Source organism: Manis pentadactyla, chromosome 13, assembly GCF_030020395.1.
Source record: "Manis pentadactyla isolate mManPen7 chromosome 13, mManPen7.hap1, whole genome shotgun sequence".
Taxonomy (NCBI): Eukaryota; Metazoa; Chordata; class Mammalia; order Pholidota; family Manidae; genus Manis; species Manis pentadactyla.
The window spans coordinates 35,593,877-35,738,055 of record NC_080031.1 but is presented as its reverse complement, the minus strand read 5'-3'; the positions used below and the strand labels follow the sequence as shown (position 1 = coordinate 35,738,055).

The window sequence follows — 144,179 nt, the reverse complement described above, 5'->3', positions numbered from 1 at the left end:
CATCAGACAGCATCAGCATACATTTATGTCAGTGGTCACGGTGACATTAGATTCCTATCGAAAGTTTAGGTGTAAGAATGTTAATAATAAATTCTCAAGCATCAGCCTCAGGCAGTTACAAGAAATAGGCAGTATGAGATGAGGAGATTTCACAAGCTGCTCTAGACATGAATCATATTTACCACCAGGGCATGACTACTGTTTGTGATGTTACCAATTATATTTACAAGGGGGGAGGTGAGAAGTATAGCAGAGAACACAGTATAGTTAATTTTAAACTTTCAAACCCTTTTATAAAGTTTCTCCATTTGATTCTGGGTAAAGAGTATTTGAATAGTAGGAATAAGATACTCAGCTTTCCCAGAAATGCCAGTGAAAACTGGATGTGATTTTTTTTCTCAGATAAGAGGCTGTGCAATATTATTCTTTTCCATTCAAGATTTGTGTGTTTCACTAGCTCGGTGGAAGTAGCCACAATTTTAGACTTCCGTCTTAGAATATTCTCCTAAGAATACTCTAGGAAAATAAGCGTGTGTGTCAGAAATATTTCTTTTTCTTTTATATTTGAAGCATAAGTAATAAAGAATATCCTATTAGTTTCAGGTGTATATCATAGTGGTTCAGTATTTTTATACATTACAAAATGATTGCCATGATAAGTCAAGTTACCATCTGTCACCATACAAAGTTATTACAATATTATTGACTGTTTTCCCTATTCTGAACATTACATCCCATGACTTACTGATTTTATAACTGGAAGTTTGTACCTCTTAGTCTTAAGAGAAATATTTCTTAATATTACAAGGACCCTTCCCTTCAAAAATGAATCACAAATCCACATATGTAACATTTCACCTCTAAATCCCTAAACAGCTGCCTCCTTATTTTATCTATTCAGACACACCTGAAATTTTAAGAAGTATTCTTTTATATTTTTTTAATGTTATTAATAACTCTAATAAATATACATACACTAAAAGTAAAAATTGCTTCCTCATGCCACAGGAGCTCACCAGAGGTGAGGAAAGAGATGGGGTGGGGCACAGTTTGTAGGAGTCTCTGACAGGTTAGACGCCTACAATCATGTCCTAAGCATCCTACTTCAGTGGCTTAGGTAGCTTTTGCTTCAGCTGGCTTCTTTTTCAATTTTCCAAAATTCCTGCCATAAATTCATTAACTATTCACTAATCAAATGCCATCCCAGGACACTTTTAACTCATCGAGGACATCCTCTGGTGTATGTTTGGTGTTAATAGAAAATACAGAAAGGAGGCAGAAGTAAGGCCTTGTCTCGTCTGCACCTATGCAAGGTGAGTCAGCCTTTCATGTGCACAAACAGTATCTGAACCTCCTGGGCTACAAGGCCGCAGTAAACAAATAGAGCTTGCACGTGTTTCTGAGCCCCTGAAGTATCCCTGGACTAGACCCAGTCACTTCCTTCTCTCCCTCTTGTCTTCTTCCCTCCAGCTCCTTTGTCCTCAGACATGAGGCTGCAGTAACAAATAATATTCTTTGAGCATTGAGACAGAGGACACCAGGCAAGGAGATAGATGAAGGGCTTGTCTTCTTTCCCACATGCTGGTTTTGTGGAATCTATGTGTTACCTATCTAGTGGAATCTATCTGGAATTCATCTAATCCATTTGTTAATACACTAAGCCTTGCTTGCAAAAGAAAATGCCAGGGATCGTGAAAAATTAGGGCAAGGGAGAGTGTTGACTGGTTCCTAGGGTTCAGAAGCCCCAGACTAGCTCTTGGCAATAGCCTCATGGCTCTTCTTATCCTATGCATCTATTTTCACATTAAAGAAACACAGAAGCCCTTAGAAGTATCTCAATATTTCCTCTTCCAAAATGGGGGAGTATTTAGTTTAGGTCAGTCTTCAAATGCCCATTTAAGAGGGACCTAGATTAGTATGGAAAGTTCCAAGCTTGCTTGTTATAAACCTTCTACTCTGGCCCATTTATTCAGCCATACTTTAAAATTTTCTACTCCCCTACCAGGCTGTAAAGTCTTAAAGGCCTGGGGCTACAATGCTGAGCATTAAACTGAGTGGATGCTCATAGGATAGTTAAGGGATAGTACAGAATTGTGTTATCCCTAATTCAGCCATTTGGCTCAGGAAACCATCCAGTGCCCTGGCATGTAATCATCGTGCTCAAGTGCCATGGAGATGTTAACCACAGCAAAAAGGAAACAGTCTCTCGGAAGAAACCAGGAGGCCTCCTTCTAGTTAGTGAGCTCACAGGAGACAAGGTGATGATTCATATAATCCCAGGGAGGCAATCATTAGGCAAAAGGATTTAAAGTCAAGTAGCAAGTCTGAGTCATTAAAGTCATGTTTTAAGTTTGAATATTCAGGTTGTTTTGCACATCAGTTAAATGATGGGCAGCCAATTTTATGTACAGACAAAAGCAAAAGGCCATGATTGTTTGATTTTTCATTTAAATACTTTTTAGACTCAAATGTGTTTTAATTTTATGACTGGAGGAAATGGAATGAATCATAAACATTTTCTTCAATTTCATAAATCTTTTGTATGCATTCCTAGGAATTATATTTATTTCCAGATTCAATAGTCACTCAAATACCATATCCTAAATTACTGTGAATAGCTATTTGAAGCAAGGACAGGAGAATATACTTTTTCCCATAGGAAAGTCTCTCTTAATACAGCCTGCTTAACAGTTGTTCTTGAGATAGGTGGCAAGAATTTTTATCCCTTAAGTAATATAACAAGCATCTTCATAATATTAAAAGAATCTTTTAGTAGCAAAAAAAAAAGCTTAGAACCTCATTAATATGCTACTGTGAATGATGAACAAGGCTTTTCTCCTGGCTTTTGGTAAGAAATAGGCCACTGCTCTTTCTTAAGTCTTTTCAACCTCTTTGTTTAGCTCTTGACAGAACTAAGTTTTCTCTGCTGGCTAGCAGCCTTAGCGGTTTTGGCTTCCCACAAAGCATCTTCCACACAACCAGTATCGAGTGTACGCTTGATGAATGACTAGGTGAAGGGATTAATGCATTTCTCAACTTTGACATGCTGGGCTTCTGGCAGTTCTTTCATAAAAACTTCTTGGACTTTTTTGGCATTATTCTCAACAGTTCTCTTCCTGCCACCTGCTGACTTTGAGAGTTGCCAAATAAACACTTACATACATACACATCCCTACAGGTATGGCCCAGACTGAGCTGTTGCTCTGTACTCTGGTCGTTTGACTCGAAGCTCCCCACTCTGTAAAGCACCCTGTGGAGTACACATAGAGCATAAAACAACAATCCTTCCCCCATCGATAAGGGCTGTAATGTCTTTTACCAGTTTTAATTCGGTCCTCACAGACTGCTTCATTGATATGCTTTACAAATGCAAACTTAAAAATCATGACTCATTAGCACGATTAGTCTGTACATGTTCTGTGTAAGTTAAACCTATTCGATACAATAGCAATTCATTCAGCATGTCTCCATGAGCACAGTAATGAAATTTGACTATAGTAGCTTCTTAAATTTTACTATTTATATAACTAAACTCTTTAGAGGACCTATCTTAATCTTCTTGTTAATTGTATAAATTTGTTTTAAGAAGTACTTTTCAATCCAGAAGTATAAAAGCTTTCAAAGTTTATTCTGGTAATAACATGTACAAGAATTAATAGCCCATCTCCTTTGAAATGCTAGTTCAGAAATTCAGATAACTTGTAAACTTTTAAAAATATTATATTGTCTGCCTGCTGCTTGAAACAATCCGTGAATAACTCCTTGCCATGTTCCTGGGATGCTCATAAAAAATGAGGGTGGAGTAATCATTTCCCAGTATATACCTATATCAAATCACCATGTTGTACACCTTTAAATAATACAATGTTATGTGTCAATTATATCACAATAAAACTGGGAAAAAATGAGGGTGGGGTGATTGGTTGACTGACCCTGTCAATATCAGGGTATGACAGTCTTGAAGGACCACTAGTGACTCAGAATCTCTGAGCATGTGCCTGCGAGGGCATGGTCATCTCTGATGCATCTCATCGGAGCACAGAGGGAAATTGCTCCTTTGCCGATGGAAACAGGGATGCTGAGGGACCTAAAACAGCATTAATCCATACATACCAACTAACGAGGTAGTAACTGAGATAATTTTATGTCTGGTTGAGGTTGCCTGAGAAGAACCAGCACTACTATTTAATACCAAGCACTTCAATAAAAAATAAGTATATGTAAGGGATAAATTTGTATTTCTTTATCCTTCCTCTCCAGCCAATTGTAACTTGGTTCAATAGTATCTAATAATGATGAATTAATATATTTTATTGCTTTTGTGTATTGGGAAGAGGAATCCACACTGATAGTCAAAAGAACTCAAAGTCCCAGCTTTCCCACTTATTGTCAGGATGTTCTTGGATGAGCTACCAAATTTGTCAGACTCAGTTTGCTTATCTTTAAAGTATGCATAACAATATCTACCTTGCAAACACAATGCCTAGTGCAGCTTGAGCTCAAGAAATGTTTATTCTTCCTATTAAATTTAAAAATGTTTTGACATGCTCTAAGGAAAATTGAAACAAAAAGGCAGACTTTGCTTCCATGAAGTCAAAGTCATTAAAATTTTTTTTGAGTTCATGCATCACATTGTAAAAGAACTTAGGAAGATAAAAAGAAGAAAGAAATGTTCTGGTTCTAGAGCCACAAAACGTTAGTAAAAATAAACAAACAAATCTATAATATTTAAGATTCAGTAGAGAAACAATGCAATGTAGTAGGAAATAACAAAGGTTTTAGAATTAGAGACAGCCAGGGTCACATCTTGGTTCTGCCTCTTATTACTTAATATCTTCAAGGCTTTTTCTTTATTGACAGGAAAAGATAGTATCATGTTTCACTGAGTCCAATACTCTGTATGTTGTAAGACTCACCATTCTTTTATGTACAAAGAAAGAAAACACTGCCAATTAGGTACAATGTTCTCTTAAAATGTAGAATTTTGATGTCAGACTTATTGAAAGAACACCTTTAAATATATTCAGACAGATTTTAATCATATATCACCCTGATGCATAGATAAAAAGCAAAACTTGGCAAAATAAATGTTTAGCATATTCCTTTTACATAGTGAGACCTTTCTGAATCATTTTTGAGTCAGAGTTATCAATGCCCTCATAATATTGACCTCTATTCCATCAAAAGCATTGGTGATACTTATTTCTTAAAAGATGCTTCTGCTGTTGCTTCCAGGATTGTCTTCCAAGTCATGCTATGATGCTGTCATGTCACCAGAAGCAATAACCAAGTTTGTTCACGAGTTGGCAGTGACAGAGGGAGCCTGATTGCTGTCTTTCTGACAGTGACCATAAGACATCATGCACTGTAACATGCACTCTAATTTCAATAAGTGGGAGAGAAAAGTACAGTATAGGGAATATAATCAATAATATTGTAATAACGTTGTATGGTGACTGATGCTAACTATACTTACTGTGGTATATATAATGTATATAAATGTCAAATAATAAATGTACAGTAAAGTATTTAAATGCCAAATCACTATATTGTACACCTGAATCTAATACAATGTTGTATGTCAACTATACTTGTGTTTTAAAAAAGACTGTAAGTATGAAAAACATGGGCATCCTAGAATTGTGAGATTTGGGTAATACTTAATCCTCATAGAACTACTATGAAGCCCAATAAGAAACTGCATGAAAAGTATTAATAAGATAATAGCATAAATAAGTGGTAGCTATTGTATTACAGGGAAATGAGAAAATGCACCCACTTCTGACCTGTGACTCCTAACCATGTTACTGGAATGCTCATAAATACTGAACTAGATTAGTGAAAACTTTGAGTATTATACTGTCATGTCTGAGGGCTGGCATTTTGCACATGATGAACTTTGCAAGTCTGAAGCAGTATTGCCAAGTAAGAGGCTCATTCCCGTCTCTTACTCCCTCCTTCCAAAGAAAAAACAACGCAAAATAAAATGACAACAGAAAGCCTTGCGGTCCCATAAAGGCACAGCGAGATCACCAGCGCCGGACCCTCTGGTTCTTGCTGCTCTCCCACTTCCCTGCTCCCCCGGGGCAGCGTGCTTTTCCACCAGCACTGCCACAGGGCCTACGGATCCAAACAGCAGAGAGGGTGTCCACGAAAACATCAAAACCTCAGGTTTTGATAAGGGTAAATGAAGGGCAAATAAAAAATAACCATAAAAATTGCTTGAGATTTATAGAAGACAAATGGCAACAGCACTGTGATGACACTGTTTGAACTTTATTATTTTACTCAGTTCTCCAGTGAAAGATCTGAAGATCAGGTTAATCCAAAAAAGGAAGAAAAGGGAGAAAAGTGCCTCTGGACTTTTCTGCCAAGGATTAAGGCAAGAGTGCAAAGTTGAGCCTCTCTTATACCCTAGCTGCTCCAAACCACATGCTCTCTTGTGAGCTCTGTCACTGGTACAAACTGTTCAGGCAGGCCCTACAATAAAGCTGGACCAGGGCCAGTTACTCAAACAAGAACTTGCTTGGCATGGAAATGTCAAGAGAAACCCAGTGGAGGGTAGTAGAGTAGGGAGTGGGTGGGGTAGGGAAGAATGACCAGGGCCACATCAGGCAGGGCAGTATCTAACAGGGCAAAGCTTTTCAATCTTGCTCTGCTGCCATTCTGGATGGAATGATGTCTGGTTTCAGGGGCTCTCCTGTTCTGTGAGGATGGTTAGCAGCATCACTGGTTCCCACCCACTCGATGCCAGCGGCACTCCCTCCCATTGCTCGCCTCGCCCCTTTTCTGACTGCAAGAATAAAAAATGTCACCAAACATTGCCAGTGTACCCAGGGAGGCAAAACGGCCCCTGTTAAGAACCACATACACAGGATAATATTCACAGGATAACAAATCAACATTCAGGATTGTTGTGAGATACCCAGAGCCCGGAAAGAGTCTGAGTTTGGAAGACAGTGCCAGCAGGATTGCTTCTGAAGGGACAGTGGTTACTTTTTTCAGCCTTCAGCCCTGGGTTCACTCATTGTTCTCTGTCTCTCGCTTTGGCATTAAAGATGAAACTCTGGCCTGCAGAGAACAGCTTTCTAAGGCAGAAGTCTTTGCAATCTATCCTTGAGCACTTTCCTGCACCACAAAGATAGGAATCAGCCCAGTTCTCCTAGCTGCTGGCAAAGCAGCATCTATGTCCATCACGAGAAACCCTTCTCTCTGTACTCAGCAAATGTGCATTTCCCAGGTTGGAAAGGGACATTGAAGAGGCGCTAAGTTTAAACAGTACTATATTTGAAGCTTCCTCTATTTCCAGAGTACTATGAGCTTGTCCTGAATGTCCATTTTCAGAATTCAGTAATTACAAAAGTACTTTTCTTTTGCACTTTTGTGAGGTAATGAGCAGAACCTTCCAAATCTTTTCTTTAGGAAAGTAAAATTTGAACACCAAAAATCTGGTGGTGGTTACAAACCTTAGTGTGCATTACTTTACAGTGCTTGTTAAAAATGCAGACTCCTTAAATACATCCAAGGGAATGTTACTCAGCCTTAAAAAGAAGGAAATTATGACACATACTACAACATAGATTAACATGAGGATGCTATGCAAAGCGAAGCTAGTCACAAAAAGGCAAGTATTGTACGATTCCGCTTTATATGAGGTACCTGGAGTCAAATTCATACAGAAAGAAAGTGAAGCAGTGGTTGTCAATGCTTGGGTGAGGGGTAATGGGGAGTTAGTGTTTCATGAGGACAAAGTTTCAGTTTTGCAGGATGAAAAGAGTTCTGGACATGGATGGTGGTGATGGCTGCACAACAGTGTGAGTGTCCTTAATGCCACTGCACAGTTACACTTACAAATGGTTACAATGGTAAGTTTTGTGTCATTAATAAATTAAATAAAAATAAAACATAATTAAAAACAATTAAAAAATAGAACATAAATAAATTACATAGATTCCTGGTTACCATTAGTGATTCCAATTTGTTAGGTCTGAATGGGTCCCAAAATCTGTACTTTTAGCAATCAACCCAGCTAATTCTGATCTTCAGATAGTCCTTTGAGAAAGACTAGTTTATAAAGGAGATAAAATAAAATCATGGACTGAGGCCAGTTAGAAATGTATGATTTGCAAGAAATGCCAGAATACAACTTTCTTCAGTGACGACAGATTTAAAAATTGGCTCATAGAGCAGAAATCAGTAAAATAGTAGGACAGAGTCCCAGGGCTATAGATGTCCCTAGATTTGATCTAAGAGAAGGCAGTTGGCAGACCCATGACCTTGTTTGATGTTAACTGTGGGCGGAGGCATGAAAGATTAGTGAAGGGGAGGGATTCTTCACATGTATAAGTCACTGTGTGAGGAAAGTGCGTAATTGCCTGGCATTAAGGTAATTATGCATGCAAGTTAGAAGAGCATGCATATATATATATATGTGAGCCAAACAAAACAAAGACAAGTAGCACATTCTAGAGCCACCATGCCAGTCACACCACCACTTCCAGCTGCCCAGATGTAAGTACCAACAATGGCATGGTTTCCAATTGTTTGATGCTCGTACAGTTGTGTATGGAAGTGAGAGTGCTTTATCTGGAGGGCATTTTATACACTGAATGAGGAAAAATTATGAAAGTCTTTTCCAGTTGAATCCATATTCTCCCCACATGAGAAACTACACGGGATTTAATAAATAAAGGGCCTGATTAAGTTTTAAAACTAATTCTCATTCTCAGTGTTCACACTGACTGGAAATTCTACAGTTCTTTCTTTCTTCTATCTCAGTTCTTCCAGCTCTTCAAGGCATGTGTGTGGCAAGCAAATAAAGGCAACAAACAGAAATAAAGTTCTTCCTCCCTTTTTCTAAAATCTTATGTCAGATAGTGATATTTTCACTAGTAAAATTTATATTTTTATATTAATACTAAAATTTAGTAACTAGTAATTTTTTCTTTTAGTAATGTTTTATATTTAAATAATAAATATATTATTTGTCTACAAACCATATTCTATATGGTTACAGAATCCATATATACTTATATGGGGTCCAAAATTCATGTAATGTTTAAAATTTATAAATTCTTTATGCTTATATATTTTATAAACACATATTTATATTTACACATGTGTTGTATCAGTCTATGGTCTGGAAAAACTTCTGTTAACTCTCTCATTCATATTTCAAAGTATTTCTGGAGAAGAGCCTTTGTTTTGGACCTCCTAATCTTCCATATTTCCCTTGAAACTCAATGTGATGACTCTTAAACTACCACAATGAAAACCCCATAATGTAAGATATCTTTATAGTAGTTTGTGAGGGTAAATGGAAATGCTCTCAATGGTTTAAAAATTTCAAAAATTGGTAAGTAGTATGAAAAATTTGAACCTGGAGCAGAAGGTGTGAGTTTGATAAAATAAAAATAATTAAGATAATTCCTGCTTTACTGAGTTTGCCATCTAGCTAGGGGAAAGAGGTATGTACACAAAAAGTGCAGTGAAGAACTAATTCTAGGTGCTATGATACAGATCTGTTTAAGAGTGAGGCTTAAGGGAGGGTGTCATCAGTAAGATGAATCATACAGGGAGGGGTTGAGAAAGTCTTCATATGCAAAGTGAGTTGATCTGAGTCTTTAGGGTGAAACTCTTTAAAAGGCTTAAAATAAAAAAATTTACAATCTCATTAGAGACTCCAAATTAAAAATACATTAAAAAATATTGAATAACTTAGTATCAAGTTGTATGGGACTGATAAATAGGTCAAAAAGCCCTAAGAAAAGTAGGGCTGGGGGGTTGGAATAGGCACAAAGGCCTTTGTAAGGGAAGTTAGGTTGAGCCAAGCCTTCAGATGGGCAGGATACAGAGAGGGGCAGTGCAAGAAATAGGGGAGCACGAGGTAGGGAAGGGTGAGCAGAACTGGAGCCCCAAGGAAGCCACCTGACTGCAGCAGACACGAGCGGGTACGGGGTCCGATCAAGAGGGGGCTCTACGCAGGCAGTTCGGGGATTGAGGTGGAAAGTGCTTTGGGCAGTCTAATCCAGGGAGATCTCTCTGTGCACTAGGTGCGACCCCAACCTGGGACTGGGTTCTTGACTGTGATCAAGAAAGAATTTGCGAATAGGTTGGCTGAGGGTAGGTAAGCAAGCAATTCATTAAAGTGAGAGTGGTAGTGAATGGCAGTAGCCATGCAGGCAGTAGAGAGCAGGGAAGAGGAGAGGGAAGCTCACTGAACTCCTGTTTGGCAGATGCCTTGCCAACTTCTGAAGCCAGGGTCCCCTGGCATCTAGTGTCTGCTTTAATCTGCAGGCCATGGGAACTAAGGCCCTACCACCCCAGGATTTGGAGGAGGTTCAGAGCACTGGATGAAGTGAGATTATGTTCTGACAACTTTCCAAAAGCAACGAAAGGAGATTTTTCAGGCAGGCTGATTTTTCAGGTAGGCTGCTAAAGAACATGATTATACAGCCTCAGTCCAGTCCAGATAGCCCAGGCAAAGGGAACTTGCATGTCCAAAGCAGAAAGCTCAGTACCCGTTCCCTATTTGTCTGAACTAGAATAGAGAGACTTGTGCTTAAGACTAGAAAATTGAACAAAGTAGTTAAGTAACAGACACTTACCACCCGTAAAGGGGTCTGTTATTCTTCCAAGAGGCATGGAAGAATGTGGAGACAAAACACAATAAGCTGAGCAGCAAGAAGATTTTATCTAAAGCAAAGTACATACTAGAAGTACTAGAAGAAAGGGGAGGGTGGGCAGCCTCAGAGATGCACTTAGGATTTGGGTTTTCAAGGATTTCAAGAACGGGGTAAAGGGTCGAGCTGTAGCTGTCAGGGGAAGGGGGTCTTCCTCCCAGAGCAACCCTATAAATCCAATGAAACCGAAGGCAGGGGAAGGACAGGTTGTGAGAAACCATTCTTATGGCTCACAGCTTGCTCGAATTCGCTGGCCAGGCATGGCTCCCTCGGCCCCTCACAGCCACAGTGTGCCCGCTCCCAAAGTGCTTTCTCCCCGGTGTCCACCAGCAAAGCCCATTCTGCACTCGTTTCCCCGCAGCCACTGTGCACTCTCTCCTTCCTGTCCACCGCTTCCGGGGGGAGCTCCACAGGCTGGTCCTTGGTGACTGGCAGAAGCCAGGCCAATTACATACCAGCAATAAGGGGTGGAGAGAACGGCGGTTTCCTCTCCAACCCTTGCCCCAGAAGCTACTAGAGGCTGCAGTGGTAAACACCTATTGGTATGTAAATACACTATGGCCAGGCAGGAGGTTCTGGAAATTCTGCCATTTACCCCACAGGAGCCTAGGCTGAGGTGGTCTCCTGATGTCTGTCTCCAGTGATAAGAGACATTAACATGATCATTCCTCTAGGCATCCTGTAAGATAAACTCAACACAAGGAACTGATTGGTCTTGTTCTTCTCCAAGCTAATGGTTACCCTCAAGCATTGGAAACATATCATTTAGAAGTGTTCGCCCTACCTTAGGTTGGGGGTGGTTGTTAGTTAACCACAATAAAATATATTAGGAATCTTACGTCCTAACTCCCTCATTTTTAAAATGGAATATTAGCCTTAAGATAGAGCCCCTCCTGTTTTTACTATACTATTTATAGCTCAACCTTTTTCATCATAGGCAGGAAAAATTAATCATGATGTTTGTCTCATGTCCCTCAAAGTGAGGTTGATATCTCACAGATTCCTGATCAAGGAAGTAATATGCTGAAAGCAATATTTCAGGTGAAAACAAGTCTATTCTCCATTACAAAAAAATGGACTAAAAAGAGCTTAGAGTAGATACTGGGCGGCCAGCATAGAGAATGCTGCAATCCTCCAAGAGGATCGGGAGGGAAAGGATTGTCAGTCGCTGCCTATGATGATGAATTACTACGTTTGCCATTTCTCCTCATACTCTTCAGAATGGTTCATTATCATACATGTCCACCATACGGTGTCATGGCAAACAGTTTTATCTGTTCTGATCCAACAGAGAAGCTGAGTAGATTTTCAGAGAACACAGAGCTGGCAATGAGTGGAGCATGTGCAGAACCCAGGTCCTCTCAGTCCAGATCACTGTAATACTGGGCTTCTCAACCTCAGCGCTATCGAAGTTTTGGGCCAGATAATTCTTTCTTGTGGGGAAATGACCTTTACATAGTAGGATTTTAAGAGGAAGCTCTGGCTCCTACAGTTTATTGCTAGTAGCACCCCCTTTCCCCAGCTGTGACCATGAAAGATGGCTCCAGACTTTGCCAAATGTCCCTGGGGGTAACAAAATCACCCTCAGTTGAGAACCACTGTTCTAGTATAACATGTGCTCTGATTTTTATAAGAATAATATCTCCTGTGTTCTACCTAAGCAGATATGTTCCATTACTTTCACTTATAAACCTCAGGCTAGTGTTGCTCAAACACTGAGTCTTCGCAGGATGAGAAGAACTCAAGAGGAAGGATCACTGTTTTTGAGATCAACTCATTTTTGAAAGGATGGTTAAAATTCATTAGCAGTGAAAGATCCTCTACCTTGAAGCCCCCTTTAAAGGTGTTTCACTATCACAAACGTCACCTCCTTTAACTTTGGGGATAAGTGGTTTGATACTCTTTTCCCACAAAGTTTTTTCTGCTGCCCATACCGCTCCCCACGCCTGCGACCTTGCTCTCGGGGACATCCCCTCATTCACTGAGCTCTCCTTTACTCCCAGTCCCTTCCACCTCGGTTCCACCCAACGCAGTTCCATGCGACTCAGTCTTATTTTTCTAACGTATTTAATATATGACCTCTGAAAACCTTATTAAATTTACCAAAATTTCCTACACAATTGCAGACTTTCTCTGAATGCTCTTTCTCCCTTTACCAAAACTGATGTTATTCTCATGAACCAAATTTCCTCCTTGACCAGAGGCGGTGGCCACTTCTTGCGTTCCCTTCTTCCCTTAGGCCCTGGACCCTCAGGCCCCTTAAGTACTGGTGTTTTCCTGGCCTGCACATCCACTCCAGACCACTTTTCTTTCTGCCTTTGTCCAGTATCCTCATCTTTAAATGTCATCTTTTGGACATTTTTGCTACCAGCCATCCCATCACCTATAAACCAGGACACTTGCTTATAAAAAAGGGATTGGAGTCCAGACCTCCTCAGTGGGAAAATCTTTTCTCTGAGTTTTAATTTCAATACAACAGTAATATACATAAAGTAAATACAGAAAATACCAAAAGATTGGGTAATGAGGGAAGGATGAGTTGAAAGGAAACAGGTTTAATCAGCAAAAACATTCAGTCCCTACCCCAGTTAAATGCAGCAAAAATAACTGCCTGCCCCCAGAAATTAGTCTAAAACAGATCAGCTACCTATCAGAACATCTTTTCTGATCAGGACCACTAGATACATGTCAAATGTGTGTTTACTTATGGATGATAGCCTTGTTTTGCTTCCCCAACATCATTCCTGAATCCCAGCCGTTTTTTCCCTTACACCTCTGAAACCTGCACTTACTCCTTCTAGAAACAGTCCTTTGTCCAGGTCAATCCAAAAGGCAGTCTTGCTCCTTACAGTTATTAGCTGTTATTAGGAATTTCTCTCCCCACCCACAGGTGAAGATCATATTTGTTTCAGCATTCAGCATGATGTGGAACAAACAGGCTGTAAAGCCAAATGAAAGGACTATGTCTTGCATTTATGACTCCTTTAACTTAATGCTGTCCTGCTGGACTAAACCTAAGCTTCACCTTCTGAGAAGATTGAGTTAATAATGACATTATGTTTGATACACTGGGTTTATATTTGGATTGATTCCCCAGAATACTGGGATGAAAAATAAAGAGGTTTACAGTTTTATCGACATGGAAATTTTTTTTTAATTTTTATTGAGGTGAAATTTAATAACATAAAATTAACCATTTAAAAATGAACAATTCAGTGTATTTAGTATACACAATGTTGTACAACTACCACCTCTGTCTAGTTCCCAAACATTTTTAGCATCCCACAGGAAACCAGACCCACTGAAATATGATTTTTAAACCAACCTGGGAAACTACATATATTAGCACAGCATTGTCAGTAGGCTTAGGTTTCTGTTTTCTTTTCTCATCCAACTAGTACCTTATAATCAATTTTATGTTAAAGGCAGTTTTCATGAGGTGGGAGTCCAAGGATAACAGTGAAATAAGTTACACAGTGAATTACACAGAAGAAAATCCTTCTAGCCCAGGTAACTTGTCTTCCTAGAAAATTGATGGGTAACATAGATTTATATAGGATACACTCTTCAAAATGAGAGGCGTAGTATGTGGGGGCAAATAATTGCTTAAAGTGACTATGGCAGGAATTTGGAGGAAATTAAATTTGAAAGGAAAACTAGAAGAGAGAGGTAAAGAACAGTGCCTGACACAGGACACATGCTCAATAAGTATTTGTTGAATGAATGAGTGAATGAACAAATGAACAATAATAATACTAAAGGAATTAATGAAACGGTCCAGAATGAATGGATGGATGCATGCACTGAAATGGGTACCAGATACAAGCAGTAGTGTTTCAAGCAAGCAATTTGACAAGCCATGAGGGGAAGTACATTAAATGTTTACTGTATCGGAACCCAAGAATGGACTAGCGGTTACCAAAGGGGAGGGGTGTGGGAGGGTGGGTGGGGAGGGAGGGAGAAGGGGAATAAGGGGCACTACACTAGCACACATAATGTAGGGGGGAGCATGGGGAAGGCAGTATAGCACAGAGAAGACAAGTAGTGACTCTATAGCATCTTAACTACACTGAAGGACAGTGACTGTAATGGGGTATGGGGTGGGGACTTGATAATATGAGTGAATGTAGTAACCACAGTGTTGCTCATGTGAAACCTGAGCATAAGATTGTATATAAATGGTACCTTAATAAAAAAAAAAAAATGCTTACTGTGTCATTGCAATTGGACCAGCCTTAAAAACAAATAGGAAAGAGATGTAAAGAATCTATCTTTTTTTTCAAATATTTATACTTTAGGGAAAAAGAAAAAGTTTCCATAACTTTTGTTGTTTATCCTATTTAAAGATGTGAAATTCTGGGAACCCTTTATACCTAGAGAAAACAGCTTTGAGGAGAAAATATTGATTGAATTCCAAGAGTTAAGGTTTTAGAAAAGAGCTCAGAAGTAGAAAGGCATCAGTTATTATCTAAATTGTTGTTTATAAGCTTGGACTGCTCCTCGTTTAGTCATAAATATACATGATAATTTCTTAGTCAGTCTTGGGGTTACTATTCTTAGTTTGTATTTCTTTAGATGTTAAGTAGTATATTTTCTCCCCTGTGACTATTAGGTAAAGTATGCTATTAGTTTTTTTTAATCATCTGTATGGTAAACCCCTTGACCAGAAGAACATCTAATATGCTACATACCATCATGTGATATTTGGTATTATAACATAGAATTAATTAAAGTACTGGCTTATTTTCATCTACATAGTAATTTAATAGGATTTAGCAAAACCTAGAAGTTACACTCTTCCAAGTAAGTATTGATTTCTGCCCAATTATACTCAAGTTAGACATTCTAACTCAGGGGCAGCAAGCATGTACAGCACATATTTGCCTTCAGTAGGAACACTTGATTAACTGCAGCAAGTTCCTCTGTTGCAGACAATTCTTTCCCATCCACTGACTTAGCTGGAGGATTTAGCAGGCTTCTCAATGCACAGCAACAGCTTCTGTATTCTTTCAACTGTTCGTATTTAGAAGCTTATGTATCATTATCCCGTTTGAAGGCAATTGATAGCATTGTACTTGTCATCCAGCATGTCACTTGACAATCGTCTTAGCCCACCGGGGCTGCTATAAGAAAATACCATAGACTGTGTGGCTTAGAAACAACCGGAGCTTATTTCTCACAGTTCTGATCCAAGATCAAGGCGTCAGCAGGTTCAGTGTCTAGTGGGGACCCCTTCCCAGTCCACAAGCTGCTGCGCTCTCACTGTGTTCTCATAGGTGGGAGGGCCGCTAATCCCATTCGTGTGCGCTCCACCCTCGTGGTTTCATTGCCTTCCGGAGGCCCCCCTGCAATGCCATCACATTCGGGTTGGGTTTCAGCAAATGAATTTTGAGGGAACACAAACATTCAGTTTACAGCAACAAGATAAAGCTCTAACCCATGAAACAACACACAACAGGAGAAAACAATCAGGTGTCATAAAAGGCAAAGGTGATGACTCAAATCCTAAAATCTGTGTGGTTTAGGTACTATTTGAAATAGACCCCATAAATTAGAACAAATAGCTCATAAAGGCAAAATGTACTAAAAAGTTCTTAGAATATATCCAAATTAAGTTACAGAGGTTAAGTTAGGGAAGACTTGATTAGTTTATTCTGTGTAAAGTCTTCTAGTCAGACATTAGCTTGGTCTTGATAATGAATTTAGAAACAAGAAATGATCTTATTCTATTTAATGGAAATTTGCATGCTTAAATCACAAGTTCTGAAGAAAACAATCTTGGTACTATGCTAGTCACACTAAACAGATGACATTTTATCTACTTTGAAACCCAGATTTTTTAATAACAAAGAAAAAAATCCAAATGTATTAATAAAATGTCTTTAAAATGCACATTTTTCAGAAGTTCCATTTTATTCTAAGCCACCATTTGCTTTGGTGTAAGTGGTATATGAATTAACCATAATGGTCCAGTTAATTTAAGGTTGCAAAAAGGTTGCTGTGTGCCAGTGGATGGAGAAAGGAAAATGTAGCTTTCAATCTCATTCATTTCATTCTGAATGGACATTCCTTACAAGCTTGGAAGAGCTGAGATCAGTGTTCAATATGAGAATTTTCCTTCACTCCTTCTGTCCCACTTTCCCCACCTCTCCATACACTATAGTGAGGGAAGTGTAAGTAAAGGTCTCTCTTCTCACCTCCCTCATACCTTCCAAGTTACCAAGAGAGCACTTTCCTGGACTCAAAAAGTAAATCAAGCTTGGTTGATTATTAATGTAGAGGCAAACAAATAGAGGCATTTGATTTTGAAGAAGTGAGTTATTGAGAATGTTAAAAAATCTGCTGAGAATGTGGATGATATTCTTTGCTCCTGGGTCGGCAGTAGTTGCCAAAGTCTCCAGCCCATCATTGTTGTGGGAGCTCCCACTTACCTGCTTGTTACTGATAAGAAGATTCCCCAACAACAAACAAAAAAGATTTATTTCCCAGTGTCCCTTGATGTGCATACAAGAATCATTATTGAAAGGGCACTGTCTTCAGAAAGGAAAGCAACTGCAATGGAAGTAGGCAAATTCATTATAAGGGAGAATTTCTAAGGAATGAATACTATAATATGTCAGATCTGGTTACATTTCTGTAGAAACATCAATAATCTGCAAAACACTTTTTGAAGTTTACACTGAACCACATTGTAAAATCACCTCCAGCAGGGGTCTTTCAGTAGCAATATTAAAAGCCTTTATCAGAATATACACAGTGATTACAATTGAGTTATGAATGTTTATTTTATATATGTGCATACACAGTTGTGATTGTATCTTACCTATATATCTGTATTTACACATACACATATGGGTAAGAACTTTAGGATAATATTCAAATATGGAAAAATAGTCCTTGAATTAAGATGATAGGATTATAAATTTACTTTGATGTCATCATGCAATATTTTCAACTTAAAACAATTTGAATCACAAATGACTTGAGGTGAGTTCTGCCCACAAGTAAGATTTTCTCTAGCTTCGGGGCAAGGAGAGGAGAAATGGTATCTGGAAATTATTTCTTATCCCAGAAGCAGGCCAGGTGTGAGGAGGAAACAGCAGAATCCAGTCAGACACCTGTCTTGCCTCTGTTTTCTCTATCTCATGCTTTATCTCACTAGAGCTTACTATGTGCTAAGCCCTTAACATACATTATCACATTTAATTCCACAACCTTATGAGGTAAGTACTGTTATTACTCCCATTTCACAGATAAGATAGCGATATAACCACCCAAGGTCACATATCCAGTGTTCTCACAACCCATGCTCTTAGAACAAGATCTGAACTACAGTGCCTTCGCCTAACTTCCTTATCAAACCCATGCCCATCTCCCCGACTTCCTTGTAGGTGCTTCTCCCAGCTCCACCACCCTACCTTCTCCCAACCCAGTATTTACCATGGGCCAGAGACATCGGCCCAGAGTCTTTACACTTGCCTCTGCTTGGAAAGCCCTTCTCCTGGCTCTTCCCAAGGTTGAACCCACGTTACCCTCCTGCTCTCCACTTAGGTGTCATTTCAGGGTGGCTCTCCTGACCAATCCGTGTAAAGTTGTCCCTTCCTCCCCAAAGTTGCTCTCCATCACATCACCCTGTTAATTTTTCTTCATAGCTCTTAACATACACCTGGTAAGTCTCTTATTTATTTACTTAAGCATTGTCTGTCTCTTCCCTCAAGAATGCAAACTCCATGAGGACAGAGACCTTGTTTGTCTGCACCTCTGTGCTTCCAGCACCTGGCACAAGACCTGACACCCAGAAGGCTGAGCAAACACTAAGTGCCCTGAACCACACGCACATTGCCTGGCACAGGGAACCCAGGGGATTATTTCTTGCATGAAGAAGATGTAGGTTCAAAAGATTTTATAAATAGTCAATAAGGCTATTTTTTATCCACATTATATTCAAATTTAAGCCACTGTGAGGACATTCATTGTACATTTATTCTCCCAATTCTTCATGGGTCTGGCTTCTGAGCCTTTCAGTTTCAGCCTAAATGGCCCCTCCCCTGAGCCCTCCCTGTTCATTCTTGCTGGAGAAATGACACAGCTCCACTCACCCATCCACCACCCTATTATTTTGGTCCACTTACCACATTCTAAATTAATGTTAATTTGTTTCTTATTTTTTCCCTCTGTCCATTAGAATGTGATGTTCTTGAGGGTAATTCTTTATCTCAACACTGTATACAGTGTCTAGAACATTTCCCAACATACACTGGACATTCCATAAATATTTGTTGAATAAATAAGAACCCTGACCACTTATATGTATTCTCTTTTTAGTTATAATAGTTTTTAAGTGGATTTCCTTAGGATTATTTTTCTAAGAAGATAATCATCATCTATAGTCAATTTTTCTCTTTTCTGAATGTTACACTCATTACTTTTTCTTTATTGTATTGACTAGAATTATCAGAACAATGTTATATATATTATAGGTTAGAGCAGATTTCTTTGATTTATTTTCACTTAATTGATTCACCATTAATTAGGGCATCAGTATTGTCTGGAACAAACGTTCCTTACCACACCAAGGAAACCTGCTTCTCATAGTAAGAGTTACGGTTTAAAATTTAGTTTAAGTTAATTTAGTTTAGTTTTAACAAAAACCAATCTTGAATTTCATGAAGATCATATAGGATAGTCTTCCTCCTTTGAACTCCTAATAAGGCAAACCATGTCAATATTAAAATGTCCTTGCTCTGTGTGCAAATATTATTAATAGGTACCATTTATTGAGCATTTGACCTTGTTAATTGCTTTGATGTATCATCTCAGTAAATTTTTATGATAATCTTATAAGGTTGGTTTTATATTGTTCTTGTTTTTGTAGAAAAACAAAACAAAAGAGAAAATAATGTTCAGAGAGTTTAAGTTGCTGTTCTTCCTGGATTTTTTATTGCATAATTGTGGATTCAGGACTGAATGTCAGGGGGAACCAAAAAGAGAGTTTTCTATCTAGATTTGCAAATCTATTCTCTGAAAAATTAGAATAGTGAAAACTGAAATGAATGGCTGTGCTAGCTCCCTGTGCAAACTCCCTTTTCAGAGTTTTACATCTCTTGTTTACTAATAAAGATGAGCATTTTACATTCAAGCCAACTTGCTTGTTTAACTGAAAGCTATCACTCCATAGCCTGCTGTTGGAAGGGAAGATACCTCTGTGAAAAAACTATCCCCAGTCTACAGAGATGATTTTCAATAGCCTATTTGAGGACATGGGTGACTTTAGGAGACAAAAATTCAGACATTCAAACAAGTTTGTAATCAACATTTCTCTTGGTTGGGTCAACTGTCAGGAAAGAAAATAAAACTAAGGAGAAAGAAGGGAAAAAGATGGTATAGTAGGAAGGCGAGGTGGAAACCTCCACCCACACACACACCAAGGAGACAAGTACAGCAAATACAATTGACCCTGAAAACAAGCTGAAGACCACAGAACACACCACCTATACCTGGGGAAGAAGAGAAGACCACAAGAGAAGGGTAAAGCGGCAGATTCATGATCAAGCAGGACCCCAGCCATATGCAAGAGGAAGAGGAATGAGTGGGAGAGTAGATAAGCACTCAGGAACTCTGCACACCTGGTGCTGGAGATCTGCTCCAGGAACATGAGCCCACACTGCACTGGGTTCTGGTGATTAGCAGGGCAGGACACCAGGGACAGTTGCAACACTCTAGGAGAATGAGAGTCCAGATGCTGATGGAGGACAGGCACACTCCATTGGTCTCACTGAGACCCAAAACACAGGTGGCTGTTTGAAAGACTTACCAGCAGTGGGAAGGGTACCTGAGGGGTGGAGATTAGATGCAGCTCTTTCCATAGAAGAAAGGGCAGGTGGGCACTTTCCTAGCCCTCCCTCTGCCCAACTGGTCAAGTACTCAGGGGAGCCCCAAACTCCATACACCTTGCTGGCAGCTCAGCCCCAAGGCCCTTCCCTGTGTATCACCCACCTGCCTGGCCTGCTCAGCCCACCAGTGTCAGACTTTGCTGTCTGGCAGGCAGAGGAAGGCTTTCCCAGGTTTCTCCACCCTTTCTCAGCCCAAATGGGGAGGCATCTGTGGGAACCAGCTCCAAGCCCTCCTTCCTCCTTGATGGCTGCCCATCCCCACACCACATTCCCGTGTGCACTGCCCCACTCACCCTGTTGGCCTGGCAACACCACCAGCACTGCAGGGCAGGCAGAGGGCAGCCACATCCACAAAAATCCCAGCACAAGTGCTGCTGCTTGGCTTACTAAGAGCCAGCTGAGGCGAGCTACCACCTGCAGCAGACAGACCAGCTACTGCCAGCAGACAGGCAGAAAGGTGATCCACAGCCCACCAACAACAACTGGAGCTCCACCACAAAGGAGAACCAGGCACTAGTGAGTAAAGAGTCTTGAGCTTCTGGTCAACACAGCACACCTTCATAAAGCCATTATTCTCTAGTCCAGGAGGCATAGTGGATCTATCTAATACAAAGGGAGAAACACTGAAACCCTGACAAAATGAGAAGACAGAGGAATAGGTTTCAAAAAAAAGTGCAGGAAAAGGCACCAGAAAGACAGCTAAATGAAATGGAGATCACTAATCTTCTTGATAAAGATTTCAAAATAACAGTCATAACTGATCTGCAGAAAAGTATTGAAGATATCAGAGAGGACTTCAACAAAGAGACAGAAGAGCTAAAAAGAAACACTAAGAGCTGAAGAATACAATAACTGAAATGAAATATACAACGGAGGGAATAAATAATAGATTGCTGCAAGTAGAGGACACAATCAATGAGGTGGAAATTAGAGAACAGGAACACATTGAAGATGAGGAACAGAGAGAAAAAGAACCTCTAGAAATGAGAGGATGCTAAGAGAACTGTATAACAACTCCAAATGAAACAATATTCTCATAATAGGGGTACCAGAAGAACAGACAAAGTGATAAAAAGTCTCTTTGAAGAAATAATGGTTGAAAAGTTCCCCAGTCTGGGAAAGGAAATAGACACTCAGGTCCTGGAAGAGCAGAGAGCCCCTAGCAAAAGAAACCCCAGACAACAAGAAAGACAACACCAAGACATATTATACAAAGATTAAGGATAAAGAGAGGGTAATGAAAGCAGCTAGAGAGAGGCAAAAAATTTCTTATAAGGAAAACCCCATCAAGCTATTAGCTGGCTTCTCAGCAGAAACTTTATAGGCCAGAAGGGAGTGGCATAAAGTATTTAATGTATTGAAACAGAAGGATGTTCAACAAAGAATCTTCTACCTTACAAGGTTATCATTCAAGATTGAAGGAGAGATTAAATGTTTCCCACCACAAAATGGGCCTTACAGGATATGTTAAAGGGATTTCTATAGATGGAAATGTTTTTCTGGACACAACTCCTTGGGCAAGAGAAACAAATAAAAAATGAACAAGTGGGACTGCATAAAACTAAAAGCTTCTGTACAGCAAAGGACACCATCAGCAGAAGAAAAAGGCAACCTACGCTACTACAGTATGGGAGAATATTTTCATAAATGACTCATCTGATAAGGGGTTAACATCCAAAATATATAAAAAACTCATACACCTCAACACCAAAAAAACAAAAATCCCAATTAAAAAATGGATGGAGAACATGGAATACATTTTTCCAAAGAAGAAATATAGATAGCCAACAGGCACATGAAAAGACATTCCACAACACTATTCATCAGGGAAATGCAAAACCACAAAGAGATAGCACCTCACACCAATCAGAATAGTCACGATCTAAAAGACAAGAAATTATAAGAGTTGCTGAGGATGTGGAGAAAAGGAAACCCTCCTACACTATTGGTGGGAATGTCAGTTGGTGCAGCCACTGTGAAAAGCAGTATGGAGATTTCTCAAAAAATTAAAAATAGAAATACCATTAAACCCTGTAATTCCACTTCCAGAAATTACCCAAAGAAAACAAAAGATAGATATATGCACTCCTGTGTCTATTGCCACATTATTTACAATAGCCAAAGTGCTCATCAAAAGATGAAAAGATAAAGAAGTGGTAAATATATGTAATTTATATTGTGGTAAATATTCAGCCATAAAAAAGAATGAAAGCCTGCCATTTGCAACAGCTTGAATAGACCCAGAGGGTATTATGCTCAGTGAAATAAGCCAGGCAGAGAAAGACAAGCATCATATATTGTCACTTAATTGTGGAATCTAAAAATAAAACATAACAAAAGAACAAAATAGCAATAGACTCATAGACACTGAGAAGTGACTGGTGGTTATCATGGGGGAGGGATTGGGGTGAGTAAGTGGGTAGAGTGAGGGGAATAGAGGGGCACAAAGATTCTCAATCATGATATGAGTTGGTCACAGGGATGATAGTACAGTGTGGAGAATATAGTCAGTGATTAGTACCATCTTCCTATGTTGACAGATAGTAACTGCACTAGTGGAGGTGAGGACTTAATAAACACAATAACTATTGAACTACTGTATTGTATACTTGAAACCAATAGAAGATTGTATACCAACTATACTTCAATAAATAAATAAGTATATATTTATGTGTATATATATGTTATATATATACACATATATATATAAAATAAAAAAACAAACAAACCTAAAAAAAAAAAACTAAATTAAACCCTGTGCTGTAAACTTGGCCAACAGACTGGAGGGACAGGAAACTATGGGAGATTCCAAAGATTATTGTTATCAATCTAGCTGGTGCTTTTGCAAACCAAACTGATGAGTATCTCTTTAGCTGGGAGGCTAGACAGGAGGTTGCCAGGGCTACCAAATACTAAGGTTGAAAATGGCTGCTTGGAATTGGCTGAATGAGCCCGTAAAACAACACTTTGAGAATTCTTTGAACACACCATGTTTATATTCCCACAGAAACCACCTGTATGTTTTCCAGGGCAACCCCCAATGGGTTTCATATTTCTCAGTATAAAAATTCTCACCTTATGACCAGTCGTGGCACAGCCCCAGGCTGAAGCATGCCATGGTCCTGATGTCTGATGTGGCCGTGCAGGGATCTTAACTCAGCCTCTACTCTCTGCCTGCACTTTGCTCTCTTATTTAGCCTCAGGATTTTGGCAATCGTCCTTAAGCAGATGATTTCCAAATCTATTTCTCTATCCCTGTTTCAAGAATTTCCAGTGCCACATTTCTCACTTTTGCTGAATGTCTCCATGTGGACAAATTGCTGGCACCTCATACTATATGTCTAAAATCGAACTCCTAATATTTTACACCTTATGCATCTCCCACCACCAAACAGACTACTCTCCTTTCAGACACTTCTCTTGAAACCTTGTATCATCTTAGCAATTCCTTCCTAAACCCTCATATTTAATGAGTTACCAAGTGCAGCTACTATCCTTGGACTCCAGCCCTCTTTTCTATTCCCACTTCCTCTGCTCTAATTCAGGAACTCTTTCCCCTTTCTGCTTCATCAGCATTTCAATACAATGATGTCCTTGCCACCTACTTTTGCCATCCTCACTCTACCCTTTCTTACCTGCTTCTGCCAGAATAATCTTCCCGATGTTCAGTTTCACCTGCATCATTGTTATCCTCATAACATGTATTGACTCCTCAGTGCTCACAGTGAATCCAGATTCCTTAGCCTGGCCTTCTCAGCAGTCTCAGCCTAATTGACTCTTTATATGTCCTATGTGCTAGCCCATAAGAGGTTTTTCAACCTTTTGCATTATTATCCCCTCTAAGGGGCCTTTCAGATGATTTTTTTCTTGAATTGTCACTCATGAAATGTTTATACCACAGATATACTGCGTATCTGCTTATATACAGTTGTATATCTGTTTTTATCTTTTAAAAGTATGTTTTTACCATCTAAGAACCAATTTTTGCTCCACTAGGGGCAATTATTACCTCCATTTAGAATCCATACTGTAGCTAAATTAGATCACTTACCGATCCCTGCATATGCCCCTGTATGTCCCAGCTTTCTAGTTTTTTTTGCTCACTTTGGCCATTGGTTGAAGAAGTTGAGGGATTATGAGAAGATTCCCAGAGTGTATTTCTGCTATTCGGTGCACCGCTCCCCTCGCCTGGAATAGACTTCCACATCTCTTTCCACTACCTTCCATTTCTTCCCACTGAAATCTGACCCCTCATATTTCAATCCTAATACCATGTTCTCCCCTTGATCCACTTGGATGGAACAAACTTCTCTCTGTGCTCTAATAGAACCTTCTTTATAGATCTATTTTGTTCTTCTTTGTTATATAGTCATTTTTCTGTTTGTGTTATCTCCCCACTGTACTATACACTTCTAAAGGCAAGGACTATCTTCCTATAGTGGGCACCAGTATGTGATACTTGAAATCAATTTACTGATATACCAGAATAAAAGCATACCAATGCCCATACTAAAAAGTCCCAAATGTATTAATGAGTAGAAAAAAGAAACATCATATACAAAACACACTCCTAAACCACCATCATTAACATGGGCTATTTATAAAGGAGCTCTGTGTGTTGTATAACATTGGAGAACTGAATTGTTTCCTGCTTTATAGAAATGACAAACAGACACCCACAGAAAGTTATCTGAATGGCCACCTGCCTAGACATGTCTTAAATAATGATGATTAAAGTGAATAGAGGACCCAGAGGCCAAAAGATAAATAGACATTTTTTACATCATGTTTTTGCTGTAGACACAAAATCTTTATTGGGTTTATTTGCAGTGAAAAGTATACTTTTTAAATATTAGGAATCATCACCACTACACAAGAAGTGACTGAACTAAGGGTATGGGGCAGGAAAGTTGATCTAACAAAATTATTTTTGTGCAGGAAGTGAAGCCAAAAGAAACAACAGGTTTTCTGAAAAAGGCTTGATAATTTTTTAAGTATACGTATGAATATATCTGGAAATTTCCATCATATATTGGAATAACACTTTCTAGGAGAAGCTGTTTCTGTGGTTTCATAGGATTACATTTTGCTTTAGTCAGAGGATTAGGTGTTTGAAAGTGGCTCTTTTATTACTTCTCTGAAACAGTATTAAGACTATCAAATCGTATAGGAAACTACCAACAGTGCTTCCCGCCATCCTTTTTCCTAGACTCTCTTCTCCTAAAATATTATAAAAAGTTTTGTGTTCGTTTGTTTTCTGAAGTGTGAGAATGACTTGGGGGAGAGTGGGTTTCGGGTGCGTGAGGGATGGGAAGCTTGTCAAATAATTCATTTCCAAATTTGGCCCTTGGGCCGGGTCCACCCACAGGCCTGCGTGAGGAGCTCAGCCCTTCCAGTCTTTCTTGTATCGGCTCTAAAGCTCCTACGCGAAATTCTATTTCCTATGGACTTTATATTGAAAAAGAGGGATTAGTCGTGAATCTCTTTCCTTTTCACGTCACGTTATGAGAGCAAACAGCCTAAGCGAAAACAAACCGCTGGGGCCAGCCCTTAAGCCTCGGCCCCACTCCAGGGGCAGAATCGCGCGGAATAGCTAGTTTCACAAGTCTGATTGGTGGGGGAGGGAAGGGGCGGGGACGCGGAAGGGCCCACCCTTTGGAATGGGATTGGCTGCCCGTCTCCCATTAGCAGTTCGTTTTGCATCTCGGTTGGATAAACTGAGAAAAACTCATTAAGGTGTTGTCAAAATGAGCCCAGTAGGTGTCGGCTGTTGCCTAAGTTTGTGGTTTTAGATTTTCAAGGGGGCAGACTTAGTATTGGCCACGGGATCAAGTTCCTGCAACTGGCCATTTACGTCTTGAAAAACGTCCTCTTTACCGGAGGCGCCAAGGAGCTTAAATGTAACGCGCACACAGGAGAGAAAATGACAAAAGCTCCTCAGGGGTTTGATTTCAGTTTCTTAAATGACGAAGAAGCCAGGAAGATCCTTCAGGTGTTGGAAAGAAATGAGGAGCTGCAGAGGGCAGAGAAGGACAGGATCAGGTACCGACCACTTCCCGTCTTTTCCTGGGTTTGGCTGCAGTAGCAGCCCCGCGTCCGCGCCGGCTCCGAGCGGGAGCGCGGAGGGCGGCGCGGGGCCCCGGCGGGGCACCTGTCCCCCGTTCCGGGCGCCCGCCATCTGGAGGGGTCGCAGGGGAGCCTGCGCTGGGGTTCTCTCGTCGGGCCTTGGGGACTTCTGGTCGTTGCTCCTCCCACACACTGCCTCCCAGACTGGCTGGCCTGCGAGTGTCGGGTCCCGCGGGGTGGGGACGCCGGTACCGTCTCCTGCTGGCGAGTTCTTTGCGGCGCCCCCCTCCAGGTGAGTCCTGCAGGACTGCCCTGCTGCAGCCGGGACACGTGGACGGCGATCCGCCGCAGGGAGTCCAGGCTGCCTGGGAGGCTGCAGGGCCGCGCTGTGCATGCTCAGGGGTCTCCCGGGAGGTCGCGGGGCGTAGGCCAGGCGGCAGGGTGCACTGAGCGGGGGCGCCCACATGTTGGCACAGGCCCCGCAGGTCGTGTACCCTCGCCCAGCACACTGTCCACTGTCGGTGGGGCCTGGGAGAGCGGGGCATGGCACTTCCGGAGAAGTGGTCCCCACCCGGGGCTGGAGCTCAAGGAACCTGCCAACTTGTGTGGAGTGAACCGGCCTGAGACTGGGACCTGAGGGTGGCTGGAATGGGTGGGTCTCCTTGCGCGTGTGGCGCTGTGTAAGGTTTCACCAGTAACCTTACTATGCAGTGTTGTAGGTGAGGGATTAGTTAATAAATACCAGAGAGTAAAATCAAGAGATAATTGCCTGGGATGTAAATTAACCTTGTTTATCTTCTGGGGAAATGTGGGATAAATCCTGGAATGAATTAAAGAGACTTACCAATCCTGGAATAGACCCTGCAAGGCCTTCTCCAGTTGACTGTGGAAAGGCATTCAGGGCATCACTCTCAAACCAGAAAGCGTGGCACCAACTGGAATTTAGAAAGCTGTTTTCTTTGTGAGCAACTTCTTGGTGATGTGAGTTACAGGTTTCCACCTTCTTCCAGGTAGCCCACTGCCCATTGCACCATCCCCTCCCCTCCCTTCTTACAGGGAAACCCTAGTTGTACTTTGTAGAAGCAATTAGAATACACTAGGTCCAAAGGCCTCCCTGTATTCACTCTTCCTTACTAGATATGGCTCTTGCGGGGAGAAATGAGTATTTGAAGTTTCAGGATGGGTATTCTGCCTTCAGAAAAATAGACTCCATCATTTCCTCAACAGTGCATAAGTGTGCCCTCATGAGCACACTTTGTCCACACCCACATACATGTATGTACCCACATGTAAGCACTGGACTATACACAGGTACACCCAGCCTTGGGAAGGAGAACTTTAGAACTGTATGCAGTTTGTCATCAACCCATATTCCAAAAGGACTAAGAGACCGTGGTTGCTTTATATCTGGAAGTGTTTCTCATATCTGGAAAGGATGGGGTTTCTCAGTGATCCAATATATATTTGGGGAAATTGAGAGGAGAATTAGGAAGTAACAGGACTGAGGAAAGATCCATTTAGGATGTTATCAACATGGCTTCTCATGACCTTAAGTCTTAGAAATAGTAATTATTATTTATTTTAATTTTAATTCGAGGGAATTTTGACATTTTATATTTGACCTGATGCTTGCCTTGTGTTTCCTCTATAGCAGCTCATGGTGACTGCATTGGCTGATTTTAGGAGGAACTGGAACTACCCAGATGCAGCAAAACCCATTGGACTAGGCCTTAGAAGGAAGGCTAGAAAACATTTTCTGATTTCATGGAGTTTATTTCCTAACTTGAGGCTCAACAGAAAAAAAGCATAAGACAAAATCAATACTGTTAACTATTAAAAACAATTGCCCCAACAATTTAAAAAATGTCATTAAAATATAAAAATAATTTAAAGAAAGTAGACACTTGGACCAAATGCTCAAGGCAAATATTTCTAGTAATTTCTTTTCCCTTGAGTATTTCCTGGATCCTACTATGAAATATCCATCACTAGTGTCCATGGGATTGTTCTGCTCCCTGGCTCACATGCATCAGTTTTAGTAGCAGATTCTAGCATGCAGAAAAGGCCTGAGATAACATGTCAAACTGATTGCCTCTTCTGCTCATTTTCTTAATAGGTATTATCATTTTTTCCAAATCAGAAGTCAGGACATATGACTTAATAATACAAGACTATTATTTGGGAGCTAGTACCACAAGCCTGTCTGAGAGATCCTGGGAGGCCTATTTTTTGTGAGAAACTATACAGGTTTCTCTTGTTATCCAAAAGTAGAGTGTTCCTATGAATACTTTCATAAGCCAAAATAGCATAAAGCAAAGAAGCAATTACTGTTAATTTATATGGAAAATTTTTTAGCATTCCCAGACCCAAGAAATAACTTGTCAGGCATTTCTGATACCTTGGGATACATCTTGGTAACAGAAGCACAGAAGCTCACAGGCACAGTGCAAAACTGGCGGTTTGATGATGAAATGCCAAGTGTGGTTCCCAGGGAAGGGGCTCGGTGCCGCCATGTTTCTTCTCTCTTTTCGGGGTGCACAGCCTCTGCAGGGACTCCTTGCAAAACAAACACTGATCACTGTTTTCACTGTTCACCTTTTTTCGTGAAAGTGAAAATCTTCTTCGAGTTGCTTTCAGTTAGTGAACACAGGTACTCATATAGGTCCTTTGTAAAAGTGAAGTGGCCTAACACGAACATTTGAAAAATGAGGGATACCTGTATTGAGAAACAGTCTCAAGCAGTCTTGGCTAGAGCAAGAAGGGACCAAAGGGGAAGTCTGGAAACTTTGCTGACTGGAGACCAAGTGATGATTTCAGTTACATCTACAATAGGCTTGAGGGGCCTACAAGACAACCAAGAAGACATATCCTATAGTTAGAAATACAGAACTACAGTGTCATGCAGGGCCAGACGTGTCCAGAGATGGATGTTTAAGGTGCAAATACAGATGCATTTTCTGATTTCATGGAGTTTATTTCCTAACTGGAAACTAGTTGAGTTCCCCATGCAGGAGAAAAAGCCCCACCCACCTAAGTGCTCCTGAGCACAGAGAACTCTCCCCTGATCTTTATCAGGGTCAGACCTCTCGGGCTCCAGCTTACTGGGAAGATATTTGTGTTAAAGAATTTATTTAATCTTTTAAGAAAAATACCAAGATTCAAATTGACAGACAAAAGATAGAAATAAATCATTCATACTAGAAGATACCCAAACAGTAAATAAAACATGGGAACATTCACCCTCAATAAATGGAAATTGAAGTAACAAAATAACCCCAACACACCATGTCGTACCTTTAACAGTAACAGAAAAAACCCTGTCGGCAAGGGTTGGAGTATAATGGACAGATTCAGCATGTTTTCATAGCCTTGTAAGTTGAACATGATCCTATGGGTGAAGAATATGGCAGTACCTATAAAGATATGTATTACCCTTAACCCAGTCATCCAACTCTTGGGATTTTTCTCATTAGTAGTAGACTGAGGTGGAAAGGACACCCAACATTTATTAAGTGCTCCCTTTTTATATTATAACAGTGATTATTGTGATAATATTAACAGCTAACATTTATTGGTCCCTTACTTTATACTAGACACTATATTAAACATGCTGTGTATGTTTAATATTTCCCATAACCTCATTAGCTACACAATTTAATTTCCATTTCATGGAGAAGAAAAGGTTGATATCTTATCCAAGTTAAGCAGCAGAGCTTGTTTGGGCCTGAAGTCCAGATCTAGCTCCAAACTGATTTACCCATCAGCACTGAATAAGCCTCACAAGCATGCCTTGTGGGAAGTATTATTAATGACTTGGCACTGAAGGGAAATTGACAAGATTAAGGTCACACAGTTCTTAATTTGTAGAACTAGAATTTAAAGCTAAATCTATCTGGCTCTAAAACCCATGTGCTTTCCACAATACCATATTTTTCCCTGAAGAAGTAATTTAGTAGAGGAAAAATAAGACATAATGTCAGATAGTTATTGCAACATTATTTCTAATAGCAAAATAGTAGGAAATTTCAACTCTATATATCTAGTAAGTGTGCAGTCCTTACAAAGGAAATTCTGAAGAAATAATTCTATCACTCCATGTGATAGTTTAGTTTTATTTCTGACTACCTCAGTGGCTGTGTAGACACCTCAAGCTTATCATGGATACAACTGGAGAAAAATGTGTATGAACCACTGTTCAATGAAAAAGCAGAACACAAAATAGTGCCTATTATTTTTACAGTTTCTTTGGGCTGGGGGGGTGCGCATGTGCACAGCAGCTAGAAGAAAATCAGCAATAATCTATGTTTTCCTTTTGATGAATTTTTAGGATGTGATGCAGCTACCGGTACATGGTGAGCATTCAGTAAATGTTTGCTGAGAGGCGTGGGCCTGCCCCGAGAGCTTGGAAGGCCTGTCCTCTGTCCTCAAGCCCTACACGGCCAAGATGGAAAATCACACTTGGTAGAAAGGACACATGATAGTCTGGGCAGGAATGCTGGGCACAGGCCACCCCCTGATGCTCTAGGAAGGCAGATGAGGGGAAGGGTGCTGGGCTTCACGGCGTAGATGAGAGGGGCACCATGAACTAGACCTAGACTTCCAGTAAATACTTGATGAAGGAATTAAAGGGCTGCACTGGCTAGAGTCAGAGGCTTCTCTAGCTCCTAGCTTCTCTCCCCACTTCTTACTCTCATTTTGCTTCACTTTCCTCACATCCCCCAAACACCCTCTGCCCAGCCAGACAGGATTTCTCCCTCCTTTGAACCCTGAAACACACTATAATCTCTGTGTTACATTATCCTATTTTGCCTTTTGAGTCTGATATCCATGCTACAGAAATATTCTGAGAGCCAGTTAAAGAGGTGGAAATTATCACTTAAATTCCGATCTGACAGTTCCACTTGTTGATTGTGGAAAGGATTTTTCCTGGAAGTATTCACTTGAGCATGACTTCTCAGGTCCTCAGTGGAGAAAAGTGGCTGAGAGTTTGAATCACTATTTATTGGCAGGTGGAAATTTTTCTCATGCTTCTGTCACATCTTGGAGGAAGTGTTTGTATGTATGTGCATTTGTGTGTGTGTGTATATACACACAAATACACATTATATACATAGATGTAATATATAAATCTGAAAAGCATCTTTTACAAGTCTTTCAAAAGCACAACTCCCAATCACCACCAACCTCCACCCCCACACCAACCACTCCCTTCTCATAAATGTAACTGATAGAAATTACCAAGAGATTGTGTCAACTAGCTAGCTCACAAAAGAGATATCAATACATCAAAACTGGTTTTTTTTTCCTATTGCAGAAAACATAAAGTATAAGATGTTACAGTGCCTGGTATAATCAAGTTGAAAAATGGTATGTCTAGATTTAGGCCATCTTTGCTCAGTGACAAGATTGAAGCCCAGGAGGGTTTTCCAGAACTTAGTTGTTTCTAATTGATTTACACTAATGTACCTGAGATGTGGCTCAGTCTGGAGGGCACAGGTAGTTATCAGAGGTGAAGCATTTGGTAGCTGGTGGAAGCTGCAGCATCCTGCAGAAATTAAAAGCCAAATGCACAAGTCCCCTGTCTCTCCTAGGCTTTCTGCCTGCCCTCTCCTCTCCCAGCAGGTGAAATCTGCCTCTGGCTAAGGGAGAGATTTTCAGGAAACATCAGACACCTATTTATTGGGCATCTACTATGTGTCAGACACTGTGTTGGCCCTGAGGAATCAGCAGAGAATAACATTGGTTCTGCTCCAGTGGCTTCAGTCTATGAAAGTTTTGGGTTGGTGGTAAATCCTATAAGATTCACGTAAATGAATATGTTCACATAAATGTATGCATGCTGCTCCCAAGTAGCCCTATGTGGCCTGGGGAAGGAACTGCGAGACCTGCACAGGAGTCACAGGAGAGCCCTGCAGGCCTCGGTGTTCTGATGATGTTCCAAGGCCTGGGATCAATGCTGGGATCTCTGAGGTGTCTGCACATTCCGATAATGTACGATTTAGTTAATTCCTTTACACGGAGGGGAGATCTTTCTCAGATGCATTCTCCTGTCTAGTCTCTCCTGTGGACTGGACTCCCTGGGCAATACCCCTGGAGGTATGTCATGCGTCCATAGCCCAAGCTTCAGGAGCAGTGTCCTTCGTAGGTCTACGTTTGGGACATTATAACTCCTTTGGCTTTTTAAGTCTTTCGTATCTGTTTGTTTTTATCCTCATCTTAGTTTGATAAAGCAGGTATTTTTATCTTTTCCAAAAGCTGACAAGAGTAATGACAGTAATAACTCATATTCATTGAGCACTTGCTCTGTGCTGAACTCTTCATGTATTCTGTATCATTTAATTCTCACAACAACCTGATGAGTTAAGAGATCTTTTTATCTCCATTCGACAGAGGAAACTTAGGATAAGTAACTTGACTGAAACAATACACTGGAAAGTATGGGATTTGTGAACTCCGTCTGCTCTGTCACTGCACAGTACTGCCTCCTGTAGGGAAGGAGAGAGAAGCTGAAGCGATCACCCTCACATTGTCCATCTAGCTCGTAACTGAACCAGCACTGAATCTTCTCACTTTACAACTCTTGCTGTTTCCACTAGAATATGCAATTCTAGGTTGCCACATGCGCACCTAAAAGTTGGGAAGGTTATTATTAAGGAAAAGGTGTAACAGATACAGGGAAAAAACTCATAGTATTTGCCCTATATAGGAAAATTTGCAGGTAATCATTTGTGTTTTTTTAAAAAAGCATATATGCATTTTGTAAGTATATACTCCAAATTGTTAAGATGACATGATATTTAAAGAGACTTTTACCATTATTTTATTTCTTACAATTATCATAGATTATTTTTAATGGTGACTCTTTCAGTAATAAATGCAAAACGTTTGACTTTTTTAACCTTTATGCCTTTTTATAATTGGGTTGTTTTTGAGTGTCTGAATTTTTCTGACCTTTTCTGTATAGTGTTTTATACTTTTGTAATGTTAACGTATTCGTGGGTAAGCTGGTTTCTGTATATAAATCTTGAGTTCCTAGTGATTAAGGATTGTCTCAGCAATAGAGAGCTTCACACACCCAGCAGGCACTCAGTTCCCAACTACATGGACCTTAACTTCTGTGAGGGAATACAAAGTAAGGGAAAGAAAGATCTGGGAAACCATGTAAAGGACAAAGAAGGTCAGGTTGAGGTTAGTCAGAAAATATTTTTCTTCCTGTTAGCACACTTAGGTCTTTAAACTAAGGACCCGCTGGCCCAAGCCTTGCTAAAGCAATTCAGGTCTGCGTGATATTTGAGAGCCATAGGCTCACCTCGTTCTCCTCAGGAATGTTTTCTTACTGGCATTGCCAACGGCCTTATTTAAAGACTGTACTTAAAATACCAACTCGGCATACCACAGAAGCCAGCTTCTTCATTCCGCCGTGTTAGGCTCTCTAATAATGAAAGAGGAAATTGGGGGCTACAGTGATCAAACTCCCTACTTCCCAAAGAAAGGGTGTGGTGTTTTATATTTATATCAAGTTTGCCTTGGTTTTAACTTTAATACAATGCCTTTCAGCAGCAGTTGAAGGAGGAAGGGGGCTGGGGCTGTGGGGACAGGAACCTGGCCACCACTGCTTTGCTGTCCAGATGTGCCCTCCAGGGCTCAGGAAGGGCCCGCTGCCTCTGAAGTCACCAGGGAAGGATCTGGTCCTCGTCAGTCTCCTCGCTTCTGGTTGCTCTTGGCTTGTGGCAGCGTTAGCTCAGTCTTTACATGGCATTCTCCCTGTGTCTCTGCCCAAATTTTTCCCTCCTAGAAGGACACCAGTCATATTGGATTAGAGTCCACCCTAAGAACCTCATTTTAACTTGACTACTTCTGTAAAGACTCTATCTCCAAATAAGGTCATATTCTTAGGTCCTAAGGGTTAAGACTCCAATATATCTTTTTTGGAGGACACAATTCAACTCATAACAGTGAGGCAGGCTCAATATTTTAAAATAAATTAGTATAAACCACTATATTAGCAGTCTAAAGAAGAAAAACACATGATCACATCAATTGATGCAGAAAAAGCATTTGACAAAATTGAACATGCATTCATGATTAAAAACTCTCAGCAAGAAAGAAATAGAGCATTATAAAAGACATCTACAAAAAAATTTATAGTTAACATCATAGTTAATGGTGAAAGACTGAATGCTTTCCCCGGAGATGGGAACAAGGCGAGGATGTACATTCACACTGCTCCTGCTCAACATCATACTTGAGGTCCTAACAAATTTATGCAAGGTAATTAGATAAAACACATACATATCAGAAATGAAAAAATAAAACTGTCCCTATTTGCAGATGACATGACTGCAAATCTTCCAAAAAAACAAATCCTAGAACTAGTAAGTGAAATTTAACAAGGTGGTAGAATACGAAATCAAAACATAAAAATCTTTTGTATTTTCATATACTAGAAATGAACAGTTAGAAATCTAAATTTAAAATTTTGATGGAAAAGCAACAGAACTGATAGACAAAACAATTTTGAAAAAGAATAAAATTGGAAGAACTACACTACTTGATTTTAAGATTTGCTATGAAGCCTCAGTATTCAAGATAGCATAGTATTTGTGAAGGAAAAGATATATAGTTTAATGAACAAAGAGAATAGAGCCCAGAAATAGACCCCCAAAATATAGCCAATTAATTTTTTTACAAAGGGGCAAAGGGAGTTCAATGAAGGACAGACTTCAATAAATGGTGCTGGGATAATTGGGCACAAAACTAGAAATATTTTCATCATCCAAAATAAGACCTATTAGTTACTTTCTATTCCTGCCTCCCCCCAGTTACTGGTAACCACCAATCTGCTTTCTGTCTCTATGAATTTGCCTATTCTGGATATTTCATACGAGTAGAATCATACAATATGTAATCTTTTATGTCTGCTTTACTTAACATAATGCACTTGAGGTTTATCTGCCTCGTAGCATGTATCTGTACCTCTAGTCCTTTTTATGACTGAATGATATTCCATTGTATGGAATACAGTTATATATAACATACCACAGTTTGTTTATCCATTCCTCTGTTGATGAACATTTGGGTTGTTTCCATCCTGGAGCTATTGTGAATAGTGCTGCTATGAACATTTATCTTCAAGGATTTGTTTCAGTTCCTGTTCTCAGTTCTTTTGGGTATATACCCAGAAGTGGAATGACTGTGACACTTGGTGATTCTGGGGCTAACTTTTTATGTAGCACCAAACTGTTTTCACCTTCATTCACTATATACAGTTGTAATCATACTGTGTATATTTTTGCTTATTTATGTAATATCTAACGTAAAAATAACCCCTTCAAATTAGACTCTCAGTCAACATAACTTTTTGCTGCTACATACTCTTCTACCATATATATTTTATGGTTCAATTAGCCATTCTAATGTTTTAGTCACTTTGATTTTTTTCTTACTCTTGTTTATTATTGCTACATTAAATAATACTGTGACAAACCTTTGTGCTTACATCCTTAATTCCACTTAAATTTTCTCCCTAGAGTAATTCTAAAAAGTAGAATCATTAGCCTATCATATAAATGTTTTCTAAATTCTTGTTTCGTATTACTAAATTGCTTACCAGAAATGTTCTACCAGATTGTACCTTGACTGGCAGTATGAGAAACTACTTGTTTTACCACACCCTTCCCAGCACTGAATGGTGTTTTTTTTCTTTTTTATCTTTGCTAATTTTGCAGATAAAAAAAATTGATGTACTTGATTTAATGTCTAACACTGTGGTTATAATGAACTCAGACTTTTAAAAATATGTTTATTTTTCATTTACCTTTCATGACTTATGAATTATCTATTCATATCTTTGCCCATTTGTATTTCAAGATTTGTATTTGGAAAGCTTTTGTCACAAATAACAGATCCAACCATGGCTTTGAAGAATTGGGATAAACTTTTCTGATATAACAAAACTTTTGGAAGGAGGCAACTGCCAGGTAGTTTACTGGTTTAGGGTGTCTGGATGGTGTCTTTGCAATGCAAGGTGGTGCACCTGCCCGGACATCATATTCATGTTCAAGGCAAGAGGAAAGGGATAGGGTGGAGACAACCGCATCTATTCTTTTTATCGGGGAAGTAAAACTCTCACAGATGCCATCCCAGCAGGTTTCCCTATGTCTCCTTGTCCAGAACCAGGTCATAAGGCCACCCTTCATTGCAAGGGAATCGAGGAATCAAGGAATGGGATTCAGCTGTCAGGCTCATACCAGTTCCGATCTGTCCCTTGGGATGAACACTTTGCTGCTCACACAAAACCAGGAAGGAAGGGAACTGAGGGGAGCGGGTTCTAGAAGGCAGCCAACACTGTCTGACACAGAGTATCAGTTTGGTTGTTTCTTACATTTTCTCTATACATGAAGGAAATTGACTTTTGTCCTAGTTATTACAAATGTATTTCCAAGTTTTCAATTTACATTTAACTTCAATTTATCTGAAAATAGAAAGTACTATTTTTTTCATTTTTATGTAATAAAATGTACCAAGTTAAAAAATTTCTTTTGTTTTTAAGATTAGAATGTTCCCCCAGTTAGAAATTAGGTCAACGTTTACCTCTAGTTTTTTTAATCTTTTTAAAATTTTGACTTTTTAATTGAGATAATAACCATTTTATCTACAACATAGGATAATTATACAGATTCATTTTTTTTTTTCCCAAGTAGCTAGCAAATTGTCCTGGTACCATATTTCCATTTGCTTCTAAGGCCCATTATTGTGGTGGAACAAACAAACAATAACAGCAACAAAGAGTTGATGAGGCAAATGCTACAGCATCAGCTTTCATGAAACCTAAGAAGGAAATTGTAGGAGAAGGCTTTTTCCGTACAGAGATGTGTGGTTGTTTGTTATGCATATGTTCGTATCCATAGTTAATAGATTATGTTTCGGTTTCCTTTCTCTTTCCATTTTCTATGCCAGGTAGCAAATCAGGGCATCTGACATTTGACCTCCATCAAATGACCTGGTTATGATTTAGATCTGGTTCTTTTGCTATTCAAACCAACACTTTGTTGGGGGGGGGATAATATTTTAATTTATAACGAAATTAATTTGCTTTAAAAAATATTTAATCACAAGGCTGTGCAGTTAACAGGATTACTAGACAAATAAACAATTAAAACCTTAATGTTGTGAATTTAATGTTTACTGCTCACAGGGGAACTGGTAATGCCCTTTAGGAAATCATTATCTGCGTTATCAGTCAAGGTCCCACCAGGAACACAGAAACTATTCGGTATTTAAAACAGAATGTAGTACAGTGAGTTGGTTACATGGTGATGAAAAGAGGCATAGAAACCAACCAGGGAACAGTGAGGCAAACCCAAGACTGGTGGCCTCAAGAAGCCTGGAGGCTGGGGTGCCCTGGCAACTCTCTCCCCAAGAGAAAAAGCCATCCTGTGTAGCACTGGCCACTTTCAGGCTAGTAACAGTTTAACAACCAGCTCTCAAAATTCCTGAATATTTAACAGCCCACTCTTGTGAGCCAGCACAAGCCAGTTCAAGCACCCCACTGGCTGGAGAAGAGAAAGGGAGCAGCTGGGGTTATCCAGCCTGCAAGCTGGGATTCTCCCGCGAGAAACCAGAACCATGGGAAGCCTGGCTGGGATTTTGGAGGCATGGGAGAGAGAATCACTGCTACGAGTTGTGCATGAGGCAGAGGGAGGAGGAGAAACACCCTGACTTGTTCCCTTCTGCTCTGCGATGCCCTGCCAGTGCCCGGCTGAAACCAGCTGGAAGCAGCTGACGGGCAGTGAGAGCTGGAAAACGCAGCTTGCAGGGGCCCCCCAGGGGTGCAGAGCAGATTGGGGGAAGGATAATTTCGTGTCCTCTTCGTTTCCCTTCCATTCCATTTGTCCTATTGTGTCATCCTTTGGAGTCTGCATTTTCTCACTTCCTAGCCTTAAATATCTAAGGCTTTGCTTCTCTGCCAGAATATTCTCATGAGCTTTCCTTCCCTCAACTACCGTTCATGCCCATTCTGTGCTCTTTCACATTTCTCTCTCTTGCTTCTGCACCTGTTGGAAGTTGCCCTGTTCTGCTCTTGCTTCTCTGTGCTGCCCCTTCTCCCTGCCCTTCTGGGTGTTCTCCCTCTGCTGTGGCCAGTCCCCGCCATGCCTGTGAGTCGGGGCTTGGGAGGCGAGGAAGAGAGTCATTCAGGGCACCTTGGTTAGAGAAGGTTTGCAGAAAGACTTTCCCATTTTTCAGAAATGAACTGAAACTGGGATTTGAAGGACTTCGGAAACAAAACAGTGCTAGAGACCAGTCACTTACTCTTTTTGCATGTCACCACCCACACTCTCTTCTCCAGATCCTTTGATTCCCTCACATCATGCTGCTACATTCTTCATCTGGTTGAGTCTTTCCACGTCTTCTTGCTTGTGACCAGCATGCCAGGTTACCTGATGCATCTCCAGCCAGCCTGAGGATGGGCTGCCTCAGGGTCAGACGTCCAGTCTGTGGCGCCTGCTGGGGAAAGCGCAGTGCTGTACTTCCTAAGCAGGGGCTGTAGACCATCCAGTCCAGCTACAAGTGGCATCATGTCAGCATGGCGGCAGTGGAACCCACCTATCCCCAGGGGGCTGCACTTGCTTTCTCTGTACTCACTCTGCTTCTCTGTGCACCCACCTGTGCACTGCATACATTTGATGCACCTTCCTGGCTTCTGTGATGACAGGTCTTACCACGGGCTTTGCTAAGACAGAGATTCTCACCCCTGGCTGAAATGACAGCTACCTGGGGATCTCTCAGGGCCCCTGCCAGCCTTCTGGCTTCCTTGGTCTGTGGTCAGGTCAGGCGGGCATGAGTATTTTTTTTCAAGTTCTCCAGATGACTCTTCCTGTGCTGTAAGGATCCCACCTTGGCTGCCTGGGCATTGGGCTGACCTCCCCAACTTCCCCTGTCACATCTGTCCCACACTCAACTTGTTTGCCCAGGTTGAGGGTCTGCCAACTTCTCAAAAAACCTTTTGGTTTGGGAGAGGAAAGCCTGGAGGCCTAGCAAGGGCAGTCAGGAGGGCCATGCCTGATGCAAGAGTAATAAACCTTGTTTCTAGTACTTTCCCACTTTAAAATTGCTTGGCAGAATCAAAAGGACCTTCTACCCCTGGAGCTGTTCAGTCTGGCAACTGGAAAAATTGCTTTTTCTTTTTGTTGTTTTTGTTCTGTTTTCCTGCCCATGAAGTGTGGGTTACACATACACACAAATGTGCAGTGTCCACAGACTGGTAGATCCTGGCCTTGTGAACTTGCTTCCTCGGACCCAACTCTAGCCATCGGCTCTTCATTTTGAGGGCTGAGTGGTCATGTTCACAGAAGAAGGAAATGGGTGAAGAAGGGCAGCATGGAAGCCCAAAGAATTTCTGAAAGGGTAAAGCAGCTGGTATCAGTACAAATTGGTCAAAAGAAATCAGAAGAAGTTAGTTGTCTCTCTCTGCTGATTCTGTGATTATTCAGGGACACTTGACTGGTGACTTTTAAAACATATGCAGCACTTTTAAGCTATCTGTTCACTGGATCCCCTCAGATACACTGCAAGGTGGAAAGAGCAGATATTATTACCCTTATTTTAACCATTTAAGATATTATCCTTATTTTTCTCTTTTCTTGAAGAGCCTCAGACCATAGAAACCCCCAGGTGTGGCTATGGGACTAGAACCTAGGACCCTAACTGTCCTGTTTGCAGCATGTCCTATGACTTCACGTGTAAAGTGGTCCAGACACAGGACAGTGGAGACGCGGGTGAATGTGTAGGTTCAGGGGAAGTTAATACCTTAGCTGTGGGAGGTAAACAGCAATTGAGAGAACATGCGAGTAGACATCATAGGAGTGGTAATGCAGGGGTCAGGTGAGGCTATCCATGATCCCCAGGAGCCGCCCTCTGCCGCCGCACCAGATTAGCTCACAGTGTAAGACGGGCGCTGTCGGCGCACTGCTCCCCGCTCCCCCCCTCCTGTGCGCGCACCCTGGAGCTGCTGCCGTGAGACCGGCAGGGGCGGCGGGGCCCAGGAGCTCTCAGAGGCCAGGCTCCCAGGTGGCCAGAGGAAAATCTTGTGGTCTTAATTAAGCCCCCTCAACAGCCAGCATTTTGATTTAAATTGTGTCAGAGCCCATATGACAACACAGGGTTTTCTTCTCATTTTTCAGCTTTTAAACTGCGGAACATTTTACAGCCTGCTTTTAAAAATTGCTGCCATGCGTATTATGTGTGGTTCTCTTCCTTTATTCTGGATGCCATAAAAGTAATAGAAACGACCTCTGCACTGGGTAGGTCTAAGTTTCTGGCTGAATTTTACAGCTGCTCTTGCGCTTGCCCCTCACCGCTCGCCTTCGGGACCACCGCAGGCCAGGGGAGAACTCTGTCCACTGAGAGCAGGGGGTGCCGGCGCTTCATTCTCAGGGTGGGGCGAGCGCCTGACGCCCAGGCCTGCTCGGGAATGCCTGCCAGTGGCCGTGCCGGCGGGGGAGTGTCGGGGAGGGCCTGCCCGCCTCTCGCTCTCCTCGGTCTGCCCCCTGGTGCCTCTCCCTCCGAAGGCAGAGGTTTCTCCCTGCCGTTCTCGGGAACCCCTCCCTCACCCCACCAAAACACATTCGGCTTTGTAGCACCCGCTCCACAGAAGGCAACTGGAAAGGCCAACAAATTAGGTCATGTCTGTCCACGGTTCTTCAAATGCTTTCCGCTGCCATCTAGGCAAAGCTCTTTAAAAGGATTATGAGTGACGCATCCCCTCCAGGATAGCTGTCCACCTTCAGAGTCGCCCTGGACCCCGGCCCACCTCACCTGGGCCGGCCTGGCGTGGCCCTCCTGAGCCTCGGCCCCAGTGTCCATCCCCGCACCTTCTCCCTTCTCTCACGTGTCATCTTATAACCCTTGTCCTGGGCCTCACAGGGACCTAAGGGGAGTTCACCAGCACAGAAGGATATATAAGTGTAAATTTTTCATTATAAACAATTTGCGGGTGTCTAAAACCCACTAACAAGTGTTGTGAGTGCCACAATGTCCAAACAGTGCTCTGAAACAATTATAATTTTATCATTAAAATGATAAAAATGCTTTTCTGTTCTCAGCTCTTCTGAGCTTCATTTCTGAGTGCTACAGGCACTCGCAGGTGGCGGCCCCCTGCAGATGGCAGATTCCAGACCTCCAAGGGCCCTGGTTGTCTTGGGGAAGCAAAGCCAGGGCCCTGCAACCCCCTTGGCTTGGATCGGGCGTTTTGTATTGTAGGTCAGTTAACTATGAAAATTGTTAGAAGCAGCGTTCAGATTTCACCTGTTCTCATGGAGTGGCCAGATAGGACAGGCTCCTTTGTTTGCAGCTTTAAGGCAGTGCTGCCTTAGGACCCTCCTCGGTGCCTCACAGCACTGTGGGTCAGAGGTCCGGGTACCTCTGTGGTCCTCTCTAGAGGGAGAACCCCACAGGATAGATTTTTTTTTTTCCATATCATGAAACACTTCTGCTGAGCAGCAAACACTCATTTACTTAGCAGATATGCTTGGGATTCTATATGAATCTAGCACCAGAGAAACAGCCATGCTCTGCATGATCTCTCAGTGTAGCAAGGGGGATGGGTTTAAAAGCATGCACATATCTTGGCATATGGTAAGACAGTTATGCATAGGGATGCAGAGGTCATTTAACCCTAAGTGAGGTCTCAGGGAAGCCCTGCTGGAGGAGATGCTGCCTGAACTGAGTCTGGAAGGAGGTGTGGAGAGAATGGAAGTGGAAAGGCATTCCAGATCGAGGGGCTGGCATTAGGTGAGGCACACAGGTGGGAAAGCCCATGCAGGCCCCATCAGCAGTGTGAACCACTAGAATCCCGAGTGAGGGCCAGTGACTGGCAGGGGAGGGCCTCATACAAACTCTTGGTAAGGAGAGCCTTCGAGATGCTCAGAGCAAAGGAGTGACAAAGTCACATTTGCTTCTTGCGTGGATGGCTGTGGCTGTGTCCAGAGTGAAGCCTGGAGTAGGAGAGAGAGATTCAGGGGTCTTGATTAAGGATGAAAAGAGGGGGAGAGATTGAAGAAATATTTGAAAAGTTAAATAGCAAGACATGGGGGCTGATGGGCCAGAGGAGGAGGGAGAAAGGAATGTTCATATGAACTCAGGTTTCTGACTTTGATGAGTTTTTGGCATTTGACCTACTGTTTACACTGAAACTGGTGGATTCGAGTGGACTCTACACTTTGTGAGTCCAGGATGATGTAATATATCTAGATATTAAAAGATATCAATCCCTCCATCTGCTGTTCAACATTTAGGGACATTATCTCTTGATTACATTCTCTCTTGGCAATTAAGGTCAAGTTTTAGGCCTATAGCCAGGACTGGGCTTGAAAGGAGTGGGCAGATTTCAAGGCAGAATTCTGGCAAGGGAGAGCGGAATCTGTTCCCCAGCTCCAGATGGCCTGGAAAAGGCCTTCTGAGGAGAAGCTGCAAAGTGGCGGCCTGGCAGTGCAGGAGGGACCCATGGGCCCACAGGGACCACCATCTGCCGGACAGCAGGTGCCTGCCAGCCAGAGGAACTGCAGGTGCTTTCATTTCCTCCCTCTCCACTTTGGACTTCTGTCAGGAGCTTTATTTCTCTCCCATTCTAAGCAAAAATAAGGGCAACTGATAATTGAAATACTCTCTCCTCCAAGAAAAAGCGAGCTGCTTCATTTGACGTGGCCGTTCCCCTACGGGTAGCAGCAAGCTGACTTTTCAGCAGCCCTTTTCTCTTTGGTACGGGGTCAGCAGAAGTGTATTTCACCTGCAGCAAGTGGGGGATCCCCTCTCTTTCAAGTGCCCTGCCCACCAGCCTAGGACACTGGGGACCTTGGTTTACAAGCTTGTGCAGAGTCATTGAAAAGGGGGCAAAGTCATCATTCTACGTCGCACTGCTCAACACCCACCAGGTAAGCTGCTGACACCAGGACGAAGGCCCTGGCAGACCGTCTGGCTTTAGTATTCCAGAATTTGCTTAAATATACTAAACATACACCTCCGGTTCAAAGCAGCAAGGATGAATATGGTATATATATATATATACTTTCATCAGGCATAATGATAAAGGAGAAAGATACTCCTTTATCATGAATGGAGTTTACTTAAATAAATCCCAAGATAAGTGATATTTTCATTTTATTAAAATAACAGATACTTAACAAATATTTTGAGTCTACTCTTTGTATGGACTGAACAATCTGCTTTTGTAAATACAAAGTGTAGGATCCAGGAAATTTATAAACTATTTGGGCAGAGCATGAAAATTTAAGTAATATTATAAACCTGGATATAACTAAGTGCCTAATGGGTGGCACAGATGATAGGATTTTGTAGTGAGAGAAAGGTGAATGTGAGCTGAAACTGCTATGAAAGGCTTCATAAAGAGGCTGGCCTTGAAGGGTGACTGGAGGTGAATAAGTGGCAGGTAGATTATAGGGAATGACTTCCAATTATGGCTTATTAATGTTTCCAATGAATCAATTGTACATAACACACTTATTGAACTTTAATTAGTAGTTGCAATATGTAAATCTTCAATTCGGAAAAATTATTCATGTCAGTATTGGGAACCCACATTCGAAAGAAAAGGACTGGTGTTTTCTTATCGTGAGTAACTGCTGGCGTGCTAGAACATTCTATCACACCTGAATGCCTTCCTTCCCTCTCCCTGGGGATCTGTTCGCCTTCAGTAATCTCTGCTAAATATTCACTAATTTTTAGCAATCTTGCACAAAAGGAATGAGACTTATGTTAATTTTTTTTTAATTCTATAAATGATAAATAGAGCAACACAAAATCATTTCTGATAAAATAGAAGTCAACTGTGTGCTGATGTGTTATGTGGCACCTTTCTCCCTAACTCGCCCTTTCAGCTGAATCTACTGAATTAGGATCAGTCACAAGTGTGTTGGTGTCTGTGTGAATGGCAGGCATGAGGCCACAAAAAGAAATGTTTAACTTCCCCTCCAAGCCCTGTTCTTTACATGGAAACATAAAAGCTTTGGAAGGACTTGCGTGATCTTAGTATTGAAACTTCTTCTGTGTGTTCTGCTGAGCAGTTGAGATAACTTAGAGTTTCTGGAATTCTTATTTATAGGTCAGTGACACAGGACAGGTGTGAAAATATTAATAGATAATGGTTGCTCTCCATGAGTAGATCTGGACAAGTTCTCTTATGCGAGACCAGCAGCTAAAAACCTCCTCTGACCACTTAAGACAGACAAAATTAAAACAAAGCCAAGTCCTTCACTCTTCTACTTTACTTTCTGCATTCAGATTACTCTGCAAATGATGGCCTTCACTCATACCCACTGCCCTCCTCTACATACACAGTATGTATTCCCAAGTCATTTGCTCATTCACCGAGGAATGAGCATCCCTAGTGAGGAGTGGTGGAGTCAGACGCTGCCCTCATGGGGCTTATATGCCAGTAAGTCTACTCCTACCTGTCCTTTAAAACCAATCTTCATGAATGTTTCCACCCCTTAACCAGAATTAATCTTATCCATCTGTATGATCCCAAAGCAAGCCTTGGTTTTCTATTATATGATTGTGACACAATAAAAAATATGTAGTATATGTTTTGGTCTCTGTTCCTGGTTCCTGGCACAGAGCTTCTAAAATCCTTGGAATTTTGTGAGTGGTAGTGATGAGCGTCTTTTGTTATTCATAATAAGCTTCTTTCAACTACACCAGTTTCTGACTCTTCATTGCTAGGGGAGGTTGCCAGAGAAACCAGCCACATGATTAGAGGGTGAAACTTTTAGCTCCACTCCCTGACCTTATGGGAAGGTCAGAGGGAGGGGTGTGGAGACTGACCTAGTCACGGATGACCCATGACTTAATCATGCCTACATAATGAAGCCTCCATAAAAACCCTAAACAGCTGTGTTCAGAGAGCTTCTGGGTTGGTGAACAGGAGCACATCCACACGCCAGGAGGGTGGCATACTGCAAACTATGTGGGGACGGAAACTCCTGGGCTCAGGACCCTTCTGGACCTTGTCCTAAACATCTTCTCATCTGGCTGTTCATTTGTATCCTTTAAAATATCCTTTGTACTAAATTGGTAATGGCAAATTACCAGGGTTCTGTGAGCTGTTCCAGCAAATTATCAAACCCGAAGAGGGGTCATGGGAACCCCTGCTTTGAAGGACTAGAGGCCTGTTCTTGAGATTAGTGTCTGAAGAGGGGTCATTCTGTGGAACTAAGCCTGTGTGGTCTGCACTAACCTTGGGTAGTCAGTGCCAGAAGTAGTGTGAGTGGAGAAACTGTTTTACTTTTAAAAATTTACCACATGCTGTGTCATATCATTTTCAATCCTTTAGATAAGTGCCAGCATGAGTTAGATCATGGGACAAAGAATGTGTAAGGAAGGACATTGCTAGCAGAAGTGAAACTTGGAAAAAGGCCCAGAGCATGGCAAAGAGTTTGGAATGGCTGGGACCCAGGGTTTAAATGAGAGGACAATGGGAAATGAGTCCAGATGGGTAAGCAGGTGGTATGGTCATGAAGAATGGAGGTTCACAGATGAGGAAAATGTGACACATAGATGTTACTTGATCTGCCCAAATAACAAAAGGATTAGAAACAGTGGACTGATCGTCCACACCTATCCCAGTCCAACACCCTCCCACAGGCTCAGACAGTGATTATATGCAGCCATGCCAGTCTGGGACAACTGGCTGGGAAGAGAGATGGTGCTAGAGTATGTTAATGACAGTAGTGTCTGTGTAGTTGGGCTACTTTATATTTCTCTTTTGAGAATATACTTAACTACTGCCACCTGAAGAGATGCAAGAGCAATAGGGGGCAAACAACTAAGAAAATTAGGTGCACTGAAGACAACATTCAGTAGTACTCTGTAGGATGTTGTGGTGGCCAGTCTGAGCACCTGCTCAGTGATACACAAACCAGTGTGTTGAGCTGCTCTCTGAAGCAAATACCAAGAGTTTCCAGCTTTGACATTCTTTTGGCCCTTTGCCTTCAAAGAACTAATATTGTCAATGACACCTAGGTTAAAATAATAAGTAAAAATGTTAAGCAGATAAGTCATAAAAAATTACATGTATCCAATAAACATGTGAAATAATGTTTGGTAATCAGATTTTTTAAAATAAAAAAACACCTTTTTTGCTTATTAGATATGAGATTAGCAAAGATTAATAAGAACAATGACTACCAATTTTGGCAAGGACACGGGAAAATTGGCCTCATATAAAATCTGGTTGGAAAAAAGATTGTTGTAACCTTACTTCAGAGCAATTTGGTGGTATATTTCATAAGTCATTAAAACACATTCATCGTTTGGCCCAGCAATTCCACTTCAAGGAAATTTATTCTAAGGAATCAGAGATGTGCACAATAATAGGTCTGAACTGTGTTTAACATTATGTCTGAGAAAAATTAGAAACAACTCACATATCCTACAATAAGGGAGTAGGTACACATACTATGGTACAGAAATATAATGGTAAGAGAATATTGATATATAGCAGCATCCTTAATATAATACCAAGTGGGAAATGTTGGCTGCAAACCAGCATTTATAGAGCAAATGTTTTTTTATGCATACATGTATAACTGGCATGTTGAACAAGCAGAACTCACGGAATGTACTCAGAAAGCGTCTTTAGTTTTGCCTTTAAATGCCACTGGGTAAAAGCGTGGGCAGTGCTATGACTTTCCTGCTCACCCCCAGGTAGTAAGGTCCTTCGGTCACTTGAAGACGCCAAACTCCCGCGGCTTTCCTGATGGAATGATGTGCCACCCCTGCCCTCTCCTGATGTCCCTGTGTCCCTAGGATCCTGGTGATTCGCCCACAGTCTCTTTCAACTCGGTCTCTTCGCATCCCGCGTCAGCTCCCGTGGACACGAACCTGGAGAAGCCCAGCCTCCTCAGCCTCCGTTGTGGCCTGGGTCTTGTCCGAGGGAAACGCGCCCCATTTTTGCTGGAGAGACCCTGGAAGCGCGGGCCGATGCGGCTGAGCCAGTGCCCTGCAGCCTCCCTTGGCTTGCTTCACTCCGGGCTGGGCACCCCGGTTCCTCTAACTTCTACTCCTTGGGCAGGAGTCGGACACCAGTCAGCCTTTCCCCAGACTGGAAGGGACGTGCACCAAGATCTTTCAGAGGTGCTGCTGAAGCCCCCCCTCCCACAGAAGAAGCCTACTCACAGCCCCTCCCTGTGTCGCTGTTCTTGGGGCTCCGTGTGGGGTGAGGGGACTTAACACCCTGACAAGATGGCCTTGACTGCTTTTTCTAAAAAACGTGAGATCTACCCTCTTAACAGATTTTTTCAGTGCACAATGCAGTACTGTCATCTATAGGCGCAATGTTATACAGCAGATTTCTAGAACTCATTGGTTCATGCATAACTGAAATTTTATACTGTTGATTCACAACTCCCCGTTTTGTCCTCCCCCCAGACCAACTACCAGTGTTCTATTCTTTGCTTCTATGAGTTTGACTATTTTAGAAACCTTGTGTAGGTGGAATCACGCAGTGGAATCATTTGTCCTTCTGTGACTGGCTAATTTCACTTAGCATGATGTCCTCAATGTTCATCCATGTTGTCCCATATTGTAGGATATCCATCTTTTTAAAGGCTGAATAATATTCCATTGTAGGTATATATCACATTTTAAAAATCCATTCATCTGTTGATGGACATTTAGATTGTTTCTACATCATGGATATTGTGAATAATGCTGCTATGAACATGGGGGTGTAGATATCTCTCTAAATCAGGGTTTTAATTTACTTAGGTCATTACCAGAAGTGGAATTGTTAGGTCATATGATAGTACTATTTTTAATTTTTCCAGGGGCCTCCATACTGTTTTTCCATAGTAGCCGCACCATTTTGTATTCACATCAACAGCGTTCAAGAGTTCCAGTTTCCTCATTCTTGCCGACACTCGTCTTGTTTTTAATAACCATCCTAGCAGGTGTGTGGTGAGGTCTCATGGTTTTGATTTGCATTTACCTGATGATTATTGAAACTGAGGATCTTTTCATATGTCTCTTGACCATTTGTATGCTTTCTTTGGAGAAATGTCTATTCAAGTCCTTAGCCCATTTTAACAGGTTATTAGTGTTTTTGTTTTAGAGTTGTAAGAGTTCCTTAAATAGTATTTTGGAAATAAACCTTTTGTCAGAGGTATAGTTTGCACATGTTTTCTCCTATTCTACAGGTCGCCTTTTTTACCTTATTGGTTGTTCCTTCGCTATGCAGGAGCTTTTTAGTTTAATATAGTCCCATTTGTCTATTTTTACTTTTGTTGCCCATATTTTTGGTGTCATATCCATGAAATCACATCACACTTCATGATTTCAAGACATATTACAAAGCTACAGTAATTAAAACAATATCTGGTATTTGCATAAAGGTAGATATATAGACCAATGAAACAGACTATAAAATAAATCCATGAGTATACGTCAGCTGATCTCTGACAAGGCTGCCAAGAACATGTGATGGGGAAAGGATAGTCTCTTCAACAAGTGTTTTGGGAAAACTGGATGTCCACTTGCAAAAGAATGAAATTGCACCCTTATACCATTCACAAATATCTACTCAAAATGTGTTAAGACTTACTCATGAGACTGGAAACTGTAAAACTGGAAGAAAACAGGGGAAAGGCTTTGGCTTCTTTTTAGTTTGTTTTTATAAATCCGATCAAGCAAGTTTTCCTGACTGGTCTTCTTACAATTTACTTGGATATGAGGAATCTCTTGCTTTCATACATCAGCAAACTGAGACTGTTGAGTCCCAGTGCAACATCCCACTACCTCTGCTTTAAAATGCCAGATGGACATACACACTCACAGCAGTATCTCTGGTTGTGGGAATTATGAGTAACTTTCTTTTCTTTGAGCTTTTCTGTAATTTCCACATCTTCTGGGTTGAGGGTAATTTTATTTTCATAATTAGATTATTTTTAAAAAGGACTTAAAAAAATTTTTTTTTGAGAGGCCATCTCTCATATTTATTGATCAAATGGTTGTTAACAACAATAAAATTCTGTACAGGGGACTCAATGCACAATCATTAATCAACCCCAAGCCTAATTCTCAACAGTCTCCAATCTTCTGAAGCATAATGAACAAGTTCTTACATGGTGAACAAGTTCTTACATAGTGAATAAGTTCTTACATGGTGAACAGTGCAAGGGCAGTCATATCAGAGAAACTTTCAGTTTTGATCACGCATCATGAACTATAAACAATCAAGTCAGATATGATTGTTCGTTTGATTTTTATACTTGATTTATATGTGAATCCCACATTTCTCCCTTATTATTATTATTATTATTATTTTTAAATAAAATGCTGAAGTGGTAGATAGATGCAAGATAAAGGTAGAAAACATAATTTAGTGCTGTAAGAGGGCAAATGTAGATGATCAGGTCTGTGCCTATAGACTAAGTATTAATCCAAACTAGACAAGGGCAACAAAACATCCACAGATGCAGAAGATTTCTCTCAAAACAAGGGGGGTGAGGTTCTAAGCCTCACCTCTGTTGATCCCCAGTTTCTCACCTGATGGCCCCCCTGCAACTGTGCCTGTCTTAGGTTGTTGCTCTCTTGAGGAATCTTACCCGTCTCTGGCTAATCAGTCATCTTCCAGGGCCATACAGGGAAATGTAAAGTTGGTAAGTGAGAGAGAAGCAATATTCTTCAAAAAGGTTAGCTTTTTACTTCTTTGCATATTTATGCCCTGTGGCTTCTATGCCCAGCATTTGTCTTGAGGTATCTTTACCACTTGGAAGAATTATGGTACTCGGTAATTTTCTATATGAGGCACGAATTCTACTAAAGGGCTGTAATTAGGAAGGAAGAAGAAAAGCTATAGAAGTAGCAGACGGAAGAAAACATGGGAAGATTGATTATTTCTTTGACATAACTTCTTGTAGAGTAATATAAGCATGTATAGGTTTTAACAAACTACTAATTAAATTGCATACACACATTAACAGAATAGGAATACAGATACATAACAAAAGCAGACCTACAATTACCAGCCATATCCAGTGAAACCAAGGAAACCAGTTAGGTACCCTAGGCATTTGTGAAAACTTATCAATGATATGATGGATATTGTCTAACTGAATTTGAATAGTTTGAGAAAAATAAGACAAATTAAAACAACACATTCCTGGGAACTGTTCACATCCAATATGATCTTTTAATAGTAGATAGTCTATAGTCGCACGATTTTGGAGCACTGCAACTTGTACTTCTCCTAATTCTTGGTTGAGTTCCGACAGTATAGATCCAGTCAAATTTGTTGTTTTACTGTATGCACAGGCCAGCTTAGATATCTCCTTCTTCATTCCAATGGCAAGTCCAGGAACTGGTGGGATGAATGCGGCTACAACTGCAACAGCACCAGGATCTTTGCTGAAGTTTTTTGATGATCATCTTCTGGAATGACTCTTCCAAAGGATGTTGATGTTGGAAGTTCTTCTTCATATTGTATCTTAATTCGTTTTCTGGGTAGCCAAATTAGGCTTTGATCCTCTGTATAAACACAAACAAACCCTTTGCCCACACTTTGATATGATTAAAAATTTTTTATAGTGGTAAATCAAACTCAGTTTTGTTGGCATTTGGAAATTTCCTGTCTCAATACTGAAGAATTCCCTTGTGTACAGATTCCTACATGTTGCTTATGACTGGATGTTTTAGTTACATTCTTTCAGGTGAAAAGGAACACACACTAGTTTACCTCAAGGGATGGGTGGCACTTTATTGTTAAGTCTACAGTGGGGAAATAAGGAAACACAGCAAACAGCCTCACCCTGCTCAGCCGTTTCTTGGTAACTGGAATGTTGGTCAGAATACAGCATTCTGGTGCCAATCTGTGGACTGATAATCGGCCAGACAAGTGGCTCAGTTAATCTGCTCCTCCCTGTTTGTTTCCATTGCCATAACTGATTTTCCTTTTGCAACTTTCCTCTGTGCCCTGTGGCTTCTGCCTATTCATGATTGTTGCCTCACAGCTTCTACTTACGATACTGCTTAATGCCTTCTCAATGTGTATCCCTCAGCCTCTGTGGACTTGAGTTTGGCTTACTTGTCATCGTGGTTTCAAGACTTGCTAAGAGGAAGGCCGTGATTAAGTTGTTAATCACCCTCCAAAATACAGCTGATCAGCTGGGCAGCATTCTTCCTCATGTTTAGCTTTTGGCTCATGGATTTAGTTGATTACAACCAGGAATGCAAAAAATGTTGGGTCACATGACCCAAAGCGTAGCAACTACCCATGACCCCTTTCCTATGAGTGAGACAGGCTTCCAGCGCTTCATGGACTGCCTGTATGCCAGAAAAGTGGTCCACATCTCTCAGAGCTCCCTCCATGCTTTACTCATTACTACTGAGTCCTATTCTTAGATCTATTAAAGATAATAGAGATGCCAGAATGATTTAAAACAAAACAAAACGATGGGGGGAATCACATATCCAGGCTTTTTTTTCTGTGCCATACATTACTTTTCCTACCTGAAAGGAACCAAACATTTTTGCAAGCAAGGCCAAAGTGATTCAAAGCTAAACAGATGATGACTTTCAAAATCTTGGGTCGTTGTGAATAAAGAATAGGCTACACCTACATACATATACAAAGTAAACATTTCTTTTCATTTTTGAGAAATGGATTGATTGTTTACAGATAGAGTACAATTCTGTACCTATTACTAATGCACTGAAACATATTCATTTAAGGTACATAATTGCCTCCAATGTTACATTATCATTTTTATTGTGTAACACAGTTTCCTTTGGCCTTTTCTCCAAAGATCCATTGAGATATGTAAAGCATTGAATACATTAGGAAAAATGATCATAAATTGTTTGTTATTGAGAAAGAATTTGTTAGTAGAAACTGAAAGCAAAAATGATAGCAAATAACATATAACAATATTATCAGTAAAATATCTTTTACACAAATGTTTAGTTTCCACAACTAAGTGACATAATTTGGTGTAGACACATGCATTGGCACTGCTAGCATTATTTTATTCCACCCCAGGTCCTGATTTTGTTGTAGGGTTACTGGTAGAGTGCTTTGTTGGGGTGTTTGGGTAAATAGATATAACTACATCTAAAGACAAAACGTAAGGTCTTCTGGATGAGATAATACCATATGAAAACATTATGTGCATTTGGAATAACTGATCAGCAGAGTAATCATTCTAATGAAAACATTTAGTACAAGGATTCTAGGGGAAATATTCAAAGTGAAGCCCTTTGGAATATGATTCTGCAGTAAGTTCTGATAAGGTGGAGTGTTGGGTTTTTTTTCAGGTCAGTAGGTGAAGAAAAGTAGCTTAAAAACCCAGCCAACCATTGGAAGACAGGTTTGCTAAAGGGGTCTTGCAAAAGGCAGTAACCATTTGGATAAGAGTTTCTTCAAGGTTTAACTCTTTTTGAACATGACTTGCAAACAGTAATCCAAAGCCATGAGCTGTAACTGATGTCCACATCAAACTTTCTTTGACTATGTCAATGAACCCTGCAGTAGTGCACAATGATTGGCAAGTCATGAAGTTATCTTCCATGGGAACCTAGGGGCAGTACTTGGATGATGGTGGCATTTAGGAGAAACCTCAGGGCATCACCTCAGCATTCTGTGTCCTGCAGCAAAGACTGAATAGCTATTTGAACTGTCTGTCTTTTCATCTGGCTTGCATATTTGGTCAGTGTGTGTGGGTAGGGTAGAGGGAGAGGGATGTCATCTTGCAACATTAAGTTCCTTAAAGTTAAAGCTTCCAGAATGTTGGATTAGAGTTGGCTTCCTACATCTCTAGGTTTGCATGATACAGAGAGAGAGAATTGAGGCGAATATGTAATTGTGGGTAAATAATTATAGTGAAGACAATGTAGTCTTGTGACCTTTCTGCCTGGACCCAGAATGAAACCATGGGACTGCGGTGACATCACTCTCTTTCCACCTTGTGGAATTGCCTAGGCTACGCTGAGATCACTCCTCTTTCTGCATTTTTTCCTGGAAGGATATTGTTGTAAGAATTAGCAAAAGTTATCTGAATACAAAAGAGGGGAAAAAAAGAAAAGATGCTCTGCATTCTTATCATGAAAATGAAGGAGAGATGCACTAGATATGCACAAGTACAGTTCTGTGCTATTACCTGACTCTACATAACTAGCATTACAGAGAGTGTGGTCAGAATTTAGGATGTAACCATCATTGGAAAGAAACCATGAATAATACAATAAGCAAATCCAAGATATTGAGAACATATACTTTATCCAAGGATCAGAATTTACTGGCTCTAACCTACCTTAAAACTGTGCTTTAATAGCCTTACAAGAGACATTTATGTAAAATTCTGCACTCCAAGCAACTTCCCTACACTTGTGGATTCCTAACACTCAACTTGCATGAACTCAAGTTTCAGTGGAAAATGTCTGAGCATCTCTATAAAGAGGAATACGAGGGGAACAAAGGCTAAAAACTCTAGTTTTTAATTCTCTTGAATTCATTTTTTGGGTTGTTCAACAAATATTTAGTCACCACTTGCTGTGTGTTCAGAAAATCTGGCACTGTGCTTAGGGAGTTGACAGTCTAGTGGTGAGACTGCCATCAGGAAAAAAAGTGCAGAGACAGACAAGTGTTGAATAATTCAGGCTTTGGAAAATAATCTGGAAATAACTGTACTCACTCAACACACATGCTCATGCTGGCTGGTGGGGCTCTGATGCTGGGTAGAAGCCTAGCTCTTTTGCTCACCCCTGTATAAACCACAGGCAAGCCTTCTCACATCCTATGGTTTTAATTCCTTTTACTGTAAAATGAGTGTAATAATAGCTTCCTCACAGGGCAGCTGTGGCGATTAAGTGAGATAATGTATGTGGAAGCACCTCACGCAGCAGCTGTCCCAAAACATACACTTACCACTTAATTCCAGACCCACTTTGCTCAGGGAGTGATGTGCTAGGGTCTAGTTGTTTTGTTTTAATCATGTGGTGGATCCAGAGTGAAGCAGCAGGAAAAAGAGCAAAAAGGGAAAGGGTAATTGACATGTGAGGACAATATGAAAGACTGGGATTTTTCAGGCTGAAATATAGCAGTCCAAGGGCAACAGAGTTGGAATCTGTGAGATCTCAGACAGAGCACATATGGATTTGTTACCCATGTTCTTAAGTATTAGGGTACACCTCTTAAAACATTAGCAAAAGCATGCTTTGAGTCATAAAACATGGGAAAGTACCTTCAGGACCATTTAGTTCAAAGCCTTTATGTTATAGATGAAGAAATGCAGGTCCAGTGAGAAGTTTCCCAAATTCACGTTCATTTGTTCACCAAGGGCTTGCTGAGCCCTACACTAAGTCAGACATCATTCCAGAAAACAGGATCAGCAAGGTCCTTGCTCATATGGATTACATTTTAGTGGGGCCCAGGGGAGAAAAAAAGTAAATAACTGGAGATGATTTCGTAAGATGATTAATGAGATTAAGAAATGTGAGCCAAGTAAATTGATAAAAAGTGACTAGGTGGGAGAAAGGACCATTTCTAGGAGGGTCACAGAAGGCCTCTCTAAGGATGTAACATTTTAGCTAAGGCTGAAATGATACAAAGAAATAGCCATGTGACAAAATAGAGAAGAACATTCCAGGTGGAGGGAGCAGCAAGTGCAAAGTGCAGTGGAAGGCAGATTGGCAGCTAGAGGAACCGAAGGGCAGGTGCTGAGTGGAGGGGAGACGTGTGACAACAGGCAGGGGCCAGACACTGCACAGCCTTGAAGGCCATGGAGTTTGGAATTCTAAGCACAGCTGGGATCTCCTGAAGTGAGAATGACTCAGTATAATTTGATACATACAGAGGTGACATTCGGTGCTTTCCCAGGTGACTGGGCAAAAGGTACATATGGATTTTTTAAAGAGATAAGATAAGCCTTTGATGCCAGAATAAGCCCTGATGGCCACATGAGGACCTGGCACTTTAAGTCTGACCTCAGAGTGAGCACAGTCTTTCTACAGCACCTTCCTTAGGGTGACTAACTGGTAAGGGATCACTCACTGCGATCTGAACCAGTGTGGGAATTACACTTCCTCAGTGTTAACTTGGAGTTCTTGTTTTTCCCCTTGTGTTATGACTTTCTGTTATGTGAGAATAAACATCCAGCAAGGTTATTCTGATCAAATGGAAAAATATAGAAAAGGTTGTCTTTTATACTATATTGAGCCACCTCAGTCACAATCATCCAAGGAGTTTAGATGGGCTTTATTATCTGACTTGGCTCAAAAGCTGGTGTCGTTATTCGCTGCTGCTCTCTGAGTTCTGAAGGCTGGTTTGTGCTTGTTGCTTGCTTGCTTTAGTTCATCACTTTTCTTTATCTGAGCTTCCCTTCCTCCAGATTTCCCTCTAAGGTTCAACTTTACTATCATCAGAAGATCTCATTTTTCAGTACACCTGCTCGCTTTTTCTAATCCCTGCCCCTCCCTGACTCACGGTTGTGGATCGAACCGAAGACCAGGCTCTGGTGTCAGGGTCAAAGGCTCTCAAAAAACAGTCTGGTCAGAAGAGCAACAGGGAGAGGAGGGTCCGGACCGTGGGCTGTAAGGCTGCTAGTGAAGCCACTGGGCACCGCGTTTGCTCTCTTCACCTCCTGCTGGCTGAGCACTTACAGTAGTGTCCTGAAGCTTTCCCCAGAGGATGAGCGATCGGAGTCTCACCTTTCTGGAGCAGGAAAACAAAAACGGCAACACTTCCCTGAGCTGGCGAGTTTCCTTGGGGCTTCAGGGTTTTGAAAAGGTCCTCGCTTGGGCAGATCGATCCAGCTCCCGTGATGACATTAACCTGACGTTCAAGCTCCGACTTGGGATGCGGGGCCCACCCCACGCACTGCGTGTGTGCTTTTCTGTGTGTTGTAGTTGCTGAGCAATGTGGGAAAAAAATGTGTTTGAATTTCTCTGTAGGAGGAAAATTTTTATGCTGCTGTGATCTCCTACAATTCGAGCAAGAAATCCACTTTTACAGGATTCAGTGTAATTGAACAATTTGCTCTAGGCTTCACTGATGACTGAACCTGTAAGACCAGGACAGGGTTGGGGGTTTGGGGGACTATTTGGCAAGCGGTGCTTGAAGCCAAGAGGGAGGGCTGAGAGCCGATCAGGATATTTAGCTGCCTTGGAGGCCGAGCAAGGTGTGTGGGAAGGTCAGCTGTGAAAGGAAAAGGCTATGTGTACAGAAGCCAGGGAAACAAGTGGAGGGAAAAATGTGAATGAAGAGAAGACAAGAGAGGTAAGAACAGCAAAAAGAGGAATGGATGCCCTGGGCAAGAGGAGCTGATTAAGGGGAACTATTTTGAGAGATAATTGAGAATTTTCTGAGAAGAAAATGGAGGCTGTAACTCCTGTTTTCTCGCCTAGGGGCCTTGTTTGCTTTCGACATGTGTCTAAAGCTCTCTTCCATCATATTTGGATTATCATCACCACCTTTTTAATTGACAAAAGCCACTTTGAATTTATATCAATTGCATTGTTTGTTAATGGGCTTAACAGAGGCAATGGGATAGAAGGTTAGGAAGGCCTGGGCTTGAGAACTGAGGCAGGAGTTCCCCGCCTGGTCGAAGCCCCAGGCCGCCAAGCTCAGCGCCATCTCTGTGCCTGAAGACTGCAGTACCCGCGCAGCTCTGTGAGCATCAGCCGTAATGGCAGCCGGATCCTGGGAGACAGGGAGCTTGATGCGTACCATCTGCCGTTATGTTTTATGATTATTGCACCTAAGACAGGGAGCTCGACCAGACTAGGTTTTAAGGTCCTTTTCAGCTTTATAAAATTTCTCAATGATTTAATTCTGATGTAGGAATGACTTTTGACTGTACATTTTTTAGACTAGATGATATCTTCAGGATAATCTCACCTGTGCTTACGCTTTTAAATTATGTGTAATAAGCCATCTCAAAGGCTTAGAGGCTTAGAAAGCTCACAGTTCTGTGCGGCAGCCCCCGAGCTGGGCTTGGCGGGCCGGGGCTCCTGGTCGCGCCCGGACGGCTCCTTCGGCTGCTCACGGGCGTCTGCATGGTCCGGGATGGCTGTGCGCACGGGTTTGGCCGTCGGTGACGGCTCTCCTGGGAGCCCTGCTCTGTGTGCGATCTCATCCTCAAGGAGGCCCCAGCTTCTCTGCAGAGGAGAATCAAGATTCCGAGAGGGAGAGAGGCAGAAGCTGCAAGCCTCACCGAGGCCTGGACCCGGAAGTCTCACTGTCGCACTCTCAGCTGGGCTAAGCGGGCACAAGGCCAGCCCAGATTCAGGGCGGAGGTGGGGCTGGAACCTGCCCCCCGTCCAGTGGCCACTCAAGAACAGGCCAGGGTTTGATTCACAGGGAGCCGACAGTGGGGTCTAAGAATGGCAGATAAAGAGACAACTATCATTTACTGAGCACATTCTAAATGGTTAGTACGTGATTAATTAGTTATGAAAATGAAGATGAAGACAAAAGCCTGCTCAGAAACAAAGGTGAACAAAAAGAAGTGAAGAGCAAAAGCCACCAAGGGCACAGCCGGCGAAGACAGAGGAAAGGGGAGACAGGATTCACTACTCAAGGATGGAAAATGAAGAGAAAACAAATTTAACTCCGGAGGAGGAACCTCGGAGGACAGACTCGTTTAGCAGGTATTAGAATGGAAAGAAGGCAGCTTACGGCTGATTAAGATTCCTGTGAGTGAAGAAAGAGCATTTTGACTTGGAGCAGAGGGCTGGGACTACACTGAGCAAGAAAAGACCTGATTTAGTTTAGTCAAGTTAATCAGCCTGCGGGTAGAACAAATTACAAGCGTAGACAACCTGTGATAGGTTGAGTCAAGCTGGACTAATGAAGCAACCAAGCTGTGCAGTTGTAATTTATCTATACACATGCCATTCGTGACCCTGGGGTTCTGCTCACTGACATAAAGTGGATTGGATACTCTAAACGGTGGGCTGAGCATGTGACGGCCCAACAGAGACCAGGACGAGCCCTGTGAACTTGGCGCAGTTCCACTTGCAGGCAAATGTTCTCTCTCTCAGACGGAGGCCAGCTGGGACTTAAAATACTGTCCTTTTAAGTTTCACATATCAGGGCATCCCTACTTTATGTTCAGATTTTTTTCCTTTTTGCTAGTGTTGAGCTAATTTGATTTTTTTTTTTTAAGTAAATGGATGAGCCTAAACCACTGGTTTTACATTGTTGTGCTCCCTCTAGTACAGGAAGCTCAGTCAACCAGGGCAAGTATACAGGCTTTTTATTTTCTAGGGCATAGGATTCATGGGTATATAAGATTACAGAGGTGAGGCACCCAGGAGTTTAGACTTTTATGTCATTCATAGTTTCCCTTCCTGGGTTATCCTGACTTCAAAGGCCAGAACTATTTTACTTCCTTAGTAATTGATAAACACAATGGTATTTTTACTACCTTACTCTTAAACATTCTGGCTTTTAGCTGTACATGCCACTTTCCTGACAACCTTGGGATATTTCTGCTTTAAAAGCCACTGAAATTCTTTAAAATCTTGCCCTTTTATATATTAGCATGTTAACTACTGTATGCATTTCATTTCTCTCTGTTTTGGGGAATAAATATTAGCATAAGCACATCTACAGATTAATTATGTTTTACCCACTCTAGCCCTAGTCAAAATGAGGTTTCTATGGCCCAACATTCAAAATTTAATCAGAATGGAGGTCAGAAATCTGGGGGCAATACTTAGCGCAAATCAGAAAAATAATGAGTTCATATTTTAATTAAATATGCCTCATTCCAGTGAAAATTCTGAGACATTCATTCATAAAATGTACCTAGCTGGGGCGGGGGTAAGGGGGTGGAGGGGGACCGGAAAGGGGTTCCCCGTCAGAGCAAGTTCCCCATCAATGAACCAAAGGAGGACAAGGGGAAGGGCAGGTTGGGAGAAAGGGTTTTTATTGCTCACAGCTCGCCCGGTTTGCTAGCGAGCCTCAGCTCAGTCGGTCCCCTGCCCGTGCGCACATGCTTGCTTTCCCTGCCCGCGGAACTCCATGGACACTTCCCTGACCGATTACATACCAGGAATGGAGGGGAGGAGAGAATAGCTGTTTTCTCTCCACCCCTTGCCCAGCGGCAGCCCTGCTCTGGCCTGTTGATATGCAAATAGGGTGGGAAATTCTGGGTGTAAACTTCCATTGACCCCACAGTGTACAATTGCCAAAAGACAAATGTGATTAGCAAACAGACATATGGGAAAGTGTTCAAATCGCACTATTTATCAAAGAAATGCAGCATATTTTAAAGCAAGGAAATAAAAATTCTTAAAAGAAAAATAGCCACCCAGTTATAAGCATGGTACCTTGAAAGTATGAAGTTGAGAAAATAAAAATGCTGAAAATTCTGATATCTAGTCTTCCAAGGATGCCTAAGAGTAGTCTTATATGTTGCTGGCATGAATAATATTGCTACAGTCATTTTGAGAAGTATTTTGATAGTGTGCATAAAGAATCACAAAAATGTTTTGACTGTATGACCCACCCAATAATTCTACTTCAGTGTCTGTCACAGGCACTGTAAAAATTGAAAATGCACACTGATGTTTATTACAGCAGTATTTGTAAGGAAAAATCACAGTGTTCTGCACCAGAGGAATAGTAAATAAATTATGGAAATTATACTAGTTTAAATATTATGCAAATACTTAATGATTGCTCCAAAGATGAGAAATATTGAAGATATTTTATGTATAATTTTTTTTTGAAGATTATATGTGGGCTACCTCTAGGAATTTCATGTTCTGTGCACCTATGTAAATAAGAAATTAGGGAATCTTCCTGATGTATCTCTGTCCCTGACCCTCCAAAGTCACTTCTTCATTACTCCGTGGACACTTGACCATCAGTTTTACCCACTGATTAGCTCTGAACACTACTTTTCCTACGATTCACCACCATCATCCTGGTCCAAGCAAACACCTCTCTATCCTAGACCTTACCACTACCCTGACTACTCTCCTGTTCCCCACTGGACTCCTCTCCACCTATAGCTAGGATGATTTTTTTAAATTGAGGTATATATTACATATGCATTATATTAATTTTAGGTGTACAACCTAATGATTTGATATTTGTAGATATTGCAAAATGATCCAAACAATATGTCTAATTTATCATCTGTCACCATACATAGTTACAAAACATTTTTTCTTGTGATGAGAACTTTTAAGATCTACTCTCTTAACAACTTTCAAATATGCAGTACAGTATTATTAATGGTAGTCATTGTGCTGTACTTTACATCCCCATGATTTAAATATTTTATAACTGGGAGTTTGTACCTTTTGATCCTCTTCACCCATTTCTTCTACCCTCCTCCCCAGCCCCCCACCTCTGGCAGCCACAAATCTGTTCTGTGTGTCTAGGAGCTTAGCTTGTTGTTGTTTTTAAAATTCCACATGTAAATGAGATCAGATGGTATTTGTCTCTCTCTGCTTGACTTATTTCATTAGCATAAGGCCCTCAGAGTCCATCCATGTTGTCACAAAGGGCAAGATTTCATTCTTTTTAAGGCTGAGTAGTATTCCATTGCATATATATACCACATCTTCTTTATCTGTTCATCTATTAATGGACACTTAGGCTGTTTTTGCATCTCGAAAACATTGTAAATGATGGTGCAATGAAAATAAGGGTGTACGTATCTTTTTGAAGTACTGTTTTCATTTTCTTCAGATAAATACCCAGAAGTGGAATATGGTAGTTTTACTTTTAGTTTTTTGAGGAATTTCCATACTGTTTGCAACAGTGGCTACACCAATTTACATTCCCACCAACAGTGCACAAGGGTCCCTTTCTCCACATCCTTGCCAATACTTGTGATTTCTTGCCTTTGATAATATCCATTCCAAGAGGGGTTAGGTGATATGTCATTGTGGTTTTGATTTGCATTTCCAAAGTAATTAGTGATGTTGAGCATCTTTTCATGTACCTGTTGGCCATCTGTATATCTTTAGAAAAAATGTGTATTCAGATCCTCTGCCCATTTTTTAATCAGGTGGTCTGTTTTTTGCTGTTGAGTTGTATGAATTTTTTATATATTTTGGTATTTACCCCCTTGTCAGATATATGATTTGCAAATATTTTCTCCCATTCAGTATGTTGTCTTTTCATTTTGTGGAGGATTTCCTTTGCTGTGCAGAGCTTTTCAGTTTAGGATGATCTTTTGATAATACAAATCAGACACGTCGTGCACCTGCCAAGCCATCGGTACCTTCTCAGGGCTCCAGGACTAAGTGCCAAAGTGCTTAACCCACCCCCAGAAACGGCAGGATCTCACAGCCGTCCCCTCCAGTCAGCCTTCCTCCCCACCTCCACACTCCAGCCAGGTGGGCCTCAGTTGAGTTCCTTGCTTCTTTCCTTGGGGGCACTTGCACTACAGTTTCTGCTCCTCTGCCTGGAAAGCTGTCTCCCAGAACAGCCTTTGGAAGCTGTTCCCACATCCTTCATCCATTAACCTTCAGGCCATATGTTGTCTCCTCAAGGAAATCTTTACTGCTGCCTCAGACCAGGTCTCTTTGTTTTATATTCTCATAGCACTTGTTTAATTTTTCATTGCTTCCCCTCACTCCTACTCCAGCAGAATGTAAATACTGTGAGGGGAAGAACTTGACTTGTTCATTGCTGTTTACCCAAAGTTCATCCGTGTACTGAATGAATAAATCATATTACCACTCTTTGTTAACTCCATCTGTGTTATACTGGCCTCATATCTATCTGTGTGTCCCATTAGACAGTAAGCTCTCTAGGGTAAGACCCATATCTGTTCTGCTCACCATTGTATCCCTGCATTTGTACCATAGGCAACCCTCCACAGATGTATACTGAATAAATTTTATTACAATCCTGTGAAAAATGCAAAGGAAAAAAAATCACATGAAAAGGGCAATAGTGATTGTGTTTAGGATTGTGAAAACATGAATTTCTTTATCCACAAGAGAAATTATAATGGGAAAAATGACAATAAAATGAAACTTCACAATTAAAAAGAAAAAAATAGGTCCACATATTGTACTTATTGAATAAACAGAATAAAAGAGTTAAAAATAGAAATGGTACCTCTACGTATTCTATCCTAAGGTATGAGGTGTTTTGATTTTTTTCCCTAGGGTGTCCAATGGGTGCTTCATTTTTGCATAGTTATATGCATAGATAAAATGGTGTATTTTGTTTTTCCTGCTTCATACTATGCCACATGCATTTCCACAGAGTGCTACTTTGCCTGCATAATTATTTCTAGCAGTTGCATACTGTTCAGTTAAATTAATGTACTTGGTGAGTGGGGAGGATGTTCCCTTAACATATATTTCCCAGACTAGAATTGAAATTGTATGAGTATTCACAGAGAGGTACAGACTTCTGACTTTATTGTCCTGGATTTAGAAAAGAAACCAGTGGTGGTGGATATGAGCACATGAGGTGAAATTAAGTGAAGTGTGATTATTTTAAAGGAGAGTCAATGTTACATTGAGCCTTTAGAAAGAAAATGAAATAAAAATAAAATAATTTTTACTAGAGAGTCCCTAAGTCAGGTAGCTTCCTCTGAAATGATACGGATGTATTGAGAAGTGGAGAGCTCTGAGGAAGTGGAGGTCTTGTACAAATGTGGGACATTAATGAGTAAGGTGTTAGTAAGCAGGAGGCAGCCAGTGATATGAGAAGCAGGTCCCTGTGGGCTCTTAGTCTGTTAGTAAGGGAGGTAGCAACAGAGACAGGAGTGCCCAGGTGGAGAGGCAGCACCGGCAGAAGGAGGCACTGGTGTGAACTGTGTGGGCTGGCTGTCCCTGATGATGGCTGCCTACAGCTTTTCAAAGCGCAAGTCTGGGCAGAATGGCTGCTGGCTTCCTTCTCAATTATTTTACAAAATTCTAGTATCATAGCCCCAAGCAGGAGCCCTAGTGGGAGCAGGTTCGGTTCATTGCGTTTAACCCCTAAGTTGCCACTCTGCAGCTGTCTTACCACCTTCTTAGTGATATGAAGTCCCTTACACGTGTGCTTCACAGAGAACCCTTGGAAAAGGGCAGCCGCTGCAGAGGCACAGGCATTTCCTTCCAAAACAGCAGAAGTTCCCAAGCTTGGAAACCAGCAAGCCTGACTTTTTCATCCGTGCTACGCCAAACTGACCACTTTATGATTTTATCATCATGTTCTTCACACTGCCCTTTATGCTCTTTTTGTCTTAGTCCAGGGCTGTTGCCCTCTGGATTAAGTACCCTTCATTTCCAAACAGTTCTAAGGACTCCTTATAATAGAGCAAAATGAACTGTCTTTCAAAAAAACAATTACAACCAATGATTTAATGAAAGACATAGAGCAGCACTTTCATTTGAAAGAGGACCAAGTAGGAAAGGGCACAGAAGAGGAAGAAAGAGGAAATGATGGAATCTCAGCCTGGTATTCTGAAGGTGTGGGGCAGACACATTTGTGTTATGGATGGCCATATCCATCTCAAATCACATTGTCCTTACCACTAATCATTAGTCATGTGTTCATTCGTGGGCTTTTGTGTTTAAATAATTCCACTATCTTAAGACCATTACATTCAACAATTTGTTTCCTGCATGCAAGCTTCCATCTTTGACCACTGGATGGGCGAGTAAAAGATACTGTCTGTTACGTTCACTGTCAACTCCCCATTGCCTTCATCGTGACTGGTACATGAACATTGCTCAGTAAATATTTAATTGATCAATGAATGAGTAATCAGAACTAGAATATTCTTGTTTCTCCATATCATTAAAACATGTATTATTCAACTGCATTATTAGTTCAGGTTTGCTCATCCCAGGTTGTCCTCACCGACTTATTTTAATTACTGGCAAAACTTTTAGATTGTCATCATATTTGAAAGAATACAGCTAAAATATGTACACAGTGGTGAAAAGGACCTTCTAACTAGAGCTTATATTTTCCCCTAAACTTACAGTTTATACAGGTCCTTCACTAGGTAGAATTTAGCCCATCACGTGACTTTGCACTTGATGCAAAGACATTTAAAGGGTGCATTGATATTTCTGTTTTATTTCAGCAAACTCCAGAAGACAAAGAGGGATATCAGATGGCTTCAAGGAGTGACTGGTGAATGGTTTGAAGAAATTCAAAGAAAAAAGTTTTGCAATGAAATGGATGTTAGCCAAATGTTAAAACAACCACTTACATTCAGGCTAAGGAAAGGGATGGCAGAGAATGGTGAGAAAAAAATTTAGATTTGAATTTTCTTTTCTTACAGCATAGCAGAGTAGATAATGGCTCAGTGGATCTGTAATTTAACCTATCCATGTTTAGGACTCTGTTGAAATCAAAAGGTACAAAAGGTTCATAACACAACACACAATTAAAAGAGTGAACTGAAAATATACCCTAATGTCTTGAGGGTATGTTTTTAGAATCAGGCAAGAGAGCATGGTGGTTAAGAACACAGACATCAATATCAGAACAGGCCTGGATTCAAATCTCCTCTCTGTCTTTCTCTATATTCTCTGTTCTATCAGAATCCATGTGACTGTGTTCAAGTTCCTTTTTCTCTGTAAGCCTCAATTTTCTCATCTTTAAATGGACATGGTAATATCTACCTTATCAGGTGGTTGTGAGAATTAAATAAAATTATATGCATAAAGTACTGAGCTAGAACACAATAAACCCCTAAATAAATGAGATAATGATGCACAAGGAGGGGGAGAGGGAGATGCAGGAGGCACCGGGTGAAGGGGATGGGACACAGGGAGGCAGAAGGAGGTAGAGGAGCTGCAGCCCTCCTTGTCACTCAAACCCTGTGGGTAAAGTTCCAATAATTGCTTTCTTTGCACATTTTTACTATGTCACTTATTTGCATCCATCACTTATTTTTTTATATGTAAATGGGGATAATAAGACATGCTTTCTTTCACAAGGCTATTGTGTGAATCACAAAGTGCATTAGAAATAAAAAAATACTGAACAGTATAAAGTCTTTACTGATAGAGTCACACTGACTACTTTTGCTTATATATTATTAATGTTACTAACATTAGGAAACATTTAGCAATATTTCTAAATTTATATATTGACAATATTTTTCAACTCCCATAATAAACAAATCTGAAAAGACTCAAGTTCAGATTTTTAGATTAACCCCTTAAATACCATGGTGACTTTCCCCTTACTTTGAATTCCTTTAATGTTATAAACTCAGCATGTCCAAAAATATTAGACTTTGTATACGTTGATGTTGCCTTAGAATTTTTAATATCATATGTAAAATAATACATTATCTATACCTGTATATTTTACATATTTATACTACATGTATACACACATATAAACCATATGTAGTAGCAAATACATATCCATATGTACACAGATATTTGGCAGAACAGAGAACACTCTAAATGGTTTAGTTTCCTTCCTTTCCTTTCTTTGATATAAAAAGTCATGGCATCCATCTCTGTGGTCGTAAAGTACTAGAGCAAACCTTTCTGAAAGGCGGCGTGGTCAGGAGCAACAGGTGAGCGGAACGAAGCCTTCCCCTTGGCTTTGGATAGCCGTGGGGAAGGCACCTTGAGAGAGGCGAGCAGAGCCCTGTGAGGGGCGAGACACTCTAGGCAACTGCGGTTCACGTTGCATACGGAAAGACTCCCGCGCTTCCCGAGCATTTTCTCTCCTCGGCAGAACAATCGGAGCCGCAGGTCGGACCCCTTAGTTCCTGAGGTCTCCACCGGGGGTTGCCTGCTGTGTTTCTAACCTGCGCAGACAGAAGGGGAAGCAAGAGCGAGCGAAGCTTTAGTTCTATAAAGTATATCTACCTGGCAAAATTGAAACAACGCAAAATTTTTACAATTTTCTTTTAGATTGTATGGAATCACACACATCAAGATCTAAAAATACACCTAATCCAAGAAACACAACATCGGTTCCTTCTCGGCTGAACTTCAGATCATCATTTGCTTCCCTGTTCTCATTCAGAAAATCCAGAAAGGAGACTTCAAAGCTTCGATTGCTAGGACGGAAAGGGTGAGTTAAATTCAGGTCATGTGACAGCTCAGTAGTTACCTGATCCCAGAGGCCAGAGCCTGTTTTGTGTTCAGAATGTTTAATGTTTGTTCTTAGAATTTCAGTTCAGATAGTAAGAAAGGAAACAGGACTTAGCTCACACAGGGACAAAGTCCTTTTGAGACCTTTTGAGACCATGGAACTCGGATCTCCCAAATCCAACTTCTAACCACTTGCACAGGTCCTAGGTGGCGCACGTGGTGAATAATGGGTTAAATGCTGGGAAATACATTTGATAGTTTCCCTACCACTCCAAGAGCCTGGTACATGCCCTGGTCAGGAAAATATCTTTTAATCAAAATTACTTCTTCCTTGTGGGTAGAGATGGGACATGGAGACTAAATTAGAGCAAATGAGATAAGCAAAGAGAGCAGAGAAAAATAAAATTTTTAAATGGGAAAAATGTTATCACTGTTACTAGAAGTATTGATGTGGTTGCCCAGAAATTAAACCTAAGGTGAAAAGAGAGGAAGCTTTTGGAGCTTTAGGTTCCACGTGGTTCCTACTGTAAAACTGTAAATCAGTTCATCTTGACTCATAATGTTGTTGGATTGTTTTGTGAAAAACAAGCAAGGCTTTGCTTACATGCAGTTGAGCTGACTGCTAAATATTTCAACACTTTCTTCCTGGTTGAAAAGCTTCCCACCCTCTTAAGGTGTTGGCTTGGCACGTGATGTGTTCCCTGTGTGCCTTCGAACCATTAAGTGTGCGCTGCAGCACTAAGAGGCATCCACGGGCACTGCTGCTGAGAAACAACAGGCCCGGGCCGGGCAGCCAGCGGGGCGCGTGATGAGGCTCCCTGACCCAGAGCACAGCTCTGTTCTCCCCTCTGGTGTAGATGGCAGGTTTTTTGCCTCCAGCTTTCACTTGAGGTTGTTTTTTGTCCTTGATGAAAATAATGAAGAGCTGAACAAAAGGCAGATTTATGTGCTTGTCTCTACCAGAATCACTTGCAAAGAACTACTCTTCAAATAGGTAAGTTGCTTTTCTTTGTAAAAATGTTTGAAATGAAAGTAATTCTTTCATTTGGAGATTTTAAACTGGGAAGTATTTCCCTTATAAGAAATATTTCTTTAAAGGAGAAAAGGAAATATTCCTAATGTGTGGAGTAGCTGGGACTTGTGATGTGATTTGTGTTTTAGATTTTCCTTAAGACACAGTTTTATATAGCTGAACAAACTAACTTTAGCAGATTAGAAAAAGTTGAGGAACCTGTTAACTCTATGGAAAAGTTATTTCCAAGCTCAAATTGCAAGTTATTACAAAAGCAGAGCAAAGAAGAGAAAATTCTTCTTTCTGGTATCATGTATTTTGGTTATAGGCCAAATTGAACAAAATTGAAACTTGCAAAATTCTGTTTAGCAACCGTCCTTCTTACATAGCAAAATGACCTATAGCTCTCTTTTACTGGATGAACTGGAATCTATAACACAGCATGCAGAAAAGACACAAATCTCATCACTTAAGTCTATGCGTATTTAGCAGTCTTCAGAATTTGTCATATTTAAATACATTTTACTTTCAAAACATAAGTGGGAATAAATATTTGTGAACTGTGCCAGTGCAGAGCATTATGAAGGCATTGTTTTAAAATGTAAAAATATGTGTTTTTTATTTTTAAATAGGAGTGGGACCTAAATATTTGGATATAAATCCTGAATGTGCATATGGGGTGGGGGGAGGTTAAGGGAGTGTTGCACCAAGGTAGGAACATAAATTGTGTGTCACACATTCTGAGGGGCTCTTTTAAGGAGAACCCAACTTTCTTTGGAAGCTCTGATCCTTCAAAAGGCAAAAGCAACCTTCAAAATACAGGCTCTGCTCCAGGAGCTCCTCCTTGCCTCTGAGGGCATCGGGAGGAAGTGACAAAGGGCCCCGGGGAAGCAGAGTCATCCTGGGCAGCTGGGACAGTCAGCAGGCAGGCCTCTACTCGCTGAAGCCATCAGGGTGTAACTTTGCTGTACTCGGTGCTCTGGAGAACAAGTCGGCAGAGCAGTTTAAGGCTCTTTTGCAAATCTTAGAAACAAAACCAACTGCTCTGATCAAAAGACAACCTTCTGCGCTGCCCTAACATACTTGATTATCAGAGACATTTCTTTTCCTCTTTTAAATTTTGGTTTAACTGAGAAATGATAGTGGATAATAGGTGACTCTCCCCAGAAGAAAATGGACTTCATTGTTTCACCAGTACATATTTACATTAGAAAGACCCAGCCAATGAAAAGTTGAAACTCTGATTCCCTATAATTAGTGTGTAAAAAGCCATGGGAACTTAGTGACTACACGAATTAATAAAAAGGCAAAAGGTTTTGCCATTTCTGCTTCAAATATGACAATTTCTTCTCTCAAATTTATGCACCTCCCAAATTATTCCATTAGTATTTTAATCCTACTTGTAAATGATTAAACTGTTCCCTCTATAACCCCATCTCATCCCTAGGAAAAAAGAAAAATGTTTTCCATTCATGTTTTAATTGGTTGCTAGCCAATAAATTCAAGAATAGTGTGCATGTATTGCATGTATCTTCTCCCCAGCCTTCCCTGGTAATTCCTGTTTCCTTGTGTCTTGTTATGGGACATCTAGTGCCTGTGACATATAGTGCTCAGCCCTCACCACAAAATTTCAGTAACTCCATCACCTCACAGATCCCTTCCACACAGTTCAGCAAGTGCCTGATAGTGTATGTCATGAGATTAAATGCAGTCTTCCTAGATGCCAGGCAGCATCTACAGTTATTCCTTTCTTCTTCCAGACCCCCAGTTATCCCAGTGATGCCCTCCCACGGTGGATACATGCTGAGCATGCACTTGCTGTTTCATGCCCCCACATACTCCACAGTGAAGTCACCCCTTCATGGGGGCCACTTACCCTCATGAACACGAACAAACATTTTCAAAGCTATTCAGCCATGTGCTACCAGTTCATTATGGCAATTTTAGGGGTATGGATTTTTCCCCTTACTCTTTCCTTTGTTGCAATCCCAAGGACCAGGGCACAGTGAAAAGACGAGGGAGCTAGTTCATAAAGCTCATGAACAACATGTACAATTAAATTTAAGATTGCCTCTTTCCTCTGAGGATCATCACGGTGCTCAGCATATAGTAGGTGCTCACTACACAGTTCAGTTGTGATTAGGGAGTGACAGCAGCCTTCCTGGAGTGTGTGCACACCCACTCCCCTGTTCCTTTAGGATGATTTTCTTCCCTTGAGATGCAGAGAACTTGGTGCATCCACCTAGCTGCTCTCTAGACATGCCCAAATTTGCCTGATCTATAGGGTGTACACACCAACTTACACAGTCCATCTGCAACCTCAGTTTACGTAAGCAAAAAGTTCAAATGAAATTTTGTACAATTAAAAAGGCAGATTATATTTTTTCCCCTTGGATTCTAATCTTTTTTCTCTCTCACTCATAGAAACCTCCCCTTTCCTAGTTCAATGGCTAGGCTCGAGTTAGAAGACCCAGAAAGCCAGGACACCTAGATTGAAGGAGAAGTCAAAGTAAAAGGATCCTTTTCTGGAAATACTCCTTCAGTGAGCCCAGCCGTGGTGTCCACAGACGAACAGTAGGGCTGCAGTGACAAGAGGGAAAAACAAGACAAGGGGAGTGGTTTTGAATTTCATCCTGGCTGGCTAGTGGTTCCCAGTTTATCCAGTTGATCATTATTATAATTTCACCAGCAATTATAAAATAATGACAAATAATCAGGCCCCAACCTTGGGATTCTGATTCAGAAGGTTGGAAGTAGGACACAAGAAGATCATTTATTTTTAATTCTCCTGGATATTTGGATGCTCATTCAGTTTGGAAACCACTGCAGCCTCGCTTCCTGTTCCCGCTGTGGTCAGGGCTGTCAGGATGCCTGGCATGGTGTTAGTAGCTGAAGTGGCAGCTGCTTTTTCACTATTTATCCAGCTTTTATTAAAGTCCTACTGGCATCAGATACTGTGTTTAGTGCTGGAGGTAAAATTGCAAGAATAGGGCAGGGTCCCTGCCTGGAGGGGACGTGAAGTGCAGTAGGGCCATTAAGTGACTGCGTACGGTGGCAGGCAGTGCCCCCCAGAACTCTACAGAGTGCCAGCCACATCACCATCTTCATGGATTCATCTCCTTATTATGGCAGTTTTCTGGCAAGTGACAGTTAGGATCTGAGGAAGGGATGCCCTTCCAGTTCACACAGGGATACCATCTGGCCTCGCTGTAGACTGGGTGACAGTCAAGTACACTGATGATTATGGCATACCACAGGGAGTGCTGGGGTGGATGTGTGTATTCCTGCCATCAGGACATATAAGAGAAGCACTTGACTCATACTGGAGGATCCAGAAGGCTTCCTGAAAGAAGGGAGCCAGTTTTTGAGGGACACACAGGACTGAGCTAGGCAATTAAGAGCTGGGAGGTTGCACCAGGCAGAAAGGATAACACAAGAAGGGTCAGAGACTGGAGAAAGCAGGAACTCATCTAGGTCACTGAAGTTCGGTGGCCCAGTATAAGGTGAGACTGATAACAGATGGGGTAGGAGAGGCCAGGACACAGGGCCTTACACATGCAGTGCTAAGGGGCCTGGACTTGACGCTGTAGACAGTGGGGAGCCATTAATCAGTTTTTCAGATAATACCATTCTTTTCCTTATTATATGTATACTACATATATAAACATATATACGCACACACATATATGCATATACATGTATATATAACAGATAAATTTACCCACAACCTACTGACCTGGACAAACACTAATGCTTTGCTATACTTTGTATGTGTGTATATGTGCGTATGTTTATATATTTTTTCATTGATAGTTTTAAAAACGAAAAGTGACATAATCAGATTTCCACTTTAGCTCAGTGGTTCTCAACCAGGGGCCATTTTGCCCCCAGAGGATAGTCAGCAGTGTCTGAAGATATTTTTGGTTCTCACAACTGAAAGGTAGGTGCTATTGGCACCTGGTAGGCAGGAGTCCAGGTCTCTTTGAACATCGTACAATGCCTGCGACAGGCCATCATGCCTAAGAGACACCAGTGTGCCAAGGCTGAGAGACTGCTCGAGCTGTAGCCCAACAACAGAACTGGGGGCCAAGACTCCGGTCAGAGAGGCCAGGTAACAGACTGTAGACTAAGACAGGGACAGTGAGGAGTGGCTCAAGTGGACAGACATGTGCCCAGTTAGAATGTAGACTCAGAGAACCTGGTAGTTGGCTGTGGTGGGTGGGGAAGAGGGAGTGGAGGTGAACTCTCCACTCTTAGGAAACTAGATGGCTGGTGATGAAGAATGTATGAGGAACTGATGTGCTGAGGACACAATGAACACATGTGCTCATTTATCAACAAGTCCTGCTGAACGAATAGCACGTGCAACACCGTGGAATAAAACTGCTGGTCCTTAACTCTCAGACTTCGGTCTTGTGAGACAAGGAGGTGCTAAGATGGGGAAGTCCCCTGGGTTCTGGGAGAATGTAGGAGGGGTATGTATCTTAGACTGAGTCCAGGTAAGTCTCCCAAAGAAAATGATGTGATGATTCTTCAAGGATGAAATAGTTATCCAGGCAAACAGCTGGTCAAAAAATGTTTTAGCAAAAGGATAAAATGTGCACATGCTCAGAGGCATGCAAATTCCCTGTGGCAGAGGGATGTACAAACGTGAGACATGAGGCTGTGGAGTGTGTAAGGACCAGGTAATACAGGGCAGTGTGAAAGCAGAGAGAAATTTGAACTTTCACTTGAGAGCAAAAAGGAGTCTTTACAACAAAGAAGTGGCATGATTCAGTTTATATTGCTCACTTTGGCCAAAGGGTGGAGAATGGATTGGATTGGGACAAAACCTGCAGATAGAAGAACAGTTAAGGGGACAGAGGGCTTATTGTAATAATAAAGGCAAAAGATGATAAATGTCTTAACTAAGATGAAGGCAGGGAGATGTAGGGATATGGAAGGTTTTGAAAGGGATTTCTAAGTTTGAATTAAAAGGATCTGTTGATTGATTGGATTACGGGAGGGTGTGGGAGGACATGGAGTCCATCTTTGAAACAGAAGGGCTGAGTTGCTGTGGTCTCTTCAGTGGCCGATGCTTAGAACATCCTCCACCAACATTTGGGGGACATCACCCAGGGTTCTGGTTAGAAAAGAATATTTATTAAAAAGAATATTCTTGAGCTACACCCTACTGAGTGAAAATTTTGGAATGGTATCTGCAAAGGTATGGAGACAAGAAAGAATATTTTACGGAGGTGGAATAAATTTGTTAAGTCTCGAGTATGGGTGCCTAGGGGAGAGGAGTATGAAAAGATGAGGCATGAAGAGTGAGGGGCTGTCTAGAGTCTCAGCAAGTGAAAGAACAGCCTGGAATTCAGTTTGGCTCCTGGCAGATTGAATTACTGGCCAGTAATTTGTTCAGATTTGGCTAATACCTTGGAAGATTTTAAGCACAGGATTGATAAGAACAAATCTGCATTTTAGGCAGATGTCTCCACTGGCGGTATGAGGATGGAGCTGGATCCAGGAGAGAAATTGTGGGAGTCTAATGTAAGGCAGAATGAGTGGAGTTGGTGAAGCAGGGACGTATGTGAGAGATCTTTAAGGTGTGGCATCAGCAGGACTTGTGGGTGAACGCAGAAGGAGAGGTAGCTTTGTATCCCTTGAAATCACCAACTCCAGAGGACTTTAACCAGCATAGCTCTTATGATACCACTGTTGCTTTTATTCACTCTTCAAGTAGAAGCCTTTCACATCAGAAACAGATGAATCTCTTAGGAGGGCCTGGGAGTGCGTGCAGAGACTCTGGGCCACCAAGCCTCTGAGTCCCCTACCCTGCTGCCCTACATCTTCAATGGCACACATGGCTTTGCACACCCCACGGGAGCGTGCATCCTTCCACCCACCACACACCCTCACACTCAGTGCTGCCAAGTCCCCGCTGTGTTCTAAGCATCCTCTGAAGTCGAGTCCTCCACCCACCTGCCACTCTGAGAAACCGATTCCTGCTGCCGCTGTCCTCCCTTCAGATCAGACCGGCATCTGGAGAGCTGGTGAGAGCGTTGAGCCGCACGGGTGCTCTGAGAGGGCTGCAGCCCCGCAGGGCTCGGAAAGAATCTCCGCAATCTGGCATGTCCTCTTGGCTCCAGGCAAATTGAATTTCGGGCCAGTTTCTGCTCTCCCTTGCTCTTTCCCACCTCCCGGCTTTTGCTCATGCTGTTCTTCACCTCTCAGGCCAGTCCAGTGGCCATCTTCTCCCTGTCCCTTCCCTGCGTATCCCCAGAGATTATCACTGGTGCCTCTGCATTTTCAGCACATTTTACTTACATCTCTTTATTGTCCTTATCACATCTTTGCTTGTATTTTGATTCTTTCTGTATCTAATCTTTCCTATTTTAAAAGCTCTCAGAGAATGGGGTCCCTATCCCAGTCATATCGATTTCCTCCAAAGCACTCCAGCTAGTGCCTAGCATGTGGGCGGCATGCATGCGGGCTCAATAAAGCTGAAGGGAGAAGAAGAATAAAAATAAAAGCAGTACTTAGCTTCTAGATATTATTAGTATAGTGTGGTATTTCAGAGTATTATGAAAAAACATGATACTAATTTCAATTTCTGTTTAAAATTTGAGCTAAACTGTAAAATACATATGGATGCCTTTAAGATATGAAATTGTTTGGCCTTCCAGGTTTTACGCTCAACGTCCATGACCCATGAAGCAGCTGGGAGTTTGAATGAAGGAAAACTGCATTTTGCCACTTTTGACTGATCTGACCTAACATTACAGTTTGTTTAATTCTTTATTCCCTTTACTGCTCCCTTAGTGAAGAAGACCTGATTTCATACAGAGCAGTGAGTCGTCACGGTCCATTAAGCCTTGGGCTGTAATTCAGGCAGAGCACCCCTTGGCATAGGCTTATAAACTTAAAAGATAAACATCTGTGGACCTATGTTTCATAAAATTTTTGCCTTCTACTGAATTTGAGAGAAGCAACACAAATAGTGAAAGTATAATTGTTCTCCAAAATGGTTTCATAATAAGTCATTTTTATAAAAATAAACATCCAGAAGCCATCTTTATAGGGTTTACTTTTTAAAACTTCCCTTATGAGTTATTAAGTCTGGTCCTGACCTGATCCTCTCTTTAAAATGGAAATGGACAGACACAGAAAAGCTGTTTCCCATTTGCAAGAAGAGTCAGTGTGCCATACCGGATCAGAAGAGAGGCTCTGGGTTCAGTGATTCTGTGGCCAGGGCTGAGCTCAGCCATTAACTGCATGCCTTGGTCAATGTCTTCTAACTTCTCTGTGCTTCCATCTCCTGGTTTGTACAATGGAAGTAGTCACAGCATATCCACTTCACAAAAGTGATGTGTTTAAACAAGGTAACCTGGGCGTTCAGCATGAGAACACTGCCTGACACAGAGTAAGCACTCAGCAAATGTGACTATTTTTGTTATTCATCTTTATGCTATGTTCCAATACAAATCCACCATTACATAATTTCTTCTTGCCTGAGTGGCGAAGATGCAAAACATTGATCCTAAGCAATTACAGGAAAAGGTTTCTGAAACTTTTTCAACAATGCACTAACCAAAAAAATGTCTTCCTACAGAACATCAGGAGTTTATCTTCTCAAGATGTCAAGCTATCACGGCAAATGTGCTGTTGATTTTCCTCCTGGTGAAAGTCAGGCACTTCTTCAAAGAAATTATTTCAAATTCTTTCCACAGATGTGATGGCCACGTAGGACCTCCTGTGTCTGTGAGGCAAACTATTACAGTAAGTAACCAGAAACGAAAGGAATTCAGAATTAACATAATCCTGGTTGGTCACCTATTTAAATAGGATTCTCTTTGGTCCAGTCTTAAATTCACTTTGGGAGCTGAGATTTCCCGCAGGCCGAGCCCAGAGACCCCCAGCTGCGGGTGGTTTCTGGTTGGCTCTGGTGCTGAGATGCTCAGCCAGCCAGTGCTGCCAGGAAGGAGGAGGCTACCACGTGTCCCCTCCACCATCAGTGGCATCTCCGGTATCTTTCCACTCACACCCCTGGACAGCCCTGAAGTGCTGGGCAGAGGAAGAGGCAAGGGGCACCCCCTGCCACTTTGCAGGCCCGTGCGGGTCCAGGCTGGGTGTTTTCTGGGTAAGATTATCATTTGTATTCAAAAAGGAACCACTGATAGGTGAGACGCACTTGGCCAGAACGAATTTACAAGAGGGGACTGACCCAACATGACCCTCCAGCAAGGGCTTACATTGAAGTTTATCTGTCTTCGGCGTTTCTAAGTTGAGCAGCAGTAAGTTTTCTGTGTCTTGCTTTTTGGTAGTCATAACTTTTAATCTAGATATGCCAGTGTCTTTCTGTGTGACTCGTGTGATTTGGAGACCAAAGAAAGAGAATTCTGGAAGAGACATAAGAGTGCAGGAGGAGAATAGAGACATTTTTCAGTTTTCTGTGGCCTTAGTACCAGTACCAACCTTTCTGCCTCTCTGTTTACAAAAGGCATGGGGTAGAATTCTGGTGAGGAGTGCATATACACAGAGGTTCTTTATGTCAAAAACAGAAGTGAGCGCCTTTCCTCATCAGAGTAATGTCACTTCTCTCTGAATATCACTGGCTACTCCCTTTCTCCTTTATGTGCTCGAGCCCCAGCCATGACTCCAGCACCAACACCCGCTAATGAACTTACTCTCACCTGGGCACCTGACCTAGATTGCTTCATTTAGAACCTCAGAGGAAATGTGTGAAGTAGGTACTATTATTACCCCCATTTTAAAGATGAAGAAACTGAGGGTTAGAGAATTTAAAGATCATGTTCACGGTCACTGGGAAATGGTAAAGTAAAGATTAGAAAATCTGGGTATTTAACTCCACAGCCAAAAGTCAATAATGCCTGTAGCTCCATCAGCCCTGAAGCACCGTTTGTTCATGAACCCCAGTTTCTTGCTGCCCGCAGACTCTCCTTTGGGGAGTGGACCCAATTGCCATACATCCAGTTTTGCTCTCTAAGAGGGCAGAGACCTTCTTCAGGATGCTTCAAACTTGGATTTTCCTTGAGAAGTGCTCAGAGCTAACTGTCCTCCACCATTTGAAAGCCATGGGATCTGAAGCAGATGAAGAATATAACAAGAAATGCAAATGCCTAGAAGTTAAAGAACAGTAGAGCTAATTTGGAATTCTCAGGATTTGAAAGTCCAGTGTGAGGATTAATAGGTATCTTTCTTTGGCACTCTTGATTGCTGCTTGCATTTAATCATTTCACTACTCAGAAGATATCAATCTAAAAGAAGAAATGATTTATTGCAGCATTATTCACAATAGCCAAGATATGAAAGCAACCTAAGTGTGCACTGACAGACAAATAGGTAGAGATGTGGTACATACACACTATGGAATATTACTCAGCCATAAAAGAAAATGGAATCTTGCCATCACAACATGGATGGACCTAGAGGGCTTAATGGCTCAGTGACATAAACCAACAGAGAAAGACAGATACCATGTGATTTCACTCATATATGGAATCCAAAAAACAAACAAATAAATACACAAAAACAGAAACAGACTCATAAATATAGAAAACAAACTAGCTATTGCCAGAGGAGGATGGATGAAATAGGTAAGGAGGATTAAGAGATATAAGCTTCCAGTTATAAAATAAATAAGTCATGGGGATAAGAGTCAAGGGAATATAGCAGTAATATTGTAATGACTTTGGTGACAGATGATAACTACAGTTATTGTGGTGAGTATTTTGTATGTATATAAATGCTGAATCAACATACTGTACACCTGAAACTAATAAAATGTATGTCAGCTGTACTTCAATTAAAGATAATTAATTAATTAATTTAAATAAGAGGTAAGAAGAGTTGAGATAATAAATGAAACTCAATCCAGTGATTGTTGATCAGAAGTAATAACTTTTATTAAAAAACTAGGAGAGAGAAAATAATGAAGCTACTAAGACAAAGGTTTTATATGACATGTAGATTTCCATTATTCATTCATGAAAAGTCCTATCCCCTTAGCCTGCAGGCAGCAGGAAATTGGCCAAGATTTGAGGTAATAAACTTCCCATCACTTGGTTGGCAGCTTGGCAAGAATGATGTCAAGGGGATTCTGGCATTTATAAAGATTGTACATTATTAGATGACCTTCCATTCAAAAGAGGAGAAAACTGCCATTTAAACATTTGCATTGACTTAAAAGAAGCAAAGGGTTTTCTGAAAATACAGTATTTTTAGAGTTACAGTGAAATAGATCATGTAGCTCAGAGTTTCTCTCAACTTCAACACTACTGACATTTTAGACTAAGTGACTTCTCTGTCATGGGGGCTGTCCTCTGGTTGTGGCATCCTTGGCCTCTCCCTGCTAGATGCTAGACTTTCTCCTCCTCTCAATTGTGACAATCAAAAATATCTGCAGAAATTGCCAGATGTTCCTTGAGGAGCCAGTTGCCCCCAGTTGAGAACCACCTTCTTGCCGGTGAGGAATCCAAGGTTAAAGCCGTCACTGTCCCTTAGCCACTTGATCATTCCTCACCTCCGAACAAGTTTTGGCTGGGCCTACTGTTAGGTGATATGCCAGCTCTGTACCCCTAGAAACACACCTTCAACAGACATGCCACACTAGACCATGGCAAGCCCCCTGAGGCCAGGACTGAGATGGGACTATTTCTTTCCTGTATAGAAACAATAGTATTCTGCAGCAGGGTAACCATATTATAACTCCTTTCAGTTTCCCAGACCCAATTTCAGTGTCTGTATGGGGTGGGGAGGACAAGAGGCGTGTCCCCACGCATATCAACACCAAGCAATTCTCAAACACCAGCAGGGGTCTGGAACTCAACTCAGTTCTGGTGCTATGTGCCTGGAGACAGCACCAGAGTCCCGCGTTAGGGGCTCCCTTCTCTAAGACTGCCCTCTACCCATCGGCTCCAGGCACCAGTCACCAGTCACAAGCCCCCAGCAGTTCCCTGTGCTTCTGACCCACCGGCAACAGATTGGAGGTTCCCATGACCTCCCCCTTAGGCTCAATTCATTGCTAGCGCAGCTCACGAACTCAGGAAAACATATTTACCAGTTTAATAAAGAATACTGTAAAGGATACAAGTTAACAACCAGATGAAGAGATGCCCAGGGCAAGGTCCCAAATAAAGGAGCTTCTCTCCTCATGGAGCTTGGGGGCACCTGGAGGCGCTCTGGTTCCCCAAGCATGGAGCGTCTCTCCAGCAGAAAACAGGGTCCCAGAGAGCTCTTCTAAGAGGGTTTTGTGAGGGCTTCATTGCATAGTCATGATTGACTATACTATTGGCCATTGGTTGATTCAACCTCCAACCCCCTTCAGGGAGGTCCAAAAGTCTCTCATTAACATGACAAAACAACCATATCACATTACAGACTCTGCAGTGTGTTCAGGAACTGTGAACATATTTGGATGAAGACCAAATATACCTGGGAAATATATACTTGGTCATCTGAATGACCAAATACATATTTCTTTTTTTTAAAATTTTGTTATTATTAATCTATAATTACATGAAGAACATTATGTTTACGAGACTCCCTGCTTCACCAAGTCCCCCCCCACAAACCCCATTACACTCACTGTCCTTCAGCATAGTAAGATGTTGTAGAATCACTACTTGTCTTCTCTGTGTTGCACAGCCCTCCCCATCACCCCCCCCACATTACACATGCTAAACATAACGCCCCCTTTCTTCTCCCCTGCCCTTATCCCTCCCATTCCCTCCCATTCTCCCCAGTCCCTTTCCCTTTGGTAACTGTTAGTCCATTCTTGGGTTCTGTGATTCTGCTGCTGTTTTGTTCCTTCAGTTTTTCCTTGTTCTTACACTGCACATATGAGTGAAATCATTTGGTATTTGTCTTTCTCCGCTTGGCTTATTTCACTGAGCATAATACCCTCTAGCTCTATCCGTGTTGTTGCAAATGGTAGGATTTGTTTTCTTCTTATGGCTGAATGATATTCCAGTGTGTATAATACGTACCACATCTTCTTTATCCATTCATCTACTGATGGACACTTAGGTGGCTTCCATTTCTTGGCTATTGTAAATAGTGCTGTGATAAATAGGGGTGCATCTGTCTTTTTCAAACTGGGCTGCTGCATTCTTAGGGTAAATTCCTAGAAGTGGAATTCCTAGGTCAAATGGCATGTCTATTTTGAGCTTTTTGAGGAACCTCCATACTGCTTTCCACAATGGTTGTACTAATTTACATTCCCACCAGCAGTGTAGGAGGGTTCCCCTTTCTCCACAACCTCGACAACATTTGTTTTTGTTTGTCTTTTGGATGGTAGCCATCCTTACTGGTGTGAGGTGATATCTCATTGTGGTTTTAATTTGCATTTCTCTGATGACTAGCGATGTGGAGCATCTTTTCATGTGTCCATTGGACATCCGAATTTCTTCTGTGGAGAACTGTCTGCTCAGCTCCTCTGCCCATTTTTCAATTGAATTATTTGCTTTTTGTTTGTTCAGGTGCATGAGCTCTTTATATATTTTGGATGTCAAGGCATTATCGGATCTGTCATTTACGAATATATTCTCCCATACTGTAGGGTACCTTTTTGTTCTATTGATGGTGTCCTTTGCTGTACAGAAGCTTTTCAGCTTGTTATAGTCCCACTTGTTCATTTTTGCTTTTGTTTTCCTTGCCCGGGGAGATATGTTCATGAAGAAGTCGCTCATGTTTATGTCCAAGAGATTTTTTTGCCTATGTTTTTTGTAAGAGTTTTATGGTTTCATGACTTACATTCAGGTCTTTGATCCATTTTGAATTTACTTTCGTGTGTGGAGTTACACAGTGATGCAGTTTCATTCTCTTACATGTAGCTGTCCAGTTTTACCAGCACCATCTGTTGAAGAGACTGTCATTTCCCCATTGTATGTTCATGGCTCCTTTATCGAATATTAATTGACCATATATGTTTGGGTTCATGTCTGGAGTCTCTATTCTGTTCCACTGGTCTATGGCTCTGTTCTTGTGCCAGTACCAAATTGTCTTGATTACTGTGGCTTTGTAGTAGAGCTTGAAGTTGGGGAGCGAGATCCCCCCCACTTTATTCTTCCTTCTCAGGATTGCTTTGGCTAATCGGGGTGTCCGGTGTTTCCATATGAGTTTTTGAACTATTTGTTCCAGTTTGTTGAAGAATGTTGTTGGTAATTTGATAGGGATTGCATCAAATCTGTATGTTGCTTTGGGCAGGATGGCCATTTTGACGATATTAATTCTTCCTAGCCAGGAGCATGGGATGAGTTTCCATTTGTTAATGTCCTCTTTAATTTCTCTTAAGAGTGTCTTATAGTTTTCAGTGTATAGGTCTTTCACTTCTTTGGTTAGGTTTATTCCTAGGTATTTTATTCTTTTTGATGCAATTGTGAATGGAATTGTCTTCCTGATTTCTCTTTCTATTAGTTCATTGTTAGTGTATAGGAAAGCCACAGATTTCTGTGTGTTAATTTTGTATCCTGCAACTTTGCTGTATTCTGATAGCAGTTCTAGTAGTTTTCGAGTGGAGTCTTTAGGGATTTTTATGTGCAATATCGTGTCATCTGCAAATAGTGACAGTTTAACTTCTTCTTTACCAATGTGCATTCCTTGTATTTCTTTGTTTTGTCTAATTGCCATGGCTAGGACCGCCATTACTATGTTAAATACCAGTGGGGAGAGTGGGCATCCTTCTCTTGTTCCCGATCTCAGAGGAAAAGCTTTCAGCTTCTCACTGTTCAGTATGATGTTAGCTGTGGGTTTATCATATGTGGCCTTTATTATGTTGAGGTACTTGCCCTCTATACCCATTTTGCTGAAAGTTTTTATCATGAATGGATGTTGAATTTTGTTGAATGCTTTTTCAGCATATATGGAGGTGATCATCTGGTTTTTGTCCTTCTTTTTGTTGATGTGGTGGATGATGTTGATGGATTTTCAAATGTTGTACCATCCTTGCATCCCTGGGATGAACCCCAGTTGGTCATGGTGTACGATCCTTTTGATATATTTTTGAATCTGGTTTGCTAATATTTTGTTGAGTATTTTTGCATCTATGTTCATCAGGGATATTGGTCTGTAATTTTCTTTTTTGGTGGGGTCTTTGCCTTGTTTTGGTATTAGGATGATGTCTTCATAGAATGAGTTTGGGAGTATTCCCTCCTCTTCTATTTTTTGGAAAACTTTAAGGAGAATGGGTATTATGTCTTCTCTGTATGTCTGATAAAATTCCGAGGTAAATCCATCTGGCCTGGGGGTTTTGTTCTTGGGTAGGTTTTTGATTACCGCTTCAATTTCTTTGTTGGTAATAGGATTGTTTAAATTTTCTGTTTCTTCCTTGGTCAGTCTTGGAAGGTTGTATTTTTCTAGAAAGTTGTCCATTTCTTCTAGGTTTTCCAGATTCTTAGCATATAGGTTTTCATAGTATTCTCTAATAATTCTTTGTATTTCTGTGGAGTCTGTCATCATTTTTCCTTTCTCGTTTCTGATTCTGTTGATGTGTGTTCATTCTCTTTTTCTCTTAATAAGTCTGGCTAGAGGCTTATCTATTTTGTGTATTTTCTCAAAGAACCAGCTCTTGATTTCATTGGTTTTTTTCTATTGTTTTATTCTTCTCAATTTTGTTTATTTCTTCCCTGATCTTTATTATGTCCCTCCTTCTGCTGACTTTAGACCTCATTTGCTCTTCTTTTTCCAAATTTGATAATTGTGATGTTAGACTATTCATTTGGGATTGTTCTTCCTTCTTTAAGTATGCCTGGATTGCTATATACTTTCCTTTTAAGACTGCTTTCGCTGCGTCCCACAGAAGTTGGGGCTTTGTGTTGTTGTTGTCATTTGTTTCCATATATACCTTTATCTCCATTTTAATTTGTTCATTGATCCATTGATTATTTAGGAGCATGTTGTTAAGCCTCCATGTGTTTGTGAGTCTTTTTGTTTTCTTTGTACAATTTATTTCTAGTTTTATACCTTTATGGTCTGAAAAGTTGGTTGATAAAATTTCGATCTTTTGGAATTTACTGAGGCTCTTTTTGTGGCCTAATATGTGGTCTATTCTGAAAAATGTTCCATGTGCACTTGAGAAGAATGTGTATGCTGTTGCTTTTGGATGTAGAGTTCTATAGATGTCTATTAGGTCCATCTGCTCTACTGTGTTGTTCAGTGCCTCCGTGTCCTTACTTATTTTCTGTCTGGTGGATCTACCCTTTGGAGTGAGTGGCATGTTGAAGTCTCCTAAAATGAATGCATTGTATTCTATTTCCTCCTTTAGTTCTCTTAGTATTTGTTTCACATATGCTGGTGCTCCTGTGTTGGGTGCATATATACTTATAATGGTTATATCCTCTTGTTGGACTGAGGCCTTTATCATTATGTAATGTCCTTCTTTATTTCTTGTTACTTTCTTTGTTTTGAAGTCTATTTTGTCTGTTACTAGTACTGCAACACCTGCTTTTTTCTCCCTGTTGTTTGCATGAAATATCTTTTTCCATCCCTTGACTTTTAGTCTGTGCATGTCTTTGGGTTTGAGGTGAGTTTCTTGTAAGCAGCATATAGATGGGTCCTGCTTTTTTATCCATTCTATTACTCTGTGTCTTTTGATTGGTGCATCCAGACCATTTACATTTAGGGTGATTATTGAAAGATATGTACTTATTGCCATTGCAGGCTTTAGATTCGTGGTTACCAAAGGTTCAATGTTAGTTTCTTTAGTATCTTACTGTCTAACTCAACTCACTTATTGAGCTGTTATAAACACTGTCTGGTGATTCTTTATTTCTCTCCCTTCTTATTCCTCCTCCTCCGTTCTTTATATGTCGTTGTTTTATTCTGTGCTCTTTTGTGTTTCCTTTAACTGCTTTTGTGGGTAGTTGATTTTATTTTTTGCCTTTAGTTAGTATTTTGTTCGTCTGCTTTCTTTGCTGTGATTTTATTTTCTCTGGTGACATCTGTTTAGCCTTAGGAGTGCTCCCATCTAGAGCAGTTCCTCTGTAGAGGTGGTTTGTGGGAGGCAAATTCTCTCAATTTTGCTTGTCTGGGAATTGTTTAATCCCTCCTTCAGATTTAAATGATAATTTTGCTGGATACAGTATTCTTGGTTCAAGGCCCTTCTGTTTCATTGCATTAAATATATCATGCCATTCTCTTCTGGCCTGTAAGGTTTCTGTTGAGAAGTCTGATGATAGCCTGATGGGTTTTCCTTTGTGGGTGACCTTTTTCCTCTCTCTATCTGCCTTTAAAACTCTGTCTTTGTCCTTGATCTTTGCCATTTTAATTATCATGTGTCTTGGTGTTGTCCTCCTTGGGTTCCTTTGGTTGGGAGTTCTGTGTACTTCCGTGGTCTGATCGATTATTTCCTCCCCCATTTTGGGGAAGTTTTCTGCAATTATTTCTTCAAATACACTTTCTATCCCTTTTTCTCTCTTTTCTTCTTCTGGTACCCCTATAATATGGATATTGTTCCTCTTGGATTGGTCACACAGTTCTCTTAATATTGTTTCATTTCTTGAGATCCTTTTATCTCTCTCTGCATCAGCTTCTATGCATTCGTGTTCTCTGGTTTCTATTCCATCAATGCCCTCCTTCATCTTATCCATTCTGCTTATAAATCCTTCCAGATATTGTTTCATTTCTTTAATCTCCCTCTGGACATCATCCCTTAGCTCTTGCATATTTCTCTGCAGTTCCATCATCATGGTTATGGCCTTTATTTTCAATTTTTTCAGGAAGATTGGTTAGGTCTATCTCCTTCTCAGGGGTTGTCTCTGTGATTTTGGTCTGGATCAAATTCTTCTGCCTTTTCATGGTGATAGAGGTAGTTGTGGGGAGCTGGCGCGTGTGTCAGCTTGGAGAATGTCCCTTCTTGCTGGTTTGTGGCCTTCCTCTCCTGGGAGAACAGCAACCTCTGCCGGCTTCTGCTGTGCAGCTGCGTGCCGACGGGGCCTCTGATTCTTGCCCAGCCGGCCGCTGTGGAGTTAAGCTCCATGGTTGCTGTGGGCCTGGCCAGCCTCAGTCTGCTGCTCCACTATGGCAGAGACGCATCCGAGGGGAAACAGGCAGGAGGCTGTTTATCGCCACGAGGGGCCTCCGAGCTGTGCTGCCGCCCAGGGGGTTAGGGTGCCTGGAGTTCCCTGGGATTCCCAGCTGCTGGGCTAAGTGTCCCAGGACACTTCCATCCAGCTGCAGGGTCCCTGTCCCTTTAAGACTTTCAAAAAGCACTTGCTTTTCTTTGTCACAGGGGTGCCAGCTTCGGGATCCGCTCAAAGGTCTTACTGTCCTGTTTCCCTAGTATCCAGCACCCCACACACTGTGTGTCTGCGCTCTGGTGTGGATGGCTAGGGCTGGGTGTTTAGCAGTCCTGGGCTCCCTCTCCCTCCCTGCTCCGACTTCTCTCCTCCTGCTGGGAGCTGGGGTGAGGGGTGCTCGGGTCCCACCGGGCCACGGCTTGTGTCTTACCCCCTTTGCGAGGCACTGTGTTCTCACAGGTGTGGATGTAGTCTGGCTGTTTTCCTGTGTCTTCTGGTCTCTCTTTTAGGAATAGTTGTATTTGTTCTATTTTCAAAAATATATATGATTTTTGGAGAAGATTTCTGCTGCTCTACTCACACCGTCATCTTGGCTCCCCCAAATACATATTTCTTATGACTCATTACATCCCAGGGACTGTGTCTACTCACTGTGCATCCCCACTGCCTGACATAACCTGAGCACCCAGAAACTGAAAGAAGAAATGAATGAGGGGTTTGAAACCACAAGGTGCAGGGGTGGATTCAACTTTTTCAGAAAAGTGGACACAGAACAAATTCAGGATCACCTTGAAAAGTTAAGTTGTTGACTTTATCAAGGCGTTTGATAACATCAGTGAGCTCAGGCTTCAGCTCCACCTGCTGTTCTACAGGTCTGGCTGCCCCAGGAAGCTCTCCAACAGTCTAAGGTTATTCTGTAATAGAAGGCTAGTTTGTCTCATCATGTCAGGACTGCAGGCAATATATCAGCAGAGTGAACGGGGTAGAGTAAATGCCTCCTTTTGCTCAGCCTGTTTATGTAACATGTTTGAGAATGTAACTGAGATCCAAAAAGCCAGCATTTTGAGACTCTGGCTTCTAATCCTATGGGATACTTTTCCAGCTCATTAGACTGCAGGCATCTGCAGGATTCCTCCAGGAAACCTTCTACAGCCACAAAAGAATAGTAATGGCTAATTTAGATAAGGACTTACTAAGTGCTAGACCCCGTTCTTAAGTTTTACAACTCTTAGTTCATTTTGTCCTCACAGCAGCTCTGTGAGGTGGAAGAGTTTTTGCCGAGGTAATTACTATTTAAAAACTTTTTATTTTACCAAGAAAGAAACTAAGGTACAGAAAGGTTAAATAACTTGCCCAAAGTTACATAGATATTCAGGGGCAGAACCAGGATTTGGGCCTGTGTAGAACTCATGTGCTTAACCATTATGCTTCCTGCCTCAGACATGCTTTTCTGAGCCCTAATATTGCAAAAAATATTTGGTGACTCTATTTCTGTAATAATCTTTACTAGAAATCTTATATATGTAATTTTCTACCTTGCTATATCATAAATCAATCCATAACTATGTGCACGGAGGCCATGGAATGTTTAAAGCCAGGTTCTTATCTTCAGAAAGTTTACCACCTAATTGGAGATATGTAAAATATCAGTAAAAAACAACAAAGGGGAAAGAACGGGGTTGGGGATAAATCATATGAGCTGTTGGACTCAGCAACCCAAGGCTCAATTTTTTCATCTGCAAAATGGGAATGACAGTCCTTACCTAATTTACAAATTTTTACTAAAGACCAAATGAGGGAGGATATTTTGGAAGTATATTACAAACTGAATAAGTAAGTAATTTTGTTCAACTATTAGATAGCTGGTGCCAAATGAGTATACAAAAATGTGTTAGAGAAGTTCAGAAGTGGGAAATAGTATTGTGGGAAGAATAGTCCTGGAATTCAATTCAGCAAATATTAGTCTGTCTCTTATATGCTGATGCTGTATTAGGTGCTCATAATACAACAGTGGATACTGTGCTTTATTAGTTATTTTGGAGATTAGTCCACTTCCAGGGTCATGATTCATTTGTCTTCAAATCCCTGGTGGTATCCTAGGTTGGAGTGGGGACTGACATGTGTGGGAGGAGAGAAGTTTAGTGGTAAAGTAAAAGTGGAAAGAATGTAAACAACATTCTTTTGCTGCACAGGGTCCTCCATGCCAGGAATGAAAAAGAGGCTTCATCTTCTATGGCAACTTCATGACATGACACATTATTTTGGGGGGGGATTCTGAGTCCAAGATTCAGCCCTGACTGAGGATCCAGAGGGCTCTGGACCCAGAGGGATTTACCTCTGGTGTAGGTAACAGAAAAGTTCAGATGCTTCCCAACATCTCTAAGACCTGTGCTTGGCCTCAGAAGATCCCTATAGCTAGGATATAGTACACTAATAAACTAATTTTAAAAAGTAGAGAGAGGCGATTCAGCCTGGGCTCTGGAACCGAACAGACTGGGAATGAATCCTTTCCGCCACCAGTGTGACCTGAAGCAAATGACCTGACCTCTTGAAACCTCATTTGTCTCAAGTGCAGTTTCCTCAAAGTGGGAATAATAGTAGTACCAACCTCATAGTGTTGTTAAAATAAAGAAATTAAATAACCCATATAAAGCTCTGAGCACATTGTCTAGAATAATCAATGTGTAGTTGCTATGTCTGCTAGTAACAATGATAACAATAATATCATCTCCCTTATAGTTTAAATAAAAGGGTCTGTAGAGCAGTGATAGTGTTCAGTTTTCTCTGTGTCTGATACCAATCATTGCCTAGCAAGTTACTCTTTTTTTTTTGTGAGAGGGCATCTCTCATATTTATTGACCAAATGGTTAACAACAATAAAATTCTGTATAGGGGATTCAATGCACAATCATTAATCAACCCCAAGCCTAACTCTCAACAGTCTCCAATCTTCTGAAGCATAACAAACAAGTTCTTACATAGTGAATAAGTTCTTACATGGTGAACAGTGCAAGGGCAGTCATATCACAGAAACTTTTGGTTTTGATCACGCATCATGAACTATAAACAATCAAGTCAGATATGATTATTCATTTGATTTTTATACTTGATTTATAATTGAGAAATTGGGAATCAACAGAGGTGAGGCTTAGAACCTCACCCCCCCTGTTTTGAGAGAAATCTGCATCCATGGATGTTTTGTTGCCCTTGTCTAGCTTGGATTTAAACTTAGTCTATAGGCACAGACCTGATCATCTGCACTTGCCTTCTTACAGCGCTAAATTATGCTTTCTATCTTTATCTTGCATCTACCTACCACTTCAGCATTAAAAAAAAAATAAGCAAGTTACTTTTGTTATAGTTTTAGCACTGGAAAAAAATCTTTGCAGAGCTAAAGTTGAGTATAAATAAACTCCATATTTTACCTTAGTCATATAATTTACATCTCTGTGTGTTGGAAACATCTTTAATATGTTGGATGTGTAGGGTTGGTCTTGAAGCAGAAGACCTAGGCAGACATATAACCAAAGGAGGTTATCTTCAGGGTCTTTAGTTGGTAGTAATCCTTCCTGGCTTAGAGAGGTTCATCTCTTCGCCTGAGTCCCCAGTTCATGTATTTTTCATTTCCGCATAAATTTTTATTATAAAGGGCTGTGATTCAGAATGCCAAAAAGAATTCAGTCTGATCCACATAGAGGAAACTTGAAGTTTTATCTGAATGTTAAAATGTTTGAGAGACAATGATGCTTGTTTAATCAGATATATCTAATCTGTACCATCTATCAAAATTGCAGGTTTGGGAAGAATAGACTTATAAGATCCATGACTGATTGTTATTAACACAAATAAAGATTTGGATAGGGCACAAAAGAAAACACCTTCATGCACTTCAGAGAGAAAATAATTCAGCTATAACTTACCTGATTATCAAATTATTAGTTTCTAGTTTTATTACCTCCACTTTAGTGTCTTAGTGTAGTTACATTTTGCTTCTAATACTTGTTTACTTCTGAATTTTATATTAGTGTGTTAAATTATATCCAATGACCAGTGAACTGTCATTGGATTGTTTTTTCCTTATTAATAAATGTCTGTGTGTGTTCTACAATGGATTGCCCATAGAATGGAAACTACAGGTCAATGAAATTTGGGCGGGACTTCTACAAGAAATAACTGGCCTGGGTCTTGAAGAAGTAAATAAGTTGGAGCTTTGGAAAGATGAGAGATTTGGTCTCAGGTGTTCAAGGTGAGGTGAAATGTAATAGTGAACGTCAAATAAAAAGGGAAAACTTGGGGAAGAAGGGGATTCAAGAGGCAAGGACTAGCAGCAGAGTGAGCTGAAAACACAGGACTGGAATCAGAAGTGGCTGCCAACTTTGTTCAAGGATGGGTGCAGATGAGTTAAAGTGTAGTCACGAGTGACAGAGCCAGTTTGACAGAGGAAATGCAAATGGAGTTTTGGCAAAAGAAAGTGAAGGTGTGGGAGTAGGTAATCCCCCACAGTTATGAAGACAAATTAAAGCTCGAAAGTAAGGCAGTGCAGTGATAGATTTGATGAAATCAAGATAAACATTTGCTAGTGAAGAAGGGAAAACAACTTTAGCATTCTTCCAAATACTCTAAAACCAGCAGTGGTTTTTGAAGAAAACATTCATGGGGTCTTACTTTTCAGTGCCTTTCAACTACTTACTAGCTCCATATGTCTGATGGGAGGTTCTGCCATTCTACATAAACTCTGTGGATAGAAGCACTTTTTCCCCTAAATCCATCAGGTTTCCAAATCTTAAAGTCTACTACAAGCTTCAGTTAACTAGCTCCTGCACTAGTTAACTAGGTGCAGGGTAAGAAACCTAAAACTGTAGTCACTAGGGCCATGGAGACAGCACTCCAAATTCAAGAAAGGTCAATTTCTTCCCTGTTTTCCAGAAACCTCCCCCAGATTTGTGTAGTGCTGTGTAAGTTTGTAGGACTCTTTGGCAGAGAGAGACTCAGTATCTTGCCTGAAGACTCACCCATACCGAAAAGAATTGATGTAGGTACGGTAAAGTTCATAATCACTTGCAAATGGCAGAAATAACAAAATGTTTTGTAAGTTGAAAACAAATGTTAGGAAATTGACTTTTAGACTAGGACTTTCAAGCTTTGGACATTTTTGTGGAGACATGTGAGTATTCTGGCTAGAAATAATACAGAAATAACTTTGCAGAAATAATATTGAATTGTCTGTTTAAAATTAGCAGGCAAGAATATACCCCCCACCTCCAGAATATCAACCAGTTGACAGTGCATTTGTCTGCAAACCAGCAGGCATGAGGGAGGGAGGTGTCATGCTTCCTTGGGATGCTTCACTGCTGGAGAATGAGTTTTTCCAAGGTAAGTCTATGCACCGAATCGCCTTTGGAACTGCCAGTACTAAAGCAAATAATAATAATTACGGTTTGTATCAAAATCCTCTTGTCTACTTTATCTGAAGAGGATGCTGCTGCAGGTTAGTAAAACAAAAATAAAGAACCTTATACTTAAATGTAATCTAAACAAGTATTCTCAGACCAAGGATTGTAAATCTATGGAGTGGTATTAATGTTTAATGTTTAACCTCTAGTAAAAAGGAAATACATTTTTAAGAAACATACCTATAAAGTTTACTGTTCTTAATAGACTTTCATTGTTCCTGATTGAGACCGAACTGCACTGTGGTGAAATCTAATTGTTGTTAAACAGTTCACCTGGTACAGCAGATAACAATAAAGACTGAAACAGACTCTAAAAGTACTTCACGCACATGGAATTTATTATTATATAAGCATAGCTCACCTTTTCATAGGTTATTCTATATCAAAATAAGCCTGGCCATTTAAAGTGAACTCAGAAGTCATTCACCAGCTTCAGCTTAAGGAACTAAATTCAATTTGCACAACACCACCTCGGCCCTAGAGCTGGGACAGGTCGGGGGTTCGGTGAGAGAACCCAGCTGGATGAGCAGCCAGGAGAGCCCTTTCAGTAAGACGGCTCCTGGCAGAGAACTTGCTTCAGAGGAAAGAGACCCAGAGATCTCTTTTCCAAACAAAGGCTTTGCTAATGGCGGAGAGCTACTGTTAATGAATGAAAAAAATGAGTTGGTCTCTGCAAATAAAGAGGAGAATCAACAGAAAATTTTTTTATCTCACAGGTAGTGAGTAAAGCAGCATTGTGAATTTGGGATTCTAAGGGACTCCAATAATTTAGAAATCCTGATATAGGGATGTTAAGAGTGGTTACCTTTGGGGAGGAGTCCAGGTGATTTTTCCCTCTTTTCCTGTACTTCCCTGTATGTGCTTTTTTAGCCATATATTGCTTTTGTTGTCAGCAGAAAACTTTATTTAAGGAAAAAAAGAAATTATGGGCAGCTTAAAAGGGAAAACAAAGATCAAGGAGTTTTATTATAATTTGTTTTAAAGACAGATTTTTACTCGTTACATAGTTTTATTTTCTTTCTGCCGTGCCTTATAGTTTGGCATTGCTTGATTATTTTATGTGTTAATATACAGGAGAAATTTTTTCAGAAACTGGAGATAAATAATTTGTTTTTTCATTAAGACATTGTCAGGATCATTCCCTAGAGAATATCTTGGTCACAGATCCTTAATGTTCTAGCCCAGTCTTTCTGCTGGCTGTACAAACTTAATAGCACCGACTTAAAAATAAGATAGGGTAGGGGAAATCCAGAACAGATGTCAAAAACCCCTTGAGCATGTGCCCTAACCTAACTGACAGGTCACAAGTACATCCCACTTACATTCACTCAGATATCGATGTGCCTCTCTTTCCCTGTTGTTCAATAGTTAAAATCAAATTCTTTAATGACAAATAATTTTAAATAACCAAAGAGAGAGCACTATTTTATGTAACTCACAAGGAAAGATTTCTGTAAACCAAAACCATTTTCAGAAGTTTAAATAATCCTATGACTTAATGATCATGTCAGATTTGATTTTCATTAATGAACATTTCTTCAATAAATGCATAATCTACTTGTATTTAATGTGAAACATGAATATGGTAAAATATATCTACCACAAGGTCGGCTTTAGGGAATCTTAAAACCTTAAAAGTTTCTGGTTCTATTTAAATTCTAACAGGTTTATATTGAGGAAAAGATGTACAATATGATTAAATAAACACCATTCAAAGAAGCACCAACCAGCTGAAAATATCCTGTGGCTTGTCTGAGGTCACAGACGCTGTGGTCCTCATGAGCATGAGCCACGCGTCTTAAGTTGGCCTAGGTCTTCGGTATTATAAGGAGGTTTCTGGACCCTGACTTGGACCACTCTCCAACCTTGCCACTGGGAGAAAAGCATTAAGAAAAAAACATTGTTTGACAACAACAACTTCACATCCTTGTAATATTATGAGCTTGCAGGGAATCATCTTCGCAGTTCACTAAAAGAAAAAAAAAAGTGGGCTTTTATGGCACCGAGGCTGCATCGCACAGTGGTTGTATGTGTGGATTCAGGAAACAGATCACCCAGATCCACTTGCTAGCTGGGTGACCTCAGCAACTTAATTAATCTTTCATGCCTCAGTTTCCTCATTTTTAAATGAGAATAGTAATAGTGCCAGTCTTACAAAGTTATGTGAGGATTTAATGTGTGAATAAATTAAGTGCTTAGGACTGTGCCTGACCTATAGAAAGTGCTGTGTTATAGAAGCACTAATGGGTCTCATTTCCAGGAAAAACAATCTACATTAGCATATCATTTAACAACATTGTATAGAACTTTAAATTGTATGTGTTGCTCAAATCCACCCAAATAAGTATGTTTATAAATTAGGTGCTAACTTTTGGTGGTAATGCTGTTTTTTTAATTGTACAACGGAGGTATCACATGTAATTTATAGACTCATTTCTTTTACAATCCTCCGAAGTAAACATAATTGGAAATATTTTAGTTATCTAGTGACATAAAAGATGCATTAAAAGAAACCGTGATTAAAATTCATTGTTAGAAAAAAATGTAGCTTTATATCCTTAAGGCATAGTTAACCTTGAGAAAGTGTGACTTGAAAAAGTATGAAAAGGAAGCTTCCATTACAGCCTTGTGAAAGACAGACTATCTTAAAGGCATAATCAAAAACTAACATCATCATACTTAGGATGATATGATAAAAATACACTTACAATGATTATGTTTCTTGAAGAGGGGCTTCTACAACTCGAACTATTAGAGTATACAAACTTATACCAAAGAAATGACTCATATTCTTCTTTCAGTTTTAGATGATCTGGATAGCACACTGGCTCAGGAACAATCTGCAAGCTCAGTGAATACCAGAGCACCCCTCAACCATGGATCAACAAGACAGTTCAGTCATTTTTATTCCAGTGAGAACAAACATGGTAATATCACAGGAAGGCACAAAAATCACTATAATGACACTCCTAATATGTCTTTCTATAACATCCTAAGACCAGGAAACCCCAGGGAAGGTTTCAAAATCTTTTCTCCTAGAACAAGGACAATTTATGATATGTACAGGACAAGGGATCCCAGAGTCTTAAAAGAAGATCACGTGCAAATGAACACTTTTGGTAGTGCTTCTCTGTGTTTTGACAGCAGGCAACAATCAGCCTCACCAGCTACAAGATATTTCACAGCAAGAAGCTTACATTTCCCAACTATAACTCAGAACAAGAATGGGTTTATACCAGCAAGCCACCAGCAGAGCCCAAAGAGAACTCCTTTATCATCCATCATATGGAATAGACCAGATTCTTCTAGAGAGAGGCCGGACCGGGAAGAGTTTCTAAGGGCACCATCACCAATGGAAGTTGACTCTTCTGACCAGTATACGTATTCCAGGTGTTTTCAGGAGAATAGGGGATATGAATTTTACCGTTCACAGAGTATTTACCAAACTGTTGGCTTAAATACCCCCATGGATAATGCAATGAGTCCTGACCCATTTGAGAACTTGGAGAATATGCCATTCTACCATCAAGAAAACCCATTTGCTAGGTCTTTCTTTAGCAAAACCTTTGGACACAGCAGGGGACAGAGATTTGGACAGAGTCCTTTTTGGGGGCAACAGGAAGAACACTCTTCCTGCCCTGACTTTCATCAAAGCAGGAAACCATTCACTTCTTCTGACAGAGACTTTGAATTGATTTCCAGTGAAGCAAATGGTGCATCACCTGGCCATGGCCAGAATGTTCCTCCTCAACACTGGGGATCATTTTCACCCAATTACAGAACAAATATTTCTGGAGAGCAAAAACAGCCACATCCCTGGCAGTTTGCTTCTCAGACTTCCACACTGGAGAGCATGGAGGTGTCACAAGGTAATGGGAACCACACAACTCATTTTGGCACACCGAATGCTTGCTCCATGACTGGTTCAAGCTATCACATCAGATCTGGTGGGTTAGAATGTCAACAGGACAGTTCTTCTACAGAAGTACATATACACAAAGAACCTTACTCATTTGGACGTGCTCAGACTGTAGCATCCTCATTCAAAACTTCCTTTCCCCAGGTTCCTGATAACAGAGGGAATCCTCAGAGTCCCAACTTTCAGAATCCTACAATCACTTTGCAGAAAAGTAAGCCTCCCTCTCTCCCAATAAAAAGCTATACAGAAATCACTGAGGTCAACAGCAATTCAGTTGATTCTCCCCCTCTTATTGAAAATCAACCCAATATCTTGGTCACTGAAGTAAATAATGAGAAAGACTTGAATGAATCTATTTTGGAAAAAGACAAACAGCTAGATGAGGTGGACCAGACAAATGTGACAGGCGAAACACCCCAAGCTGTCTCACAGACAGTAATCACTGATCCCGTACCTGGTTTTCAAAATCCCCGTTCCCAGGACTTAGCCAAATGCATTTTTGATGCCATGGAAGAACAATGTACCACAACTCACTCTGCCAACTGCAGCAAGTCAGCTGCTAGCCACAGTATTCCATGCGATTCTCTAGATCTGTCAGCAGGTACATTGCCAGATTCCTCACCACTGAATGACTCCTGCCTTGATGCTCTGGGGATTCCTTCTGCTGCAGGGTTCTCCAGGAAGAGCCCTGCAGGCAAAGATCCATCTCTGGGAGAAAGAGAAGAAAAAGATAGTAGCAAGAGCCAAAGTACTCATTTTTCTGTAGGCCCCTCAGAAAACCAAAAACGTGATGCTAGTTGTATGCCTGTACATAACAGAGAGGCTGATGCTATCGAGTGCCATTTACACCCTCCTTTGAGGGAAGGAAAGGGAAAAGGAAAAGTAAGACATTGCATATCCTGTCCTGAAAAGTTAAGCAATACAGAGGGTAGATCCACACCCGCAAGTGGAAGCAGCAGCCTCACTGAGGTGAACCAAAGCAATCCCGTGGCTCCTGGGCTTCACACAGTTTATTGTACCTTACCAAGAACACCAGCCGGTTTTCTCAGTAACAGGAAGTCAGAAAGTAAGATAATGGCTTCTTCTTTCAGAAATGAGCCACTTCCATTCCAAGTGGAAAATAATGTGGAAGATCCCATAGGGAAGTACACATCAATCGAATTCAGTCCCAGTTCCTCTGAGTCGGAAAGCAAATGCTCCAAAGCAGTTTCAGACTCAGTCTCAGCAGTACCTGAAGCCACAGGAGGGATGACAGATCCGAAAAGCACTGGACCTGCTTCTGGTAGAAAAGGACCACCTCCACTCCTCATTGAGAGGGCTGTGTCTTGTCCTTCGGGGGCACCGTCCGCCTCAACTGGAAAAGGTGGAAAGGGGACATGCTTGTACTCAGACACAGATGCTTCTGCTGTGACACCGAGGCCCTGGGGGAGGGTTGTTAACCCTCTGGGGAGTGACTCATCTGTTACAGACTGTCCTTTAACCCAAGGACACTCCCAAAAGGACTGCTCCCCAGAATGCACTAAAAATGATGGCAAGAGTGCTGCCTCCAGGGCGGGGATATTTTCCCTTTCAGATGAAGACCCTTTACCTTTTTCTTCAGACATGTCAGGAAAAGGAAGCAGGAAAACATTACATAAATTTAAGACTACTAGTATGTTTTCTGTTTCTGAGGATGAAGATAATGTAAAATGTCTTGAGGTGGTTTCCGTATATTATACTCTACCGAGGAAGCCCAGCAAAAAGTTCTGCAGCCTCCTTCAGAAGTTTACACAAAACATTGATTCACTTACAGAAGCAACTAAATCGGAGACTGAAACATTTTCTCATGTTTTAGAAAAAGACAAAGTGAATTATTCTACACAAGAACAGTCAGGAACACTTTCAGCTGGAGATCTCAAAATGCTGGTCAGCTCTGCTCAGAACAGCCGTTGTCTTTCTCATGCCACTGAAAATATGACAATTTTACAATTACCAGGTATTAGGCCCTCAGAATCTATGTTACAGGAAATAGCTTCTATTGAGGCAGATGCTCCTCTTCATAAAGGGGGACCTAACGCTGGAGAGATGTCCCCTGAAAACGTAGCTAAAACACAAAACAGGAGAGAGAGAGGGGTGAAATTGCAAAGTGAAACTCTGCATGCGTCATCGATGCTTCAGGAAAAAGAAGTTACAGAAGAGAAATCTGAAAATTATCAGCAACCCGTTGAATCAGGTAACAGTGGGCCTTCTACTCTTTCAAGCCATTCAGACAAGAATGTTGAAAATTCCCAAACTATAAGAGGTTCTGGGGAGTACGCAGGTCATGGTCGCGCCAATACAGCTACCGGAAATGGAAGGTGTCTTCAGAACGATGCCACAGGCATAGCTATAGACGAGAGCTCCAGCGGACTGCAGCCCGGGGGATCCGGGGGCGGAAAGGGGGCAGGTTTCCAAAAAAAGACTGAGAGAGCAGTCTCTGACTCAGAAAGTCAAATCTTTGCTCTTACTCCCGCTTTGCAAAAACTACAGCTGGATGAAAAGACTTGTCTAGGTGAAACAGATTTAGACAGTTTTCAATCTGAATCCAGTGAGCTTCCTCAAAGAAGTCAGGTGGTAAATACGACAGAGAACAGCAAGGCTGAAGGTGAAATGCAGGAGTTGGCTCAGGGTCAACCTTTATATCCTGGAAGAGGTAATAAAAATAAAACCATCTTGGATGACCTAGAGAAAGGGAAAAGCAGATCTTCAGGTAAACACAGATTGGCAGCCATGTCCAAAGCAGGCAGGAAATATCCTTCTAAAGATTTAAGCCCCAGAAGGCATGTAGCTACTGTCTTCCCCCAAAGTGGGAATGGTTCTGCCAAATGCTTATCCTTTGGCATGCCAGAGTGCCACCCACTGTCGCCAGAGCCTACTTCAAAGTCCACGGAATCCACAGATGGAAGCAGGTTAAATAATGATGGAGTGGATGTGGCGAAATCTGAGATATCCAACAGAGAAGCTTCTATACACTTAAGCAAGTGGAAGCCTAACAGCACTTCACAACCACGTAAGAATAAGTTAAAAAACATATCAGAACCTCCACCAAAATATGAGAATTCTAAAGATGTAACAGTATCTCCAATTTTGGAAAGAAAGTCAGGAGACCTGGCCCAAGGCACGTTCACGACCATCAGGGAAGCAGCCTTCTCTGACCATCGGAAGAGGCTGAACTCTCCTTTTCCACTGGAAACTGCAGATCAATCTATAATAAGCATCCCACTGGCCACTTGTCAGCAGCAAAGGAGTGCTTCATCTCCAGAGTGGGAACCTGAGCTGCACCCCTATCGTTCAAAGAGTTTAAAAGGCATCAATGTGCATGGTGATCTGCTTCGCAAAAGTAGCCCTCCAAAAGTCCGGGACCGCCATTTCTCTGAAAGCACTTCTATTGACAGTACCCTGAGTCAACTGACCCTTGGGAATGAATTCTCTAACAGCGGGTATGGTAGAAAATTCAGATCTTTTTCTGAACTTCCCTCCTGCAATGCAAATAAGAGTAGTGCTGTGTACAGTGGCAGGAAAAAAGCAGGTCCCCTGTCTGCAACATCTATATCCAGACCTATTGACTATGGGATTTTTGGGAAAGACCAACAGTTGGCTTTCTTGGAGAATGTGAAGCGGTCACTCACACAAGGAAGACTATGGAAACCAAGTTTTCTTAAGAACCCTGGCTTCCTGAAAGATGATATAATTAATCCCCCTAACCCAGCCGGGTCATCAAACTCAAATTCTCCTAGAAATCAGATGCCAGAAGATGGTTTATTTCCAAGTGCACCACTTAATATCTATGAAGAGGACCCAGTAGACTCAGATTGTAACACAGACACAACCACAGATGATGAATACTACCTGGATGAAAATGACAAAGAGTCAGAACTGTGATGCTTTTTCAATAACATGCTAACCTTTTCACCAACAGCTTATAATGGAAATAAAATATAAATGCGTATTGTCCATGGGAAGGACACATACAAAAAAATATCTAGTCTGGGCAGTGCCTGCTCTGAAACAATGTTAAATTCTCTCTCTTTTTTTTCCCTCCACACTTTCTGAGTTCTAGAACAATGAATTCTTGTTTATAGGGATTCTTTGCTGTTTTCCCCCTCTCTCTATACCCTTAACTTCCTCCCCTGCTACTCACACACAATTTAATCTCTAGTTCACTGTCCAATTTTGGCTTTCTGCTTTACTCTCTCCCTAACTTTTTTATAGCTTTCATTGTGATTTATAACCCTAATATCCCAGCACAACCACAAAACTCTTACCTCCTCTGATCCACACTCCATCCTTGTGACATAAAATCAAATGTAGGGAGGGTAACAATAAATATTCTCATTCTGTTTGACTCATCAACATTTAGGAGATTTGGGGTTTGGTTTTTCTTTTAAAGAAAGATAAGAGAATTTTCATAAAGACATCCTTTATATCCGTAGTGGGGCCAGGGATGCAGATGTTTAAAGTGGTAGTTGAGGTTATACATGAGTTGCTGTATCCCTAGTAAGCCAAGGAACATAAGTATCCAGGAATTCCTTTGAAATTGTTTGTAGGGATTGGCTAAATTTTAATCAAGTCAAGGACTCAGGCCAGGCAACTTGATGGTACAGAAGGTAGCTTGACCACAGAATTCTGCTTAGGAAGGGAACATAACTGGGGGGTGGAGATACATAGACATCCCTTCCTGAGACTGATTTATCCTTAATGCAGCCCTCTCAGCAACTGGTGTTTCTCATTTCTCCAGAACTAGCCTTTTTAAAATTTTCTTTACTTTCAGGATAGAACATTTTTTTCATGTTTTAGTCACAAGTATCAAGTGGTATCCTTTCCACGTCCCTAAAGTGCTGCCAAGTCAGATCTGACCCCTGGGATTCACAGGCTTCTTTGCAGGATTGTTTACCAAGCCCTTGGAAATTATAAGGCAGAGCTTGCTATTATGATTCCTTCAATAAATTATGTAGACTAAATAACCCCTCATACCCACTGATAACTTGACTTTCCTAACTCTTTAGTTGCTATGCAGAACTGAGGATTTATCTCCTGCTAATCAGGGTAAAGACCAATACATGGCAGTGAAGATAATTTGCTAGAAAGTATGCCATCCTGTATCACAGCACGTGAGGGTCAACATGAGTGGATTTCATCTTGTTTGGTTTATATTTGCTTCCTAATTTTATTTTCCATTTTTCTCACCTAGCCTGTTTCATCCACATAAATTAAGGATAATGATAGGTGTTGGGGAAGTCTGTATTTACAGAGATCTGGAACTGATGGAAATGCAAGAAAGAACCATATTATTATTACCCTCCTAGTCATTGCCTTGCCTAGAAGCAAAATGCCAAGGCTGGTTTAACTTCATTCCCATGAAACTCAAAATGAATGAAGATATGTTAACATCAAAGCTATTCCTTAAGTCTGTAAATGTCAGGCTGTGACCAATCTTGAGCTCAAAGAGACTAGTAATAGAATTTTAAATCAACTGTTCTAGATGTTTCCATTTAAATATGTATGGTAAAGAATAAATAACATTTTATTCTTTGTATTATGTATGTTTGTAAATTCTACCTTTCCCTTTTTTCTGTTTGTCTAATTATTGAAGTAGAATTTCCACAAACCATGACTTATGTTTTCTAATTTTAAGATATACAGTTAACATTTTAACATTTTGATCCTTGATTTTTTTAATGATCAGTTTGCAAGTTGTATTTCAGTAAATACTCTGAGTTTGATACAAAAGGTGAAATGAAGTTATTTTTCACTGAATTTAGACTATATATCAACAGTTAAGGTGAGGATAGACAACACTTTGGGGCCCTGATTCTCTGCACTACTATTTGAATTCAAAGGTAATTGGTGGTTAACGCTCACTTGTTTGTAAAGTTTGCTTGTTGGTCTGGTTCAAGAATCAGGAAAACTGAAAATTCATGAAATAGCACCTTCTAGTTGTATACTTTTATAAATACTTCGTTAAAGAAGTATAGGAAATTTCTATTATTTTAACATACAAAGTGCTGCTTTTTAATATATTCATTTTTAGCATAGGTCTAGTAATTTATAATAGTCATTTTTATGCTCATGGCTTGTTTTCTAAAATATAGTCATTAATAAAACATTCATACATATGAAGTAAAATCACGAGGGAATCCATTTTAATAAGTACCTTATAAATTATTAACTTGTTCAAATAATGGACTTCAATAACTGTAAATATTACACTGTAATGTCCATTTAAAATACGGTTTAATGAGATTCTTTTAACTTTTAGAGACTTCCCTCTAAATAACTTACCCTTACATTGTAAATACATTGATGTTAATAAAATCCCAACTGCTACTAACAAGGTTTTGGCTGATGATAAGCTGCTTTGTGTAGGAGGCAAATGTGTGGTGAAAGGAAGTCCACTTAGTATATGGTGAAGATGTTAACCAAATAGAAAATTCACACTTTCATAAAAGTAATATACTCTAGTGAATGCCAGAGGGTTAGATGCCTTATTGTTAAGAGTTTATTGTTAATAATAATAGCAATGATGCTTCAGAATATCCCTTTTAAATGTGCAGTGTAAATATGTAAATATCTTACTTTCCAAGCAAGTGTATGAATGCATTACCACTTAGGGGCTCTTTGTGATTGACACTTCTGTGTTTCTGAAACAAACAAGCCTTAAGCACTTTCGTTAAAATGTTGTCAAATAATCCTCATGTGTACTTGTTCCCAAACCTGTTCTCTAAGTATGGAATGTGTTACAAGATAAGGTGCAAATTTAAAATACCTGTGTTGAAATAAATGGTTTAAATAGCTACACTGTTTGACGTGCTTTTTATTCCCACCCTCAAATGATTATTTTTAAGTGTGAAAATTTTAGGAAAAATACAAAAAAGTTTGGGGAGAGGCAAAGTATTCAACAAATCTTTCTGTGTGACTATTGAATGAGTTCAGCCATATGAGCGGTTTTTTAAAAACAGTGGCTTGTTTTCTTCTTCATTTTTCATTTGTACTTAGGAGCAACCAACCAACAAAGAGATCAGTGTACCTAGCTGCATAACAGAGAAGAAATATTGCATCATTTCTCTCTGAGTTCCCACATTTGTAGAGCAAGAGTTGCTGCGTGGAGTTGGGTCATTCACTGCCCACTAGCACTGATGAAAAATAAGCAGGTCTTACCAGTTGAAATATGAAATGCAATGTTAATTACTGCTAAACAAATGATAGATTTGTACTAACCTTTTATCTGTTCTAGAAAAGCAATGCAAAGTTGTTCTCTGCCAAGGACAAGAAAGTGTCATCATCTTGTATATGAACAACATTTTGTTTAAAATATCATTATTGTCCTTTGTTAAACTTTAAAACAAATTGGATCACCTAGGATATTTAGTTGTAGACAATATTATCCTTTCTAGGTGTATCAAATAGAAAAGGATTTATTAAAGGGTGTATACTTTGCTCACAAACACATTAGAAGGGCTGAAGAAATAGACACTAACCTGAAATTCCAGCACCATAATAAACCCATGCCACAGAATTGGACGGCCAGAGGAGCTGCTGTTTCTGTTATGATCAGGAAGATGCAGCATCAGGAAGCTGAGTGAGACAATACAGTGAATCACCGTATGCATATGCCCCAGAAATCACTCCACTAGAAATACAAGCACAAGTATATATAGATTTACATATTAGAATTTTTATTGCTATAGCGTGTGTTGTGGCAAAAACTGGAAACAAAGTGAACACCTAATAAGAAATGACTGAGAATATTATGGAACATCCACATATGTAATATTATGAAACAGTTAACAATAAAATAGAACTATGTAAATTGACTTATAAGGATGTGCATAAGATACTGTTGAGTGAAAAAAGTAAAATCTCATTTGTAAAGCATTAACCAAAAAACCTGCATATGCATGTATACATATGGAGGGATGTATACTAGGCTGTTATGCTGGGTGCTTTGTGGCCAAGTGGGGGTTGAGGATTATGTTCAAGAAGAGAAGAGAGAGAAGCAGTAGCCAAGATTCCCTCCAAAAAGGAAATTGTAAATATACAAACACATATATATACAAGTATATGTGTATATATAATTATGGTTATATTTAAATACTTAGAATTATGTATTAATGGGCATACGGGTAAAAAACTAAAGATAATTTTTTAAAAGACTAGGAGAATAATAAATTATTTTCTTTAAAAAATTCATATTTTTACTTGATTCTACAAAATACTGTATTTAATCAAATTAATCCTTCTGTTAATTTTCTCTCTAAACCCAGGCTTTCTCTCCCAACCATCCTTTCTAGATTATGCTGTCATTCCAGTCTAGAGTAAACCTGGAAATACTTCTAGAATTGTTTTGGAGGCATGTAGAAGATACCGATATAATTGTCTGCCCAGTAGTCCCTTTTTCATTTTCTCTGGGAGCTTCATTCTCTGACACACACCCCACCACCATCGCCACCGCTATATGTTCACTGTGGAGGAATCTATGTTCTTATAGGACCCAAGAATCTGAGCACAGTTGATTGGTTCAGTGATGAGTGCCTGACTCAGCTGAACCAATGAGCAGTTGTGTGTTAGGAGGAAATACCCCCATACTAAAAGGGTCTGAATATTAGTAGTAAACTAATTATATTAATATTTAAGCTAATTGTGTCACAATCTAAAATCCATCCTAAGAATTGTAAAAATGGAAGGGCAGGCACTGGTTTTATATCCCCAGCACCTTGCAGAATGCATGACAAAATGGGTGTTGAATAGATTATTATTAAAATACTTAAAATAAGTTTGTAGGTGTTTTATAGTATCTGAGCTCATCTAATCTTGTGTAAGGTTTTTATTAATTAGTGACATTGAATGAGACAATCCTCTAAGGTCAAAAGAGGAATTTATTAAAAGGTTACAGGGATATCCCAGAAACCAAGGGCAGAGATGCCACTCATGAACTGCACCAAGTCTGCATAGCACACTGTATAGAAAACCCAGAGACTTTTCTATATTTGTTCTCTATTTTTCAGTCTATAAGCCAAAAAATGGTGAAGTTTACTTTGCATCTGTTTAAAAGGTCAGTCACAAATTGAAATCTTTTAATCCTGGTTTTAAATTCCCAAGGGAAAGATTCTGATTGGTTCAGCATGAGGCAGGTCTCAAACTGGGCCAATCAACTGCAGTTATTGGGTTAAGGTCATGTTTTCAAAGCCTCATTGTTAACCATGGATTGTGCAGTTAAAAAGAGTGGTAACTAGAAAAGATAGGAAAGTTGTGAACTGAGTGGACAATCAATAGCTGTGAAGTCTACATAGCTTTAATGTGAAGATTCTGGGGGTCAGTGCAATTCATAAGAGTATATTGAACCTAAGACCTTCCAGAATCACATATAGACTACAATTCTATGTGTCTAAAATTGGAATTCAAAGCAGAGACGAATGTGAAAGGGACTAGAAACTTCTTGAGTGTGTCATTTACTTCAAGATTTTATTGTGATGTTTCTTCTGCCTGAAATGTACATCTCTCCTTCCTCCTGCATCAGATTTCTATTTGGTCTTCATGTTTCAACATAGACGTTACTTCTTTCAGAAAGCCTCTATTAATCCTCCCAAGATCAAGTTAACTGGCCCTCATATGGTGTACTTACATTGGGAGAGACAATCTGCTATGGGTCTGGAATGTTCCTAAATCATTTTGCTGTGCATTCTGAGAATGTAAGTCTTAGACCACTCTTTACCCCTGCCATTTCTTAGGGTTGTGTTTGGAGCAAGCAACCCTGAAAGATAGTATCTCCCCACCAATAAAAAGCAGGCTTAATTCCACTTACTCTATAAACAGTAGTCCCCTAAATTCAGCATGCTTCTCTTGTAATGCAACCCACTTCAGGCATCCAAGATAAGGCTTCTGTATTGTCCCCACCAGACCAGGAGTGTTTAGTTTGCTAGGGCTGCCATAGCAAACACCACAGACTGGGTGGCTTAAATGATAGAATTTGTTTCCCCACAGTTCTGGAAGCTGGGAGTCCACGATCAAGAGGTCCACAGAAGCCTCTCTCATTGGATTGCAGGTGACCACCTTCTCATTGTGTCCTCACGTGGTCTTTATTCTGTGCACGAGTGCTCCTGTCTCTCTGCATGTTGAAATTCCTCTTCTTATAAGAACAGCAGGACAGATGCACCCCTATGTTTATTGCTGCACTATTTACAATAGCCAAGATATGGAAGCAACCTAAATGTCCATCAGTAGATGAATGGATAAAGAAGATGTGGTACATATACACAATGGAATATTACTCAGCTATAAGAAAAAAACATCCTGGCATTTGCAGCAACATGGGTGGAGCTGGAGGGTGTTATGCTAAGTGAAATAGGCCAGGCAGAGAGAGACAAGTACCAAATGATTTCACTCATATGTGGAGTATGAGAACAAAAGAAAACTGAAGGAACAAAACAGCAGCAGAAGCACAGAACCCAAGAATGGACTAACAGTTACCAAAGGGAAAGGGACTGGGGAGGACGGGTGGGAAGGGAGGGATAAGGGTGGGAAAAAAAAGAAAGGGGGCATTACGATTAACATGTATAGTGGGGGGCGGCATGGGGAGGGCTGTGCAACACAGAGAAGACAAGTAGTGATTTTACAGCATCTTACTAGGCTGATGGACAGTGACTGTGAAGGGGTATGTGGGGTAGACTTGGTGAAGGGGGGAACCTAGTAAACATAATGTCCTTCATGTAATTGTAGATTAATGATACCAAAGTAAAATTAAAAAAAAAAGAAAACAGTAGAAAATCCCATTTATCTTTATACTATACCCATTTTCAGCTATTTCTTTTTTTAATTTTTTAAAATTAAAATATAGTTGATATACAATATTACAATGGTTTCAATTATACAGCATAGTGATTTGACAGTTACCTACATTATTAAATACTCACGCCAATTAGTGTAGTTACTATCTGTTAACACAGAAAGATGTTAAGGAATTATTGCCTATATTCTCTATGCTGTACTATGTATTAGTCTCTATGACTAATGCATATTATGATTAAAATTTTGAACCTCTCCCCCATGGTAACCACCAGTCACTTCTTGGTGTCTATAAGTCTATTGCTGTTTTGTTTGTTTTCTTTTTATATTCCACAGGCAAGTGAAATCATATGGTATTTGTTTTTCTCTGTCTGCATTATTTTACTGAGCTTAGTGCCCTCTGGGTCCATCCATGTTGTCACAAATGGCAGGATTTCTGATCAGCAACGTGATACTTTGGATGGTTTCCTAAGGAACCAATCTGTCCATCTAAAAGCTGAATCCAGTTAGTACTATGTGAAACTGGCATTCAACATGATAGATTTATTTTTAAAATTTTTGCATGCCATTGTAAGGAATAGCCTTCTCAATAGAAATATATTTGCTAGTGTAATTTCTTAAGGCTTCTTACTCATCTCAGGGAGACTTTTCAAAACCCAAGTAGAACTCTTGTTGCTGTTAAGATAGTTTCTATGAGGTAAGCCTCTAATGAGCAGAGGTCATCACTAATAGTGAGAGATACCTTGAAAACAAGCTGAAGATGTGGGATTTGTTCGTGGTGTTAGCTGGAATGGCCTGAAAAATAAATTCGCTACAAAGAAATTGTTAAGAAGCTAGAGTTTTCAAGACTGTTGTTTGGAAATACTGTTTTTAAAAATGCTGTGTGCTCGGGCACCCTTGTTTACCATTGCAATTTGTTCTCGACTAATATATAGAGTTGCTTGTTTTTCTCTCTGAAGTTCTGATCTAAAGTCACCCTGAAACATGGAAACAAATTTTATGACTGGGTGATTCACTTCCTTGACAGTGTTAAGATCCTTTTAGTCATTACTTTAGGTAAGAAACTAAATGAAATAATACCACCAGTTATAGTTCAGTCTTCAAGGAAACAGTGGATTGATGATTCTCTTGCTTCCTTAAATTCCATCCTTAAAAATAAAAGACTGAAAAAAAAAGAACAGCAGGTAGATTGCTTTAGGGCCCACCCAAACGACCTCCGTTTAACTTAATCATCTCTTTAAAGGCCCTGTCTCCAACCACAGTCACATTTTGAAGAACTGGGGTTGTGCTTCAACATATAAATTATGGAGGACAGGGACATAGGTATCCAACACAAACCATTATTCAGGCTCTGACACTGAATAATAAAGTCCTTTTTATCTGACCCAGGAATCTTGTCTTTTGACAGCATTCCTGAAACAGTCATAGGCTAACTTATTAGTTTATAAGAGGCTAAAATCCCAGATCCTACACAGCTCTTGACACCTATATTTTAGCCCCTATCACACAATTTACAGTATCTCTTTGACTTTCTTCTTCACTAAACCACAGGAGCTTTGAAGCCAAAGTATAATGTTTAAAACATAGACATTGAATAATTATTTGTTGAATGAATAAAATTTCATTTATGATAAAGAATCTGGTCAAGACATTAGGTGAGCTGAAGAGCTATGCTTTCTAAGATATGGATTAAGATGAGAAAAGAAAAGGTTGGTACAGATTCAGTACTGCTTAATGAGCGTTCAGATACAGTTATATAGCTTCCTTGATATGTTCTCAAGAAAACTAGATGTTACCACAAGTGTTACATAATTTATTAGGCTATTTTTTACTACCATCCAATACTAGTTAACTAGATTATTTCTCTGGAAATTTTGTAAAGTTTGATTTTGGATGAATGTGAACAAATGTGTTCCACACAATTTTTTAAAGTGATAGCTAGAGCAAAGTAAAGCCTTCTACTTAAATAATGCAGACACCCCCACAAAATAAAATTTAGCAATTAAAGTAGTATTAAATAATGCCACATTTAGCCCTACAATTTACCAGTGATTTACTACCAGCTTTTAAAAATCTTTCCAGAGTATAAAGAACAGTCTCTACAGTCTCTGCTCAGCATTACTAAAACAGGAGAACTGGTGACGATATGGGAAAGATTTTGCCCTCATAAACTTTGCTCATAGCAAGAATGCTGAGAAGCCCAGTTAAAGCCAGCTGATTCTGACTGCGGCCTGGGCAGAGGGTGCAGAAAACCTGTGTCCGTTCTGAGAGGTGAGTTCCCCTGGATCACCCAGCCTGAGAAGAATATTTCCTTTTAACAGATTCAAAACGTAAGCAGATAAAAGAAGGAAAAACAATCAACAAATGTAGATAAAATGGTCAGAAAAGAGAGGCAAGACAGTGGCTTCAACTCTTGGGGCCCCTGCCAGTCTCTCCCCAGATCCAACTTCCAGCCTTTGAGGAGTGGCCGAGACCAATCATTCCTGAGCAGTCACCCAGGACAGGAGCTTCCTGACTGACGGGAAGCTCACCCACCAGGCTCAGGGCAAGCCTTGACCAAAACTCCTGCTACCGCAGCACCCAGCTCCTCACTCCTGGCTTGGGCTTTGGCCCAAAACTCAGTGGGTGCCCAGTAAACACTTGCTGGAAAGAGCGAAGTGTAGGGGCAGGGGATTGGTGAGAATGAAGGAAATCACAGTCCAGTGAGGAGAGAAGAAAAAAGAGAGAGGACCCGGTAGTGCTGGTGTGAACAGAGGGTTGTGCGAGGTGGTGTGGGAAGAGGAGGAGGGGCCTGACATTTGCTCTGCATTCGTAAACACAATGAAATTCCTTGGCTAAAGGCATTTCCCTAAACTGCGCATACATTTTTCTCAGCGGGGCCCTTTCTCTCGTCCCACGGCAAACCACTGTTTATGTCCTTAATAAACGGTTTCCTCCAAGCAGTTGACAAAAACCGGAGGTGAGGGTCTGGGCGTGCCAAGGCCTCAGCGATGGAGGGCGCAGCCTGCGCCCCTGGGCTCTCCGTTGCGTCTCCTGGATCTCGGTTCTCAGAGCGCTCAGCGCCGCTCGGGGAGGAGGGGACGCGGCCACCGCAGACCCCGTGCAGCGCGCAGGGCCGCCGAGCACCGCGCGCCCGAGCGGAGGGCCCTGCGGAGAGCCGGGGCGGGGAGGCGGGCCGCGGCGCACAGACCCGCCCCCGGGTGGGCCCCGGCTCCCCGCCCTCCCCGCCGCCGCCAACCCCCGCCCTCCCCGCCGCCGCCAAGCCGACCGCCGCGGCCGGCGACCATGCGCCGCCTCCCGCGGGCCCTGCTGCTGCCGGTGCCGCTCGCCCTGCTCGTGGCCGCCGCGGCCCCCGAGGCGCCCGTTAGCGCGCCGCGGAGCCTGGTGTGGGGGCCCGGACTCCGGGCAGGCGTCGTTCTGCCCGTCCGCTATTTCTACCTGCAGGCCGTCAACTCGGAGGGCCAAAACCTCACCGGCTCGCCTCCAGGTAGCGTTCAGCCCCGGGCCTCCCTCGCCCTACGGCCCGCTCCCCCGCGCGTCCCCGCCGCGCCCGCGCCTCTCGGGTCTCCGCCCGCCGCCTGCTTGGGCGTCCATCGCCCCGCCTTGGGTCTGGTCACCTCTTCCCTCCGCCTGCCCTACACAGGCGGAAGGAGTCGCAACAAAAGTCTATTGAATGAATGAATGAACGAACGAAGGAACGCCGAGGGCCCTTGCTCGTTTACTGTGCAGGGACTGAAGTTCCGAGTGGACGGCGCCCAGGGTGCTAACGAGCGCGGTGTGAGTCACAGGTTGGAGGTGGTCTTTCCCGCCTCTGACGTAGTCAGCCGCGCTGCTGCAGTGCGGGGAGTGCCCGCACGCGTTGAGTCATCCAGCCCAGAATTGTCGGATTACGTTGTTCAGGTCTGGGTTTGAACAGGAAACTCCTACATTAAAGAAATGTCAGAGCTGTAGGCAGAAAAGGAAGCAGTTTTGCAGGCTAGATTTTTATTTTCTTATAGTTTTGAGTTTTTGAAAGCAGATTTCAGGAATCTGTGAAACTCAATAGAACTCACTAGTGTTCCCTCTACCAAGGATGGATCTTGTCCAGAATCCCTGCTGCCCAGATGTCTTCCCACATTCTCCTTCATATGTTACCTTTGCTACTTCTTACAGCTTGTTCTGCTAGTTTCAAGCTGTTGCCAGTCAGGATTTGCTAATTTTTTGTCTAATATAAATCCAGCCAATTTGCAACCTGTTTTATTAGCAGACACTCAGAATAACCCAGGGCCTCTCCCCTGCACAGTGAAAAGCTGTGATTCTTTTTTTTTTCTTTCAGTTTTAGAGAGACTTTCCATGGCCTTAAGGATCAGAAGATTCTTAAACCCAGATGCAAAGTCTTTCACATGGAGTGTATCTTCTTTTTTATAGTTGTCTGTATTTTCTAAAATTGTTTATAATGTTATAATGGGGGGCTACTTTAGGAAGAAAAGAAGGAAAAAAATTATACAGGAAAAAAATCACATGATCCAAAATGACATACTTCTTATTATAAATTAAATAAAATTCCATTTTTTAATCTAAAAATATTGTCAAAGTTTTTTCTAAGTGATAAGATCCAAAGTTGTTAAGGGAGCAATGAGATACTCTCAGACAGTGATCTTTATCCTGGGCTGGTGGGAGCACAAATTGGTAAAATGTTTCTGGAAATTTTCCAAGTACATCAAGAGCCTTAAACATTTACAAACCTAACATACAAAAATAAATAAATAAAATGAGCTTCAACAGTTAGAAAATGTAATATTTTTGAAGATATCATTTACAAAAAATGTCCATGCCCTTAAATCTGATCATCTGGTTTCCAGATAGCTCTATTGAGAAAATTATCAGAATGTGGTCAAAGGTTTATATGCAGGGATATTCTTGCAGCATTATAATTATTTATTACAGCAAATTTAAATAGCCAACTATAGGTAGTTGCTAAATAAAGTATGGTATATTCATGTGATGGAATCTTTGACAGCCCATTAAAAGTAACATTTTAGATTACACTTACATGAGGTACCTAAAGTAGACAAATTCATATAAACAGAAAGTAGAGTGGTGGTTGCCCAGGGGCTGATGTAAGAGGGAAATGGGAAGTTGTTGAATGGGTATAGATATTCTGTTTTGCACAATGAAAAAGGTGTAGATTCGTTGCGTAAAAATGTGAATATACTTAACATGACTGAACTGTATACTTAAAAATGGTCAAGATGGTCAATTTTAAGTTATACCTGTTTTACCACAATTAAAACTTAAAAAGATTTTTAGAGTAACATTTTAAAAGATTACTTAATAATGCTTATACTAGGTTAAGGATGGAATAAAGAGAAAAGAAATTATAAAGTTTCATTCCAATTTTTTAATAAATAAACCAGTATCAGGGCTCATAGCAAGAGAGGAAGGAAGTTTTTTCACTCTTCTTTTTTCCCAAGAAAAATTTCCTCCAAAATGATCATACTGTTTTTTTAATCAGGAAAGAAATGTCACAAGAAAAAACCCCAAAACTAAAGACTTTCACTAAGTCTTTTCATACAACCACATTTTCATTCCCTTAGATTCTCTTGTTTCCTTTCATGCTACTTGACTTCCAGCTACCATTTAAAAGGCTGTCCTATAGTTCTGAAAAGCTCACTTAACTTGTTTCTTACTTCTGTTATCACCATTCATTTGCAAGTCCTGAAATTTTTCCTCCTTCAAGAAGTAAATTAAAAAGAGACTAACTTTTCTCAAGCTGTAGACTGTCTTACATGACCTACCAAGATTCCCTTACTAATTATCATTCCCATTTAAAGTGTCACATTTATCTAAATACCATTATTACACTGAACATCTCCAGATACCTAAGTAACACTCGTGAATTTTAATGGTCTAAAGCAGGGGACCTCAAACTGCAGTCAACAGACAGAAATTAGGGGGTCTGTGATCTTGGATGAGGAAAATGACTATCTCTATTCTCACTAACTTCTAATTTAAATTGGTATTTCCTTATGTTATGAATATAGGCAGAACCTCTTGATATTGTTATATTCCCAGCATCTAGTACAATGCCTGGCAGAGCTAGATGCTCAGTAAATATCGTAGAAGAAAAGAAAAAAGGGGTTGAGGGTGAGTGTTTGGAATATGTCAAGATAGTAGGATAAAAATACTAATTTTCCACTCAGTCCTCCTCTACTTCATTAGTAACGGTAAATAATCTTACCTCCTAGTTGTGTAGCACTTCGGTGTTTTAAACTGTGCCCTATTTAATTTGTTCTCCTTAATTGGGACATAAAAAGGATATATGTTATTATTTTCAGTTTTCATATAAGAAACTGAGTGAAGTTAAAGTATCCTGCCTGTGGTCCCACAGTAGTTAACTGTCAGAGCCAAGACTAGACTGCAGCCTGTTGAATACCTAGTTCAATGTTCTTTCCCTTTAATCAAATCACCCATAATATGACTGTCACAAATCTGTTTTCAATTAAGTTCCTGGAGAGTGTCCATAGTCAACAGGCAGTCAGACATTTTTGGAGGATTCCATTTAGCCTCAAGGCAAAAAAAAAATTGGCCTTCTGGAACTGTTCCCTTAGCCCTGTGGGGTCAGCATTTTGTTGCAGCTGCAGAGCCTTAATAAACTTCCTAAACAATAGAGGAGGCAGTAACTCCATTGCGTCATGGATGCCACAGATTGTTCCTTCAACTTTCAATTCTGTGAATTTATATGCTAACATTATGCAATGTGACAATGAGTGGATTCAGGAAGGGCTATGAAAGAAGGTGTTCAAATATTGTCTCTGCTACTCATGTGCATGTGACCTCGGGCAAGTCACTTAACTTCTTGGAGCCTTGGTTTCCTGATCTGTAAAATGGGGGTGACAATACCTACCTTACAAATTCTTGTAGGAAATAAATAAGATAGAAAATCCATATGAAAATCTCAAGCTCAGGCACTGGCATATAATAAGTGCTAAGAAAGTGAATTTTTTTAAAACGTGCTTTTGAGTTCTTGTTCTCAAATCAAAAGTTTTCAAAGTTTCTAATTCTAAGGATTTAAGACAGATACTGCTAACCTATTGTCTGCATAGTCACCACATTCTTACTCAATTAGCTATCTCTCTTAAAAAAGTTTTAATTTGTGAAGTAGAAAAACTCAAGGTGAGCTGCAATTCTGTTCCATTACTTAAGCCCCTAGGGCAAATGAGAATCTACATTCCTTCCATTTGAAGCAATGCAAAAATTATACTCTTTTCATTTTCTCTTTTATGAGGTTAGAATTGCTTATTTCTTTTTCAGTCCTGAGCATTATTAGTTTGCATTGACGCTAACATTAGTTTCCTGCCAACAATGACACAGACATGAAAAATAACTATAAAAATATCTGAACATTTAAAATATGTATTTGGCTGTATTCTATTATACATATTTTGAAATATAACTTTACAATGTTATTTCAAATGTAAAAAATATTATAACTGTAAGAGAGCCTAGAGATCTAGTACAGTACTTGAAATTTAGAAATAATGTAGCATTTTGGAGCTGGGTATTTTTTTTCTGTTTTCTTCTTGCAAAAATTCAAAGACATTAATATGCTTCTATCTGTTTTGTTTATTTAAAATAATAAACTTAATGGAGAACAAGACTGTTTGATCAGGAGACAAAATTTCTGTTCTGTTTCCACTTGGGGAAGGGAATAAAGGAAATGACCTTCCATTTCCCAGGCTCTGCTCTCCTGATTTTCAGTATTCCACACTGCATTACCTTCCTGAAGCCAAGTGAGAAATAACACAAAGCAGTAACTTCTGTGTTCCATTTAAGCATTTCAGGTAATTGGCTAACATTTATAATAGTTTCACATTAAATTATTACCTTTTCTCCCAACATCCACTAGGTTTATTACAGTTCATTTATTTAAAAAATTTCTTTACATATTTCTATCACAGTCATTTCAAGGATCCTAAAATGTATGTTTAGTACTTAATTATTTAATAGGAAGATCTCAGATACTACATTACCATTACTAACTAGAAGAGACTGAGAAACATTTCTTCTGACCCACAAGAAGAAAACCCTTAAATATCAAAAAAATAGAAACTTCACTCCCTAGATTTACAGACTAAGAATAGGAGAAAAAAACTTGTTTCAGTAATTTCAAAATAGATATGTTAATATATTTCAAAATAGAGTTAACAATATATATTCACCACATTCTTAAAATATTTCCCTTTGATATGGTGATTAACCGTGCTTAGGACATTAACTGACCTTTATTCTTAAAGCTCCTGAGGATTAGGTTTGTGCTGAGTGCAGGTGTGGTAGCCACAGCACTCTGAAGAGAAGTGTTTATTCCTGGGCCACAGTAACATTCATCAAAACAGTATTGTTTCAAAGCCTAATTAATACTGCAAAAAAAGAAGGAAAAGTTTGCTAAGCAGGCATTTTTTACTCTGAAACACAAAACCCACAGAATTTTAGAGTTGAAAGGGTTGTTAGATCATCCTAGTATATCTGTTTAATTTCAACATGAGGAAACAAGCTTAAGAGAAGTAAACTCTAGTATTTATAAAGATGTGTGGGTGTGTGTCTGTGTGTGCATGTTGTATTTTACAAGAAGAAAGTTGGATTGCCTTAGAGCTCTGTCATTCTAAGAGTTTATGGATTTTTAACTACCCAGGCTGTAAACCTACCCAAAAGAGAAAAGGTCAAATACACAAAAAGTTAATCTCTTCCTTGCTTTTAAAAATTAATTTGGCTCATTCAGTAATCTTTATTAAATAACTAATGGTCAAATGTTGAATCAGATGCTTCATTTGAAGACATAAACCAGATGTAGTTCCTGGCCTCAAAGATCTTCCAAACTAAAATTATTTTGTTTACCATTTGTGGTATAGAAAAAGAGTAACTTCTGTGTAAAGACACCTATTCAACAATTGTTAAGACAAAATAATCATGAACTAGTTGAGTTTTATATATATATATTTTTTCTTTCAGGTCAAACGCTATTTAAAGTAGTAATCAAATCTCTTTCACCTAAAGAGTTAGTCCGGATTCATGTCCCTAAACCTTTGGACAGGAATGATGGGACATTTTTGATGCGATATAGGATGTATGAAACTGTCAGTGAAGGGCTGAAGATAGAGGTACTTTATGGTGATGAACATGTGGCTCAGTCTCCCTATATTTTGAAAGGTAAGTGATCACTAAGTGATCCAGAGGCAGCCTTAGGTGCAGATCTGATGCCTTTTTGAATGGGTTGTGTGCAATAGAGTAAACATAGTATATGAACCTCCTGGGGCTCAATTTAATTTGAAATTTTAAGGAAAAAAAACTAAAGAGGTTTAAATGATAAACAAAAAAGTCTGATAAAGTATCTTTGTTCTTCTGTATTCCTAAAGGTTTTCCTATTTAACAGTTGTTTTGAGCAATTTAATAATGAGCTTTGATGTCGTTTTCTTCATGTTTCTTGTGCTTGGTTTTGTGGACCTTATTGAATCTTTAGGTTTATAGTCTTCATTAAATCCAGAAAAATTTTGGCCATTATTTCTTTGGATATTTTTTCTGCTCTACCCCTGATTCCTCCATGCATTCTAATTACCCACATATTAGGCTTGAAATGATCCCACAGCTCATTGATGCCCTTTTCATTTGTTAAATTCTTTTACTCATTTCATTTTGTGTAGTTTCTACCTCTATATTGTTAAGTTCACTGATCTTTTCTTCTGCCATATCCAATTTGTCATTAATTCCATCCAGTGTATTTTTCATCTCCTGATGCTTTTTCATCCTCTCTAGCTTTCTTCTAGGATGCAGTTATTTGGAAACACTTGAACCTTTCAAATTTTGCTTCTACAGTTTGTTAGGCAAGTCCAGAGCCATGTTTAATCAAGAGCTAATTCCTCCTCACTACATGGATGATATCTCTCTACCGTTCTACCCAGATTCCGTGAATTAAGCTGCTCTCCACCTTGGCTGGTATGAATAGGCACTATTCATAAGCCTTTGTGAACAAGGGGTCCTGTGCCTTGTCCTTGTGTGGTTCTTTTCCTGCCTTGGAGAGTGTCCTCATAGATGCTCTCATTAGGACACCTCAACACAGGAAGGAAACTGCAGATCTCTGCAGCATGCTCTCTCTCTGTCTTTTCAAAAAGTCTGTCCTACAAATCCTAGCTGCCTCTATCCCCCTGGACTTTGAACTCAGTGAGACTGCTGGGCTCTGCCTCGATTCCTCCTCCTGGAATCTGGAAACTCTCCTAGGCAGTAATTATTAGGAATTTTAAGGTTCACCTCATGTTTTCCCAGCTCTCAGACTCACTGTCCTTCTTGCCTTATGTCTGGTGTCTTAAAAACTATTGTTTCATGTTTTTTGTCTGTTTACTTGGTATTTCAGTTAGGGGAGTAAATTGATCCATGGTACTCACCTTGATCTGAAAGAGAATCCTCAAGAAATTTAAATAATTTTTAAAATTGTTTTTGTGGACATATTTTGAAATAACATAAAATTTGCATAATTCTTTTACAAATGAGTCTTGAGAGAAGTTTTATACTTATGACTGGGTACTTTAAAATCACACTACCAGATATATGTGGATCACATGTTTTCTAAGAGATGTGCTGATGGAAATGATTTTAGGGACTCCGAGAAAGAGATACCTCTTGTCGTAAAAAATCACCACCCCAACCATGTCATAATGCCTGAGAAGAAATACATTTTCTTTTTCTTTGTTAAAAGGTAAGTTGTTTTGTGTTCATCAGCCATTTATAACTCACCAGAACTGAATTTATCAGTTAATTGACTCAGAGTGGGTTATACTGGGAGAGAGCATGTGCTCTACTAGTTTGTCTAGGGTAGTAAAAAAGGCGGATAGAAAATAGAAGCATGGGACCCCAACATAACTACTTTCACCACTGATTTGTTTGGGGCAGATTATACCTGTCTGGATAATCTTAGAATTCACCAAGAAGACATCTCGTGTTCATGTCAGAACGGTGTGTTCATACTGACACCATGCCCTGTGTGGGGTGCTTGTTCATGGAGTGAGGTGTTGTACGTTTTGCTTTCCCAGGCCCAGTGTACCACGAGTACTGCGAGTGTCCGGAAGAGGATCCTCAGGCCTGGCAGGATACTCTTTCTTGTCCAATCGAGGAACCACAGATTGCCAAGGATTTTGCTTCTTTCCCCAGCATCAATCTCCAGCAGATGCTAAACGAAGTTCCGAAAAGGTTTGGGGATGAGAGGGGTGCCATCGTTCATTACACGATTCTTGATAACCACGTCTACCGGAGATCCTTAGGGAAGTACACAGACTTCAAAATGTTCTCAGATGAGATTTTGCTGTCACTGGCAAGAAAGGTATGAGAACTGATTCATTCGTTCCAAAACGGTATAGTTTAATTATTTAGTTGTAAACATTTAAATGCTTAGAGTAACAATGGTAAAAAAATGGAAATTCCAGGCTTGGAAATGTGAATCTAAGATGTCTACCACCTGATTGTTCATAAATTCTCCATTTTTATGGATCTCATTTTCCTCCAACGTTTAAATTAAATGGTTTAGCTCCCATTCCAAGTAAGAAGGCCCTACAGGGCAGTCCCAAGTTTTCTGTGAACTCCCATTTACAGCCTCAAGGTCTCTTCTTGAAATTCTCCCTTCCTGCTGAATGCTCCTTCCACTCAGACTTCATTTTCTGCAGCTCTTTTCTTCCTGACACCTCAAAATGACCATTTTCTTTATTTTACCCTATGAGCCCCTAAAAGATAGTGTGCACGGCACATTTTGTTGAATGTTGAAGTAAGAGTTATTTTATACTCATGCATAGTAAAAAAAAAAAATCTAGCATTTAAAAATTGGCATCCCTGTATTAATCAGACTCTTGATCACCCTTGCCTCTGGAAATTTCTCACTGGCTGGTCTTGATCTTTAGGTCTTGACCTCTTACTAAATATGGTTAGGCCCTCTGTCTTTCAGATTCCCCACATCCCTAACAACTCCCCAACAGCTCTATTCAACCTCTCTTTCCACATTTGCAAAACTGTTAAGCAGAGCGACTCAAACTGCCTTTTTTTCTTTCTTCTTCCTGACCGTGCAGACTGAAGAGTGGGGATGAGCATTTTTTTTTTTTATTAGATAATTATTTTTTATTGAAGGGTAGTTGACGCACAGTATTACATTACATTAGTTTCAACTGTACAACACAGTGATAAAACATTTATATACATAATTCTAGGTTCCAGCTATTACCCTACCAAGCTGTTACAATATCTTGACTATATTCCTTATGCTATACATTACATCACGGTTACTTATTTATTTTACCATTGGAAGTCTGTCCTTTTTTTTTTTTTTTTTTTTGTGAGGGCATCTCTCATATTTATTGATCAAATGGTTGTTAACAACAATAAAATTCTGTATAGGGGAGTCAATGCTCAATGTACAATCATTAATCCACCCCAAGCCTAATTTTCGTCAGTCTCCAATCTTCTGAGGCATAACAAACAAGTTCTTACATGGAGAACAAATTCTTACATAATGAATAAGTTACATAGTGAACACTACAAGGGCAGTCATCACAGAAACTTTCGGTTTTGCTCATGCATTATGAACTCTAAACAGTCAGTTCAAATATGAATACTCATTTGTTTTTTATACTTGATTTATATGTGGATACCACATTTCTCTCTTTATTATTATTATTATTATTATTATTTTTTTTTTTTTTGGGTGTTATCACTTTCTTTTTTTTTTTTTATTGAAGGGTAGTTGACAACAGCATTGCATTACATTAGTTTCAGGTGTACAACACAGCGACTCAACATTTATATACATGATATTTCTAGGTACCAGGTATCACCATACCAAGTTGTTACAATATTTTGACTATATTCCTTATGCTATACATTACATCCCGGTTACTTATTTATTTTACAATTGGAAGTGTGTTTATATATATATATATATATATATATATATATATATATTGTGAGGGCATCTCTCATATTTATTGATCAAATAGTTGTTAACCACAACAAATCTCTGTATAGGGGGGTCAATACTCAATGCACAATCATTAATCCACCCCAAGCCCAATTTTCGTCAGTCTCCAATCTTCTGATGCATAACGAACAAATTCTTACATGGAGTACAAATTCTTACTTAGTGAATAAGTTACATGGTGAACAGTGCAAGGGCAGTCATCACAGAAGCTTTCGGTTTTGTTAATGCATTAGGAACTATACACAGTCAGTTCAAATATGAATATTCATTTGATTTTTAAACCTGATGTATATGTGGATACCACATTTCTCTATTATTATTATTTTTAATAAAATGCTGAAGTGGTAGGTAGATACGAGATAAAGGTAGAAAACAGAGTTTAGTGTTGTAAGAGAGCAAATGTAGATGATCAGGTGTGTGCCTGTAGACTACGTGTTAATCCGCGCTAGACGAGGGCAATAAAACATCCACGTATGCAGAAGATTTCTCTCAGAACATGAGGGGAGAGGTTCTAAGCCTCACCTCTACTGCTCCCCATTTTCTCACCAGATGGCCCCCTGCGACTGTGCCTGTCTTAGGTTGTTCCTCCCTTGAGGAATCTTACCCGTCTCTGGCTTATTATTATTATTTTTAATAAAATGCTGAAGTGGTAGGTAGATACAAGATAAAGGTAGAAAACATAGTTTAGTGTTGTAAGAGAGCAAATGTAGATGATCAGGTGTGTGCCTGTAGACTATGTGTTAATCCAAGCTAGACAAGGGCAATAAAATGTCCACGTATGCAGAAGATTTCTCTCAGAACGGGGGGGTGATGTTCTAAGCCTCACCTCTGTTGATCCCCAAGTTCTCACCTGATGGCCCCCCTGCAACTGTGCCTGTCTTAGGTTGTTCCTCCCTTGAGGAATCTTACCTGTCTCTGGCTAACCAGTCATCTTCCGGGGCCATACAGGGAAATGTAAAGTTGGTAAGTGAGAGAGAAGCCTTATTGTTTGAAATGGTTAGCTTTTTATTTCTTTGCATATTTATGCCCTGTAGCTTCTATGCCCAGCATTTGTCTTGAGGTATCTTTACCACTTGGAAGAATTATGATACTCGGTAAATTTGATATGAGGCATGAATTCTATTTAAGGGTTGTAATTAGGAAGGAAGAAGAAAAGCTATAGAAGTAGCAGGCGGAAGAAAACATGGGAAGATTGATTATTTCTTTGACATATCTTCTTGTAGAGTAACTTCAGCATGTATAGGTTTTAAGCTACTACTTAAATTGCACGCACACATTAACATAATAGGAGTATAGTTACATAACCAAAGCATATCTGTAATTACCAGCCATCTCCAGTGAAACCAAGAAAACCAGTTAGGCACCTTAGGCATTTGTGAAAACTTATCTATGATATGGTGGATATTGTCCAACTGAACTTGAACAGTCTGAGTGAAATCAGACAAATTAAAACAACCCATTCCTGGGGACTGTTCACATGCCATATGTTCTTTTAACAGCAAATAGTCTGTAGTTGTAAGACTTTGGAGCGCTACAATTTGCACTTCTCCAAATTCTTGGTTGAGTTCCAACAGTATAGATCCAGTCAAATTTGTTGTTTTACTGTATGCACAGGCCAGCTTAGATATCTCCTTCCTCATTCCCATGGCAAGTCCAGGAACTGGTGGGATGAGTGCATCTACAGCTGTAGCAGTGCGTGGATCTTTGTTGGGGTTTTTTGATGATCATCTTCTGGCATGAGTCTTCCAGAGAGTGCAGATGTTGGAAGTTCTTTTTCATATCGTATCTTAGTTCATTTTCGGGGTAGCCCAATTAGGCTTTGATCCTCTGTATAAACACAAACAGACCCTTTGCCTACACTTTTATATGCCCTTTATACCCTTGTGTAGAACTCGTTGGAGGTTACCACACAGGAACTGCCCTTTTTTTTTTTTTTTTTTCCTTTGTTTTTGGTATCACTAATCTACACTTACATGATGAATATTATGTTTACTAGGCTCTCCCCTATACCAGGTCTCCCCTATAAACCCCTTTACAGTCACTGTCCATCAGCATAGCAAAATGTTGTAGAATCACTACTTGCCTTCTCTGTGTTGTACAGCCCTCCCTTTTCTCCTACCCCCCCATGTATGTTAATCTTAATACCCCCTTACTTCTCCCCCCCTTATACCTCCCTACCCACCCATCCTCCCCAGTCCCTTTCCCTTTGGTAACTGTTAGTCCATTCTTGAGTTCTGTGATTCTGCTGCTGTTTTGTTCCTTCAGTTTTTCCTTTGTTCTTATATTCCACAGAAAAGTGAAATCATTTGGTATTTCTCTTTCTCCGCTTGGCTTGTTTCACTGAGCATAATACCCTCCAGCTCAATCCATGTTGCTGCAAATGATTGGATTTGCCCTTTTCTTATGACTGAGTAGTATTCCATTGTGTATATGTACCACATCTTCTTTAGCCATTCATCTATTGATGGACATTTAGGTTGCTTCCAATTCTTGGCTATTGTAAATAGTGCTGCAATTAACATAGGGGTGCATCTGTCTTTCTCAAACTTGATTACTGCGTTCTTACGGTAAATTCCTAGGAGTGCAATTCCTGGGTCAAATGGTAAGTCTGTTTTGAGCATTTTGATATACCTCCATACTGCTTTCCACAATGGTTGAACTAGTTTACATTCCCACCAGCAGTGTAGGAGGGTTCCCCTTTCTCCACAGCCTCGCCAACATTTGTTGTTGTTTGTCTTTTGGATGGCAGCCATCCTTACTGGTGTGAGGTGATACCTCATTGTAGTTTTAATTTGCATTTCTCTGATAATTAGCGATGTGGAGCATCTTTTCATGTGTCTGTTGGCCATCTGTATTTCTTTTTTGGAGAACTGTCTGTTCAGTTCCTCTGCCCATTTTTTAATTGGGTTATTTGTTTTTTCTTTGTTGAGGCGTGTGAGCTCCTTATATATTCTGGACGTCAAGCCTTTATCGGATGTGTCATTTTCAAATATATTCTCCCATACCGTAGGGATCCTTCTTGTTCTATTGATGGTGTCTTTTGCTGTACAGAAGCTTTTCAGCTTAATATAGTCCCACTTACTCATTTTTGCTGTTGTTTTCCTTGCCCGGGGAGATATGTTCAAGAAGAGGTCACTCATGTTTATGTCTAAGAGGTTTTCGCCTATGTTTTCTTCCAAGATTTTATTGGTTTCATGACTTACATTCAGGTCTTTGATCCATTTTGAGTTTACTTTTGTATATGGGGTTAAACAATGGTCCAGTTTCATTCTCCTACATGTAGCTGTCCAGTTTTGCCAGCACCACCTGTTGAAGAGACTGTCATTTCGCCATTGTATGTCCATGGCTCCTTTATCAAATATTAATTGACCATATATGTCTGGGTTAATGTCTGTGTTCTCTAGTCTGTTCCATTGGTCTGTGGCTCTGCTCTTGTGCCAGTACCAAATTGTCTTGATTACTATGGCTTTATAGTAGAGCTTGAAGTTAGGGAGTGAGATCCCCCCTACTTTATTCTTCTTTCTCAGGATTGCTTTGGCTATTCGGGGTCTTTGGTGTTTCCATATGAATTTTTGAATTATTTGTTCCAGTTCATTGAAGAATGTTGCTGGTAGTTTCATAGGGATTGCATCAAATCTGTATATTGCTTTGGGCAGGATGGCCATTTTAACGATATTAATTCTTCCTAGCCACGAGCATGGGATCAGTTTCCATCTGTTAGTGTCCCCTTTAATTTCTCTCAAGAGTGACTTGTAGTTTTCAGAGTATAAGTCTTTCACTTCTTTGGTTAGGTTTATTCCTAGGTATTTTATTTTTTTTGATGCAATTGTGAGTGGAGTTGTTTTCCTGATTTCTCTTTCTATTGGTTCATTGTTAGTATATAGGAAAGCCACAGATTTCTGTATGTTGATTTTGTATCCTGCAAGTTTGCTGTATTCCGATATCAGTTCTAGTAGTTTTGGGGTGGAGTCTTTAGGGTTTTTTATGTACAGTATCATGTCATCTGCAAATAGTGACAGTTTAACTTCTTCTTTACCAATCTGGATTCCTTGTATTTCTTTATTTTGTCTGATTGCCGTGGCTAGGACCTCCAGTACTATGTTAAATAACAGTGGAGAGAGTGGGCATCCCTGTCTAGTTCCCGATCTCAGAGGAAATGCTTTCAGCTTCTCGCTGTTCAATATAATGTTGGCTGTGGGTTTATCATAGATGGCCTTTATTATGTTGAGGTACTTGCCCTCTATTCCCATTTTGCTGAGAGTTTTTAACATGAATGGATGTTGAACTTTGTCAAATGCTTTTTCAGCATCTATGGAGATGATCATGTGGTTTTTGTCTTTCTTTTTGTTGATGTGGTGGATGATGTTGATGGACTTTCGAATGTTGTACCATCCTTGCATCCCTGGGATGAATCCCACGTGGTCATGGTGTATGATCCTTTTGATGTATTTTTGAATTCGGTTTGCTAATATTTTGTTGAGTATTTTTGCATCTACGTTCATCAGGGATATTGGTCTGTAGTTTTCTTTTTTGGTGGGGTCTTTGCCTGGTTTTGGTATTAGGGTGATGTTAGCTTCATAGAATGAGTTTGGGAGTATCCCCTCCTCCTCTATTTTTTGGAAAACTTTAAGGAGAATGGGTATTATGTCTTCCCTGTATGTCTGATAAAATTCCGAGGTAAATCCATCTGGCCCGGGGGTTTTGTTCTTTGGTAGTTTTTTGATTACCGCTTCAATTTCGTTGCTGGTAATTGGTCTGTTTAGATTTTCTGTTTCTTCCTGGGTCAATCTTGGAAGGTTATATTTTTCTAGGAAGTTGTCCATTTCTCCTAGGTTTCCCAGCTTGTTAGCATATAGGTTTTCATAGTATTCTCCAATAATTCTTTGCATTTCCGTGGGGTCCGTCGTGATTTTTCCTTTCTCGTTTCTGATACTGTTGATTTGTTTTGACTCTCTTTTCTTCTTAATAAGTCTGGCTAGAGGCTTATCTATTTTGTTTATTTTCTCGAAGAACCAGCTCTTGGTTTCATTGATTTTTGCTATTGTTTTATTCTTCTCAATTTTATTTATTTCTTCTCTGATCTTTATTATGTCCCTCCTTCTGCTGACCTTAGGCCTCATCTGTTCTTCTTTTTCCAATTTCGATAATTGTGACATTAGACCATTCATTTGGGATTGCTCTTCCTTTTTTAAATATGCTTGGATTGCTATATACGTTCTTCTTAAGACTGCTTTTGCTGTGTCCCACAGAAGTTGGGGCTTAGTGTTGTTGTTGTCATTTGTTTCCATATATTGCTGGATCTCCATTTTGATTTGGTCATTGATCCATTGATTATTTAGGAGCGTGTTGTTAAGCCTCCATGTGTTTGTGAGCCTCTTTGCTTTCTTTGTACAGTTTATTTCTAGTTTTATGCCTTTGTGGTCTGAAAAGTTGGTTGGTAGGATTTCAATCTTTTGGAATTTTCTGAGGCTCTTTTTGTGGCCTAGTATGTTGTCTATTCTGGAGAATGTTCCATGTGCACTTGAGAAGAATGTATATCCCGCTGCTTTTGGATGTAGAGTTCTATAGATGTCTATTAGATCCATCTGCTCTACTGTGTTGTTCAGTGCTTCCGTGTCCTTACTTATTTTCTGCCCAGTGGATCTATCCTTTGGGGTGAGTGGTGTGTTGAAGTCTCCTAGAATGAATGCATTGCAGTCTATATCCCCCTTTAGTTCTGTTAGTATTTGTTTCACATATGCTGGTGCTCCTGTGTTGGGTGCATATATATTTAGAATGGTTATATCCTCTTGTTTGACTGAGCCCTTTATCATTATGTAGTGTCCTTCTTTATCTCTTGTTTCTTTCTTTGTTTTGAAGTCTATTTTGTCTGATATTAGTACTGCAACCCCTGCTTTCTTCTCACTGTTGTTTGCTTGAAATATGTTTTTCCATCCCTTGACTTTTAGTCTGTACATGTGTTTGGGTTTGAGGTGAGTTTCTTGTAAGCAGCATATAGATGGGTCTTGCTTTTTTATCCATTCTGTTACTCTGTGTCTTTTGATTGGTGTATTCAACCCATTAACATTTAGGGTGACTATTGAAAGATATGTACTTATTGCCATTGCAGGCTTTAAATTCGTGGTTACCAAAGGTTCAAGGTTAGCCTCTTTAGTATCTTACTGCCTAACTTAGCTCGCTTATTGAGCTGTTATATACACTATCTGGAGATTCTTTTCTTCTCTCCCTTCTTGTTCCTCCTCCTCGATTCTTCATATGTTGGGTGTTTTGTGCTGTGCTCTTTCTAGGAGTGCTCCCATCTAGAGCAGTCCCTGTAAGATGTTCTGTAGAGGTGGTTTGTGGAAAGCAAATTCCCTCAGCTTTTGTTTGTCTGGGAATTGTTTAATCCCACCGTCATATTTGAATGATAGTCGTGCTGGATACAGTATCCTTGGTTCAAGGCCCTTCTGTTTCATTGTATTAAATATATCATGCCATTCTCTTCTGGCCTGTAGGGTTTCTGTTGAGAAATCTGACGTTAGCCTGATGGGTTTCCCTTTATAGGTGAGCTTTTTCTCTCTAGCTGCCTTTAACACTCTTTCCTTGTCCTTGATCTTTGCCATTTTAATTATTATGTGTCTTGGTGTTGCCCTTCTTGGATCCTTTCTGTTGGGGGTTCTGTGTATTTCCGTGGTCTGTTCGATTACTTCCTCCCCCAGTGTGGGGAAGTTTTGCGCAATTATTTCTTCTAAGATACTTTCCATCTCTTTTCCTCTCTCTTCTTCTGGGACCCCTATAATACGGATATTGTTCCTTTTGGATTGGTCACACAGTTCTCTTAATATTGTTTCATTCCTGGAGATCCTTTTGTCTCTCTCTATGTCAGCTTCTATGCGTTCCTGTTCTCTGATTTCAATTCCATCAATGGCCTCTTGCATTCTATCCATTCTGCTTATAAACCCTTCCAGAGTTTGTTTCATTTCTGCGATCTCCTTTCTGGCATCTGTGATCTCCTTCCGGACTTCATCCCATTTCTCTTGCGTATTTCTCTGCATCTCTGTCAGCGTGTTTATGATTCTTATTTTGAATTCTTTTTCAGGGAGACTGGTTAGGTCTGTCTCCTTCTCTGATGTTGTCTCTGTGATCTTTGTCTGCCTGTAGCTTTGCCTTTTCATGGTGATAGGAATAGTCTGCAGAACTGGGACGAGTGACGGCTGGAAGGACTTCCTTTCTTGTTGGTTTGTGGCCCTCCTCTCCTGGGAGAACAGCGACCTCTAGTGGCTTGTGCTGCGCAGCTGCGCGCAGACAGGGTTTCTGCTTCCTGCCCGGCTGCTATGGAGTTAATCTCCGCTGTTGCTGTGGGCGTGGCCTGGCTCGGGCAGCTACTCCAAAATGGTGGAGTCGCGTTGGAGCAGGAGCTGCTGGGAGGCTATTTATCTCCGTAAAGGGCCTCCCTGCTCCCTGCAGCCCAGGGGTTAGGGTGCCCAGAGATCCCGGATTCCCTACCTCTGGATTAAGTGACCCGCCCTGCCCCTTTAAGACTTCCAAAAAGCACCCGCCAAAACAAAACAACGCCCACCAAAAAAAAAAGAAAAAAAAATTTTTAATTAAAAAAAAAAAAAAAGGTGGTCGTTCGTTTTTCTTTATTCTGCGGTGCCAGCCTCAGGCCTCTGCTCACAGGTCTTTCTGCCCTGTTTCCCTATTATTGGGGTCCCTATCCCTTTAAGACTTCCAAAAAGCGCTCGCCAAAACAAAACAGCAAAAAAGCAAAAAAAAAATGGTCACGCGCTTTTCTTATACCCTCTGTCGCCCAGCCTCCAGTGCCTGCTCACTGTTCTTGCTGCCCTGTTTTCCTAGTATCGAGCGCCCTGCACTCTGGCCCGGATGGCGGGGGCTGGGTGTTCGGCAGTCCTGGGCTCCGTCTCCCTCCCGCTCTGCCTGCTCTTCTCCCGCCGGGAGCTGGGGTGAGGGGCGCTCGGCTCCCGCCGGGCCGGGGCTTGTATCTTACCCCCTTCGCGAGGCGCTGGGTTCTCTCAGGTGCGGATGTGGTCTGGATATTGTCCTGTGTCCTCTGGTCTTTATTCTAGGAAGGGTTGTCTTTGTTATATTTTCATAGATATATGTTGTTTTGGGAGGATATTTCCGCTGCTCTACTCACGCCGCCATCTTCTGCCCCTCTCCCTCTATTATTATTATTTTTAATAAAATGCTGAAGTGGTAGGTAGATACAGGATAAAGGTAGAAAACATAGTTTAGTGTTGTAAGAGAGCAAATGTAGATGATCAGGTGTGTGCCTGTAGACTATGTGTTAATCGAAGCTAGACCAGGGCAATAAAACATCCACGTATGCAGAAGATTTCTCTCAAAACAGGGGGGGTGAGGTTCTAAGCCTCACCTCTGTTGATCCCCAAGTTCTCACCTGATGGCCCCCCTGCGACTGTGCCTGTCTTAGGTTGTTCCTCCCTTGAGGAATCTTACCCGTCTCTGGCTAACCAGTCATCTTCCGGGGCCAAACAGGGAAATGTGAAGTTGGTAAGTGAGAGGGAAGCCTTATTGTTTGAAAAGGTTAGCTTTTTACTTCTTTGCATATTTATGCCCTGTAGCTTCTATGCCCAGCATTTGTCTTGAGGTATCTTTACCACTTGGAAGAATTATGATACTCGGTAAATTTGATATGAGGCACGAATTCTATTTAAGGGTTGTAATTAGGAAGGAAGAAGAAAAGCTATAGAATTAGCAGGCGGAAGAAAACATGGGAAGATTGATTATTTCTTTGACATATCTTCTTCTAGAGTAACTTCAGCATATATAGGTTTTAAGCTACTACTTAAATTGCGCACACACATTAACATAATAGGAGTATAGTTACATAACCAAAGCATATCTGTAATTACCAGCCATCTCCAGTGAAACCAAGAAAACCAGTTAGGCACCTTAGGCATTTGTGAAAACTTATCTATGATATGGTGGATATTGTCCAACTGAACTTGAACAGTCTGAGTGAAATCAGACAAATTAAAACAACCCATTCCTGGGGACTGTTCACATGCCATATGTTCTTTTAACAGCAAATAGTCTGTAGTTGTAAGACTTTGGAGCGCTACAATTTGCACTTCTCCAAATTCTTGGTTGAGTTCCAACAGTATAGATCCAGTCAAATTTGTTGTTTTACTGTATGCACAGGCCAGCTTAGATATCTCCTTCCTCATTCCCATGGCAAGTCCAGGAACTGGTGGGATGAGTGCATCTACAGCTGTAGCAGTGCGTGGATCTTTGTTGGGGTTTTTTGATGATCATCTTCTGGCATGAGTCTTCCAGAGAGTGCTGATGTTGGAAGTTCTTTTTCATATCGTATCTTAGTTCATTTTTGGGGTAGCCCAATTAGGCTTTGATCCTCTGTATAAACACAAACAGACCCTTTGCCTACACTTTTATATGCCCTTTATACCCTTGTGTAGAACTCATTGGAGGTTACCACACAGGAACTGCCCTCTTTTTTTTTTTTTTTTTCTTTGTTTTTGGCATCACTAATCTACACTTACATGACGAATATTATGTTTACTAGGCTCTCCCCTATACCAGGTCTCCCCTATAAACCCCTTTACAGTCACTGTCCATCAGCATAGCAAAATGTTGTAGAATCACTACTTGCCTTCTCTGTGTTGTAAGGCCTCCCTTTTCTCCTACACCCCCATGCATGTTAATCTTAATACCCCCCTACTTCTCCCCCCCCTTATCCCTCCCTACCCACCCATCCTCCCCAGTCCCTTTCCCTTTGGTACCTGTTAGTCCATTCTTGAGTTCTATGATTCTGGTGCTGTTTTGTTCCTTCAGTTTTGCCTTTGTTCTTATATTCCACAGATAAGTGAAATCATTTGATATTTCTCTTTCTCCGCTTGGCTTGTTTCACTGAGCATAATACCCTCCAGGTCCATCCATGTTGCTGCAAATGATTGGATTTGCCCTTTTCTTATGGCTGAGTAGTATTCCATTGTGTATAAATACCACATCTTCTTTATCCTTCATCTATCGATGGACATTTAGGTTGCTTCCAATTCTTGGCTATTGTAAATAGTGCTGCAATAAACATAGGGGTGCACTGATCTTTCTCATACTTGATTGCTGCATTCTTAGGGTAAATTCCTAGGAGTGCAATTCCTGGGTCAAATGGTAAGTCTGTTTTGAGCATTTTGATGTACCTCCATACTGCTTTCCACAATGGTTGAACTAACTTACATTCCCACCAGCAGTGTAGGAGGGTTCCCCTTTCTCCACAGTCTCGCCAACATTTGTTGTTGTTTGTCTTTTGGATGGCAGCCATCCTTACTGGTGTGAGGTGATACCTCATTGTAGTTTTAATTTGCATTTCTCTGATAATTAGCAATGTGGAGCATCTTTTCATGTGTCTGTTGGCCATCTGTATTTCTTTTTTGGAGAACTGTCTGTTCAGTTCCTCTGCCCATTTTTTAATTGGGCTATTTGTTTTTGTTTGTTGAGGCGTGTGAGCTCTTTATATATTCTGGACGTCAAGCCTTTATCGGATGTGTCATTTTCAAATATATTCTCCCATACTGTAGGGTTCCTTTTTGTTCTATTGATGGTGTCTTTTGCTGTACAGAAGCTTTTCAGCTTAATATAGTCCCACTTACTCATTTTTGCTGTTGTTTTCCTTGCCCGGGGAGATATGTTCAAGAAGAGGTCACTCATGTTTATGTCTAAGAGGTTTTTGCCTATGTTTTCTTCCAAGATTTTATTGGTTTCATGACTTACATTCAGGTCTTTGATCCATTTTGAGTTTACTTTTGTATATGGGGTTAGACAATGGTCCAGTTTCATTCTCCTACATGTAGCTGTCCAGTTTTGCCAGCACCACCTGTTGAAGAGACTGTCATTTCGCCATTGTATGTCCATGGCTCCTTTATCAAATATTAATTGACCATATATGTCTGGGTTAATGTCTGTGTTCTCTAGTCTGTTCCATTGGTCTGTGGCTCTGCTCTTGTGCCAGTACCAAATTGTCTTGATTACTATGGCTTTATAGTAGAGCTTGAAGTTAGGGAGTGAGATCCCCCCTACTTTATTCTTCTTTCTCAGGATTGCTTTGGCTATTCGGGGTCTTTGGTGTTTCCATATGAATTTTTGAATTATTTGTTCCAGTTCATTGAAGAATGTTGCTGGTAGTTTCATAGGGATTGCATCAAATCTGTATATTGCTTTGGGCAGGATGGCCATTTTGACGATATTAATTCTTCCTAGCCACGAGCATGGGATCAGTTTCCATCTGTTAGTGTCCCTTTTAATTTCTCTTAAGAGTGACTTGTAGTTTTCAGAGTATAAGTCTTTCACTTCCTTGGTTAGGTTTATTCCTAGGTATTTTATTTTTTTTGATGCAATTGTGAATGGAGTTGTTTTCCTGATTTCTCTTTCTATTGGTTCATTGTTAGTATATAGGAAAGCCACAGATTTCTGTGTGTTGATTTTGTATCCTGCAACTTTGCTGTATTCCGATATCAGTTCTAGTAGTTTTGGGGTGGAGTCTTTAGGGTTTTTTATGTACAGTATCATGTCATCTGCAAATAGTGACAGTTTAACTTCTTCTTTACCAATCTGGATGCCTTGTATTTCTTTGTTTTGTCTGATTGCCGTGGCTAGGACCTCCATTACTATGTTAAATAACAGTGGGGAGAGTGGGCATCCCTGTCTAGTTTCCGATCTCAGAGGAAATGCTTTCAGCTTCTCGCTGTTCAATATAATGTTGGCTGTGGGTTTATCATAGATGGCCTTTGTTATATTGAGGTACTTGCCCTCTATTCCCATTTTGCTGAGAGTTTTTATCATGAATGGATGTTGAACTTTGTCAAATGCTTTTTCAGCATCTATGGAGGTGATCATGTGGTTTTTGTTTTTCTTTTTGTTGATGTGGTGGATGATGTTGATGGACTTTCGAATGTTGTGCCATCCTTGCATCCCTGTAATGAATCCCACGTGGTCATGGTGTATGATCCTTTTGATGTATTTTTGAATTCGGTTTGCTAATATTTTGTTGAGTATTTTTGCATCTACGTTCATCAGGGATATTGGTCTGTAGTTTTCTTTTTTGGTGGGGTCTTTGCCTGGTTTTGGTATTAGGGTGATGTTAGCTTCATAGAATGAGTTTGGGAGTATCCCCTCCTCCTCTATTTTTTTGGAAAACTCTAAGGAGAATGGGTATTATGTCTTCCCTGTATGTCTGATAAAATTCCGAGGTAAATCCATCTGGCCCGGGGGTTTTGTTCTTTGGTAGTTTTTTGATTACCGCTTCAATTTCGTTGCTGGTAATTGGTCTGTTTAGATTTTCTGTTTCTTTCTGGGTCAATCTTGGAAGGTTGTATTTTTCTAGGAAGTTGTCCATTTCTCCTAGGTTTCCCAGCTTGTTAGCATATAGGTTTTCATAGTATTCTCTAATAATTCTTTGTATTTCTGTGGGGTCCGTCGTGATTTTTCCTTTCTCGTTTCTGATACAGTTGATTTGTGTTGACTCTCTTTTCTTCTTAATAAGTCTGGCTAGAGGCTTATCTATTTTGTTTATTTTCTTGAAGAACCAGCTCTTGGTTTCATTGATTTTTGCTATTGTTTTATTCTTCTCAATTTTATTTATTTCTTCTCTGATCTTTATTATGTCCCTCCTTCTGCTGACCTTAGGCCTCATCTGTTCTTCTTTTTCCAATTTCGATAATTGTGACATTCGACCATTCATTTGGGATTGCTCTTCCTTTTTTAAATATGCTTGGATTGCTATATACGTTCTTCTTAAGACTGCTTTTGCTGTGTCCCACAGAAGTTGGGGCTTAGTGTTGTTGTTGTCATTTGTTTCCATATATTGCTGGATCTCCATTTTGATTTGGTCATTGATCCATTGATTATTTAGGAGCGTGTTGTTAAGCCTCCATGTGTTTGTGAGCCTCTTTGCTTTCTTTGTACAGTTTATTTGTAGTTTTGTGCCTTTGTGGTCTGAAAAGTTGGTTGGTAGGATTTCAATCTTTTGGAATTTTCTGAGGCTCTTTTTGTGTCCTAGTATGTGGTCTATTCTGGAGAATGTTCCATGTGCACTTGAGAAGAATGTATATCCTGTTGCTTTTGGATGTAGAGATCTATAGATGTCTATTAGGTCCATCTGCTCTACTGTGTTGTTCAGTGCTTCCGTGTCCTTACTTATTTTCTGCCCAGTGGATCTATCCTTTGGGGTGAGTGGTGTGTTGAAGTCTCCTAGAATGAATGCATTGCAGTCTATATCCCCCTTTAGTTCTGTTAGTATTTGTTTCACATATGCTGGTGCTCCTGTGTTGGGTGCATATATATTTAGAATGGTTATATCCTCTTGTTTGACTGAGCCCTTTATCATTATGTAGTGTCCTTCTTTATCTCTTGTTTCTTTCTTTGTTTTGAAGTCTATTTTGTCTGATATTAGTACTGCAACCCCTGCTTTCTTCTCACTGTTGTTTGCTTAAAATATGTTTTTCCATCCCTTGACTTTTAGTCTGTACATGTGTTTGGGTTTGAGGTGAGTTTCTTGTAAGCAGCATATAGATGAGTCTTGCTTTTTTATCCATTCTGTTACTCTGTGTCTTTTGATTGGTGTATTCAACCCATTAACATTTAGGGTGACTATTGAAAGATATGTACTTATTGCCATTGCAGGCTTTAAATTCGTGGTTACCAAAGGTTCAAGGTTAGCCTCTTTAGTATCTTACTGCCTAACTTAGCTCGCTTATTGAGCTGTTATATACACTGTCTGGAGATTCTTTTCTTCTCTCCCTTCTTGTTCCTCCTCCTCGATTCTTCATATGTTGGGTGTTTTGTGCTGTGCTCTTTCTAGGAGTGCTCCCATCTAGAGCAGTCCCTGTAAGATGTTCTGTAGAGGTGGTTTGTGGAAAGCAAATTCCCTCAGCTTTTGTTTGTCTGGGAATTGTTTAATCCCACCGTCATATTTGAATGATAGTCGTGCTGGATACAGTATCCTTGGTTCAAGGCCCTTCTGTTTCATTGTATTAAATATATCATGCCATTCTCTTCTGGCCTGTAGGGTTTCTGTTGAGAAATCTGACGTTAGCCTGATGGGTTTCCCTTTATAGGTGAGCTTTTTCTCTCTAGCTGCCTTTAACACTCTTTCCTTGTCCTTGATCTTTGCCATTTTAATTATTATGTGTCTTGGTGTTGCCCTTCTTGGATCCTTTCTGTTGGGGGTTCTGTGTATTTCCGTGGTCTGTTCGATTACTTCCTCCCCCTGTGTGGGGAAGTTTTGCGCAATTATTTCTTCTAAGATACTTTCCATCTCTTTTCCTCTCTCTTCTTCTGGGACCCCTATAATACGGATATTGTTCCTTTTGGATTGGTCACACAGTTCTCTTAATATTGTTTCATTCCTGGAGATCCTTTTGTCTCTCTCTATGTCAGCTTCTATGCGTTCCTGTTCTCTGATTTCAATTCCATCAATGGCCTCTTGCATTCTATCCATTCTGCTTATAAACCCTTCCAGAGTTTGTTTCATTTCTGCGATCTCCTTTCTGGCATCTGTGATCTCCTTCCGGACTTCATCCCATTTCTCTTGCGTATTTCTCTGCATCTCTGTCAGCGTGTTTATGATTCTTATTTTGAATTCTTTTTCAGGGAGACTGGTTAGGTCTGTCTCCTTCTCTGGTGTTGTCTCTGTGATCTTTGTCTGCCTGTAGCTTTGCCTTTTCATGGTGATAGGAATAGTCTGCAGAACTGGGACGAGTGACGGCTGGAAGGACTTCCTTTCTTGTTGGTTTGTGGCCCTCCTCTCCTGGGAGAACAGCGGCCTCTAGTGGCTTGTGCTGCGCAGCTGCGCGCAGACAGGGTTTCTGCTTCCTGCCCGGCTGCTATGGAGTTAATCTCCGCTGTTGCTGTGGGCGTGGCCTGGCTCGGGCAGCTACTCCAAAATGGTGGAGTCGCGTTGGAGCAGGAGCTGCTGGGAGGCTATTTATCTCCGTAAGGGGCCTCCCTGCTCCCTGCATCCCAGGTGTTAGGGTGCCCAGAGATCCCTGGATTCCCTACCTCTGGATTAAGTGTCCCGCCGTGCCCCTTTAAGACTTCCAAAACGCACCCGCCAAAACAAAACAACGACCACCAAAAAAAAAAATTTTTTTTTAAGTTAAAAAAAAGGTGGTCACTCGTTTTTCTTTATTCTCCGGTGCCAGTGTCAGGCCTCTGCTCACCGGTCTTGCTGCCGTGTTTCCCTAGTATTGGGGTCCCTATCCCTTTAAGACTTCCAAAAAGCGCTCGCCAAAACAAAACAGCAAAAAAGCAAAAAAAAAAAAAAAAATGGTCACGCGCTTTTCTTATGTCCTCCGGCACCCGGCCTCCAGTGCCTGCTCACTGTTCTTGCTGCCCTGTTTTCCTAGTATCCAGGGCCCCGCGCACGCTCTGTGTCTGCGCTCTGGCCCGGACGGCTGGGGCTGTGTGTTCAGCATCCTGGGCTCCGTCTCCCTCCCGCTCTGCCTATTCTTCTCCCGCCGGGAGCTCGGTGGAGGGGTGTTCGGCTCCCTCCGGGCCGGGGCTTGTATCTTACCCCCTTCGTGAGGCGCTGGGTTCTCTCAGGTGCGGATGTGGTCTGGATATTGTCCTGTGTCCTCTGGTCTTTATTCTAAGAAGGGTTGTCTTTGTTATATTTTCATATATATATGTTGTTTTGGGAGGAGATTTCCGCTGCTCTACCCACGCCGCCATCTTCCGCCCTCCGGGATGAGCATTTTTTACCTTTCCCACCCACAAAGACCATCAAGGTCGTTTTCTGAACCAAAAGTCAACCTTGCTGATATGAGTGGTACAGTTCTCCAAGCATGTGGAATGTGTGGGGGCGATCAATTCTTATTTTAGGCAGCCGCTACTGCCTCCTTCCCATCAGGCAGCAATATGAGCATTTGAGCATGTCATGGGTGCAGGATCAGGAAGTGGGGCACACTCCTTGGGCTTTCACAAGTCCACCTTGCCCTGTATTCCTGTACCTTTCACTCATGTTTCTGCATCTGTAACAGTGGTTTCAACCAGAGATGACTTTTGCCCCTTAGAGGACAAATTTCAATGTCTAGAGACATTTTCAGTTGTCACAACTTGGGGCCTGCTCCTGGCATCTAGTGGGGAGAGGCCCTGGATGCTGCTAAACACCCTACAGTGCACAGGACAACCCCCAGAAAATACTTACCCAGCCCATAATGTCCTTAGTGCCGAGCTTGAGAAACCCTGCTCTATAGTGAGAACTTCTGATGTGGAGCTCGCTAACGGGCTTATGAATGACAGGGAAGCAGAGGGTGAACAGTCACATCCCTTGCCCTTTCCATTTGTTCCAGGTTCTTTGCCCAGTGGCTGGGAAGAAATCTAAGACAACTGACTCTCACTGCTGGCCTTTGAGCAGCCTGCCCTAGTGGGACTTGTCTGTCTTATGTGGAAGTGAGAGTGAGAAGTCAATACAAACTAATTACCTCAACATGATAGGCCTGTAAGAAAAGTATGTACTCAGGGTTAAACTGCCTGAGGATGGTGAGTCAAAGAGGAGTTAACATTAGAAGGTTGAGAAAAGAGACTGCCAAATGCCTAAGCAGAGAAGAATATTCCAAATAGAGTTACATATTGAAGGGGCTGGCATTTTCAGAGAGCAGCCTGAAGTTTACTGGTACATGGGCCATGGAAGATGAGGCTCAAAGCTAAACTGGAGCGAGATAGCAGGGCCTTGATTTCTAACCAGAGAGTTTAGACTTTGTCCCGTAGGTTTGAGGTTCTGCTAACCTTGGTAGTTAGCATTAATTTGGGTTTTGGAAATTTGGGCAGCACTGTGAGAGCAGATTAGAGTGGGGAGAGGCTAGCATCAGAACATCTAGTAAGGAAGCTATTGCAGCAACCTAGGCAAGATGTGATAAAGGCCTAAACTAAGGCACTGATGACAGAGGTAGCAGATTCTAGAACCAGGCAGATGTGGTAGAGAGGTCTGATAGTGAGGGAAGAAAAGGAGTGTGGGTCTGACTCTATAGACTCTCACTTGCTCAGCTGGTAGAAGTGGTTCTTGAAACCACTTATTCATACCTTTCTATACAATGTCCACTTCTGTAATACTAAGTGCCACCTTGGAACAGGCGTAAGTGACCTTTGGCTCAGGGAATTTACCTGTACCATCCTCACCCTTGATTTTCTGATGCTACTGATGATGAAGAGACATTTTTCTCTTCTTTTGTTATTTGCAAATGTGTTCAGTTTTATCAGAAATATTTAAGAACACCAAAGAACTGAAGCATTTAGTACCCAAAACTGAAATCTTCCCAGCACTGATGTTTATTCTTTTGTATATTTAGGTCCTTCTCCCAGATTTAGAATTTTATTTTAATCTTGGAGATTGGCCCTTGGAGCATCGAAAAGTCAATGAAACCCCTGGCCCTTCACCTATCATTTCTTGGTGTGGTTCTCTGAATTCACGAGATGTTATCCTTCCAACATATGACATCACCCACTCCACACTTGAAGCAATGAGGGGTGTTACAAATGATCTCCTCTCTATTCAGGGAAATACAGGTAAATTAAAGTTCATTCTCTAAGAAAAGCTTAGTGGTAAAAAAGGCAGAGGGAATGTTTCATCCGAGAGGGTAAAGGTATATATTTAAACAACTGGTGTTCTTATTTTCCAATGAAGGAAAAAAAAAACAGTACCCTAAACTCTAAAGTGGTTTGTTTAGGATACTTCTAATCCAAAAATTAGGTATGTGGGTTGGGCAAGCAGTGTCCAAACCTACAGTAACTGAGTGTCTTTGAGGTGTTACTTGTAAATACCATTTAAAATTATGTATTCTGAGGTTGTTATTTAACTTAATTCTGACTCCAGTGCCTTTATATTCCTGGATAAAGTGAAAGAACATTTTGAAATACATAAAATTATATGCAGATGTAAGAGAATTGTGACAGCAGTGTGACCCTGTTATGGACCTCCAACACTTTGTAAGGAATTTCCTCTTTCTGCCTCTCTTGATCCTTTATAACCTGAATTCCTATCCCCTTGTTTGATAGCCTTAGATATATGGTGCAACATACCTTTTTATTAAACCAAATTCCCTGAGTAGAAAAAAACTTTGTCTTTATAACCTCTATTTCTGTTTATTGTGCTTTAGTGGGCTTATTTAATGGACAAGACGATACTTTTTGTAAACTTTCTAAAGATAACATAAGGTGAAACTGACTTTTTATTTGATAATAGTGAATTTCTGAAAATTCCACTAAAATACTAAGAGATTGACTCCCTTCAATTTCTCTGTTTTATGATTTATACCATAGAACACTGACAGGTGTCAACTAATGACCTCTCTTTAGAATGATAGAATAGATTTATGAATTCTTCTGGAATATTTTTCCTCCCAGGAAAGAGAAGATATAAATATATGTAGATAGTTGAGTTATACATATATATTTGTACTTAATTTAACAGCATATTAGAAAAAGTCTTCCCTGTATTCAAAAGTGATGTGCTCAAAATTCTGAACCTAATCATTAAAGGTGTGTGGGTGTTACTGGTCACCTTGTCTTAGAACAAAAACCTAATGCACTTTTTATTGTGAAGCACAGAACTCAGAAAAAGCTGATGTCTTGATGTGTGGGCTAAGTCATTGAATCTCTTTTTGCTTTGAACTTGATCCAGCTTTATTTTGGATATCTCCTACTGTCATACAATAAAAACTACAATATTTGAACTCTAATAAGTAAACAAATGAGTGAAATTAGAGCATTCTCATGATACAGCAAATAAAAAGACTGTTTTTAAAAGTCTAATCTTGAAACTATGTCAAGTCAAATTGAGACTCGATCCCATATTTTTTGTAAATAGCATCTACTTTAGAAGATGAATAGTTCATAAAAATGCTGTAGCATCTTTAATGACAGCTTTAATGACAGTGGTAGATTAAACCTGATTGTACTTACTATATAAAAATGTCAAGTTCATAATCATATTTTTTTATGGCCTCAAACTTCTAGGGCCTTCTTGGATCAATAAAACAGAGAAAGCTTTCTTCAGAGGTAGAGATAGCCGAGAGGAGAGACTCCAGTTGGTACAGCTGTCCAAAGAAAATCCACAGCTCCTAGATGCAGGAATTACAGGATATTTCTTTTTCCAAGAGAAAGAAAATGAGCTTGGAAAAGCTAAATTGATAGGTTTCTTTGATTTCTTTAAGGTATGCATTTATGTCTTCCTGTATGGATATGAAATGATAAACTTGTGTTAAAAGTCTACCAAATAACTGCGCTTGGGCAGATGTCATCTATGTTGTGAACTGACAAACTTTCTCATCAGGCATAGGGACTTATAAACCCACTGTGGTTTCCTTTTCCTTTCTAGTTTTTATTAACTCTGTCTATATTTAATACATAAAATATAGTAAAAGTTTTAACCCAGGGGTTTTGGTACATTTATTTGTGTTTCTCTTTTTTTTTTCTTTTGTTATTTGTTTTAATGAACTGGGAATATAAATGTCTTTTACTTAAATTATCTTAAATGCCTTTTGTAACTAGAAAAACTATAAATTCCATGTAAGTAAAATAGGAGCTAGAATTGGGGTTAACTCCTGCCTCTTGTCTTGCCCATGCCGCTAACTGTGGGACCCCCCTCTCGTAGTGCCTCTCAACAAGTGTGATGCCTGCCTGACTCCTTCAGAGCCTTGTCCTGAGGCACAGAGGAGAAAGACATGTGAATGATGTGACAAAATCTGAGTAGCTAGGAAACTTCTTGGTACCAATTACTTAAGAAAAAATTAATTACTAAATCTGTGAGTATATCCTGTTCCTTTCAATGTGGTATAATGAAATGAACATGGGATATGAACTCAAAGAATAGAGGTTGGTAAATTTCTCTGATCACCAGTTTTACCATTTGTAAAAAAAAAAAGGAGGGCATGATAATACCTGCTTCCCATTATTATAATCAATCGAAGTTTAATTCTTGTGAAAAGTGATTTTGAAATGTACATCAAAGTTTATTTATCCAACAAATACGTAAACAGAATATGTCCTGAGTTGCCAGCATCACCCTAGTCTTTAAACTTCTCCAGGTTTCTGTCTCCTCAACTCCAAAACTGAACAGTGGAGATCGTGCCTTCTTTTTCATATTTACATAGGTGAAAGGAACAAGTGAAATAATATATAAGTGAAAGTATAAATTGGTATCAATATTGAGCCTTCATAAATGTAGAACTTTTGAAAAGTTTTCCTAGCTGGTTATGGAAATTCAAATTCCCCATTGCATATAATTGAAATATATATTACTATTTCCTAAAATTATTTATCATCATATCCTTAAACAGGTCTTAAAATTGACATGCTAAAGACTGCTTATGATTTTAATACAAAGAGAAAAAGTGAGTTAATGAAATAAAAATGTAAAACTTTTAAACACTGAAGTTGAAAATGGAAATTCCTTTATATTTAGTAGCATAGTGTTGATGAGAAACCAAAGTGCAGCAAATGACTGCTAACATTTGTGTTTGTCTGCTTGTTTTAATCTTTTAGTACAAATATCAAGTGAATGTGGATGGGACTGTGGCTGCTTATAGGTACCCATATCTCATGCTGGGTGACAGTTTGGTTCTGAAGCAGGACTCGCCATATTATGAACATTTCTATATGGCACTAAAGCCTTGGAAGCATTATGTTCCAGTTAAAAGAAATCTAAGTGATTTACTAGAGAAACTTAAGTGGGCCAAGGTATGCTTTCTGCAATTTAATTTCTTTAAGCAATAACAAACTTGCCAGTATTATTTACATGAGTTCCACCATAGCACAATTTAATTTGACATGAGTTAGTCAAAAGGAATGTCGTTTCTGAAATTTTTGTTCCCTTGAAAAATATCTAAAGAATCAACATCAGGATCATTTTATATACTCCCTATCAATGTTTTTGAGGGTTTTTAGATTTGAAGTCCAGTGTTATGTGGAATATAGATTTTTTCCTAAAGGAGTCACTATTTGTTCATATACACATAAGCAAAGGCACACCAAATAAAGACTGAAAAGACCACGGTTAAGGTGCTTTATGCACAAGAAAACATTTAGACAACTGTGGCACTCTTTCCTTTTCCTCAGAAAAAAGACACAAGTTTTATAATGAGTGCATGCTAGACAACATCCCAAGCATCACAAGTTTCCCATAAAATAAGAATTCTTTTTTTAAATGGAAAGTATTAAAAAGCTGTTTGTTTTATTATGAAGCTGTAAAAGTTTACCTCCCTGTTATAAGACTTTTCTCTATTTTTAAGTTTCTGAAAAGCAGTGTTTGGTTATGGCAATAACTGGGTGCCTGAGGCAGAGTCATTTTTTTGACCTGTATAAAACAGAATCAGAATTGCTTGCAAATGGCTTTTCCTATGGGCAGCATGGCAGAATATTACTATTTCCAAAAGTATAATTAGCAACACTGGCTGTTCTTGGTGCTAGAGGAACAGCCTGTGGATACTAATGACTGCATTTTTTATTACAATGAGATAGTCTTTCATAGATACCATTTTATAACAACTTTTTGGCTCTGAATGCATATTATAATAGAGCACTTAAGAGGTGTCATAACATGAAAAATGATTCATTTTTTCTGGTTTGTATTTTAATATCAAGCAGAGTGGCCCAGGTGGGTGAACAGATGTTGAGCCCCAAACTTCCTGGGTAGCTAGGAAAATACTAAGGTAGTCACAGCAGAGGCTGCATGTGGGGTACTGCCCTGGGGCAGGTGGGGGGTGTTCTGGGCCCAAGAATAGGGTCCAAACATGTATGATCATTTTTCTTAAACAGATCTCTAGGAAAGTACTTTGTCTATTTTCATAGCTTCCTTCAATTATATTTTCATCGTTTCATCTCCCATGCTTGTCCACATTCAACCCACATCTGTCCTACCTCACACTCTTAGATTTATTTGTGAGTCACAGGAGTAATTTTCCTTCATTGTTTCTTCTTAAACCTTTCAGGAAAACGATGAAGAAGCCAAGAAGATCGCAAAAGAAGGGCAGTTGATTGCTAGGGACCTGCTGCAGCCGCACCGGCTTTACTGCTACTATTACAGAGTCCTACAGGTTAGTTCAGACTCCTCGTCTGGGTCCAGCATCCTCAGAACACATGCTCGGCCTGTATGCCTTGCTTGGTGAGGAGGTCAGAGTCAGCCTATCGAACCCTTGGCCAAGCCAAGGCACCACCCTGCGGAAAGCCAGGAATAATGCCAAGTCCCCTGTGGCCACCACATCCTTACCTTCATTCAGTATTATGAAAAACAATGCTTAGAACCTTTGCAGACACAGATTTAAATCTCCTCCCATGTTGTCAGTGCTGTCTTTTATCAAAGGCCTTATGAAATTCTTAGTTTAGATGTTTTCTGAACCTTGGAGAACAATATCTTTCCTAATCTGGAATATAAGAAGATTGGATTAGAGATCATTAATATCTCTTTCTGCTCAAAACATCCACCTCTTTGTTCTCCTTTCTACTTAAGATTCATGTTTTTGCCATCACAATGCAGGCTGGGAAGCAAATATTTAGCTTGTTGTATAAAATAAATGAAATACATTTATAATAATTTATAATATGCAATTATATAATATATGATTATAATAATTTTAACTGAAGTGCAAGTGCTTATTGGGAATCTAAGGATTGATTCTTTGCACAACTATACTGTATTTTACTCAGTAAAATCTAGCCAGAAAGAAAAAAATAAGAAATTGTGTTTTTGTTTTTAACAGCTTATTTTTCTATAGGCAGAAAAAAGTAGATTCCCTCAGATGCCTGTGGATATTATGCTCTCCTAGAAAAATTAAAATGATAAATTACCCCATTTACTAAAAGCAGCCTTTCCCTTAAATGAATTCTGTCCCCTCTGCTGATGTAGCTATAATTTAAGTAGCTACATATGAATCTCCCCCTAAAATATTAACTAGACCCATGTATTATGTCAATATTTTGTTGGATTTGGTCCAATACCAGGAACATACAACTAAATGTACATGGAACCACTGAACTGAAAATCCAATTTATAGGAATATTTTAGTAAGTGACCAAAGTAAAGGGACATTTCCCAGGCCTGTCACTATTTACATAATGTGTGTGACTACAGAACTAGAGGGAAGGATATGTGAGACTACCAACTTCATTTTGAGATTCTCAACATCTTTATTTGCTGATTTGAATGTTCAACAGAGTTCATTGTTCATTAACAAGGGGAGGAGAATGCCAAGTGGTACTGTTGTTTTGAGTAGGGAAACTTGGCTGGACATTCCTTTTATAGAGGCTTCCTACATACATATAAAATTGTGGATCAGGATCCCTTGTTAGATTGTGAAATATTACACTAGTGCCTATGATCACTGAAGTTAAAATGTAACTTCAGGCTAGGAATAAACCAGACCTTTGGTTTTAGTCTGAAGATACACAGCAGCTAGAAATAATGGTATGAGTGGAGTGGGGAGGATTCAAGGGAATAAAATATGGACTAATCTTTCAGTTGCCTTCAAACATATTTCAGAAATATGCTGAGCGCCAGTCCAGCAAACCCACAATACGTGATGGAATGGAACTTGTTCCTCAGCCAGATGATGACATGTCCATCTGCCACTGCCACAGGAAAAAATCTTTAAGAGAAGAGCTTTAAGCCAGCCCAGATTCAGACTCTTGTGTGTGCTGGCAACATCCTCAGTGGAATCATTGAGATAGAATGTAAGCTATGAAGAGCACAGTTTAAAAGACTTTATCCAGTGGACTGGTTCTCTTGGTAGCTTTATATAATGTGGATGGATGGAGCAATATTAGAGCAAGTATTACCAAATATCTTCAAATATTAATGTGTTTTAAGTAAAAACTATTATCAGCATCACAATTTCCCAAAAAAAACTTGGGAATCAAACTACACAGAGAGGCTTGCCTAAGTATAAATCCCTCTCTATGAAACTATTTACATCATATTTATTGGTTTGTTTCTATCCTTTATTCACTTCCCTTTTTCTCTTCTAATTATGAAGAAAGATATTTGTTTGGGCAGAGTTTTTCCCCCTCATTGCATAATTTCTCCTACAAGTTGGTTTTGACATTCAGTAGTAGCAAGTGCCTTTTAGAAGGTCTGATAAAAAAAAATCAAGGAAGAAGATGACTCTGTTCTTAAAGGTAGCTTGGAGACTATGGAGGGAATTTTTTTTTTTTTATGTTTACTCCTATTTAACCAAGTTTTACCAAGGCCTGAGACAAAACTAAGAAGAAACTGTTCCTTGAGCTAGTAATTCCCAACCTATCTGGGTTGTATACCCATCAAGGACAACATAGTTATTAAAATAGATGAGAACATCCTTTGAGTACCATTCATTATCTGTATATTGAACAGACAGAAGGTGGGGATCTTAAATTCTTTGTAATCTTTAAAAGGGATACTTGAAAACCTTTGTGACCAGCTGCAGGAAACCTGGTCTCTTGAGAACTCATAATAAGCTGATGACAGAAGCAAGCATCCATTCCTCACTCCACCCCTCCTCTGTTTTACTGGATTGCATTACTAACATAAAAACTCTGTGGAAATTTCCTTTGCCTTTTAGGACAGGGTCAAGACTTAAGACTTACAGCCTAGAAATTCATTACACACTCCCTGTAACACCACCAAGATTCAGCTCACTAAATCACACACTGCAAAAATGACAGCTATCCATGCTCCCAATCTAAATATATTTACTCCCCCAGTTAAAATATTTACTTAATTTGGAAAACAATGTAGCTACTTTAAAGTAGTCATATTTACTCTTCTTTGAAGATCAATAAGATTACATAACATTTTTGAACCAGACAAAAGCAAAACTATATTTATGAACAGTGTAATCAAAGCCAAGTGTCCCTGGAAAATTAATAGCCTTCAATTGTTCAAAACCACAAGTGCACAAGTATAAAATAAAGGGTAAGCTGTACTGAGACCGTCTCCTGGTGACTCCATGTCCTACATATATTGTACATGGAGTTTGGGCTTGTCAAAACCAAGATTATGGTAAGAAAGTTTGCTCTTATTCACACCTCTCTGCCCTCCAACCCCAGGTCCTTCCTGATGGCTACTTGAATTTTGTTAGTAACATCTTAAATTTTGAAATTTGTATCACTTGCTGCCAGATAGTCCTAATAGTTAAAAGCAAGTTGAGACAAACCAGGCAGCTTCTGGGTGTGGAACAGGCAGGATGAGCTTAAGAAATTAAGTGGAGACTCTTGAGAAATTCCACAGGAAGAGAGCAGCCTTAATCTAGATAATCCACCATCTCACTAACTCAGTCACAGCCTTTAAAAGGAGTTAGTTCTACATGGCTTCCTGGTTTGTTGACATGAATATAACTTATTAAAACTTGGATTCCTAGAACTCTGATTCTTTTCCTTCCAGTTCACATATTACCCATATATTACATTAGTCATTTTTAATACTTCAAGTTTCACTTAAGATATGATTTCTAAAAGAAGAAGAGGGATGTAAGGATATGAAAGTGAATATAATAACTACATTTGTCTAAGTAAGCTATCAACCTGTTTGTTGCAGCATTATTTTATCAATAAATGTTGGAAATCTTGAAAAGCCATCCTGAGGGAATTGGCTAAATGGAAACTGATACATCAAGGAGAACAGTACAACCTTAAAGAGGATGAAGCAGCTCCGAATGTGCTGGCATGAAAGATTTCCATGACAGTGTTCAGTGAACAGAACAAGTTACAGGACAACATATACAATGTGAAACATTTATGTAAAAAACAAAAATATATCCATGTGCTTGAAAGTTTGGAAGGAGTGAGATATCTGAGGTGGGATTGGAATGAAGGGAATTTTTATGTTTTGACTTATACCTATCACATTTAAAATAGTTTTACTATAAATATGAATCAAATTGTAAACCAAAGAAAAATGCCAACCTAAGGAAAGACAATAAATGCACAACAAATATACATAGGACAAGAAAATGGGTATTTACATTTTCTATTATGCTGTTTTTAAATCTACTATGTCTAGAATTTTGTATCATGGTACATACTATGTATATTTTTTAAATAAATTAAATTTTCTAAATAAAATTTTGAAAAAGACAAACTTCATTTCAGGAAAGAGATTGTAACCTTGATACTATAGCCTTGATGTTTCTATAATTGAGTTGGTCTAATTTTAATTCTATTATGTCTTCATGAACAAAGGAACCCAAACTGCTGTCACTAGCACTTAGTTCCCAGTTGGTAAAAATCTAATATTAGAGGAAAAGACATGTGGGCTCAACACCATTATTTTCAGTTATTTCAGATGAAAATAACAATAAG

The 144,179-nt window shown here is 40.3% G+C and overlaps 2 protein-coding genes across 16 annotated transcripts; both read left to right on the top strand.

Moving 5' to 3' along the window:
• The first annotated feature begins 26,274 nt into the window (after nt 1–26,274).
• EXPH5 (exophilin 5) lies at nt 26,275–100,902 on the top strand. Of its 11 annotated transcripts, XM_036902648.2 has the most exons (7): nt 43,159–43,572; nt 44,939–45,092; nt 64,708–64,868; nt 66,506–66,668; nt 75,413–75,461; nt 89,956–90,091; nt 92,973–100,902. In XM_036902648.2, exons 2-7 carry the CDS (start codon nt 45,076–45,078, stop codon nt 97,988–97,990), a joined length of 5,544 nt encoding a protein of 1,847 aa, XP_036758543.2. In that variant the 5' UTR covers nt 43,159–43,572; nt 44,939–45,075; the 3' UTR covers nt 97,991–100,902. The 11 variants fall into 11 exon arrangements, with proteins under 11 accessions (XP_036758542.2, XP_036758541.2, XP_036758545.2 ...); XM_036902647.2 differs by lacking the exons at nt 43,159–43,572; nt 44,939–45,092 and adding an exon at nt 26,275–26,617 and having other exon boundaries at nt 89,959–90,091; XM_036902646.2 differs by lacking the exons at nt 43,159–43,572; nt 44,939–45,092 and adding an exon at nt 26,275–26,617.
• A 1,492-nt stretch (nt 100,903–102,394) lies between these two features.
• POGLUT3 (protein O-glucosyltransferase 3) lies at nt 102,395–143,942 on the top strand. 5 transcript variants are annotated; one of them, XR_008993301.1, is made up of 9 exons: nt 108,135–108,377; nt 113,879–114,076; nt 115,951–116,237; nt 135,200–135,416; nt 136,866–137,062; nt 138,393–138,587; nt 139,838–139,942; nt 141,385–141,575; nt 143,416–143,942. XR_008993301.1 is itself a non-coding variant. In XM_036902664.2 (8 exons), the coding sequence occupies exons 1-8, from the start codon at nt 104,066–104,068 to the stop codon at nt 141,508–141,510; spliced, it is 1,410 nt and encodes a 469-aa protein (XP_036758559.2). In that variant the 5' UTR covers nt 102,395–104,065; the 3' UTR covers nt 141,511–143,942. The 5 variants fall into 5 exon arrangements, 4 of the variants coding, with proteins under 4 accessions (XP_036758559.2, XP_036758557.2, XP_036758558.2 ...); XM_036902664.2 differs by lacking the exon at nt 108,135–108,377 and adding an exon at nt 102,395–104,150 and having other exon boundaries at nt 141,385–143,942; XM_036902662.2 differs by having other exon boundaries at nt 141,385–143,942.
• Nucleotides 143,943–144,179: the final 237 nt, after the last annotated feature.

Coding starts and splice junctions, on each gene's coding strand:
- POGLUT3 (XM_036902662.2), top strand. CDS start 108,176: ATGCGCCGCCTCCCGCGGGCCCTGCTGCTGCCGGTGCCGCTCGCCCTG. Junction 108,378..113,878: donor CCTCACCGGCTCGCCTCCAG/GTAGCGTTCAGC, acceptor TTTTTCTTTCAG/GTCAAACGCTATTTAAAGTA. Junction 139,943..141,384: donor ACTATTACAGAGTCCTACAG/GTTAGTTCAGAC, acceptor AACATATTTCAG/AAATATGCTGAGCGCCAGTC.
- EXPH5 (XM_036902646.2), top strand. CDS start 26,499: ATGACAAAAGCTCCTCAGGGGTTTGATTTCAGTTTCTTAAATGACGAA. Junction 75,462..89,955: donor CTGTGAGGCAAACTATTACA/GTAAGTAACCAG, acceptor GTTTAAAATTAG/CAGGCAAGAATATACCCCCC. Junction 90,092..92,972: donor GGAGAATGAGTTTTTCCAAG/GTAAGTCTATGC, acceptor TTCTTCTTTCAG/TTTTAGATGATCTGGATAGC.